At 45.5% G+C, this 144,179-nt stretch overlaps 2 protein-coding genes and 1 pseudogene across 2 annotated transcripts; 2 read left to right on the forward strand and 1 right to left on the reverse strand.

The window, feature by feature from the left end:
• Positions 1–407: 407 nt before the first annotated feature.
• Tmem41a (transmembrane protein 41A) lies at positions 408–12,456 on the forward strand. Its single transcript, XM_057763509.1, has 5 exons — positions 408–585; positions 1,809–1,962; positions 3,768–3,929; positions 4,918–5,056; positions 7,018–12,456. The coding sequence occupies exons 1-5, from the start codon at positions 467–469 to the stop codon at positions 7,236–7,238; spliced, it is 795 nt and encodes a 264-aa protein (XP_057619492.1). The 5' UTR covers positions 408–466; the 3' UTR covers positions 7,239–12,456.
• A 77-nt stretch (positions 12,457–12,533) lies between these two features.
• Map3k13 (mitogen-activated protein kinase kinase kinase 13) lies at positions 12,534–106,316 on the reverse strand. Its single transcript, XM_057763508.1, has 14 exons — positions 106,127–106,316; positions 48,462–49,015; positions 45,195–45,378; positions 42,019–42,210; positions 39,432–39,590; positions 38,745–38,903; positions 38,200–38,308; positions 30,649–30,758; positions 27,941–28,057; positions 27,061–27,198; positions 21,331–22,099; positions 16,663–16,730; positions 15,667–15,964; positions 12,534–14,478 (listed from the first exon to the last, which is right to left on the reverse strand). The coding sequence occupies exons 2-14, from the start codon at positions 48,928–48,930 to the stop codon at positions 14,377–14,379; spliced, it is 2,874 nt and encodes a 957-aa protein (XP_057619491.1). The 5' UTR covers positions 48,931–49,015; positions 106,127–106,316; the 3' UTR covers positions 12,534–14,376.
• LOC130870741 (heterogeneous nuclear ribonucleoprotein A3-like) lies at positions 17,510–18,954 on the forward strand (annotated as a pseudogene).
• Positions 106,317–144,179: the final 37,863 nt, after the last annotated feature.

A 144,179-nucleotide genomic window follows, 5' to 3' on the forward strand; every position in this document is an offset into this window, starting at 1 on the left:
AGATTTTTTTCATCCATTAAGACACATACTGAAATGTGTTTATGAGGAGTGGGGATAGAGAACACCCATTAGGCACCGAACAGAAGGCAAGTCTGTTTATTTCTGTGGTGGTCACCATCAGCGCCAGTTCCACATTTGTTGGCTACATTTACTTTGTTTGACAGACTATGGACCAGACTGTTTGACCACCATGCTGCAAGCTGACTGTGGCAGGCCCACTACTCACCCCTAAAACTCTCAGCTCTGACACAGGGGCAGCGTAGTAGGAGCTCAGAGAAGGCAGGGAGAGCACAGACCAGCACACTTTCGGAGGGGGCGGAGCCTGTAGCGGGCCGGGGCGGGGTTTCAAACAAGACCACGCCCCGTCCGTCGTCGAACGCCGAACGCGCTCCGCCCGCCCAGTCGGCTCTAGGGAAAGGGATCGGCGCTACCACGCGGGGAGCGCGCTCTCCGGCCCGGCCGCGGCATGCGCTCGCTGCTGGGCCTGCTCCTGGTATTCGGCTGCTGCACTTTCGCGCTGTACCTGCTGTCCACGCAGCTGCCCGTGGGGCCGAGGCTGGCGTCGGCCGAGGAGCCCCAAGGCCGGTGAGTGCGAGGGCGCGGGCCGGTGAGTGGGGCAGAGTTCGGAGGGTTGCCAGTGGTGCGCGGGGCGACCTTGGCGCTTCTCTGCAGGTAAGGTCGCCTCCCAGCCCAGCCACCTCGGACACCGACACCGTAGCTCATCTTCCTCAACCCAATTTACCACACCAGCCAATCTTGAGAGGCGCAGCCCGGTTAGGCTGTGATCCGGTCTGGCCTCTTCCTGCCTGACTGCTCCCCATGTCAGCCGAGCGAGTCAGGAGGCGTCAGGAGGCGGCAGCAGACTCAAGGGGCGGGTTGCCCGATTGCTGCATACTACTTACAAAGTGCATGAAATATGCCTGGCGCGTTGCCGCATTATCAAGAGGCTTAATTGGTATTTGAGTTGCAGGACAACTGTTTTCAGTAACCATTGTCTTTTACTGGAACTGAAAGAGCTTTTTTGTGAATGTCAGAGGTACTCGGGAGAACTAGGAAGGGTTGCTTACAGTTTATCTCTGCTGGAGTGTTGAGATGGCAGAGGCAGGGTAGTCTTTGTACTGTGACCCTTGGACCGGATTCACAATGCTCCAGGCCTAGAGCGGAATGAAAAGAGGTTCGTGGGAAGGATTGGCTGCAAGCCTGCTGTATTATCAAGAATGCTGTATTTATGATGTGAGATAGATAAAATTGATACTTGTTTTTGCCTAGTACATCTGGGGCAACACGGTGTCTAAATATTTCTGGGCTTGCTGGGGAGGGGTCTCCTTGAAAGGCAGGCAAGTTAGGATGCCCCCACTTGCCTGGAAATGTATATACCTGCCTCTTTGGACTAGATCAAAGAAACTAGAACCCAGAGCAGTAATGAGGCCATGCTCAGGGTGGGGGAGGCTGTGGGATTCCATCTTACACCCCCTGAGTAAGTAAAGAGGTAATTCAGCGGTTATCCAGCACCAGACTCTTTTTAGGCGAGGAAAATGAGACTCATGGACACTACAAGGTCACACAACTGGAACACAGCAGAATGGGGATGCCCGTTCGGGTCTCTTGCTCCCATGCCAGGGCTCTCCTATCGGCCTGTGTTGTGTTATACTGGGTCACCTGTCATCTCGAATTCTTCTTTGTATGTATTCCCAGATGGCCAGATTACATGTTTATAACTTACTCTAGAAAGAATACACGTCGAGTAACTTTCTTAGGCACGAGGCTTCTCTGGAACCCATGTTTCCATCTGATTTTCCAATCCCTAGGTCACTCTGGTTCCCCTCAGATCTAGCGGAGCTGCGGGAGCTCTCCGAGGTCCTTAGAGAGTACCGGAAGGAGCACCAGGCCTATGTGTTCCTGCTCTTCTGCAGTGCCTACCTCTACAAACAGGGCTTTGCCATCCCTGGCTCCAGTTTCCTGGTCAGTGTCTTGCCTTCTTTCCAACCTGCTTCCTCTTCTGTAAAATGTAGCCGCTCCCCCAGGCCCCCTTTGGTTGTGAGGCAGGACGAAATGAAACATGAGCTCGGGGAGGCTGGCACAAGTGGGCACTCAGCACTGAGTGATGCTCCAAGCTTCCCATTGTCTTTCTCCCCTCTCCTCCCAGCACCTTTTTCTACTCCTGATCCAGCTTAGATCTACCCAAGCAGATAGGGGGTTGGAAACCGGAAGAAAAGCAAACATGTCTGAGAGAGGGAGCTGGACAGTGGAGGTCAGGGCCGACCTGGAACTGACTTCCCCCTTGAGCTAATCCTGCTTCAGGACAAAGAAAGAGCTAGCTGCTATTGGGTGCTATAGAGCCTAGACTAGTAAGGACTGTGTACCTGGAATTGGGGTGGATTTTAATACTGCCTAGTGTGATCTTGGTTGTACGGCTATCTCTCCCTGTAGGATGGGGGTAGCACAAGACAGAGGTCTTTTGAGGACTACTTAGAACATATGTATGCATATGTACGTACGCCAAGTATGTATTGCAGCCACAGCTTCACCGCTGAGGTCCCCTCTTGCCTGTTTGCTTTCCCTAGCTCACTCGCCTATTTACTCACTCGTTTACGCTTTTTATGTGTACGTGTGTGTCTGTGTATATATGTATAGGTGCCCGTGGTGGTCAGAAGAGAGCACCAGATCTCCTGGAGCTGGTGTTACAGGCGGTTGCTGGCCACCCAGCATGGGTGCTGGGACCTGAACACTGGTCCCCCACATTAGCAGGCAGCACTGTCAGCCGCTGAGCCACCTGTCCAGCTCATGCTTTGAGACAAGGTCTCACTCTGTAGCGCAGACTGTCTGGAACCCATATGCTAGCCCAGGCTGGCCTTGAAATCGAAACAGTCCTCCTGCTTCAGCCTTCCAAGTGCTGAGGTCACAGGCATGTGCCGGCACACTTGGCTTTCCCCATGTGCTTTCTCCCAGACCCCATGCTATGAGGCAGGGTGATATTCACTAACCAAACTGCACTTAGAAGTATTGATTAACGTTTCCATATTTGTGAAGCTAAGGCTTTACAGGTCAGTTAGGACTGTGGCCAACAAAGAAGTGCAGCGTGAGCTTACTAATCAGGTGAAAAGCCAAGAAGGCGTCTACTCAGATTGCTGCAGGTCTGTCCGCAGTCTGCACGATAGTAAGAATAGCCTGTGAGCTTCATTTCCCTTTTTTGGTGCCCCAGTGACTGTGGGTTAACTGTACCCCTTGCCAGCCAGGTAATGTCTGCACCTAGTCTCCTTTTCAACTTGCCAGTGCCCACTGAGGTCTCGGCCTTGTCCTTGTACAGGTGAGGAGCCTAAGGCGAGTCTTATATTCTATGTTTCCATTTGCTAAAATGGGCCTTGGGTTTTGGCTATGAAAATCTGAAAGTGAGGGAGCCAATGCACAGGCCACTGACTCCAGGATAGTCCACTGGCTCCAGGATAAGCCAAAGGCTCCAGGACAGGCCACAGGCTCCAGGACAGGCCACAGGCTCCAGGACAGGCCACTGGCTCCAGGATAGGACAGGTCACTGACTTTAGGACAGGCCACTGGCTCCGGGACAGGCCACTGGCTCTGGGACAGAATAGGCCACTGGCTCTGGGACAGGCCACTGGCTCCGGGACAGGCCACTGGCTCCAGGAAGGGCCACAGGCTCCATTATAGGACAGGCCACTGACTCCAGGACAGGCCAGGCCACTGGCTCCAGGCCAGGCCACTGACAGTGGCTGGATGTTCTCATGGCCGAGGTCTTGCTTTCTTTGCAGAATGTTTTGGCTGGTGCCTTGTTTGGGCCATGGCTGGGACTTTTGCTGTGCTGTGTGCTGACGTCGGTGGGTGCCACATGCTGCTACCTGCTTTCCAGCATTTTTGGCAAACAGCTGGTCATCTCCTATTTTCCCGATAAAGTGGCCCTGTTGCAGAGGAAGGTAAGATGGGGGCACACCTCAATGCTAGTCCCTGAGCATCAGCTCATGGTCTGAGAGGAGCAAGAAGCAGGGGTTTCCCGCAGTGCTCCTTCACCCCACCTGGGAGCTGGGAAGGGTTCATTTGATGTCTTTCAGAAGCAGAGACCTGTGATCAAATCCCAGTTCCATTCTTGTCCTTACTTGCTTCCTAGCTTTGAGTTGAGTGTCTGACCCCTCTGATTCTCAGCTACTTAGTTAACTTCGTGCTTGTATGTGTGTTGGTGTGTGTGCGTGTGCGTGTGCTTGTGTATGTGTGAGTGCATGTGACATGTGACAGTCTTTCACTGAGCCCGGAGCTCACTGATTTGACGAGACTGGTTGGGTAGCAAACCTCGTGGATCCTCCTGTCTCTGCTTCGAGCACTGCCATCCCAGGCTTGTGCCACAGCCCCAGGCTTATTTTTATTTGACATGGATACTGGTGATCAAATGTGGATCCTTATGCTGACGGGGCACACAGTTTACTGTCTGCGCTATCTCCCCAGCCCAGTTTTTGTTTTTGTTCTTTTTTTTTTTTTTAATTTTAAAAAATACTTTAAGTTTTTAAAAATTTATTTATTTTTTAATGTACATTGGGGTTTTGTCTGCGTGTATGTCTGTGTGCTGATGCCAGAACTGGAGTTACAAACAATTGTGAGCTGCCATGTGGGTGCTGGGAATTGAACCCTGGTCTTTTGTAAGAACAGGCAGTGCTCTTAACCACTAAGGCCATCTCTCTAGCCCCCCAGTTTTTGTTTTTATTGCTACAAGGTCTCATGCGTAACTCAGGCTAGCTTCAACCTTGTGGGAGTCCTCCTGTTTCAGCCTCCCGAGTTCCTGAGTGCTGGGATTTCCTGTTCAGCTGGTAGCTGTGTTTTCAGAATGGGGATGTGGGAGGAGCTGGGAAGGAGCCATTCAGCTTCAGAGTTAGCTGGAGAGCCTTCTGCTCCTGACTGTGGCTCTCTCTGCAGGTGGAGGAGAACAGAAACAGCCTGTTCTTTTTCCTGCTGTTCCTCAGACTCTTTCCCATGACACCAAACTGGTTCTTGAACCTGTCAGCCCCGATCCTGAACATCCCCGTCGTGCAGTTTTTCTTCTCCGTGCTCATCGGTAAGATGGGGGAGGGGTGCTGGTGGAGGTCCTGCCCTCCGTCACTTGCCACCTGCCCATTTGCTTGCCCACCAGCAGCATCTCCAAGTCTGCCCCTGACACAGCCTTCTCTGATTTCAAACCTCCTCTGGCTTGAACATGAAATCTATACAATGCTTTTGGAACAATTAAGGGTTGTTTATTCTGTGGCCAAATTCAGTGCTTCTTACAGGACCGTCTCTGTAAACTACATGACTTGGCTCTGAGAAGTGCTAGCAGGCTGAAGGGCTGGTGCAGAGCAAGGGATTTCCTTTCTGACACCGGACTCTGACTAAGGGGTCTTAGGGAGGGCTGGCATCAGAGAAGCTTCTATCTGTCTTCTGAGAACAGTATGACTGTACTTCCACTCAGGAAATCACTTAGCTGGCTCAGAGCTGGGTTAGGAGCAGTGTTTCTTGAAGTGTGGGCTTCAGGTCACCTTTGCTGCTAAGTTAAAGTGACCACTCCCCACCCATCTGTGAGCATTACCTTCTCAAGGCGGTAAGCCACCACCCTCCTTAAGCCAGGGGCAGAGATGCTCAGACCTTTCTTAGAGTGTAGGGAATGACATTCAGGGGTTTGTGTCCAAGTTAACAAATGTGCAGCTGCTATTAATAGGACTGTCTGAGAGAGACAGAAGGAGGCGACCGCAGCCAGCTCTTGTAGCATCTCGCCGAGCACCCCAGTGTCTCAGCTAATAGGGGCTAAAAGCTTGCCATCACCGAAGTGACACCAGCTTGGAAAGACTCTGGAGACAGAGTTCCTTCTTGAGGGCCAGGCTGTGTGACCTTGAATGGTCTGATCATTATCTCCCATATACTTCTTCCCTGAAGTAGAGGAATGGGTTATTAGGGTCCCAGCCAATCAGAAACTCAAGAGTGGGGGCGGGAAAGAGGCTTCTAAAATGTGGGCTTCTGGATTTTACTGCAGAGCAAGAACTAGCATCTCTGAGGTAGAACCCAAGGATGCATTTTGTCTTATTATTTGTTTGTGATGTGGCTGTGTTATGTAGCCAAGGCAGGTCTCAAAACTCTCCTTGTTTGTGTGCCTGAGTCTTTCAAGCGCTGGGACTGCAGCATCCACTACACTTGGCTTAACATTTCCTTTTGAGACAGGGTCTCGCTATGGAGCTCTGGCTGGCTCCCAACTTGCTCTGTAGTCCAGGAAGTCTTAGAACACACAAAGATCCCTCCGCCTCCCTCCTGAGTGTTGGCGCCGAAGGTGTGCTCCCTTATGCCTGATCTAGCATTTTCCTTTTTTTCCTTACACATCACAGGGTTCTTGGTGGTTGGTTTTGGTTTTGAGACAAAGTCTCAGCACGTAGTCCAGGCTGGCCTTGAATTTGCTGCTATTCTCCTGCCTCCGCCTCTTAATTCCTGCAATTATGTGCCACCGTGCCTGATTCTAAGGAATTTTTATGCTACCTGCTGCCCGGCTGCCAGGCAGACTATGGAGTCCAGAAGCCAGCTGAATTCTTAGAGTGCAGAACAAAGTTGTACTTTGAAGAAAGTTGTTTTGTTTGTTGGGTTTTGAAAGTCTTTAATGCACACTGGAAATTTCATGTTGCTGGTTTCTTTCTCTGGTTCGGCTTTTGGGTCCCACCTTCAGCAGGGGCACAGACTCCAGCATCTCTCAGCTCATTCCCTGACTTATTATTTTTTTATGTATGGGTAATAAATTTTCCTTATGGAAATGTGTATGTACATACATATATATATGTGTGTATATACACACATACATACACACACATATATTTGTGTGCCCCATTTTAAGGCCTTTTGTTGGCCATGTGTATAGGGCATGGGGAGAAAAGGAAGGAGGTAGAACATTAGGGGGTTGAGAGTCGGAGACTGAATTGCTGTTCTGAATCCCTGGCCGGCATCTAGTGCCGTTCCCACCATCTTGCCCCATTAGTGGACCATCTCCACTTTGCTTTTTTCCAGGTTTGATTCCATACAATTTCATCTGTGTGCAGACAGGCTCCATTCTATCCACCCTCACTTCTCTGGATGCTCTTTTCTCCTGGGAAACTGTCCTGAAGCTGCTGGCCATTGCCCTGGTTGCTTTGGTTCCTGGAACCCTCATCAAGAAATTCAGCCGAAAGCACCTGGCCCTGAGTGACCCGAGGAGCACTCGTCACCTCGGTGGCAGGAAGGACGCGTGACACAGGTGCCATGTTTACCACAGCCCTGGACTCTGCTGCTGGTCTGTGTGATGGGCAACGGTCCTTTATTGTCCTCAGTGTGTTTTAATCACCCTCAGGAAGGTGATCTGAACCGCGTTCTAGTGTGTGCAGAGGCCTATCAGAAGGGCGCTCTCCTTGAGGGTCCACTCCCATTTAGCAGGGTTCTGTGAAATGAACTGCTTTCTAGAAAATCTTGTTTTGGTTCTGTCCAATAATAGGGACTCAGTCTGTTGGGCTTGCCTCTTGCCAGTCCCTGAGATGTCTTGGGAGAAGATGCTGGTGGCCTTTTGGACAGGCTGTATAACAGGTACTCCTGTTAAGTCCCTGTGGATATTAGTATCAGACAGAACTCTAGCCCGTTAGTCTCCTGAAGAGTGTCTTCTCTACCTTTTTGCTGATGATCTACCTCTCCATAAGCCAAGGGACCCACGGCGAACTGCCTAAGACTTACACACAGCTCGAGTGCAATGATTCCTGTAATATCGCCGTTCACACACTGATATTTCTATGTCTGAGCTTCTTGTGGTTGTATGTCTTCAGAGTTAAGCTGATTCAAACATGATTAAATATGAATGGAGCCAGCTTTGCATGTTCTGAATGTGTTCTGAGGAAATGATCCCTCATCCCAAGGCCCTGCCATGCTTCGTCTGAATCAAATGGCTGGTTGTGTATTTTCTGCCTGGGAATCCCTTCTACCGCCTCCTGCTGGGAGAGTGGCGTCAGTGCAGGAGACTGTCAGCCAGTAAACACACTGTGATTTGTTTTGTTTTGCCTTTGCAGGAACAGCTGAGGAATTTGTACTTTTTAATACAAACAGGGAAGCGCGGTGTGAGTGCTTGCCTGTCTGGTCGTCACTCACAGCTGTCACTGTGTCTTCCAACTGTGGCCCTGGGCTGATAGCTCTGTGGGCTTGGACCTCATGGGGACAACTCACGACAAGGACTTGCTAGCACTGCTGCTCTCGGGCATCACAGGCTGGGCTGGTGTGTTTGTCTCAGGTCTGGGCTCAGCTAGGAGTCTTGCCAAGACTTCAGTCGAGGCCTGATGTGCGTACTCGCGCTCCACAGTGAGAGTGGATTTCCGTGTCATGGTGTTTTTAAGGCTTTCATTAAAAAAAGAAATGTGTAAAAGAAGCCTTTCTGATGAGAGGATGACAGGAAAGAGACTACACTTGAAGCCGGTGGTTCCAGAGCATTTTGGAGTAGAGAGGGAGAGAAGATGGGGTTTTTTCCCCCTTTGCATGTGTGTCGCCAGCGGGGTTCCACACAAGTGTGCCTTATCAGGATTGAGCTCACAGGAGAAGGGATTTCCCTAATCCATGGACATAAACATTCTGCAGTGAAGACAGAACTTAAGAGCTTGTCTCTGCATGTTGCTGACTCAAAACTGCCTTTACGAAAGGGACCAGAATTGACTAAAAAATATGATTCAAAAGACTGGTTTAGCTCCCTGTTCCCAGCAGGCCTCTGACCAAATTATGCCAGCTTCCCATTTGCCTCTCTTGGCTTAAGAGTGATGTCATTGGTAACAGGACAGCTGCAGGAAAGGCAGCAGATGGCTCAGGAAGAACCAGAGTGCCTGCCTACGCCTTTATGGGAAATCTCAGACAAAATGGAAACCGCAACTTTAGTGCTTGTCCCTGAAATGTAAGAGTCCTGGCTTCAGAACCCAGCTTGCCTTTTCCCTGAAAACCTTGCAGGGCAGCTTATAGGACGCTAACAGCACCTTTAGGAAAAGACAGGACCAGAACACACCAGGTAGACTTTTCGTTTAATTTCATGCATTGGTTTGTTTTCATTCATTCTTGATCCCATTGCTGTTTGGTACAAAGCCAGAGCCCGTATCTGAAAATGACGTGGAGCCGGAGACCTGGGAGCTTCAAGAAGACAAGGGAATTCATTTTGAGACTTTAATACTTGAAAGAAATTCATTTGTCCTGAATCAACAGGAGCTCAAATTATTGTAATAAATAATCATAGAGAGAAAGAGAGGGTGGGGTGGGGACAGACATACATACATTAATAAAAAAGACTCAAAAGATTTCCTCATCCGCTGTGAAGTGGGGTTCTAAAGGTGAAGAGCCCCTGGTGATATGGTCAAGATGATACCTTTTCCTAATAGCTTGCACATGTGGCTGGGTCTCTAGATTGTAACCATGGGAGGACTGTGGTCACTGACTGGATACTAGTGACCTCCAGTGCTGTGCAGGAGCCCCGGGGAGCAGGGCTGTGATTGTGCTAGAAGTTTCCTGACAGTGGCTTTGCCATCTGCTGAGGATGTGGCACCTGAAATCCTGCTGGCATGCCTTTGCCATGCATGTGGCATTTACCAAAGCCTCACTCAGCTCTTTCTCTGTTTCTGAGAGCTGTCCTCTTCAACTACCTGTCCCTGAGAAATATTCTGGGTTCCACTGGGTCCTCCACTCAGCAGCCTCGTTCAGTCCATTCTTGTTTGAAGGGGCATCTGCAGTGCCATGCAGAGAAGCAAACAAACACACCCAGTGGGACAGTCTGGAGGGAGGTAAGCGCATTGGGACGTTTGTTCTATGGCACCAGCAAAGAAAAACCTTGCTGCCTGGGAAGGCTGGACCACACTGACAGTTGAAGAGAAGTCTTGACAGTGTTTCACAGCATTTTGGGAGGAAGCAGGTAACAGACTGCACACTTCAGTTCTCAGACAGGGAAGGGTGTGCTCATCTGGTACAGCTAAGTGTGGGTAGAGATGCGATTGGTGCAGTTCAAAGGGGAAGAATGAAGGCAGGTGGCCCTTTGTCATGACATGCCCCCGTCAGCCTAGGGAACCCATAAGGAGACTACTGGCGTGGTCCTAGACTTGTCCAGCAGGAACTGAGGGTCTAGAATCGTCTTTAGGGAACGGTTGTGAGCTCAGAGCTGGGAGCTGGGTTAATAAACACTTTGCACATAAATTCCAACAAGTACTGACGGATGCTCCAGATGCTACTGTGAGTGGCTCTGAGGCTGTAGCAAGGCTCAGCAGGGAGCAGTACAGTGCTCAGTAAAAGATGCTGCCATGGGGCTTAGTGTGGAGGTGGTCCATGGTGGCATAGGGCGGTGCAGGGCAGTTTGTGTGTGTGTGTGTTTTGAGACAGAGTCTCATCAAGTCACTCTGACTAGCTTGAATGTAGATCAGGCTGGCCTTGAAATCATAAAACTCTACCTGTCTCTGCCTCTCCCAGAGCTAGGATTAAAGGTATATGCCAGCAGACCCAGCAAGAATTTTCTTCTTTTATGAGAACTTGAGTGGGCGGGCGATCTCCAGGCCCCGCCCTATTGAGGAGCTCCTGGGGGAAGGAGGATCATCCTTTTTCCACGGAAGTGGTTCTCTTAGCTTCCCATGCCCTACAGTGGGTGTCCCCATATACATGCACTCATGGACGGCACTACTAGACTTGGAGAGTTACCAAAACAACAACATAACCCCCACCCCCAAACAAAACCATCAAGTTGGGAGTGGGCTACGGAGGGGGAACGGGGTGAATGTGATCATATTTCATTGTATACATCTATCACATTCTCAAGGAATAAAAAAAAAAAAGGAACATTTGAGATATAAGGGCATGAGAAAAAACAGTAAACCACCGAATCAATAGGAACACGTTCCCACCGAGAAGACGTCAGTGCCACCTTGTGGGGACACTGACAACCCTGAGTTAGTGACATGAACTCCAAAGTCACTGCCCCCATCGCCTAGAGTAGGTTGGGGACAGCAGAGCACAGTGGGGCCCCAAGTAAGTACCACACAGCACCTACTCAAAATGACCTTAATTCCAGGATGAATTTGGTGGATCTAACGGCTTAAAATACTCAGTCTTCAATCAGGCTACTAAAGACACCTTACAACACCACTTCATCGCCCTGCGCAGGCTCTCCCAGAGTCCTGCAGCTAGCTCTCAGGTGAGGTATGTTTCAAAGGGGACACAGGCGTCTCCGTTCCTGTGCTAAGCAATTTTAAGAGGGATTTTTATTCAGGGACATGATCTAGAAGAAGAGAGGAAATCCAGTGCTTGACTGCAATGCAAAATGAAACTCCCCTTGGTAGTCAGTCCAACCAAACCAGATGGCCAAAGAATGAAGGTGTTCATCCTGCACCCAGTGACGAAGCTTGAGATGGGCCTGGCAAGGCTTCTCAAAGCACCAACACGTGGCGGCAGCTAAGGGCACTGAAGAGCTGGCTCTTACGTTCTCTGAGCTCTCCACTCAGAGTTCTGCTGACTACAGTGTTCTCAAGGAAACACACTCCAGTTTCCTGATCCAAGGTAGGCTCTGGGGGTAAGGTGGGGGAAGTCTATTTTCCCTTTTAACCTTGCTTGGAATAGTAATTTTATTCAAAAGGACGGGTTTTACTCCTACCTTGAGGGCACAGCGAATGACTGGAGTCCACACACACCCCTAGCAAGCCTATGACAGTTAAGCCAGATAAAAGTGGCCTTAGCGTGATGGACAGGGAGGAGAGGACGGGAATTCAGAATGAAGACTGATGTAGCAGGTGCGTTTCCTGGGAGGACCAACACTGAAAGTTGCCCGACAGAAGTTGGCCTTTGTGTAAACAGCTGGTTCTGCTTTGTGTTGGACATAAAGAGTCTCTGTTCCAAGGAATAAGGGACCTGAGGCTGGAGGATGAGGGAATAGTGCCTCTGATGTCATTCCTCAGCCCTGTGACCCCCAAATGCCTCCACCTCCTAGAACTCTTGTCTATTCCAGAAGCAGATCGTGACTGGCATTACGTACTTTCCTTTGTTCTAGACTTTCTGCTCTTCCCAATTTGTGGGGCACAGTGGGAAGGCGATGACTCGCTTTGCTGTACACTCTTGAAACTGCCTCATGAGCCTCCGCAGAAATGCTTTGTCTTGCTGTAAGAGCATTAAATCTCTTTTTGCCTCTACTTCAGTGCCATGATTTTATTTCTAAGACATTGGAGGAGAAAGTTTATAACTTTTGGGACTTTTGAACGATTTGTTCATCAACTTGGTCATCTGCCCATTCAGGAGATTTTACAATCAGTTAAAAACAAAATCATCACAGTGTACCCAATGTTTGTCAGGGCAGAACACACCCCCTCAAAGTAGCTGCTACATCCAGGAAGCCAGGGAAACCACCAGGGAGTACACTGAGGAATGCCAGGCATCCCACAGACAGCTCCATCCCCAGACCCTCACTAGGCCCACAGAAGCCCATAATAATCCATGGTTAGCAAGAAACAGTCATTGTGCTACACAATAAGCCACACCTTCTGGTCAACAGAAAATTATGACAACATAAAGTAAAACAACAAGGATAAGAATGTCATAACTTAAGCTCTCCTGTGTAGTCCTGCTACAGTTCATACAAAATGGAATAATTTAACAAAACAATACTGCTTTCCAAGTTAAACATTTTCCTTCATCCTTCCTATGAGCTAAAAATTATAGACACTAAAATTTAAAATCAGTGTCTCAACATAAAGTGTAAACAAAGGAGAGTTCAAACAGAAACCGGCTCTAAGTCCCCTCCTGCTTTTCAGTTTTGGCTGATGCAGTCAGCGACCCCCGGCCAGGGGCACCGTTTCCATTGGGGTTGGAATGTCTTAAAACCTAACATCCTTATAGGATGAAATGTCAGAATCTAGCAAGTTCAGATTTGGCATAAGCCTGATTTGGAGACAGGAATCGGGCCAATGCATATGTATACGAATTCTAGATAAGACATCTTTAAGCCAGGCATGGTGGGGCCCACCTGTAATCCAGCCCTCAGCAGGCTGCGAGACCTTTCCTGCTGCAAGCCAAGACTCCACAAATTACCTGGAGTACTTTTCATAGCCCAGGCAGGACTCTGGTCACAGGAAGAATCACATGCTTTTGAGATACTAAAGTAATCCTAATTCCTGCTTAGCATCAGCTGCTCCTTCTACAAGTTTCCTAACCTACCTAAACAAAACTGCAGTGGTTCAGAATGAAAACAGACTGCATTTTACAAGAAGCATTGAACAAAATGTGGTGAGACAGGCCACCTTCCTGCAAGCTGCTTAGTTTGCCTTGTATGCTACAATGACAGACAGCCACCAAAGCTTCCAAGCTAGAGTAAAATCGAGAACAAAAATAAAGGTGGTTTGGGACTGGACACTGGACACACACATCTTAGCTGCCGTCTGTGTGAATCAATATGATTCCAGGAGATAGACAACCTGGGTCCCGAGAAAGGTTGCGCCTCTTGCTTGTATCACCGAACACGGCCATCCTGAAGAAGAATGGTATGTCTTACAGGTATGTTTTCCTAATGCCACTCAGTGTCCTCCTGTCCCACTCAAGACCCTTTTCCCCTTCCTGAAAGAAGTGCCAACAGGTGGAAGGAAAGCAAGAAGAAATGGCACCCGAGTCTGAAAGACCACGCTGGTGGAGGTCGTGACGGTGGCAGCATTTAAAGGCAAGCTGTTGCTAAGGGCAAGACTTGATGATACTGTAACCTTTACTGCCAGATTTTGCTTAGTGTTTAAGAAGTGAAGTCATTTCCACATGTGCGGTTCCAGTTCTGTTTGCTTTTCCCTCTCAGAGGAAGCGCATGTGCTCCGAGGCTTTGGGGCTATCGGATCCCTCAACTTCTAGGTCATTTCCATCCCTTGTACGGACAAGCCGTTGAACTTAACATGGCTGCATTTCTTTTGGCTTGTATTGTAAATGTTCAGTATGTCTCATCTTCAAGTATGGACAAAAGACCTGGCCCCGTCTTCAAGCGACAGTGACACCTCCCAGCCCCACAAACTCCAAATTTGCTCCTAAAGACCCTCTTTCCTTTCCTTTTTTTTTGTAAAGAAATTATTGTATCTGTTATCATATATAGTTCACTCTTTACAATACAAAGTGTTAAAATGTCCAACAAAAATAAATATCAATGTTACAGTAGCTGGAGTACTCAGTACAATAGATCCCTGCCATTCTTGATTGAAATGCTCAGTGAGATGGAATTTCATTTGGGTATTTTCCCAGAGATTTGACAAATCTCATGTTCCTGTCAGTGTGGCTTGTTTCTGGGACGGGGCCACTCCTCCTGGATGAATGCAGATGGGAGGAGTCTAGGGCTGGAGAGGATTCGAGATGCCAGCATCTTCTGACGGAGAGCCCTTGTCACCAAGTGGCAGAACTGTAGTTCTTGCTGGTCCTAACAGTGGCATCCGAACACTCCCCCTCTGAAGAGTCACAGTCCGAGTCTCCAAACTGTACAGGGTTCTGCAGAGTTTAGACAAGAGATCTTAATGCTCTCTTACCACCCTCAGTGAGGGCATGCTGCGCGCTTTCCCCTGGCAGCTCTTACCTCCCTCTGCCACCCTCACTGAAGGTGAGCCGAACACTTCCTGTGTTATAGGAGCTGACAAAGACAGATGACTGGGGAGCTGGTGGAGAAAAGAGCTATGTAAAGTTGGTGATGCTGACTCACATCCCGTTTCCATAGCATTCCAGGGCCTCGGGTACCACTTACTCTAGGTCCTTTACATCTGCTAGTCCAGTCTACTCACAACCATCTACTCACCTACGGAAACCGGCCATTTCTCATAGATTTGATAGATATCACACACACTTTTTAGCTAAGGACACTTACCTTCATTGAGGCTAAGCAACTTGCCCAAGGTTACATGGTAGGTAGAATGGCTGGGCTTTGCATCTGTCTAGGGAGTCTGAGTCCAGGGTTTACGCCTATAAACACCACACTCCCCTGGCTCTCCAGAGGAGAGTGAGGGCACGGAGGGAGGGACACCCAGTCCCCTAACAGAATTGGGAGATGGGGTGAGAAATGGGTGGGGGTTTTCGAACATTTCAGGTCTCTGGCTCACTTGTGAGACACTGTCCTTATTCAGAGAGCCCCAGCTACACGCCTGTGTCTACATCATGGAGGCGGTGCATATTTTATCTACTGATTGGAAATTATAAAGACCCCGAGGCTTGAACCTACTTAGTTGTTCTATCAACTTGACACAAGCGGGGATCATCTGAGGAGAGGAAACCTCACTTGAGAAAATGCTTTCATCTGACTGGCCTGTAGGCAAGTCTGGGTATCGCTTTCTTGATTAACAATTGATGTGGGAGGACCCAGCCTCCCAGTGGTACCACTCCCTGGGCAGGTGGGCTTGGGTTGTACCAAGCTGAGGCAGCCATGGGAACAAGTCAGCAGCAGCAGCAGCTGTCTTCTACAGTGGCTGCGTCAGCTCCTGCCTCCAGGCCCCTGCTCAACTTTGGTGCCTCCTCTTCGGTTTCTCTCAGTGATGGACTGTGAACTCTAATCTGAAATCAACCCTTTCTTCCCCAGGTTCTTTTTGGCCATAGTCCCTATCAGCAACAGAAAGCAAATTAGGATGCTACTCTAAATCCCAGAGAACCAGGAACCGCGCAGTGGCATGAGGAGGAGGGAGAGGTGCCCACCTCGTAGCCACGTTCCTCGGCGCACAGCTTGCCCAGGGACATCTGTGTCTTCACGCGCCGGACCGCACACTCCTTGTCAGACAGGCCATCTGAGTGGGAGGAGATCTCAATGGGCGCCTCGGGCGTCTGGGACAGCAGGTCGTCTAGTTTCTCAGCCAGGCGGTCCTCCCGTCTGTCAGCGGACTCATCGGGGCTGTTTGAGTGGTCGCTGGTGTTCCCTTCCTCGCCGTCGGACACAGAGAAGTTCTCGGAGCTAAAGGTTGAGTATGACTGGCAGCTGCGAATACAGCGGTGGGGCCTGGAGGCGGGGAAAACGGGCAGACTTAACCAGAGGAGGGGTGGGGCCCGGAGGCGGGGAAAACACGCAAACTTAACCAGAGGAGGGGTAGCTAGCTGTCTCGCCGCCGCCGTGACGGGAACCGTTATCTCCCGCCCCAGAGGAAGACTAAAAGACAATGTTTACAGAAGTAGAGAGGAGCCATGAGCTGAACTGCGCCCCCACCACATTCTCTAATTTATCCATCTCTCACAAGTGAGGAACCTGAAGAAGGTGGCTGTCTGCAAGCTAGGAAGAAAGCCGTGACTAGGAATGGAATCACTGTCACCGCCATCTTGGACTGCCCAGCTTCCACAACTGGGAGAAATACATGTTGTTCCATAAACTCCCTAGTCTGTGATATTTGGCTACAGCAGCGTCAAGAGACTAGCAAAGGAGGTCCACTAGGAACCACCAGTCACCACAAACACGTGCCACCCCTCCTCTCTCCCAAACCGGACACTGTGCTCATGCTCCTCACTGTGAAGTTCTCTGGAAGTGAATCCGATGACCTGTGACCTGCTGTGCAGGGCAACTGTCAGACATGCTGGGAAGAAGTCAGTGTTTACTTCAAACTCCCCGTAAAGTGGCTGCAGATGGGCCTCTGGCTGAGCCTGTATGGTACACTCGGGAGCTTCCCCACCACACTGAACATGGTCACAGGCTCGTGGGGGCTTTACCTCTGTCTTCGAGGAAACTCCACTTCACTGTCCACCTCCCCTTCTTCTTCCGAGGAGTCATCTCCACTCTGAGGAGGACAAGGGGGAAAGACCTTTATTGACTGTGGAATCTCCCTTCTCCCCATCTCTCATTACCTCAAACAGATTTAGTTTCATTCTAAAGGGTTTAGTGACCGCCTGCTGATGGCCTCTTCAAATATATCTGTCCTCATCCTCGTAGGGGAGCACACTCCGGAGGCCAAGGCAGGTGGACTGAGGGCAGCCCAGGCACAGAGTGAGTTCTGGGTCATCCTGGGCTATTTAGTCAAATGCTATCTCAAAAACATACAAACAAACCCCCAAACAAAACAAACAACTCCCTAATACAAAGCAAAGCAGCCCAAACCACCACATCCATATGAACCCTCCATTCAGCAGCAATGTACCCCGTTTCCATGGCAACAGGCCTTTTACCAGGTGCTGGAAGACACATAAGTTTCCCTTTGCCTTCAGGGGGTGAAGGCCCCGTGCAGGTGTCCAGAGAGGGGTGATTGAGAGGAAGCTGACAAGGTCTTGGATTTCGGATACTGTCCTGTAACATGAGTAGTTCTGGGGCCTTTCATAGGAACTCGACCTGGAAGGGGCTTTCCAGTTCTGCAAGCCCAGCAAGTTCTTTCCTCTTTCATTTTCCACTAATACTATAGCCATGTGAAGACGCACGGTGTTTGAATGTCAGTGTTAAATGTCATCCAGTGTTAAATGTAAAAATAACCTGTTTGGACTCAAGCACTCCATTGAAGGTGCAATGCCATAAGAACACTGGTCATGATATTGAACTCGAGTTGGAAGAGGCGAGTCCGGTCTCAAAATGGAGGTAAAACCGCCGCCCGGTCGCCCCCAGCCTGACTCCGGCCGTCGCCGCCGCCGCGGGGGGGGGGGGGGGGGAGAAGGGCCATGATCCAAAGGAACCAGAACAGTTGAGGAAACTGTTTATTGGTGGTCTGAGCTTTGAAACCACAGATGATAGCTTAAGAGAACATTTTGAGAAATGGGGCACACTTACAGATTGTGTGGTAATGAGAGATCCCCAAACAAAACGTTCCAGGGGCTTTGGTTTTGTGACCTACTCTTGTGTTGAAGAGGTGGATGCTGCAATGTGTGCTCGGCCACACAAAGTTGATGGGCGTGTGGTGGAACCAAAGAGAGCCGTTTCTAGAGAGGATTCTGTAAAGCCTGGTGCACATTTAACAGTGAAGAAAATCTTTGTTTGTGGTATTAAAGAGGATACAGAAGAGTACAACCTGAGAGACTACTTTGAAAAGTATGGCAAGATTGAAACCATAGAAGTTATGGAAGACAGGCAGAGTGGGAAAAAGAGAGGATTTGCTTTTGTGACTTTTGATGACCATGACACAGTTGATAAAATTGTTGTTCAGAAATACCACACTATTAATGGGCATAATTGTGAAGTGAAAAAGGCCCTTTCTAAACAAGAGATGCAGTCTGCTGGATCACAGAGAGGCCGTGGAGGTGGATCTGGCAATTTTATGGGTCGTGGAGGGAACTTTGGAGGTGGTGGAGGTAATTTTGGTCGCGGTGGAAACTTTGGTGGAAGAGGAGGCTATGGTGGTGGAGGTGGTGGCAGCAGAGGTAGTTATGGAGGTGGTGATGGTGGATATAATGAATTTGGAGGTGATGGTGGCAACTATGGTGGTGGTCCTGGTTACAGCAGTAGAGGAGGCTATGGTGGTGGTGGACCAGGCTATGGAAACCAAGGTGGTGGATATGGTGGTGGTGGAGGAGGAGGATATGACAGTTACAATGAAGGAGGAAATTTTGGTGGAGGTAACTATGGTGGTGGGAACTATAATGACTTTGGAAATTATAGTGGACAACAGCAATCAAATTATGGACCCATGAAAGGGGGCAGTTTTGGTGGAAGAAGCTCAGGCAGTCCCTATGGTGGTGGCTATGGATCAGGTGGTGGAAGTGGTGGATATGGTAGCAGAAGGTTTTAAAAAAAAAAACAGCAGAAAAGGGCTACAGTTCTTAGCAGGAGAGAGAGCGAGGAGTTGTCAGGAAAGCTGCAGGTTACTTTGAGACAGTCATCCTAAATGCATTAGAGGAACTGTAAAAATCTGCCACAGAAGGAGCGATGATCCATAGTCAGAAAAGTTACCGCAGCTTAAACAGGAGGCCCTTCTTGTTCAGGACTGTCAGAGCCACAGTTTGCAAAAAGTGCAGCTATTGATTAATGCAATGTAGTGTCAATTAGATGTACGTTCCTGAGGTCTTTTATCTGTTGTAGCTTTGTCTTTCTCTTTCTTTTCATTACATCAGGTATACTGCCCTGTAGATTGTGGTAGTGGTACCAGGAATAAAAATTAAGGAATTTTTAACTTTTCAATATTTGTGTAGTTCAGTTTTTCTACATTTTAGTACAGAAACTTTAACAAAAATAACGCAGTTTTGAAGGTGTTTCCTTGTGAGTTAACAAGTAAAGAAGATCATTGTTAATTACTATTTTGTATGAATTTTGCTAAAGTTAACTGTAAAGAAACACCTACTGACTTGCAACTTAAGGGGAATCTATTCTCCCCATTTCCAAAACCATGATAAATGGGCGCTGACATGTGGAGAGAATAGATATTTGTATGTTTGCAATGTGTGTTTTAGATAATTAGGATTGGGTAATAAAAAAATAGCATATTTGTGAATTTAATAGCATTAAGATTACTTTCAAATGAAAAAGATCTCAAAAGTTAAAAAAAAAAAAAAAGAACACTGGTCATTACGTTTCAATTTTTAAAAAGGCTCTTCATGCATTTTCACTGAGTCTACGTGTTAGCAGGGACCGCTGAGATGGTTGCTGGGGTCTGTGGATGATGTGAAAGGCTGCACAAATGAACGGGGGGCAGCTAATCTTCCCCAGAGGGCATGTCATCGGCACTAAGTGCAGAAAATCGGCCCCGGGTAAGATCAGCTATGTACCCACAGTCCCTGGATCACAGTCTCCTGAGAGCTTAGACGGCCCACCACTAATGGGGCTGGAGTTAGCAATCCTGATTGCCAAGACGAGCAGTTACATCAGGAACCCCCGTGGAAATGCATCTGGGGAAAGGGAAGCTGAGCTGCTACGGGGTGTGCGGTTCTAATGAGGCTGATGGTGCTGCACGCTCTGGGGTCTGCAGAGCTAGAGATGGCACCGAAAGACAGCAGGGCGGTTCAAAGGTGTGACATGGAGGGGGTCAGAAAAGGTGTGAGTTTCTTTGGGGGTTGATGAAAATGCTTTAAAATTGGTCACTGAGATGACTACAGAACCGTGGGCTGTAGTCATCAACTACAGGCAGGCTGGTGAGATGGCTGGGGGCAAAGGCATCTGCCACCAAACAAACCAAGCTGGCTACGGTAGTGCATGTCTATAAACCTAGCACGTAAGGGGCTGAGACAGGAGAATTCTGAGTTTGAGACCAGCTTGAGCTACACAGCAAGACTCTGTGCCACATACCAACCAAACCAAACCAAACCAACCAACTAGCCAACCAGCCATCCTGTCCATTTAGATGGATGGACTCCACGTTACTGGCTATGGCGGACTCTATGTTACTGGCTACAGGGGACTGGGGAGGGTGCAGAATGGATTAGCTCACATCCAGGTTGCCACGTGAAAGCACACGTGGACCTCTGCTCAGCCAGCAGTGGCACACCTGGAGGAAGGAACACAGTTCTGAGACAGCAAATAGTGCCCAGCGTTAGCTCCTTTCCCAAGAAATGTCCAGTTGAGCAAACTCCTCTCACACTCCCTCCTCCCCTCAACAGTTATGATGAGCAGGAGTAACATCTAGGATTAAACGTTTACCATGCTCACAATAACCCGGTAGAGTCCTTAGCGAAGAAAGCTAACATTTAAAGCAGGCTTCATTCCAGGCACCATTCGAGATGCTTCCTTCTTACTAATTCAAGTAATCTTCAAGTCGGCCAGCCTGGGAGAGTCCACTGTTGGGCCCTCTGCACAGACAGTGGCAGATTCACAGAGGTGCTAAGGGGACAGCCCTGGCTTTGAACTGGTGACTCCCAAGCATAGATCTCCAACATCATGGAGGACTGCTAGGCAGCCAGTGGAGGAGACAAACAGGTTTCGGGATTCAGAGCTAGCTGAGTCAAGATGGCTGTTGATGTTACATTGTAAAGAGCATTGGTGCCGAGGGGATTAAGAAGCACCAGTTTTAAAAGGCTGTGTAAGAAACCCTGTCTCGAAAAACCAAAAAAAAAAAAAAAAGGCTGTGTAGCCAACCAGATGCAGGAATGCTGGGAAACAGTCCCGATGTGCCTTCTCCAAGACCATGTTTGTCATCATGCACCAGGAATCTCCACTCCTAAACTTCCTTGGGACATCCCTCAAGACTGGAGTTCTAGGACAATAGCTTGCAAACATGTGACTACACATCTTTAGTATATGGTTATTCCAGTCTCCCCATTCAGTAATCCCCCAAATCCACTCCCTGGCCTGCCACTGGAGCACTGTGGAGGGAGGAGCCTTTGAAGTAAAAGAAACACCACTTTTGGTGTCTCACCCTTTCCCAATGGAAAACCCCCATCCGGGCCTTTTAATGCCCAGCTTTATAACGTGTACCACATGGGTGATGACATTTGATGGCAGGGACACAGTCTACTCTTGTCATCCCTTACCTTCTGAAGGGGCCGTGTCTTTTGAGGTAGTATTGGGGGTGTGAACTGATGAGAAATACCAGATTGACAGCCATTGAATCCATTGGCCTCCATTCTCTCGGAGTCTTGGGCGTTTCCCGAAAGAGGATTGTGTGCTGGTGAACTGGAACAGTCTGGACCGCTTCCCACTGGCTCAGTAGTGGAACCATCTAAAGACCCAGCATACTCTGGTCTGCACTGGAGACAGGGATCATAGGCTTCGGTCTGACAGCAGCCCCAGGGCCCAGCCTGCTCAAGTTCAGGACCCCTCCAGCAGTCTGCCGCCATGGCTGTGGAGATGAGGTCCGGGCTGGAGCCCGGCATCTGTCTTTGAGCATGGTTGCTGAGAGGACTCCGCAGGGCTGCTGCTGGGCCGAAATACCTCAGGTTATTGGCACAGGTTGCAATGTCCTGCCCATGCATATTGAGTCTGGGATGGTGGCTCTGAGGCAGGTTAGAAGGGGGTTGCTGGTATTGCTGCTGGAGGGGGCTATGCTGATGGAGAGGAGGGCACGGAGCCTGAGTGTGATGTAGGTAGGTGGGGTGGGAGGCATTTTCCTGGGTCGGCTGGCTTTTCAAGATTGCCGCAAAGTCACTATGGCTGCCTCTACTATTCCCTCGGCGGTGACGTGGTTTGCTCCGGTATCGGCTCTTGCTGCTTGACGAGGACATTTTGGGACTTCCAGACAGAGGGGACGCAGTGGGAAGTACTTCTGCACTGGGGATACCTTCAGAGCGTAACAGGTCTGGCCTAAGAAGAAGAACAGATTTGTGTCAAACACATTGAAACATGTTTGGAGTAAAATGCGCCAAACTTTAAAATACACTCTTGGATTATAAATTTGTAACTTTGTGGGTCAACTCTGGTGTCTTGTGTCTGTTAGGCAAGCACCCTCCTGCTCAGCCACATCCATAGCCCTACACACTTTTGTTACTGCGTGTCTGTTTGTTCGAGATTGGGTCTACTCTGTAGCCAAGGCTAGGCTCATCCTCACGGCAATCCTCCCGCTTCAGCCTCCTGAGTCCTGGAACTACTAGTGTGAGTCACCCACCCGGCTTCACACGCCCTCCAGTCAGCATTTGCAGACACGGGGATGTTTCCCAATGCATACAGGGAGCTGCTTAATGTTATAATAGTACAGCGAGTGCTGTTTAAAATAGCAAATCTGGGAAACAACCTAAATGTCTACTTACAGTGATTTTTTTTAAAAAAAAAAATTAATTATTATTGTGGGAGGTATATATGGTGTGTGTGTGTGTGTGTGTGTGTGTGTGCATATGCGTATGTATATGTGTGTTCCACATTGCATGTATGGAGGCCAGAGCATAACTGTGAGGAGCTGCTTCTCTCCTTCTACCGTGGGATCTGAGGATTGAACTCTGGTCATCAGGTTTACGTACTGTTATCAGCTGAGCTGTCTTACTGGTGGCTTTTATTCCTCTGGATTCTGGGTCGGTCACTGGCTTTGTTCTATGAGATCCTTAATGTCTTCCTTGGGATCTTGGCTGTCAGCCTGGTACCCTCACAGGTATGGGCAGCAAGGAATGGGCATGGGGGTTTGCTCATATCAGACATCTGTCCAATGATCCGTCACAGAGGAGAGAGGTATAGTACCACTGGACAAACCCCAGGCTCATTGGCAAGATCTAAACAGTTCAAGGAGTTTGGTCTAGACAGGGTCTAGTGGAAAATCCGTCCTTGTATACAGCAGGTACTCAATAAATCCTAAAGGCAGACAGGAAGGAGGGGTCTGGGAGGGAGAAGGGCCAGGGGGTTAGGCAAAGGCAGCAAGAAAGGGTTAGTGAGGCCGGGCAGTGGTGGCGCACGCCTTTAATCCCAGCACTTGGGAGGCAGAGGCAGGCGGATCTCTGTGAGTTCGAGACCAGCCTGGTCTACAAGAGCTAGTTCCAGGACAGGCTCCAAAACCACGGAGAAACCAAGGGTTAGTGAGAAGTCACGGTGGATTTCTACTTTTTACTCCCTCTATGAGACAGGCTCCCTAGCCCAAGCTGGCCTTGAACTTTGTTAAGGATCACCTTGAGCTCCTACTTCTCCTCAATGATGCAATTGAAGGCACACATCACTGTGCCTGTTCATACCACACTGGGAATGGACTCCAGGGCTTTGTGCCTGTTATAAGAGCACTCTACCAACTGGGTGCCCCCCAACCTAACATTCTACTTCCATCCTAACGGGAGGAGGCCTCCTTGTTCCTGTGCCTCCGGGACCAGTTGTGAAGGTTACACGCAGTAGGAAACCTCAGCCTACATGTAAACAGGTGGTTTCTGAGTTGATGGATGGACTTGGGACCTCTCCCTTCTCACCAGACAGCAGCACTCCGTCTTTAGGACCAGATAGGGCACAAACCAGTAGGAGGTTTTAGAGCTGGGAGGTCCACACATTCCTTTCTGAAACAGCAGAAGCATTCTCTCAGCCTGTTATGAAGCACTCAGACGTGGTGGCTTGGAAGAGGGCAGGCAGCAGCCCCCTCTGCACACTGCCCTAGCCCCTCCCAACTGAGTCGCAACATCTGAGACACCACTATGCAAGTCCCAGAGCACTGCAGCAGACACTCCTGCTGGCCAGCCTGAGCTGTGGGGAGGACCTGCATGGAAGGGGTCCAGGGCTTCTACTGGGACAGGGGGTCCTGCAGAGCTGGTAACAAGCTGTGGTGGCATCCAAAGGAGTTGAGGAGAAGTGTCCCCAGAGTGACCTTCTCTACCACGTCAGTCACAATATGTAATGTGCTCTCACTGTGACCAGCCGCTTCATAGCTGTGTTCGTCACCACAAAGAGGAACTGATTCTTTGACCTCAATAGCTTTTACTCCAGGGCACAGCTCTTTCCCACCTCGGGCTTCTCTTTTAGATGGATTTCTATGTCCTTCCTGAAGCCTATGGAAAACAGGCCGGGAGGACCTACCAAAAAGTGTGATGGCAGATTGTGGTTGTCAGTTTGACACATCGTCCCAAGAGGGACCCTTAATTGAAGAATTACCTCCATCAGAGTTGCCACATAAGCTCGAGGAAATGAACTTGATCCCCAGAACCCATGTTTAAAAAGAAGCCAGGTGTAGTGGCATGGTCTTGTAATCCCAGCTTGGGGATGGGGCTGAGTCGGGGGAGGGGGAGGCAGCAATAGGTAGATTCCTGGGATCCACTGATTGGAGAGCCTAGCCTCCTTAGTGAATGCTGGGCCGTGTGAGACCCTTTCTCAAAAGAACAATGTGAATGTCATCTGGGGAACAACAGTCAAGAATGATCTCTTTCCATATGTACATACATACATACATACATATGCACCTGTTCACATGTGCTCACCTATGCGCATGCACACACACACACACACACTGAAAAAAACAGTGGCTCACTCCCTTAACCACCAAGGAAATGCAAACTAAAACTACTCTGAAATTCCTTCTCTCCTCAGTTAGTGACTGTCACCAAGAAAACAAATGACAACAAATGCTGGCACGGATATGGAGGAAGGAACACAGGCACACTAGGGGGAGGCATGCACTTTTATCCATACTGGTGTCACCACTATGGAGATCAAGAGGCTCCTCCAAAAGCTAGAACTAGAATCACCATCTGACCTAGTTTTACCCCTCCTGTGAATGCACCAGAAAGACTGCGTGCCCTGCTCCAGAGAGACGTGCACACGCGTTTATTGTGGCTCGACTCACAACAGACAGGAAATAAAAGCAAACTACATATACGTCAGTGGAAGAGAGGATGGCAGAAATGAGGTCCATATGCACAATGGAATTTTATTCAGCTGCAAAGATAAATGAAATTATGAAAAATCCAGGGAAATGGATGGATCTGAAAAATGTAATATTAAATGAGGTAACCTGGGCTCAGAAAGACAAACTCCCCATGTTGTCTGTCATATGTGGATCCCAGCTCCAAATGTAGATTCGTGTGTTTATGTGAGTGAGCCTGTGTGGAGGTCAGGAGACTAGAAAGGGGCAGCGGGAGGGCTACAGAATCCATCTCATCTGGGGTGGAGGGAGAATACTGGGGGAGAACGGCTCAAGCAGGGACGGGCAGCGTGGAGATGGGAGGTAGGGAAGAGGAGAGAGAAGACACAGAGGGTCAGCCAAAGCTAAGTGTGTATGAAGACGCCATAAAAACCTGCTACTTCTAAGTTAATAAAAATTTAAAAGGTAAAAGACATTCTTGGCCTGTGTTTCTCCTTCCTATTTTCTTACGGTATTTGGCTTGAATCTTACAAGCCCAGGACATTCTCTCCTTTATAGTAGCCTGACCGGGAGGGAGCCAGTTCTCTGGCAAGTGAGAATGATAAGGTTCCACAGCATTTGGTGATTCCAGAAAGGAGTGAAGAAGAATCCTAAGGTGTTTGGAAGGTGCTAGGCATTGAATTTGGGGCCCCCTACAGCTAAACACACACTCTACACAGAGATGTAGCTCCACTTTCTAATACTGAGATTAAATCAACATAAAGCAAGTGCTATGAAAAGGGAAAGAAACTGGGCATGGTGGCGCACACCTTTAATCCCAGCACTCAGAAGGCAGAGGCAGGTGAATCTCTGAGTACGAGGCCAGCCTGGTCTACAGAGTGAGTTCTAGGACAGCCGGGGCTACATAGAGAAAAGAGTTTCTTGAAAAATCAAAACATAAAAATAAATGGGAAAGAATGATGTCTTAAAAATTAAACCATGCTTTCGGGCACCAATGCCTGATAGGTGATTTCACACCGATCAACCTTCGCAGTGGGGTGTGAGGGCACATTCTTGTTTCCCTGGCTACTTAAGAGATTGAGGCAGGAGGACACTGAGTTTGAGGCCAGTCTGAGCACTGCCCAGCAAACAAACCAACAAAACCAAATAAAACAAAAGTCATAAAAATTCCGTCTAAAGGTAGAGTACAGGGGACCTCTTGGCTCGGGATGCATAATATCAATGCCCTGTTTTATTATTGGTGGTGAGTTATATATTATTAAGAACTAAGTAAATATATTGACCACTGTGTCAAAAATCAAGAATTACAATGAACTCAGTTCTGTTTCTAAGGGTTATAAGAATAAAAAGAAATCCCAAGCCAGGCAGTGGTGCCTCACACCTTTAATCCCAGCATTCAGGAGGCAGAGGCAGGTGAATCTCTGTGAGTTTGAGGCCAGCCTGGTTTACAGAGCGAGTTCCAGGACAGGCTCTAAAGCTACACAGAGAAACCCTGTCTCAAAAAAAAACTACAAAAACCAAACAACAACAAAAAAGAAAGAAAGAAAGAAAGACAGGAAGGAAGGAAGGAAGGAAGGAAGGAAGGAAGGAAGGAAGGAAGAAAGAAAGAAAGAAAGAAAGAAAGAAAGAAAGAAAGAGAACTAGAAAGAAATCCCATATGCCATAACGATACCATTTACCCATGAGGATACTAGAGTTGAAAGAAGCCAAGTGACATGGCTCAAGTCACACACCTATAAATCAGGGCTGCACTTTCAACCAGATCTGACTGCTCCTGTTGTACACGTCCTTGTCCTGTATTTGGTACTAAGACAGAGGGCCTCAGGTGGTAAAAGTGAGACTTCTGGGGTCTGTGCCATGCTCTCTCATCTTCCTACTTGGCTTTACCTGCAGCCATGAGCTGCTAGAAAGCCCCAGAAAGACCACATCCGGACATCTGAGACTGCCCTTTTCCAGCCCCCCCCCCCAGTTTAGATAAACATCAGATGCACAGATACAGTTGTCTCACCGCTTAGTCTGCACTCCAGCCTTGTGCGGCACCCCCTTCCTTTTCATGAGCTTCTCCATGGCATTTGGGTGGATTATTGGACGGACAGGGTGCCGCTTGTAGGTCCCAGGATACTTCTTTTCCACTGCCTGCTCTCGCCTGTGGGATGAAGGACAAAGCCACTCTTGAGTTTTGGTAGGCAGAAAGTCAGGACAGAGATGATCTAAGGTGGTGACCATGGAACCAGAAGACACCCTCCTAATTCCCTACCTACAGAAAAGGAACCATGAGGCAGTGACACACACAGGCTGAACCGGGCGGCAGGGAGACACACACATGCTGAACCATGCGGCAGAGAGACACACGCATGCTGAACCGTGCAGCAGAGAGCCACGCATGCTGAACCGTGCAGCAGAGAGACACACGCATGCTAAATCATGCAGCAGAGAGACACATGCATGCTGAACCATGCGGCAGAGAGACACACGCATGCTGAACCGTGCGGCAGAGTGACGCACACATGCTGAATCGTGCAGCAGAGAGACACACGCATGCTGAACCATGCGGCAGAGAGACACACGCATGCTAAATCATGCAGCAGAGAGACACACGCATGCTGAACCATGCGGCAGAGAGACACACGCATGCTGAACCATGCGGCAGAGAGACACACGCATGCTGAACCGTGCGGCAGAGTGACGCACACATGCTGAACACCCTGGTAGGGACTGAGGACAGAAAGTCCCTAAGGAATGCTGATGGAGTAACTAAAATATCCACATGTGCTGCAGAGCAGAAGGTCTTACGGAGGGACTCAGAGCCGCTAGGGCTGGGACTGGCTGGGATGGGCTGGGACTGGCTGGAACTGGCTGGGACTGGCTGGGACCGGTGGGATACGTACTTCAGGAGCTCCTTCTCCCGCATCTCCAGCTGCAGCATGATGGCGCTCAGCTCCATGTACAGATTGTTGGCCCGCTCGAGCTTTCGCTCATAGTGCTCTCGAATATCCAGTGCATGTCTGTCAGTGAAAACACAGGATGAGCAAGGCTGAGGAGAACGGAAGTCAGCTCTAATGGAGCATGCATGGTGGCTTACTTCAAAGCACCAGCCCCAGGGGTTTCTAAACACAAGGATTCAGACAAGGAGTGGGGTTAGGAAATCTGGGCTGCGTGTTTGATCCTAAGGGCCCCTCCAGCCACACAGGCCACAGACAAAGTAAGCATACAGTCTGTGCGCTCTTTATTATCTTCATTTGTGCACACGGCACAGTCTTAGCACAATACAGTGAGTCACATATTAGTGGGCATAACTTAAAAGTTAATTAGTCAATGATTTTAATTCAAACTCAGGTCCTCATACTCCATGATCACGTGCCTATCCATGGCACAGGTCTTATCTGGGCTGGTGTGGTTGCAGTGTTTCCCCCAGATTCAAATGTAAACCTTCACCCATAAGGTGATGGTTCTGGAGGTAGTGGCAGGGGGTAGCAGAGGAAGCCTTTTGTTTCTCCACCATGTAAGGACACACGCGGGTGCCATGATATGATTGATGGGTCTTCACCAGCTACTGAATTCCCTGATGCTCCGCCCCCAGAACCATGGGCAGCGCATTTCTTCTGTTCATAAACTGCTAAGTCTAAGGCATTTTGTTCCAGAGGCCTAACTGCCGAATACTGTGCTTATTATATTGAGGCCAGAACTGGAGCCTGTAAATTCCTGGCTCCAATGGCACCGAGAACTGTGGAAGTGCTCTAAGGGTCCGTGCTCAGAGGATCATAAAGGAGGAAACAGGTGAGAGGAGCAGGTAAAAAATAGTGAAGAAGTGTGTGCATGGGTATACACATGTTGAAAGGCTGTGTGCATGGGTGTGCACATGTTGAAGGTGGCTGTGTGCGTGGGTCTGCACATGTTGAAGGTATCTGTATGCGGGGGTGTACACATGTTGAAGGTGGCTGTGTGCACATGGGTGTGCACATGCTGAAGGTGGCTGTGTGCACATGGGTGTGCACATGCTGAAGGTGGCTGTGTGCACACGGGTGTGCGCATGCTGAAGGTGGCTGTGTGCACATGGGTGTGCACATGCTGAAGGTGGCTGTGTGCACATGGGTGTGCGCATGCTGAAGGTGGCTGTGTGCACATGGGTGTGCACATGTTGAAGGTGGCTGTGTGTGGGTGTGCACATGTTGAAGGTGGCTGTGTGCACATGGGTGTGCACATGCTGAAGGTGGCTGTGTGCACATGGGTGTGCACATGTTGAAGGTGGCTGTGTGCACATGGGTGTGCACATGTTGAAGGTATCTGTGTGCGTGGGTGTGCACATGTTGAAGGTGGCTGTGTGCACATGGGTGTGCACATGCTGAAGGTGGCTGTGTGCACATGGGTGTGCACATGTTGAAGGTGGCTGTGTGCACATGGGTGTGCACATGCTGAAGGTATCTGTGTGCATGGGTGTGCACATGCTGAAGGTGGCTGTGTGCACATGGGTGTGCACATGTTGAAGGTGGCTGTGTGCGTGGGTGTGCACATGTTGAAGGTAGCTGTATGTATATGGGTGTGCACATTGCCATGGTGTGCGTGTGGAGGTCCAAGATCACCCGTCAGTGTTGTCCCTCAGGTAACTGTGCTGGAGGCCGCTGTTGACCTCTGCACCGTACAGTGTAGGCTGGCTGTCCCACAGCTCCTGGGGAGCATCCTGGCATTGCCTCCCATCCTGCCCCAGGAGCTCCTGGATCATAGCTGCCATACCCCGACTTCTGTGGCTCTAGGAATTCAAACTCAGGTCCTCAAACTCCTGTGGCAAGATCCTTACTCGCTGAACTGTCTCTCACAGGGTAACTTTTTATTGTTCACATGTTAATTCTTTTTAGCTGATAGAAAAGTTGTACGTATTTATGCAGTACCCAGTGACATTTTGATACATATATTTGTCATATAGTGTTCAAAGCAGGATAACCAGGGCAGGAGAGATGGTTCAGCAGTTAAGTGTATGCACAGCTCTTCCGGAGGACCCGAGTTCAATTCCCAGCATCCATATCAGGTGGCTCACAACCACCTGCAACTCCAGCTCATCTCAGCCCCTGGCTTCTGTGGCATCTGCACTCATGTGTTCACACAGACACAGACATAGAATTTAATAAGGAATTAATGAAAAAATCATGGGAATTATGATACTCTCCCCCAACAATGACCATTTCTTTATGTTGGAAACATTTCAAACCCTTTCTTCTAGCTTCTTTAATTAAAAATACTGAAGTTAGGGTGGTAGTGTAGGCCTACAATCCCCGTACCCAGGAGGCCGAGAAAGGCAGGTCTCCGTGATTTCTAGACCAGCTTGATCTACAATCCAGCAAGGACCACAGAGTGAAACCTTGACTCAAGCAAGCAGGTGAGCGAGGTTGTCACCTCCCGCCACCCCAGTACACACAGAATTGGAGAACTTCTTTCTGTCTATTTATAACAGCATCCATTAGCCAGCGCCCCACGCCCACCCTCCACACACTCGCACAACCTTAGGAAGCACCATGTGCTCCTGCTGCTTTGAGGGCAGTCTTTTCAGGTTCCCCAAGGACAGGGAGACTGAAGTGGGACTCTGGTGAGAAGGGGGGCTGACCTGAGCTCTTCCCTGCGCCGGCGGATCAGCTCTTCATCTAACCGGTGGATACAGGCCCCTTCACTTTTGATTTTCTCAAAGTGCTTCTTCACTTCTTCTCTCCATTCAGCCTGCGGGAGGAAAGTTGAACTCTGTGAACACTGTAGTCTCCATCCCCGATGCGCCCATGACACCACGTCACAGACATTTCCTCCTGTGCCTCTCCACGTTTCCCCAAACTTTCTACCGGAGATTGTTCGGGGTAAATGTTCAAGATGCGCTAGCTCATCAAGGACGAAACAGCCTCCACTCTATAAGTGCAAGCCCCACTCTGTCCTGAACACAGCGCTGTCTCTTTTGCAGTTTCCCTACAGCAGAAACAGCACAGGGCACAGCGGCCAATCACTTCTGGGAGGTAGCGTATGCAGTAGGGAGGCAGAAAGAAAGCCCTGAAGACTGTGAGCCATGAGGCTCTTCACAGCTGCTACCACCTCGGCTTTGCTGAAGAAAGAGGGACGGATGGAGCAGAATAGCCCAGAGAAAGTGCTCTGGAGAGCAGTACACTGCACAGGAATACAGGCTGAAGGGGAGGAGGAGGGAAAGGGGGATGGAGAAGAGGGGCAAACAATGGAGGAGTCCGAGAAGATCACCGAGGCAAGGGGCGAGGGTCTAACACATGATTCAGGGTGCCCAAGATTGCTTTCACTTCACAAACACTCAGGGATCTCCCAACATCCACTTGGCTTTTAATGAGATGAGGTGTTTCTTTGTTTTGTTTTTTCTTCAAATCACTTAAAAAATCAAAGAAGGGCTGAATTTCACATTCGGGTCAGTAACAGGAAAACCCCACAACGGCAGAAATTGAGGATAAAGAATCTGAGGGAAGGAGATCCGGAGTGGTCATGAAGCTGCACTCTGCTGTAAGTAGAACTGGGTGTTTCTAACACTGCACATTCTCCTGGGACGGCTCCTTCGCCCTGACACATGTACTAATAGACAGAACTCTGGATCGTGAGCCACGTGCAGTTCAGCTTTTCATTCCGGAGGAGGCACACGCTGCCTTTTGCAGTGCTTACCCCTTGCCCTCCCACCGACAGTCCGACAGGCTCCAATCTCCACACATCAGCACTGACGCGCGTTTCTAATGGCCCTGGTGACGGCAATCCCATTTCTCAGCATCCATCCAGAAGAACCAGATCAAGATCTTGGAAAGAGATTAGTATCCCAGCTCGCCACGCTCTCCGCATCCACACTCTTGACAGTTGCGACTAGAAGCCAACAATGTTGGACAGTGGATGCTGAGGGCAGCGTGTCAGCAGGTGAGAGGAAGCAAGGTCACAGACTGTGACAGTAAGAGCAAAACCACGTGTGTGTGAAACACCCAGGTATTCCCCCGTGGAGCAGAACAGTGACAAAATACAACAGCCTCCATCTTATTAATCTTGAGAGCTTATCAGAGGAAGCATGGAGAAGCTACAATCAGGCTGAGAGTTTTTAGCTTCCTGGCAAGCAAACAATAGCAGGTAGCAAGCAAACAGTGCACAGGGCACCCGTGTTCCTATTCCTCTCTAGACCTTCACGGGGACGCCTTGAGTAGGGGTCAGGGCAGGGCTTAGAGTCAAGGCCCACAGGCTTCCTAGCGCTTCTCTAGCCAGCTCATCAATACTCCATCATCATTAGCCAGAGATGGTCTTAATTTCAGACCTGGAAACATCAATTTATAAACAGTTGAAATTTTTTTGCAACTAGCAAAAATTACTGCAACAAGCAGACTAGGAGTTATTGAGGGAGAAATGACATTGTATGTTGGGAGGAGACTGTGGAGGAATTAACAAACAGCAAGACACTGCTGTACTCTGGACTCTGTTCTCACACCCCGTGAGTCCCAAGGCAAAGGGAGGAGGTGGAGCTTTGGGGAGGCAGTAGGTCAGGGGGGTATCTGTTTTGGTATGAGGAAGTATCCTTGGGAGGCAGGCTGGGAACACAGAGAGTGTCACCCATGAAGCAGGACTCATGTTCTTCCCATGTCCTGGATCTGCTGGCCTTGGACTTGTCATGGACTTCCTGGCCTCAGACCTGGGGAATAACCTGTTCTGCTCACCAAGCTCCCGTGGATAGTAATTTACCCTGGCAGTGCACGTTAAAGCAGATGCCCGACATACTCTTCTCCTCCCTGACCTATTCTCTCCTCTCCTAGCCCCAGAAGAACCTTTGGTGAGACCAGCACTTTGTTTTGACTCTTGACCCGGCAATGGAAGTGAGCTGGCCCACTGGGGCAGTGACCGCAGGACCTTAGCTGCTTTGTGCAGGGCTTTGCACATGGGAGCTTTTCAGAAAACTTAACACTGGTGTGAGAGCACTGAAGTAAAATCATTTTAAAAAATTAGTTTTATTTTATGTGTACTGATGTTTTGTCTACATGTATGTCTGTATGAGGGTGCCTGTAGATGCTGGAAACTAAACTCAGATCCTCTGGAGGAGCAGCCAGTGCTCTTTTAACTGCTGAGCCATTTGTCTAGGCTCTTGAAGTAAAATCTCAGATTATGACATTTTCCATATATATATATATATATATATATATATATATATATATATATAGTTAAATTGACTGTTTCAATAGCTTTTGACTTAGTGCTTCCACTATAATTTGATTTTCAAAGTTGTGATACTATATAGGTTGCCAGTAAGGGGGGCAAAGCTATTTGCAACCATAGACTACAGTTGGAAGATTTCCTCGGAGCATTTGATGCTACTCTCGTTTCACTAAAAAAGAAAAAGAAATAACACAACAAACAAAAATCCACAAACAAACAAACCAAAGAACAAAAGACACACCACATCTTTTCCGACACCAGTTACATGTACTAAACAGTTTCTGACAGTGTCCCATGTCTGTGGTTGAAGATTTCATGCGTCTATGGAGTCCATCGGACTGCACAGCAAGAAACACACAGGAGTACCATGAATATGCCTCCCTTGTTTTCAAGGTTTACTTTAAATGTGTGTGTGTGTGTGTGTGAATATGTGCACAGGTGGCAGAGGCCCATGATAGCAGCCAGAAGAGGACACTAGAATCCCTGGAGCTGGCGTTACAGGCGGCTGTGCTATGAGCCACTTGATACAGATGCAGGGATGTGAACTCAGGTCCTCTTGAAGAGCAGCAAGCACTCTTAGCTGCTGAGCCCTCTCTCCAGTCTCAACACTTCAGCTTTTAAATTAAGGTCTTTAATGCATTTTGAGTTGATTTTTGTGCAGGATTAGAGACGTGGATCTGACTCCATTCTTCGGCTTTGCCAGCACCGTCTGTTGACTAGATTTTCCCTAACTCCAGTGTGTGTATGAATTTGTCAAAGATGAAGCTGTGGTTTATTTCTGACCCTAATCCACTGGTCTACATGTCTGCATCTGTGCCAGTGCCAGCAGGCACTCATCACTATGGTCTGTGGTGTGATCTGAGATCACTGTGCTCTGTGGTGTGATCTGAGGTCAGGTACCGCAGTGCCCCCAGCAGCATTCTTTCTGCTTAGGACTGCTTTGCTACGCATGTTCCTTTATAATTCATATGAATTTTAGCATGTTTCCCCTAGACCTGAGAAAATGTCACTAGAATTTTGCTGGTAATTACAATGAACCTGTAGATGACTTATGTTTTTCTCTAGGTTTCTAAAGGTTTAGGTTTAACATTAGGCTTTTGATCCTTTTCTGTGCAGGGTGTGTGTAAGAGAAAGAGATGCGGTTTTATTGTTTCCCATGTGGTCACCTAGCTCCCCAGCACAGTTTCTTTTTGATTGATTTTTATTGAGCTCTACGTTTTTCTTTGCTCCCCTCCCTGCTTCTCCCCCCCCCCAACCCTCTCCCAAGGTCCCCACGCTCCCAATTTACTCAGGAGATCTTGTGTTTTTCTACTTTCTATTCTACTTCCCATGTAGATTAGATCTATGTAAGTGTTTCTTAGTGACCTCATTGCTGTCTAAGTTCTCTGGGATTGTCATTTGTGGGCTGGCTTTCTTTGCTTTATGTTTAAAAACCACTTATGAGTGAGTACATGTGATAATTGTCTTTCTGTGTCTGGGTTACCTCACTAGCTCCATCCATTTGCCTGCAAAATTCAAGATGTCATTGTTTTTTCTGCTGTGTAGTACTCCATTGTGTAAATGTACCACATTTTCCTTATCCATTCTTCGGTCGAGGGGCATCTAGGTTGTCTCCAGGTTCTGGCTATGACAAACAAAGCTCCCAGCACGGTCTCTTGAAGAGGTCATCTTGTTGAGTGGATGTTCCTGGCCTTTGCTGAGAACGGGTGGCTGTGCTGTCTGTTCTCTTCGTGGTTCCCTTGGCTGCTGTGATGCAGACCACGCTGGTTTTGTTCGGGGGCTCTGCGGAGTCCAGATCAGGAAGTGGGAACTCCAGGCTCAGGATCACTTCGGACTTTCCGGTTTCTGTGCTTCCTTATGATTTTTAGGATTGTTTTTTCTAGTTTTGTAGACAATGCAATTGGCATTTTGATGGGGAATGGCTTGAATTTGTGGATCACTTTCAGGAATCTAGCTGCCTTAGATTCTGCTAGATTGCTGCAATAAAATACCATGGCCAAAAGCAATTGGGGAGGAAAGGGTTTATTTGGTTTACACTTCTACACTGTAGTCCATCGCTGAAGGAAGTCAAGACAGGAACTCAAGCAGGGCAGGAACCTGGATACAGAAACTGATGCAGAGGCCATGGAGGGGAGCTGCTTACAGGCTTGATCCCTATGGCTTACTCAGTCTTTGTTTTTGTTTTTTTTTTTTTGGATTTTTCGAGACAGGGTTTCTTCATAGCTTTTTTGGAGCCTGTCCTGGAACTAGCTCTTGTAGACCAGGCTGGCCTCGAACTCACAGAGATCCGCCTGCCTCTGCCTCCCGAGTGCTGGGATTAAAGGCGTGCACCACCACTGCCCGGCTCAGCCTGTTTTCTTATAGAACCCAGGACCACAGACAATGGGCTGGTCCCTCCCCCATCACTCATTAATTAAGAAAATGCCCTATAGCTGGATCATGGAGACATCTTAACTGATGTTCTCTTATTTCATATCAAGCTGACACACACTAGCTAGCACACTTTCACATTATTGGTTTTGCCAATCCTTGAGCGCAGAAGATCTTTCCACCGTCTGTAGTCTTCAGCTCCTTCCTTCTGCGCCTCCACTGCACGTCCTTCAGCCTTCTGTTCGGGCTTTCTTCATTGTCAAGGAGATCTTTTTCTCTGGTTTCTTCTCAGCAGTTGATCTCTGATGACTGGAAAGGCGGCTGACTTCTGTCTGTGGATTTCCTATCCTTGGGATTGGCTGAGAATGTGTGTTAGTCTGAGAGATTTTTAGTGGAGTCCTTTCAGGATAGGATCCTGCTGTCTTCAAGGCAATACTCTGGTTTCTTCTTTTCCTACTTGTACCCTCTCTGCTTCTTCCTCGTGACCAGTTCTCTTTTCATCAGAAGTTTTCCTGTAAGATCTGTGCCCACTGGGGACAGGGTCTTCCACATTTTTATGTGTAAGAACCTCATTATTGTCTTCTAAATTATTGAAGATTCCACATGACATTTGTTTATGTGGGCAATACCTGCTGATATTAGGCTAGACATAAAAACTGTGAGTTATACACATGAGGATATTAGAAAACATTCTGTTTGCCATCAGAGTTACATCTCACATTATATAGTTTCTAGAACAGTCTGCATATAGTCCTGAGAGAACAAGATTGAAAACAGTAACAACTTAATGTTATCATGAAAAAAGTTTCCTTCTTGTGATCGCCTTGAAGACATCTCAGGCTTCCCTAGAAGTATCTAGACTGCAATCTGAGGGCTGAGGAAGCTTCTCCAAGTCTCACTTGGAGAAGAAAATTACATTTTCCCTGATTTTTATATGTAAAATTTTTATTGTGTAGACATCAATTTTCCCTGTAGGTTAGAATAAATTTTATGCATTTAATTTAGTCTATTTTTAGGTAATAAATGTGTGTAATAAAATGTCTCTCCTAAGAATAAATCTTTGAAATGATATTGGAAGTCACTGCAGAGATGAAGTTCACTTCATAAATGTCATTTTAGAAACTTAATAACAATAATAAAAATGAGAAAAGCCATATGTCTAATGTGAAGTTTCACATATGCTAATATGGTATTAACGGTTCGATTCTAAGCTGGGCATGTGGTGCAGGCCTGCAATTCCGCCTACTCAGGATGCTAAGACGGGAGGAATCCCACATTCACAGTCTCTCTGTGCTATGGAATGAGTTCAAGGCCCGCCTGAGCAACTTAGCAAGACTTGTATATATAAAAATCAAAACACAATCAACAAAAGTCTGAGGCGGAGCTCAGTGGTAGAGTGATTGCCTAGCATTTAAGAAAACCCAGGTTCAATCCCGAGTATTGCCAAAATCATGATGAAAATAATTTTGTACACACAAAGGTCTAATTTAGAACAATCACTTTTTTGTTTGTTTGTTTGTTTTTTTGAGACAGGGTTTCTCTGAAGCTTTGGAGCCTGTCCTGGAACTTACTCTGTACAGCAGGCTGGGCTCGAACTCACAGAGATTCGCCTGCCTCTGTCTCCCGAGTGTTGGGATTAAAGGCATGCATCACCACTGCCTGGCTACAATCACATTTCTTTAGAAATCTGGGTTACTATTTTGTGATCTCGCCTGGGTCTCCAGTCACTCCCCATCCACAGTAACAGCGGTCGGAGCCGCATCCTGCTGACACCGACAGCATTTCCACCCAAGAGCCACAGCCTTCCCCTCTCTGGCTCCATGCCTTACAACCCGCTCTGGCAGATGCTCTGGTTAGGAGGAGTGGTGGCCTAGTCTGATGGCCTGTGACTTGCTGCAGCCAGTGCAGCACTATGACAGGCGTTATGCAAAGCAGCATGACAATCACCTGTACGGGACCATGCTCTTTTGATCCACTTGTCACCATGGAAATAAACGGAATGAGAGGAAGCCCAAATGAGCTTGTGAAAGAATTAGCAGCCACATGAAGGACAGAGGAACTCTAGCCCCTAGCCAGATGCTCAGCACACTGTTAAGGAGGCCACATGGAATTACCTTCCTGCTAACCTGGGATTTGCTTCCAGGCCTCTCGGTGAACTCAAAGCCTTGAAAGAATTGCCTAGTTCAAACTGTCTATGGAATGGTAAGCTAAATAAATGCTTACTTTGTTTCTTAGTGTAAGCTGTGGAAAATTTTAGTACAATGAAGGTTAACAGATATGTTAAACTACTTTTTTTTTTTAAATCGGGGACCACTAAGGCCTAATTCTGCTGTCTGGTCCTTAAGTTCCTTCTTCTTGTCTTCAGCTCTTGTGCTTCAAAGTGAGCTGTCCCTCAGGAGGAACAGCAGAGGTGCTGATTCGAATGCAGGGGCGAGGCAGCTTTCATGTCCTCTTTCTCCTCCTTAAACAGCGTCACCAGAGTTCACAGTCACGTTCACCAACCATCACAATTACTGTCTCACCACAAATAGGGTCATTTAATGGCTGCACGGCTAGCAGCTCTCCTTGGCTGACTGCCCAGTCATGAGGCAGGAGAGCGCTGGCTTACCTGAGACTTGAAGTAAGTCTCCTGCGGGGTGGCGAGCACATCTGCCGATGCAATGTCCAGATGCATGAGCGTCTGCCGAAAGGACGGCCGGTTGCGAGGCTTACTCTGCCTAAGAGAAAGAGAGCGTGTGCATCTCAGAGGGTGTGTCTGGGGGCGCAGAGGCTGCACTCTGCTTTAGAAAACACATGTTTTATCCCAAGAACTGCTACGCCTCAGACAGTTTAGATGTACCGACGTGCAAAGGAAAACTGTGGCCAGGACAAGTATCTACTGAAGATGTGGGAAGTTAGGTCTGCAATCCGCCAGGAACAGTGAAGTAATCCGAGCTCTCCGCTGTTAGGTTTCGACAGTCACACACAACTCCATGAGTACAGGCTGGCTCTACTTTACAGGGACACACGGCCCTGATTTCATGGGTAAATCCAGCCCTAAAATTCCACAGCTCCTGTTGCTCCACCAAGATGTGGTTCCTTCTACCCTGCAGAGATGTCTCTGCTAGAGGGGAGTTTTAACAGAGAGGATAACAGAAGAAACCCACTTCTTACCATGTCTGTTTCATAAGGATTTTGAATCCATCTGGGCAAGTGGAGGGAACAGGGAGGTGCAGGCTGTTGCTCCCAACACCCCAAATGATGGCTGATGAGTCGACATCCTTGTAGGGGATTTCCCCTGTCAGCAGCTCCCAGAGAACCACTCCAAAGGACCTGCAGCGGGCCGGACACAGAGGCAGCTCAGAGGGACGGGCTCAGACCTTAGCTCTTACGTAACTAAAGACCGGTAGATGGTGTGTGCTCATAATCTCCGCACTCAGAGACTGAGCTGGAGGATCATGAGTTCAAAGACAGTCTGGGTACACAGCAGGTTTCAGGCCATCATGGCTGTAGGCTGGGACCTATATCATCAAGAACAAGTAAATTTTAATATATTTTACTAAAAAAAAGTGAGGCTTATGTAATGTATTTCATAAAGTCTCCTACACCACACTCTTATTCAAAATAAACTTCCAGTTTCCAGAGAGTTTAGCATAATCAGTGGAGATGCCTCAGAACTGATTGCTTACTGGACCTTCACTCGAATTCCTCTCCTAATACTTCCTGACATATATCACACTGGGGCACAGCTTAGAGAATCTGAAACCAGAATCAACCAGAAGGGAAGGGCAGGGAAGACAATGGAGGGCAGAAGCCAGGCAAGAGTGGGCAGGGCCCTTGAGATGGCTGGGCACCACTCACCATATGTCAACCTTCTCAGAGACGGGCTCATTCCGGATCACCTCAGGCGCCATCCACGCGACTGTCCCCGCGAAGGACATCTTGGTGCTTTTGTCACTGAGCTCCTTGGATGTACCAAAATCTGAAATTTTGACTGCATCTGTGTGAGTCACTAAAACACTTTGAAAAGAAATAAAGACAAGAACCCGGTCATTAGTGCTGAGTTAAGAGTTCTCTGAGTAGGAGACCTGAGTCAGACAGTGACTGATGCTTCATCTTCTACACTGCAGAGTTCGGCTGACAACCCCCACTGCTCTCGGCCCTCACCCTAGAGACAGCATCATCTGCACCTGCCAGGCAGCTCAGCTCCCACTACTTGCTAACCGTGACTTCTGCCAGTCGCCCTCTCTTCCAGGCCCATTGTCTCTCTATAAATAGCAGGTGCGGGGCCGTGACATCAGGTAGGCATCACATTCCCGGGCCCAGAGGAAAGTCGAGTCCTCTCCACACCAAGAATGAGCTCTGATCAGCAAAGTTCAAGTTTCTTTCTTTCTTTCTTTCTTTCTTTCTTTCTTTCTTTCTTTCTTTCTTTCTTTCTTTCTTTCTTTCCTCCCTCCCTCCCTCCCTCCCTCCCTCCCTCCCTCCCTCCCTCCCTCCCTCCCTCTCTCTTTCCTTCCTTCCTCCCTCTTTCTTTCTTTCTTTCTTTCTTTCTTTCTTTCTTTCTTTCTTTCTTTCTTTCTTCTTTGATTTGCACAAGAACCACTCACAACGTACCCTGGAACAAACTGTTTGACTAGTCCTAGTGGTGTGTAAAATCAGAATATTATATTCCCCCACTATACTGGCTCCACTTGAAGAAACTCATTCAATGTCTTAGAGTTAATGAGTTAGGGTGCTGGGCCCTAAACAATTTAGAGAACTATTTCAGCAACACAAGCCACTTGTGATCACACACGCTCCAGTACTCCAAAACCAGAGGAAGGCAGTTCTCTGAGTTTGAGGCCAGCCTGGTCTACAAGTGAGTTTCAGGCTATCCAGGGCTACACTGTGAGACACTGACAAAAAACAAACAAATCCACCCATCACCCCCTCCAAAAATACCCCAACCACTAAGAATCATAACACTCAAAAAGTATCTGACTTAGGGAGGAAGAAGATGGGGAATTTTGATCTCAATCCCCTCCGTTCTGTTACCTTACCCACACCCCAGCTATCAAATGGCTCTCTGTGTACTGAGCAACTTGGTGCTCGGATTACTTTAGGATACCTTCATCACATCCACCTGGATATAACACTAACATCATTTAGGACTTCTTGATGTTAGTCTTGGTGAAAATGTATGATGATTAGAATATTACGGGATAGCTGAGGCAGCTAAACTGATGGTGTCAGATACCATGGTTAGAACACATGGTAGTCACTAGACAGAGATGCTGGAGGAGCCTCTTCTCAGCGGCTGACCTGACATGAGGGAGTGGACACAGGTAGAGACGAAAGATAACAGAATACTGTAACTGGGGCCGGGGCAATGCTCTGCATAAGTGCATTATGCGCAAGCGCAGATCCAGCATCCACACAAAAGCCAGGCTCAGTGACACGCAGGGGTGGGGGCAGGCACATCCTGGGGGCTTGCTGGTCAGCTAGTCTAGATGAATATAAGGTGAAAAGCAATAGAAAAAGACACCCAGTGCCAACCTCTGGCCTCCACACAAACACACACACGTGTACACACAGAATCAACACACATACACAATGGAACTTTTCTGGGACGAAGGTGGGGTCATACTGACTATAGAGTTAAGTATGTAGAGAAATCTCCTGACACAGCCAGCCAGATTTATTACTATCTTCTTAAAGTTTGCCTAAAACCCACCAAGTCTGAGTCTAAGACCCAGGAGTCTGGGTTGAGTACCAGTTTCCCGTATGTACAATAAGAAAACCGATACTACTACATCTAGCTCACAGCGTTTGCCGGGATCCAAGAAGACGTGATGAAGGGCAGAGCTGTTGCAAACCGTGAACGCGGGATGGGACTGCCCAGCTCTGGAGAGGAGACTGGCTTTAGCCTCCTGACTCTCTGGCCTCTGCCTCAGAGAGCTGGGCTGCAGATGTGCCCCACATCTCAGGTAACTGTAGAGAACCTGCCGTACGCATCTGTGAACATGCCTCGCCCCCTCCCGTCCCGCCCTGGGGCCCTGGAACAAGCACTCCACTGCTGAGCTGTATTTCTAACTTGCCTCCGTGTCTCATTCGGCCATTTTCATTCTGTTGCGTTTTAAACACTTCTGAAAGGCACTTAATCTTGTTTTAAACCTAGGAAAACAACAAACCAAGCTTTCACGTGGGGGGAGCCTGGCATTAATTTTTTGAGGTGATGAAAGTTGGCTGCTTCAGATAGTAATGAAGTTTGCTGCACAGTCGCACAATCCAAAAGCCACACAAGGGAGGCTTGAGTTATGTGCCTGGCCGTGTCCCCCATGTAGATAGGTGACGAGAAGCTACCCACTGTGTGACTAAAATCAAGTTACAAGTCCGAGAGCCTCGGCCTTGTTTGATAACAACTCATTTCCAAGTAACAAAAGAGCGAACAATGGGCTCTAGAACTCACTTTGGTGACTTGAGGTCACGGTGTATGATTTTATGGAGATGGAGATAATTCATCCCACTAGCAATTCCCGTGGACCAATCCACGAGCAGCCGAGGTGTGATCTTCCTGCCAGCTCGCAAGACCTCGTAAAGCTGTCCGTGGGCACAGTACTCCATGATGATGCAGTAGCACGGGGCCTGGGTGCAAACTCCCCTTTGAAGAAAAGATAGTAAGGACATGAAAACAGGCCAATGGACACATATACACATCTGTCTCTCAACATGAAAACAGGCTAATAGATACTACACACATCTGTATCTCAACATGAAAACAGGCTAATAGATACTACACACATCTGTATCTCAACATGAAAACAGGCTAATAGATATATACACACATTTGTATCTCAACATGAAAACAGGCTAATAGATATTACACACATCTGTATCTCAACATGAAAACAGGCTAATAGATACTACACACATCTGTATCTCAACATGAAAACCGGCTAATAGATACTACACACATCTGTATCTCAACATGAAAACAGAGCTGTCCTATGGTCTAACAGAGATCTTGTGAACTGTTCTTCTCACTGTGACAAACTAGAAGCCCTTTGCTGTGACCAGGCTCCTGGCAGCCAGAAATAACCGCTTTAGCACCACTTCTAATAGCTACCTTCTCTTTGCCTGAGATTGAATTTTATTAGAAACAGTCAGGTTGGGTTTTTTTTTTTTTTTTTTTTTTTTTTTTTAAGATAAGAAGGAAAAATGACCATTGTATTCCTACACCTTCCTTTTGTGTGTGGCTCTTACTAATTTCAAAGGAATCCATAAACACGAAAAATGTACTAAAATCCAACCATGCCTTCCGGATACTCTTGAATGTGATTCATTGATCAAAGTAACAAATAGCAAAACAGCTATAGAGTGACACTGTACAATGTCCCTAGAGTGTCACGGCTCACTACTGTTAGCTATGCAGAGGGAGAGATTATTCCAGTGTGCTCAGTTTAGGGAGCTGGGCCCCAGAACAGCTTCTCAAACCCAATAATGCCGGAAGATGTGGTGTAAGTATGGGTTGGAGGGGCAAGGCAGGGAAAACGGCAGGAGAAAAAAGACAGCAACTCACTGTCTCTTCTCAGGATAGCTTCTACTTCCTGCTATCCAGGCATGCTCCTGGGGAGCTCCCTGAGCAGTGACGCATGGCCCACTGCATTCCAGAAAGCCTAAAGGCACGCCACAGTCAATCTCAGGGATCCGAGTTTCAAAGCTCTTGGCACAGTCTTCCATGAAGGAAAGCCCAGCATGCGGAAGGCACAAGCGTTTCAGTGAAGGAAATGGAAGAGACAAGGTGGTCTCCATTTGTCTGTCTGCCAGAAACTATACTCCCGTTGACTTGAAACCTATTGGCTCTGGAAAAATTATAGTCAGCCACGGTGGTCATTTTCGTCAGGGCAGTCGATGACAGAATTATGACAGCGGCTGTCCTCTGCACCCCAGCTGGCGCCCCCTCTTCCCACCTTTCCCTGCCGTAAGTGTTCTCATGAAGGAACCAAAACCACATCTCACAAAACTACCTAAGAATTAACTGCTGCTTTCTTTGGGGATATGAGTCCAATTAAGACTGATCGGTCACATGGCATCTTTCCTCATGATAGTAGTGTCTCAGAGGAAGAGCCCTCGGGGCACCTTTGGAAGTTGCTCCTAGGTTGAGGAAGAAGTTCTAAGTCCTCCACGTTTACTGAAGCCTCCTTAGTTATACCAAACTATCTCCCAGGAATCTAAAATACAGTCAAGCAGGCCAAAAGTCACTTCCCATCTTTTGTCCCACATGGGCCACAATTCCTGTTCTTCATCCTTCCCTTTTAAAAGTCAGGTCCTTTCACTTGTCCAGGCTGAATGGATGGATGGCAAAAAGACAGCTAAGGGAGTGGCTTAGGCAGCAGTGACCACAGCTGAGCTCGGCACTTTGGTGGTACAGTGGTGAGCACAGTAGCCTTCCAGCTCCAGTGATTCCCACAAGTTTACCTTTGACTGGCTCTTCAATTAGGACCCTTCTTAAACTGTGGACTGTAACCCCATGTGGGGATACACACCTAAATGTAGGGGTCAGAAGACATCTGGCAATAGTAACAGGTTTCTGAATGTCCGATGAGTAAAAATAATCCAAAATCAAATGTACAGTGGATTAAATTAGCTTTATCTTGGGATTATGGAAAGATCTCCAGTGATTTTGGGGACAGCCCTGAACACACCTCTGTCATTTTGTAGTATGGATTGTGTCAGTGGTGTTCTAGCACGGACAGCTAGGAAAGTATCAGATAACTCTGAAAACACTGGAGATACACTATAGCACTATCCAGCCACTCTGTAACTCTTTACGTAGAACAGAGCAGCACATCTGTCTGACTAGTACGGGAGGTTCCTTAGAGTTTAATAAATGGTAAAACCATATGTACACTGGAGAGCTGTTATAAATGAATTTTTCTATGATTCGATATTAGTAAATGCTTGGCTTATCAGGACAAAAAAGCGCTGTGAACAGAGGAGTTTAAGAAACCCTGGTTTCACACACATACTTAACACAACTGCTCTGTGAAATGAGTGTACTCTATGATTGGATTTAGAAAGTCATGTTTGCACAGGAAAGGGATGAAGCAAAGCCCGAGGCTACAGTATAGAGGTGTACGTCTTCATACGTTACTATTTAAGAAGGAACTCATAAATATATATCAGACAGGGACCGGCTATATCACTTCTGATGCCAGAATTGCCTTAACTGAGTTTCAGGATGTTGTTTTGTATTACCGTGAGTGTCACGGCTCACTACTGTTAGCTGTGCAGAAGGGGAGATTATTCCAGTGTGCCATTCTATCTATGAGGCTGATCTAGAGTGTGTGACAGGACTTCCCTTAATCCCTCTCTGGCCCCTGTGCATACTGTATACACAGTCCATTCCCCTGCAAGGTGAGCTCCTGGAGGGCACGACTTGGGTTTGATGGAACTTTAGCACCCTACCAAAGTCCCTAGCACTGCGCTAAGCCCATCAAGGGCTTTTGAAATATCTTCCTAAGCAGGAACTTACGTGTACACAATGAAGAAAATGGCTCTATTTCTCTAAAAATTAAAACAAAAGCACTCTAAAGCCAGTCCCCCGACAACGCCAGCGGCCTAACAAAGCGGCTGTTGACCTACTTGAAGGCGATGATGTTGGGGTGCTTCAGCTTCCTCAGGTGCTTGATGTCTGTCTCATTTTGTTCTCTTACTTTCTTGATGGCCACCTCCTCTGCCCGGAATTTTCCAAGGAAGACAGCTCCCTGGGCTCCGCTACCCAGCCACTGCAGCTCCGAGATCTCCTCAAACGGCACTTCCCAAGTATCTAGGCGTGTGGGCAAGAAGCGAGCTCAGAACTTGCTGAGGCCATTTGATGGGCCACTCTGAAAGTTCCAACTTTACCCTGTCTGGAGTGACCCTCTCCTCTAATTCCCACCCAAAGATGTGACATTCCTTTGAGTTTTGGTACTTCTATGTTGATAAATACGCATTTTTAACTGCTTCAATTCAACTAGGTCTGAGTTCTCAGAGACTCTTCTAGAAACCCGGACTCTCCCGCACTCTCTTCTGCCCAGGTTAAGCCTCCTATCCGGTCATCTTCTACTGTCTGCACACTCCGACCTTCCCCACTGCAGGTGCCTTTTCGTTCCTCTGAACGTCTTGTGTGGACAGATGCTCAATGAATCCTCTCCGAATAGATTGTCCCAACAAGCTGTCTGTGCAAACACTTCTCAGTGTTTACTCTTTACTAAGCACGAGCCCTCAGCAGGATAAACTATAACCCTGAGAGACTGCACCTAGGTCTTAATTACTTCCAAAGTGAGCCTTTCTGAAAGTCACATGATCAACTGGAAGATAAGTTAAATGCAAACTTGTAGAACAATAAAAGTGAAGCAATTAAAGGGCTTTTTCAGGCAGGCATGGGTAAGAATTTGTCTAGGAGTCTGAAGTTCAGTGATGCACTTTTATACACATCTCCAAGTTAGGAGACAACTTAGTCTGAGCCTGGATAAGCAGAGGCTCCAAGAACCAAATGTGTCTTATTATGGAATTGGATTTTAGTTGGTTCTCTGAGAGGCAGAGAAAAAAGTGCTTCTAAAACAAATTAAGGCTAGGCATAGAGATATGTATCCATTAATCCAGCACTCTGGCGGCTGAGGCAGAAGGGCTGCTCAGAGTTAGAGACCAGCCTGGGTTACATAGTGAGTCCAAGGACAGCCAGGGCTGCAAAGCTAGACCTTGTCCCAAAAAACAAAACAAAAAGTTACAAATGAATAAATAAAGTGCTGGTGTGTAGCTCAGGTAGAGCACGGTCTGTTGTATGTGGAGCTTTCGATTTGAACCTTAGCAGGACACGCACACACCCCTCCCCGATAACATGGCTTCCACATGTTCTATCCCCTAGGGACATACACAATACACTTACACAAAACAAATAAAAATGTAATAAAGTAAAAAATAAGGTAACAGACCACATTCACTGTAATAGAGTTTATAATCACTAAAAGTACAACGAAGTTTCAAGCCAAAGGGATTGCTTAAAAAAATCAGCACATTTAACAATTACATATTATACAGCCATTAAAAATTGTACTTGCTGAAGGGGTCTGGGGTATATCTCAGTGCACATGCAGGGCACTGGGTTCAGTTCCCACTGCTGTCTCAAATCAGAAAACAAATAAAAGATGCTGAAGAGTTACATTTCAGAAACGGAAAAGCCGTCACAATATGAAGTAAGCATATGCCCTTCTTTTAAGGGCTGGAGGTCTCCACGGCCTTCGAGTGTGCCAGGGGAGGGCTTGAGCACTAAGCTGCATTCCCAGGCCCTTGTGTTTACCCAGATAGGCTCTTAGCAAGTTGCTTATGCTAACCTTGAAATCACTATCAAAGGCCAGAAAGACTGAATTGAGATCTTCCTGCCTCAGGTGCCCAAGAAGCCGGAATTATTGGCATGAGCCACCAACTGCTATCACACAGACACACAGACACACACACACACACACACACACACACACAGAGAGACACAGACACACACACACCCTTAGAAGCGGGTACAGTGGAACAGTGGAGGGAGGAGTGGGTACCAGCTGCCCAGGACCTGGTCCCACAGGGTGGATTCTGCACCCGCTGTGGACCTCAAGCTGTGAGGCAGAGACATTTATTTCTATTGTTTTTGAGACAGTGTCTCATTACGTAGTCAAGCTGATCTAGAACTCACTATGTAGACCAGGTTAGTCTTGAACTTATGATTCTCCTTCATTGGTCTTGTAAATACAAGGATTAAACATGCATCACCATGTCCAGCCTGAAACAGTCTTAAAATATTAATGATTATTATTCCTAAGATAAGGATGATACACTATTTTAAATTTTGGTGGTGTGTGAGTCATTCTCTTTGAGACAGTAAACTATTCACAACATCAGAGCATATATATTTCTTCACCTCAGCTCGAGAGTAGGAACATATGTTGCACAATGATGAGAATTTAAGACCCAGTATTTTAAAATGAGAGATCATAAGCTTCTCAGACTTGGTTAGTCTCTGTTCTCAAAGTGTGAGGCTGTTGTGCCCTTACTCCAAGACAAGAATCCCTTTTTATTACAATCTAGGGCAGTCCTGCAGTCTCAAGGGATAGCGTGGTGCCGGTGTGAATTAGTCTAGTGGCCATCAGACTTGTTTAGATTTGGATTTTTGTTGTTGTTGTTGTTGTTTTATAGGTGGCAGTCTCATTATGCTGCTTAGAATTGGTCTAACTAAGTTCAAGTAATCCTCCTGCCTCAGCCTCTGAATAGTTGGACTATAAGTACATGCTACTGCACCTGACTTGGGCCATCAGACTTTTTGATTCTATAAATTATCAGTAAAAAACCTTAGCCAGGCGGTGGTGGCGCGCGCGTTTAATCCCAGCACTCGGGAGGCAGAGGCAGGCGGATCTCTGGGAGTTCGAGGCCAGCCTGGTCTAGAAGAGCTAGTTCCAGGACGGGAACCAAAAAGCTACGGAGAAACCCTGTCTTGAAAAATCAAAACAAACAAACAAAACAAATAAAAAAAAAAACCTTAACACCTCACGGCATCAGTTATTCATGCTATGTATCTATACAGCTTTATTAAAATACTAGATATCTTCAAAGACTGTGAAAATAGAAACCTTAAATGAGATAAATTAAACGGGAGCTCTAACGCTTCTTTCTATGACCTCATGTGTGTACTCTATATACCATTAGGCTGGTTGACAACAAAGTCTATTTGGCTTCAGGTAAGAGGTATGTATGACTTGATTCTATTTGGAAAGCCTGTAGGACACATAAATGGGGTGGTCACCTGACTTCACTGTTGGTGCACTCCTTAAGGATTACCCAGTTACTGGGAGCGATGGAGGAAGTGTGCTCCAAGAAGCTCTAGCTCACCTTGCTGTTGCAGTTTGTAGTCGGTGGAATACGCCTTCCCGATGATGTTCCACACGGGCCTGAGGCATCCAAACAGTCCTTCGAGAAACCCACCACCTCCACTGCCTGACCGGCTGAACTGAATCTTGATGTCTTCGGTCCCGTTCGTGCTCTCTCCATCCACCGTGCTGCTGTTCCCTGGGGACACTGTCATCTCCGATTCATCCTGCTCCCTTAGCTGAAGAACGCTGTTCTCAAACTGGCCCCTGGAATCCTCACTTACACTGGTCAGCACTGTTGTAGAGACGGGGCTGCCCGTGATCTCCAGCAGCTCAGGCTGCATAGCCTTCTCCTGGGGGTCCTCGGGGAGCTTGGGTGAAGGGTGGTTTCCCATAGCTGCAAGTTCATTGTGCTCACTAGAGATTTTGTTCTCGGTCAAGGGTAAATGTGATGAGTAGGAGCAACTCAGGTGCTCCTGAGGGCTGGCCATTGTGCCATGAGGGTAGCCCAGGTCCTGAGACGACACTCAGAGGATTATGGCGAGAGAGGTCTGACGCGAGAGGGGAGTCCAAACCCTGGAGGAAGAAAGAGAATGTGAGGTCACTCTTCCCTTAGTACTCGGACTGCACCACTTCTGTTTGCTTACAACCAAAACACTGATACGGGGCTGGAGAGATGCTCAGATGTGCTCTGCTCTTTCAGAGGACCTGGGTTTGGTTCCCAGCATCCACAGGACAGCAAACACACACATACATACACTCGGGCAAACACACATATACATACACTCGGGCAAACACACATATACATAAAAATAAATATATACTGTTTAAGAAACCACAGAAACAATGAGGATGTTGGGCAGGTTTATTACACATAATGGAATGCAGTGCAGCGGGGGAAAATAATGCATTCACTACCGTGAGAAACTGTTCACAACATATTAATATAAAGAACAGTCAGGACAAGTATTTGACACAGGACTGACAGAGCATTTAAAGGACGCTGACCACATAGTCAAGAAAAGAGACTGGAAGGGCCCACACAAAAACGAACAGTAGTTCCTAGCAGGCGGTTAGACTGAGAAGAGCCACCACGCAGTTGTGACTTCACGGTATCCCAGCATGCTCTACCCCCACTACCTTTTCTGTGGAGCCAGGTTATCATGTGACCCTCCTGCTTCCATCTCCCTCTATTACCATTTTAATCAGAAAAAAAAAAAAACATTTTCCTTATCACCAGGGAAAACAGCTTGTTCTTATATATACATACACATGACATATAGGCTATTGTATGTGACAATCTATCTTTTCTCTTTGTTTTGGTGTCTGACATTGGCATAGGTTCTCCCTGGCAGCACTCAGTTCATAAACGTTGTAGGTGCATGGCAAAGCAATTCCTGAACAATAACTGTTCTTGCCATATTACACTCAGTCTCGGGAAATACAAGGAAGCCCCAGCCTTTGAACTACTCTTTGCTCTGATCTATCGACTAGAAACACTGGGGGAGGACAGAACCTCTGCAAAGACTTGTCCTAGATTAGTCAGAGTGACAAAACTCAATGTCAGGCTTGTGGAAAGTAGGATAAGACCCTTCAAGGAGGAAACAAAGGAGAGACGGGAAAGTGAGAGCCTGTGAAACTGAAAGACTTTCGCCCAGCAGAAGAAACAACCTAACACTGTGCAAAGACAAAGCCTCAGAATGGGAGAAGGTATTTGTGAGCTGTACATCGGGTAAGGGTTCATAGCTAGAATAGCTAAAGAACTCAATTCAATAGCATTGAAATTTTTTTTTTTCTTCGAGACAGGGTTTCTCTGTGGTTTTGGAGCCTGTCCTGGAACTAACTCTTGTAGACCAGGCTGGTCTCGAACTCACAGAGATCCGCCTGCCTCTGCCTCCCGAGTGCTGGGATTAAAGGCGTGCGCCACCACCGCCCGGCAATTGCATTGAAATTAATCTGACAAAATGGGCAGTAAGCTTAAGCAGATAGAGTTAGGACAGTCAAGACCTCCATGAGAAAATGCGTAACGTCACATTATCAGGTTTGTGTAAGCCAGAACCACAAGGGGACAGCAAGTCTGGGCAAGGGCTGACTGCCGTCAGTGGACTGTGAATTAGCATCGTGATTGTGGGAAACGGTGTGGTGGCTCTGCCGGAACTACCATGTGGCCCAGCAATCTGCTACTGCACAGAGCAGGAAATCAGTCTGTCGAGGAGACCGCTGCGTCCTCACGTGACAGGAAATCAGTCTGTCGAGGAGACCTCTGCATCCTCATGTGACAGGAAATCAGTCTGTCGAGGAGACTGCTGCGTCCTGACGTGACAGGAAATCAGTCTGTCAAGGAGACAGCTGCGTCCTGACGTGACAGGAAATCAGTCTGTCGAGGAGACCGCTGCGTCCTCACGTGTTGTAGCATTAGTCACAAGACACAGAGACCTTGGTCTCTATCGGTGGAGGAGTGGATAGAGAAGTGTGATATATACACAAATATTGCATATGATGTACATTAAGCAGCCATAAAAGGATGATATACTATCATTTGCGACAACATGGATGGAACCAGAAGCCACAGTGTGAGAAAAATAAACCAGTCTTATTGTAGTAAGTCAGGCCTGAGATCCCCATAGGAAGTGAGGACGAGGGCTCACGGTGAATCGTGAGCTAGTCCATTAAGGTAGCCCATGAACAAGATAGAGATGTGATTCAACCAGTAGCCTATAAAATGAGTCAAATGGGGGGGGGGGTGAGAGAAGAGAGAGAGACACAAAGGTGACCTTGATCGGATGAGCAGTATGTGATTGCCTCTCCTATTAGACGGTTTACCAGTTTTGTCTATGGTGTCTTCAAAGAATCACCAGTCTTGGGCAGCTGAGATGCCTTAGCAAGCAAAGGCTCCTGCCACCAAGCCTGACAGATGACCTGACTCTATCTCAGAAGCTGCATGATGAATGGAGGAAGCTAACTTCCCCAAGGTTTCCGCTGACCTCACACATCTACCCATGTGAACACTCACAAACACACACACACACATGCGTGCGCACACACACACACACCAACACAATAAAAAAGGATGACTAATCCAATAAAGATGACCTCAGTCTCTATGCAGTCACTGACATAAATCCGATAAAATGCCACTAACCTAGGTGGAAGTGTGTTTGTGCCTCCCTTGGGAAGGCCACTTGGGAGTCATTCTCACTTTTTCCCCTTTCATTGAAATATTTTTTTCACTCAATATATTCTGATTACTGTTTCCTCTCTGTCCATTCCTCCCAGTTCCTCCCCACCTCCCCTCCCATCCAGATCCATGCCCTTTCTGTGTCTAGTTAGAAAACAAACAGGCACCTAAGGAATAATAAGAAAATACAATACAATAAGGTATACCAAAAACAAATTGGAAGATGATGAAAACAAATAATAATCTCACTTTCTTTGGTTATTTACTTTTATTTCCTTCACTCCTTTCCCCCAAGTCTTTATTCCTCATCATGTTAACACAAGATGACGTGAACTTGAAAGCCATTGGGTGAGGGGACTCTGGCTGAAGCAGGATGGAAAGCAGGAGAAAATATGGGAACCCAAGAAGGAAAAGGAGCTCCCTCACCCTGGGATCCTGCTGGGGCCTCTTCCAGCAAACTGAAGCAAGAGTTTCAGAGTGATTAACCAACTGTGCAAAACCCTGCTTCCTTCTCAGTCACTAGCCTGAAACTTTCTAGGAAGCTCCCTAGGAAGCTACCGGCAGAGTAAGGGCACCACTAAGCCTGTGCCAACCTACCCCTCCTGGTTTCACCTTTATGTGCCACTCAAGGGATTCTGGAGCTGCTTCAGTTATCCCTCTTAACAAAAGAGAGAAGAGAAAGGTCTCTTAGCAACCCTGTGAGATGTAACTTGAGATTCCCTGAAATGTTATATATGGGTAATATCAAAACAATTAATTACTTTCCCCTACTCTCCCTCGGGAAGTTACATACCCGCATTTGGATGCATCTTTTTTCCGAGTGCCTCTTTCACCAACTCTTGTACAAAAACAGCTTCACCAAAGTCTCCAGCCATGCCTCACTTCCCTGGCTAGTCTGTCTTCATTGCTAAAATGACCAACCCGGGTTAGGCCTGACTTAAGGTCTCTAAAAGTCTAAGAGAATTCGCTTGACTGCTGTGGGTCCCTTCAGTGCTGACATGGTGACAGCTCACCACCCTGCAACTCTCACTAAAGCTCACTGGAGCCAAGAAAGACCCTATTGCCCTTAAAGATGCTGCAGCAACTGGTACCAGATGGTCTCAGGCACATGCAGAACCCAAAGTGGAAACGGTTATAACAGAGGCAGGTGAATCTCTGTGAGTTCGAGACCAGCCTGGTCTACAAGAGCTAGTTCCAGAACAGGCTCCAAAGCCACAGAGAAACCCTGTCTCGAAAAACCAAAAAAAAAAAAAAAAAAAAAAAAAAAAAAAAAAAAAAAAAGAATCAGGAGGAGAGCACTAGTAACCAGACTGACAGAATCAAGGATATTCTAAAGAACAGTGCCCCTCACTTTGGCTGTCAGACTCCTGAAACAACAGCCCCAAGAAATGGAATTCTTATGCTAGGAAGAGAAACGGCTAAAGCCCAGGGTCAGGCAGAGGGGAAATTTGTCTCCCAGAGGGAGACTTGCAACCTGTTGGAGGATCTTGCAGGAGAAACTGGAGCTAAGACAATGATGGGTTAGTGACAGTGGGTCAGTGGACAGGACCACACCCTGACCAGAATTGCTTAGTTGTGTGTAACTCTGGCCCTTTACTTAAACCTATGCAGCATGCTAGGACCTTGAAGGTGGATTTAGAGCATGAGTGAGAGTCACTGGATCTCGTTTTCCCTCTTCTTGAGGTGGCCACTCTGACTGGGTTTGCACTGCCCCCCTCTCTCTCTCTGCTTCTGCCTCTGCCCCTCTGTCTCACTCACGCTTGCTTTTCTAATTTATCTCTGTAATTGGCTTTCTGAGGCCAGCTGAGCCTGTCTGGTTAGGGATGCCAGACCTTAATAACTCTGCTACTACACTGGAGAGTATGGGAGAAGGAGAGATGGAGACAGGTCAGGGTGGCGCACACCTGCAGGTGGAAGCAGGAGGATCGGGAGTTCAAGACCAGCCTGGACTACATGAGGCCCTGTCTCAAAAAGAAAACAAAACAGAACAGAACTAAAAGTATTCTGGGCCAGGGAGGCGCAGCAGGGAAGAGCTTGCCTAGAAGCTTGATGCTGAGACCCGGCTGCGCTCTGCTCTAAGTTATTCTACATTGTGGACACGGTAGGGTAATTCTCCAGGCCGAGTCGCGCCCTCTGACACTGACTCCATTTTAAGAGGATGATTGCACAGCCAGGTAGGTAGACATGCAAACCACACCATGTGGCCGGTGGCACCCATGAAGCACAGACTGAAAAGCGACTTCTCCCTGGGAGTAGAAAGGGTGCTGTCTTCTACGCTAATAGGGATGAATGAACGGAGACTGTTAATGGCATAGAAAAACTATCGGGGAATCAGGACCAAGGACTTACTGAACACACTAGACCAAGGAAAGGGTGCAACTCCCTCCCTGGGCTGCATGAAGTGGTGGGTAACTAACACTGCTGTGGTAACAGCCTCGCTGACCTGCCATCAGACACCTGTGATACCTGAGAGACCGCCCAGCTGCCCTGGGACTTCAGCTCGGCATGGTCTACTGTCGCAGTCTGTACAACCGCTGTCTGCCTGTCACATCCGCCCAGCGTAACCTGCCACCTATCCACCCACCTGCTCCCTTTTCTGCATTTCTTTTGCCTCTGCAGCTGGACTCCACTCTCCAGCTTCACTAGCAAATCTGTGACCCAAAGTGGCCTGACTCTTCTCTGTGAGCATCTAGAATGTGCTAGAAGCCAACATGCAAAGATGACCCTACTTCCCAGAAGTAAAAAACTGAGTCGGGCAGTGGTGGCACAAGCCTTTAATCCCAGCACTCGGGAGGCAGAGGCAGGTGGATCTCTGTGAGTTCGAGGCCAGCCTGGTCTACAAGAGCTAGTTCCAGGACAGGCTCCAAAGAGAAACTCTGTATTGAAAAACCAAAAACAAAACAAAAGTGAAAAACCAGAACCCAGAGGTCAATGAGATGGTGCTTATCTTGAATCAAGTAAGTGCTCTCCCAGAAGAAAGAGGCCATTTGGGGACAGAGGCCCGAAGGTGCTAAACTCTGGTCCCCGTGAAGGAAGTGCAGGAATTCAAAGCTGGGAAAGCGAGGAGAGGGAGGGGGACCGGCCTGTGGGTGAGAACAGAAGATCCTGGAGAGCAGCTGTGACCACAGAGGCTGACTGACAGGCCAGACTTCAGTGACCAGAAAGGCTGCAAGGCGGTGGGTGACGGGCACTGCACAGTCTACGCCGTGAGACTCACTCGCACTTCACTCTGCAGGAAGGAATCCACACACACTGCTAGTGGTTGGCTCACTCTGCACTAACCTTCATTCTAGCTGGCTCCTAGAGTGTCTGTTCAGAACAAGTTTGGCTCTGAGGCCTAGGTGTTTCTGCTGCTCCAGAGACTAAGGAGAAAGGCATCCACATGGTAAGCCAGAGACAAGACTGACCCCTGCCTGACTGAACTGGAAGGCCACCGACTGCCTTTGTCTTTCCTAGCTATCTAATCTGCTGGCTGAGGAAGGCATGAAGACAGATCTTCAGGATGCTGATGCAGTCTTCTCTGCTAACTGTTGGGTCTTGAAATAAAATGCAGCCTAAAGAGTCAACCCCTGCGTGATGGGCAACAGGGCTCCTTCCTTACACAGCCAAATTATCTTGGGTCATCTTCGGCCCCCATAATAGCCACTTATTGCCCATCTCTGTGTGTGATCTAACATTTTTGTGACTGACAGGTAAATCCTTTGGAAAGTGTGAACAGACCTCAAAGCTTAGAATGCTGTCGGGTAATATCCAAGACCTACAGCAGAGATTTCCTGATAGTTTTCATATGCCATTAACGGTCTCCGTTCCTTCATCCCGATTACTGTAGAGGACAGAACCCTTTCTACTTCCAGGGAGAAGTCGCTTTTCAGTCTGTGCTATAACCAACCTAGTTGATGTTTCCACTGATGTACTTGAGAAGGGTACGTATGGCTTTCCTTGTCATGTTACTAATTACTACACTTGAAAAGGGAGTTTAGGGTGATATAAGTCTGTCCCTAGACCATGGTCACTCATATTTGCCTCCAAAACAAACTATCTCTTATCCCCTTTGAGGAGAGAGCTATTTCTTGCATCTACAGAGGAAAGCATGAATCAAGACATGTATGAAAGACTATGGGGTAGTGAGAAACTGTAAGTGGCTGGAATGGAGTTACATTATGTGCACAGAGATGGATGCAGGAGGCTGGGATGTAGGTTACATTATGTGCACAGAGATGGATGCAGGAGGCTGGGATGTAGGCTACATTATGTGCACAGAGATGGATGCAGGAGGCTGGGATGTAGGCTACATTATGTGCACAGAGATGGATGCAGGAGGCTGGGATGTAGGCTACATTATGTACACAGAGATGGATGCAGGAGGCTAGGATGTAGGTGACATTCTGTGCACAGAGATGGATGCAGGAGGCTGGGATGTAGGTTACATTCTGTGCACAGAGATGGATGCAGGAGGCTGGGATGTAGGTGACATTCTGTGCACAGAGATGGATGCAGGAGGCTGGGATGTAGGTTACATTATGTACACAGAGAGAGATGCAAATGGACAGACAGAGATTAGAATGTAGGGAGCTCTGGATTTTAACATGGAGGTGATGAGTGTCTCTGCATTACCCTCTGTTAGAGAACTGTGGATATAAAAATTGGCTTTTTAATTATTTTCTCAGTCTTCTACTGAGGCCCAGATTTTAATCCCCTTTGAACTTTCCATCACCTTATATCTGTGAATGAGTGAAAATATCCTATCCTCTGAACTGTCATCCATCCATCCATCCATCCATCCATCCATCCATCCATCCATCCACCCATCCATCCATCCATGCATCCATATAGTTATTGAGCTATCACATGCTATGTTGCATATTAGGCATTAATGAATGCTATATGGGTTCCTACCCTTATCTTATAACTTAGAGAGCAAGATAAATAAATAATAACAACATGGTGGGATACTCTACACAGATACACACATCGTGCTGTGGGAGCACAGAGAAAGGACAACATCAGATGTATCCAGAGATGCCATGGAAACAGTTGCTTATCAGGAAAAAAAGCTCAGTTTTCTAGGGGGGTAAGGAGAACATAAGGGACAACTCTTAGAAAAAGAAGGTCAAGGTCAGACTATGGTGGACCTATGTGACAAGCTAAACCTTTGGGATGCTACCCATAAGACAAGAGAGGGACACTGAGGAATTTAAGCATAGGTGTGAAACGGTCAAACTTGTAAATTAAAATCACATTAAGGGAAGTAAAAGGTGAGTTGGAAGAGAAAGACTGAAGGTCTGGTTAGGAGGCAGAGTTCAAAAAGAGAATGGGAGCCTGAACCAAGCAGTAGAATAGCAATGGAGAGAAGGCCACCATGGTTCACTTAAACAAACGAAAAACTACTGTCTGTATGTGGACTTGTGTTTCTATGTGGGCAGGTAATCATTTGTGCATGTACACATGTATGAAAGTCAGAGAACAATTTTGGGAGTTTTCCCTCAGGCACTATCTTCCTTGCTTTTTGAGACAGGGTCTCTTGCTGGGAACCCAGTCTGGGAATTAGACTAAATGCCTGACCAGCAAGCTCCAGGGATCTGTGTGTCTCTGCCTTCCCAGGACTGGGATTACAAGCATGTGCCACCAGCCCTGGCTTTTTACAGGGATTCTAGGATCGAACCCCAGTCTTAAAGTTAGTGTGGCAAGCACTTTACTGAGTGTGCTGCCCCGTCAGCCCCCAGTGGCTAATTCTGATTGTCCCTTGATTGCGTTGCTGACACTTAGTACATTAGTGATACACATTTGGGGGTTTATTGGTCTGGGTATCTCTAGAGAAGTCTGACTAAGAAGAAAGACCATTCCTGAGTGTAAGTATTACCATCCCATGGGCTGACGTAAGCAGGTGAGCACCAGCACTCCCCTTCCTCTGCTTCCTGATATGCCCACATGTGAACCAGGAGCCGTTCATCACACAGGCACAAGCTGGTCCTGCCATCAGAGCTTCCCAGCCACGACAGAGTATTAATCCTCCATCATGAACCCAAATAAACCTTTCTTCCCTTTAATTACCTCTCATCAGGTTTTTTGATACAGCAGTGGGAAAAGCTACTAATGGAGACAGGGTAGAGGGAAAGAGGCAGAACTGGAATTAGACCTTACATGCAAAGAATGTGTGTGAGGGATGAAAACACATAAAAGAACCATGTAGAAAACTGTGAGATACCATGAAAAGACCAAGTCTTTGAATTATAGGCATAGATGAATGAGAAGAATCCCAAGACAATGGCATGGACCAGATATTCAAAAGACCATAGAAGAGAATTTCCCCAAATTAAGAAAAGATATAGGACTGGAGAGAGGGCTCAGCTGTTAAGAGATCTTGCTCTTGTAGAGGACCTGGGTCCAACCACAAGGCAGTTCATGTCCATCTGTAACTCACATATATAAATCTTTAGAAAATTAAGTAAAAAATAAAACACATGTACTTTTAATCAGGATATGCCATATGAGAAAAGAAATCATTTCTAATAAAAGTGGGGAAAAAGAAAAGATATAATCATAAAGATACAAGAAGCACACAGAACACCAAATACATAGGATCAGGAAAAAAAATCTCCCTTCCTTCCTGCTCCTGGAGGTTGCTCAGGACATGTGGTCAACTATGTTCATAGCAGAATTATTTGTCATAGCCAGACCCTGGAAACAACCTAGATGCCCCTCAACCGAAGAATGGATGAAGAACATGTGGCACATTCACACAATGGAGCACTACTCGGCGGTTATACACAACGACATCTTGAAATTTGCAGGCAAATGGATGGATCTAGAAAAACATTAAGTGAGGCAACCCAGACCCAGAAAGACAAGTATCATATATATTAAATAAGTGGCTTTTAGATATAAAGAAAAATTTGCTTTTTTCTTTGCTTTATGTCTACAATCTACAACCCCAGAGAGCAATCCCAGCCTACAATCCACAATCCCAGAGAACCTAGAAAACAAAGAAGACCCTAAGAAAGACATACATGGATCTAAATAGGAAGGAGAAAAAGACAATATCTCCTGAGTAAATTAGGAGCATGGGGTTATGGGAAATGGTAGAAGGGGAGAGAGGAGGAAGGAAGGGGAGCAGAGAAAAGTACATAGCACAAAAAAAAAAAACAATTAAAAAAAAAACCCATTCATGAGATGGATCTGACTTAAAAAGAAAAAAAAGACTTGTCCCCAATGATCCATCTCTGCCAGCCAGCCCCATGTCACAAAGTTCTGCAGCCTTTCCCAAACAAGATCCAATGTTTAAGCAATGATTCTGTAATGGGACATCTTATAGTCAAATAATAAAAAAACTCCATTGCATATCATAGTCAAAACACCCAAAATTCAATTCAGAACAAAACATGGTGCTGAAAGTTGTAAGAGAAAAACTACAAGTCACATATAAAGGGAAATCCATCATAATCACAGGTGCTTTATTGATGGAGTTTTAAAAGTCAGACATGCCTCGAGTGACATACTCCAAGTTCTAGAAGACCATGGATGCTAACCCGGACTACTGCTATACCTACCAAAACTCTCTGCTACAGCTGAAGGAGAAAGAAAAGCATTCCATGAGAGAAACAGCCTCAAAAAATTCGCATGTACCCGCCAGTCCTATAGAGAATACTAAAAGCAACACCAGACTGAAGGGAGGAATAAGCCTAGCCAAGAGGCTACAGAAAGAAAATAAATGAAGCTGAAACACAAAATAAGCCAAGAACACAAAAGACAACAATCAACATGCATCTTCCAAGAATAAATTAAAAAATAAATTATTATTTTTTTTAAAAAAATTGCCTGCAACTCAATCAAAAGGCATCAGAATTAAATGAGATAATACATCAAATGAACCTAACAGCTGCAGAATATTACCCAAACATGAAAAAGTATAAATCCTACCCAACAGCTCATAGAAGATTCTTTAAAACAGACCACATCTTAAGGCAGAAAACAAAATTTTAAAAATTTAGTAAAAGAGAAACAACACCATGTTTCTTTCTGACAGTGGTGTTACAGAGCTTGAGACCAACGGCATACAGATCTCTGGTGGACACACAAACCCACAGAGACTGAACAACTCGTCACTGAGTGATGAATGGGTCAGAGGTCTAGAAAGAAGATGGAAAATTCCTGGAATCAGATGAAAATGAAAACAACACAGCAGAACTCGGGGTCACACTGAAAGCAGCCCTGGGAGGGAAACCTACATAGCTCTGGAGTCTCCAGTAACAATCAGGAAGGGCACAAATAAGTGACGTCATGAGAAACAAGAATGAACTGGAATTCAGTGTTTGGGAAGATGCTAGAAGACCCAAGCCTGAGACTGTGTAGCCACAGCCATGGCACATCTGCAAAGGTGCCGAAAACACACCTGAGATAAAACAGCATTTTCAACAAACGGTACAGGGAAAACTCGTTATCTACACATAGTAGGATGAAGTCACACCGTATGTGGCACCTGTTACAAAAATCAGCTGCAGATGGAGCAGAGACTCAATGTGAGCGGCCAGAGGATGCAGGTGTAGAGAAGGACTTTCTCAAGAGGACTCCACTCTCGCAACAGTCAAATCCAGCAACTGAATACGGAACCTCATAAAACTAAAACATCCCGTACAACAAGAAACAAAGCAATCTAATGAAGAGGAAACCCCCAGGGAGGGAGAGAATCTTTGCCATCTCTGCCCTGGCAGTGGGACCAGGATCCCTCCCTAGTGCGTGAGCTGGCTTTTTGGACCCCATTCCCTATGGTGGAATGAATGCCTTGCTCAGCCTTGATGCAGGAGAGGAGGAGCTTAGTCCTGCCTCAACTTAATGTGTCAGGCTTTGTTGACTCCCATCGGAGGCTTTACCCTTCTGGAGAAGTGGATGGAGCGTGGGTTGGGGGGGTGTAGGGAAGGGCAGTAGGAGAGATAGGAGGGGAAACTGTGGTTGGTGTGTAAAATGAATAAAAAATTAAAACAAAACAAAACCAACCAACAAACAAAAAATGTTATATAAGTGTATGTGTATACATATATAAATAATTGAAATGAAGTTATGCCACTGGGATGCTAATGAGCCCCTAAGAGCCGTAGACTCATAAAACCCCCAGTGTCAGCCATGAAAGTCCTCCCTTTGGTCATTGGTCAGAGGAGTCCAAGAGACTCCCAGACTCCGTAGGCTTTTGCCACTGCCCTTGAGGGCCTGAACATGAATGTTAGACTCCACTCCTGAATACTCCATACTCTCTGGACACAGGACATTCAGGGATTGAAGTTCACCCCAACTGCCCTTGATGCAAATCAAGTCTCGCCTGCTCGCCAGAGGCAAGGCTGGGATGAGCCTTCCCTTTTCCTCCTGGTTCCTTCGATTATCCTGGCTGGTTGTTAGAGAAACGAACAGCCACGATACCACCAGAACAGATGCCAAAGGAAACAGTAGCTCAGATCTGCTCCAGCTGGACCGAAGGTGTGCTGAGGAGACACAGGACCAGCATAGGGATGAGCTTGCAGCTCTCCACAGCAGCGCAGGCCACTTCGCAGGGTTCAGCGCTCTCTGGCGGACCGCAGATCCGAAGCCAGCCTCCCTGTGTGCACCCGCCTAACAGGAGTCCCTTGTGCTCCTAGAGAATGCCAGCGCCAAAACGAAGTCACAAAGGCAGGGAAATTGACAGGCGCAAACAAAAGGGAGGAAAAACCATCACCATGACTATATTCAAATGCGATCAGAGCTTTATTTCAGAAGAGTGTAGGAAGATAAAAATATCTAAATTCTACCTGTTTGCGTGTCCGCCCACCCACTGCTGCTGCTGCACAGGGAAAAGCTGGCAAGCAGAAGCCAATGGGAAGCCTCAGCCCTCTCTCCCTCTCGCTGTCCTGTCATTTGCTCTTTTAGTGGGGACTCAGTGTCCCTCTCCCTGTCCAAGTTTTTTTCAGGCACTTTCTTGGGAACCGACTGCTTTGTTGTTGTGGGTTTTTTTGTTTGTTTGTTTTGCTTTTTGTTTTTGGTTGTTCCAGACAGGGTTTCTCTGTAGCTTTGGAGCCTGTCCTGGAACTAGCTCTTGTAGACCAGGCTGACCTTGAACTCACAGATATCCACCTGCCTCTGCCTTCCAAGTGCTGGGATTAAAGGCGTGCGTCACCACTATCCAGCTCCTTTTTTGTTTTTATTCATGAAAAATCAACATTATCATTTGTTAAAAAGGAAGGGGATAAAGCAGATTTTTTTAAACACATTGACAGGCAAATGGAAAAGATGCGGCGGAAAGCCAGAGAGGCAGAGGGCTTTCCAGCTGGACACTGCGCGGAGAGGCTGTGAGCTGTCACCACCTTCAGGCTCTGTCTGCAGGAGCACACGTGGTACCATTCCCTGCCTTGGGACACACTTCTGCCCTGTGAAATTTTTGGCCTCAAAAGGAAGCAGCGGTTTGTACACAACATGAGTAGGCCAGGGTTAGACAGCACAGCTGCACACTTGGCAGGCAGCTGCCAATTTCTGGAAATTACCCTGGCTTTGTCCCAACATCCCAGGATGTAAGGGTAGAGAGACAGAAGAAAGAGGCAAAGTGGTCAAATGGACCTAGGTCACACATTTCCCCCATGTTGCTGACAGAGGATAATGCTGTTAATTAAGCTCAGAATTTCACTTTTATTTAGTGAGTAGGAATAAATCAAAGTTTTAGAAAATTTAGCCCCACAAATAAAGTCTTCAAAACTGAACATAATAAATATAAACAAGTATGATCAAAATTGAACAGAAAATTAAACTAAACATTATTTTGAGAGCTATTGATGAGTGATGAGCTCTTTCCAACCAATCTCCTGGCATTATCTTATTTATTTCTTTACTTATTTATTTATCCCCCCTCCTTTTCTTCTTTAGACAGGGTCTCACTATGTAGCTCTGGCTGTCCTAGAACTCACCATACAGATCAGGCTAGCCTCTAACACACAGAAAGCCCCCTGCGTTGGCCTCCCCAGTGTGGGATTAAAAGCATAAACCACCATACCCAGCTCCATGCATTTCATACTGATATCAAAATCATAACAGTGTAAGACAGAGGCCGGGAGGAAGAGAGACCTGGATTCATATTTATTCACCATCATTCTCTTTTTTTGTTTTTGTTGTCTGATGAGCTGGTTGGAATGTTTGTATTTGTTTAGGCAGCTCAGGCTGGCCTAGAATTCACAGTCCTCTGGTCTCAGTCTCTGGGATGCTGGGCTTCTAGAAACATACCACTATGCCTGGCTAACCAAATCTAAAATAAAAAGATACATACTCAACAGACAAATAAAATCAAGGGGAATAAAGGAAGAACCAGGAAACACCAGTAAGATTTTTTTTAAAAATGAAAAAAACTATGACAAAGAAAAGCCAAGCTCAATCCATTGCCGGAGAGGAGTAGCGAGGCGGGCTTATGAAACATATCTGAACTGACAAGGGAGACAGAGAGCCACCAGCTCAGAGGCCAGAGGAGAGACACAGGGAAGAGGAAACCCAGACACTCTTAACTCTCTCCATATTTAATTTCCTTTGTCTTTAACTACGGCAGCTGTTTTTATACTCTAGGTTTTAATAAATCACAAAATGGAAGCAAGTTTAAAGCAGCTATGCTATTTGAGAGAATATTAACATCCAGTCATTCTAATATTTGAGAGGAGAAAAAATAATTCCCATAGTTTTATATTTGATATGTTTTAAATTAGATTATTTTATTAATTTAAGAAAATATCTCTAGGAAAACACTGCTCATGGGAAAAGACAATTAGATATATTTAGCATCGTTATGGAACACGTGAGCTCTGGGCTCGAGCTTTCTGGGCCGCTCACTCGTCTTGGTTCCTGTGCTTCTGTGTAAGGCTCTAATGGGGGATAAAGACGGCAACACAGCATGCCTGGCTTGCACTTGGTGCCGAATCAATAAATTGTTATTTATACTTTAATTCATAAGTGCTGAATTCTAAAATAAGGAAGCGTGCATATGTGTGTGTGCCTGTGTTTATGTGAGTGTGTGTGTGCACGCATAAGAATGGCCTCAAATTTAGAATGCTCTGTCTCTGCCTACTGCATACTGGGATTGCAGCCACCATGCCCAGTGAGAATTGCTTATCTATCTATATAAATAAGAATGAGCTCAGATGAGACCATGGGTTTCCTAAAACCACATTTCACTCCTTGTGTGTGCCCACGCTCACACCTACAGGCCCCAGGGACTGTGTGGAAGGCAGAGGACAGCTTGCTGGAGCTCTGTCTTTTCTCCTGTTATGTGAGTCCTGGGCATTGCATTCAGCTTGTAGGCTTGGCAGCAGGAGCCTTTGTCTGCTGAACCATCTTGCCAGTTCAAGAATATGAATTTGAAAACAAAATTGTCTTTAAGTCACTGGAGAAAAGAACCTTGAGGCAGCCACAGAGAATGATGTTTGCATTTTAAAATGAAAAGACCATTTGTTCCCAATCAGTTCCGCAAATCAGACTCCCAGAAACAAGCGCTGAGCTACTGCAGGGGTCATGGACCCTGGACCTGGGACCACACTGACCATTCCTGGAGTCTCTATGCCTTATTTAGTTTGAAAAAGGAGATAATTTGAAGAATTATAAATGCTGAAAGATTAATAACTCCCTTAGTGGGGTTAGCATAGATATGTAATCTGATGATAAGAATAAAAACACTTAACAGTTTCTAATAAATGTCATGTCAATATGTCACACATTTCTCTGCAGACTAAAGATATTTCTCAGGAAGGAACTGCAGTCTAGTTAGACTGATCTAGTGAAGGTAGCTTTGGGGGCTCTACATAATCACTTTTCTGAATTCAAATTACCACTGTCTATAAGATAAATGAGTAGCCATAGCAGGCACTGTCATTTACATTTCTGGAGGGCCCTACAGCAGTCCACTGCCAAAGACGCACTGGCCAAAGCTGGAAATGCAAGCTGCAGAGCCGAGTCCACGCTGCCAAGGCATCTCCGGACCTTTTGGTTTGCAGAGAAAACTGAAACTGGTGTCAGTCACTGACTCTATAGATGTGGGTCTCCATTAGGAAATGTCCTCTTTTGCCTTAGCGGGTGTATGCGGAAAATACCATTTACCCTGATGCTGGTCATGGCTATGAAGTCAGGTGCTGGCTCTAGGGAGGTGGTGAATAACGTGCTGCTTAGCAACAACTGTCTGGGCATCCTTTCCCAGGGTCTAACTGGATACGTGCAATCATCATCTCCCATCAAGGTCTCTTTGCAACAGATGGAGACCATTTCAAAAAGACCCACAACCAATCAAAATGTAGAATTGTAGAGGCCTGCTCCAACTGACACCCCTACACTGCAACTACTGCTGTAAGGCTCAGGGGTCAACAAGGATTTTGCTGTGAGATTGTGTCTCCTAGAGAAGTCAGAAGCTACACCCACACAATTTCAACATTACCGCCTGTGGTAGTTTGAATGTCATTGGTCCCCCAAAACTCATAGGGAGTGACACTACTAACAGGTGTGGCCGTGTTGGAGGAAGTGTGTCACTGTGGGGGTGGGCTTTGAGGTCTCCTTTGCTCAAGCTTCACTCAGTGTGATAGTCAGATCACTTCCTGTTGCCTGTGGGATCAAGATGAAGCTCCTTCTCCACTCTCAGCTCCCTCTCCAGCACCACGTCTGCCTGCATGCCATTGTGTCCTGACATGATGATAATGGACTAATCTCTGAACTGTAAGCCACCCAGTTAAATGTCTTCCTTTACAAGGGTTGCCGTGGTCATGGCATCTCTTCAAAGCAACGGAAACCCTAAGACACTGCCTAAACATGGCCTGAACAAGGACGACACCACTAGACAAGCCAACATGGAAGGGCGAAAGCCCAAGAGGCTAAACCCTCGAAAAAGAGCTCCATGCAACTAAGTGGTTCTGAGATGGGGAGAAACAGTCTTCCTCGGGAAAGAGCACACCAACTGGTTATCCAATGCCAAATGCTCAGCTCTGAAAACACTCACACAAGCATCATTATACAGACTGAGCAGGCTGTGTTTATGCATTTAGGAGTGTGTGTATACGTGTGTGAGTGTGTGTGTATATGTGTGTGAGTGTATACGTTCGTGTGTGACAGCAAGGAAGGAAAAGGAGGTCATAAATTTGAAAGAGAGCAAGGGGCAGGATGCATGGGAGAATCTGAAAGGAGGAAATGGTATAATTCTATTATAATCTCAAAAATATTTTATAAAGCACTGTCTGGCACTACTATTGAGAGCAGCGCGACTCCGAGCAGGCGATAAAGGAGGGAAATTGCACTAGCACACTTCTCTCACCAAGCCACTGCCAGGCATTCTGCCTGCTCAGTGGGACAGCGCGGCCTGAGGCAGGCAGGAAGGTGAATGCAGGCCACCGTGCTCTTGCATTGTGCCGGGCTGCACTAATGTCAGAGTGCACACTAACGTAACAGGGCCCCATGGGAACACACGGTATCGGAGCCAGTGGAACCAGTGATGGGTCTGCACTGCTACTGGGCAGTCCACCCCACACTCCGCCCGCAGGATGCTGTCAAAGGGCCTTCCACCACCTTTGCTAGCTCACTGGCTTCTGTCAACTGGAAATGCTGAAATTATAGACTGCTGACAGACTTGCCATGACTTTTGTTTTTTCAAGAGAAACCATTATCTCTAATAAATGTGCAAATTCACAAAGTGTAGATTCAAGTCTTATTCTCCTGGCCCTCCCGGCTATTTAGCTCAGCAGCAAATACAGGCCCAGATATAATGGGATGTTTCACTTGAAGGAGAGAAACACATATGAATATAAGAAACTTATTATCTGTGTATTGCATGTTAATAATATATTAATAGCAATTGGTTCGGGGATGTAGCTCAGTGATACAGTGCTTGCCCAGCATGGCCAGGCTCTGGGTTCAGACTCCAGCACCACAGATAAAGAAAAAGAAACAATATTAACAGAAGCTAACAGTAACTGAGGTCCAGGCCTCTGACGGCTTTACACATTTTCCCTGGTTACTCCAGTCCTCAGAAGACCCTTTGGGCCAAGTACTTGATGAGAAAATTGGAGTGTACACTATTTCAATGACCCTCTTTGGGCTAGCTGCTAAACACAGGAGCTGAGCACAGGCTACCCCAATTCTGCAGCCAGAAACCAAGAGCACACCTTTATCCACACCCATGCTGTCATCTTGCTATGTAGCCCAGGCTGGTTCAAACATGCAATCCTCCTGCCTCAGCTTTCCAAGTACTAAAATTGCATCTGCGCCACCACACCCCACTCTATTTGAGGAGAATTCTAGAAGTAGAACTGGATTCCTGCCACCACCATTCCTTGAAGCTCCTTATCACAGGACCTGTGTGGCTAACAGGTACAACGCTGGCGTTGGGATGATGAGGGAAGTGATCTCTAGATTAACAATCACTTCTCAGAGGAAGCCTCACTGTAGAGGATAGATCTGGGCAAAGACTCCGGCAGTGGCAAGTCTGGGTGCCAATTCACCGTCGATGGTTAACAGTGTTAGTAAGGCCAACTCAGTGCGTGAGACTGTCACGTTTAGACTTAGCGGTCTCCTTCCCAAAACCCTTTTATCACAAAGGCAGTCCCGTGTTTTAGTCTCTTAAGCACCAATTCCATACAGACGACGCTTTGGAAAACACACCAGAACATCTTGAGCTTTACCAAGAAGAGAAATTTGAAACTGCCAATGATCAATATATTTTGTTGTTGTTTTAGAATTTGAATTAGACTTGGTGCCAGGGAGTCATCCGTATCTATTACTTAATTATTCAACACACTCTATGCTTTATTCATTGGGGAGCTTCCATTTCTATTCCCAACATAGCTGAGGCTGTACATTATTAAAGAGTCCTTGGTCATCTCCAGCCACCCAAATAATGACAACAAGGAAGGGCATCAAGGAATAGAACTTGCTCTTAGGTACAGAAAATAAGTATGCATGGTAGCTGATGGGAAGAACCCTGTAGAACAAGAGACTATCTGTGATGAAAAGATGATGCAGCCTTTCAACACAAAGTCCAGTTTTACAGAGGGCAGCGTTTAGAGGCACAGTCAGCAACTTCCTCTGGAATTATAACTTGAACTCACGGCAAGAGCGTGTTTAATAAATGTGTGCCTACAAAATTTTTGCGTATGCATTCCTGTGCATACACATTTGTGCACATATGTTTACATGCAAGGGGAGGCTGGAAGTCAATGTCTGGTGTAATTCTCAGCCGCCCCCCCCTTGTCACTGGGAATACAGGTGTGTGCTGTCAAGCTCCGTATTTTATGTGGATGTGGGGATCCAAACTCAGGTGCACACGCTTGTGAGGCAAGCACTTTAGTGCCTGAGCCATCTCTGTAGCACTCATATGAATATTGACAAAGATTTATTTTTGTTTCTGTGTATGTATGTGTAGGCATAGCCATGCATGCCCGGTGCCCTTACATGCCACCTGGAGTTATAGCTGGTTGTGAGCTGCCTGGGATGGGTGCTGGAAACTGAACTGGGGTTCTCTGGAAGACCAGCAACCACTCCTAAGCACTGTGCCACCTCTACAGTTCCCAGAGGCTAATTTTCAAAAGACATAATTCAACAATCCTATTACCCACAGCAACTATATAAAGTACCATTTCTAAATCTCTTTGCAAAGTAGACAATATTAACAAAGTAGAGGATATTAGCAACTGCTTTATTGCTGTATGTGTTTGGTCAACTTGGTTTTCTTCTTTCTCGGTGTCTGGTCTTGGTTGGTGAGTAGCCATAAAATCTCTTAGTGCTTAGAAAAGTTGCTTGGGCAGTCAGTATGTCCACCAAATTTGCCTGGGTACTGTGTATGTATGTGTGTTTGTGTGTGTGTGCGCGCACGCGTGCGTGAGCACATGTGCCATGAACGTAGAAATCAGACAACGAGCCTGTCAGAACTGTGTATAAAATAAGAGTAGTTAGGTATGTACAAAGGAACAATGAGTTTTCTTAAGAGTTAATGATGCTATGGAGGTAAACAACTGTTTCTGGAGTAAACCCTGAGCCTCGTGTGTGTGATGGGGGTCCCATGAGGGTGCTGGGAATCGCTGCTTTTGTGTGTGTGTTGGGGGGGCATGAGGGTGCTGGGAACCGCTTCTTTTGTGTGTGTGTTGGGGGGGCATGAGTGTGCTGGGAACCGCTTCTTTTGTGTGTGTGTTGGGGGGGGTGTCCCATGAGGGTGCTGGGAACCGCTGCTTTTGTGTGTGTGTTGGGGGGGTCCCATGAGGGTGCTGGGAACCGCTTCTTTTGTGTGTGTGTTGGGGGGGGTCCCATGAGGGTGCTGGGAACCGCTTCTCGTGTGTGTGTGGGGGGGGGCACGTGGTACAGGAACCGCTTCTCGTGTGTGTGTGTGTGTTGGGGGGGCATGAGTGTGCTGGGAACCGCTTCTCGTGTGTGTGTGTGTGTGTGTGTGTGTGTGTGTGGAGGGGCACGTGGTGCAGGAACCACTGCCGGAGCAGCTAGTGCTCTTTATTGCTGAATATTTCCCCAGCTCTTTTGCAGGTTTCTAAAAAGGAAAAAAAAAGAGGTCAAGAAGCTGGGGAATAAAGAGGTGGGGGTGGGTCTGGGAGGAAGTTAAGAGACGAGTGGGGGTGAATATGATCAAAATACATTGCATGAAATTCTCAAGGAATTAATAAAAAAGTCACATAAAAATTAAAGCAGTAAATCATGGGTTTTGTGTTTTGAGATAATTTTTTCACTGTGTTGCTTAGGCTGGCCTTGAACTCCTGGTCTCCAGGAATCCTTCTGACTTAACCCCTCTGAGCAGCTGGAATTATAGGAGCATGTCATTGTGGCCAGGTAAACAAATGCAGAGGTTGATTTTTTGTTTTGTTTTTTTGTACATAAACATTGTGATATTTTTCTGGTTTTAATATTTTTTCTCTTCATTTTAAAAGTTGCATTCTAGATAACAGATTGCAAGTCCATGTATATGGGGCTAAGCACTATTATTATTGTGTGTGTGTAGAGATCGGAGGACAACTGGGTGAGAGGTGGGGATCCAGGGATTGAACTCAGGTCTTCAGTTTTGTACAGCAAGTGCTTTATCTACACTTTTCTGGCCTGTGTCTAGTCATTCTTAAATAAAAGGAAAGAACATGATCACAATATATGGCATGAAATAAATTACATATATATATATATATACACACACACACACACATATACATACATACATACATATACAACATGATCTTCAAGTGGAATGTATTTTTCTTTTATTTCCAAGACAGGGTTTTTCTGTGTAGTCCTGGCTGTCCTAGAACTCACTCTGTAGACCAGGCTGGCCTTGAACTCACAGAGATCCACCTGCCTCTGCCTTCTGAGCGCTGGAATTAAAGGCGTGCATCACTACTCCCAGTCAAGTAGAATATCATGTAAAAGACAAGAAATGACAATTCTACTCCACAAAGTTAGGAAATAGTTGCAATCTTTCTGGCCTAATAACTTCTCTGACAAGTTTTGAGGGAATATAACTATTTGGGAGACCTTCTACTGCCAAAGGAGTGGATGTAGCATAAATATCTCTTGCTTCCTTTAGCATCCCACTGAGGAATTTTGGTCACCTAGGGAACTTAGTTCTAGCTGATGCCTTATGCTTTCATCTTATTACCAGCTCTTAAAATGACAACTAATCTCTTCAACCTAAAGATTTCTCTTATCAGCAGAGGATGCTGAAAGTAGAGATGATGTTTATCATTGTTTCTCCACAATTTTTCATGGAATAAGACACTAACGAGATCTATGAAAGAGAGAGGGAGAGAGAGAAAGGGGGGGGGGGGGCGAACGCTCGGAAGTCCAAGCACAGCTGTGTGAGCATGAAGGGCCAAGTTCAAAACGGGAACCCAGGTATGGTGGTGCACAGCCAGCCTGGCCGGTGAGATACCTTGTCTCAAAAAATGCTGAGAGGGGGATAAGTAGTCCTAGGGAAGAACTCCCCCAATGATTATCCAATACCAAGTGGTCAATCCTGTAACCATATACATACTGCATACAGGATCCTATGGACTAAGCAGGTTGCATCTATGTATTTGGGAAATATATATGCATATATCATATATATGCATGTTAGTTTCTGCCACGGCAGCAGCCTGCTCTGCTGTCAAAGCAGTTAAGTTACGCCATGACCCATGGCCAGGTGTCTTTCCACCATCAGCTATGAGACACGTGTACCCCTTAAAAGTGCCCGCCAGGCACAGCTCGCTCTCTTGTCTCTTCTCTCATTTTTCTTGCCTCTCGCTCTTCCCTTGTCTCTCTTCTTCCTCTGGTTTCTCCCCTGTCTGTCTGTTGCCTGCCTGCCTGCCTCTCTCATGCCCCACTCCAACACGCCTTTTACTCTTTCACCCTCCCCTCCCCCAACAACCCTCTTGCACTAATTCTGTTGCACGTGGTGTGTTTGCTTAGTGGCATACCTTGGCAGTGCCCGCCAAAAGGTACCCACTTCACCTTTCTTTTTTTATCCTTTCAATGTATATCTATACCTATGCAAAAAAAAAAAAGTGGACATGAATTTGAGAGAGAGGTTTGGGGTGGGACATGAGAGGCTTAAAGAGAGAAAAGGGAAAGGGGAAAATGACATAACTATAATTTAATTTAAAAAAATGGTAGACAGTGCCTTAGGAATGAGACTGAATTCTGGCCTACATGTATGTACACAACACATGTATACCTACATGAACACACACATACACATACACACACTCACATACAAGCACACATTTTGAACACACATACATGCTCCCATAAATTAATAAATCCATCTTTAAAATTTAAAAGAAATACTTATAAACTGCCCCTATTTCATATTTCAGTAGATGGTTTTGAAATCTAGAATTCAGTAATTTGCAGTCAAGGTTTTATGAGTGGCAACAATGACAGGTCTTAAACATCCCAGGCTATACCCAAAGGAGGGGCATAGAGCTATGTGTCATGCGACACTGCTCACTAGCTGCGACTGACGAGAGAATACTGCTTTCCTGTGTGCTCTGACTATGTTTTATTACCATTAGTTACTAAAGAAGCTGTTTTGACCAGTGGCTTAGTAAAGCCTGGTGGGAAATCTGAACAGAGATATAGAGAGAGTAGGCAGAGTCAAAGAGACTCCATGTAGCTGCTGAAGGAGAAGGAAACACTGAAACCTTAGGAACCTTACCAGTGGGCCACAACCTTGTGGTGATACACAGATTGATAGGAATGGGTTATTTAATATGTAAGAGCTAGCTAGGAATGTGCTACAGTCATTGGCCAAACAGTGTTGCAGTTAATACAGTTTCTGTGTGATTATTCGGGTCTGGGCAGCTGGGAAATGAATGAACCATCTCCTACTACATTGTCCACGTTATTGCTAGAGTCCTGGCGATTGCCAACATGTCAGTAAACTGTGCCAGAAGAACCCTGAGTGACTTCCTTCCTCAGAAGTTAGTTCTCACCTTCCTCTGTGTGTGTCCCATGGACGGAATTCAGGCCATAGGCTGCATCATCTTGGTGGCGCATGAGTGACTTTCATAAGTAAGCAATCTATCATTACCAGCAGATTTCTCCCAGGTCCATCACTAATCAGACTACACTTGTTATGTGAATTCTCCATGTTTCTTATACTGTGATTGGAAAGCAGGCTAAGTTTTACATCAGAAAGGTCATGTCTAATGCCTTGCCCTGCCACTCACCAGCTACAGAAGTATCATGTGTCTAGTGACCTTACTGTGAGCTGGACACAGAAAACCCTGGGTGGGTGTAGACACCAGCCAAACTGACATTTTACAGAATACATTCTATTAAGAAAATGCTGAGCTGGGTGGTGGTGGTGCACGCCTATAATCCCAGCACTGAGGAGGCAGAGACAGGCGGATCTCACTGAGTTCAAGGTCAGTCTGGTCTACAGAGCAAGTTCTAGAACAGCCAGAGCTACACAGAGAAACCCTATCTCAAAAAAAAAAAAAAAAAAAAAAAAAAAAAAGGAAGAGAGAGACAGAGGGAGAGAGACAGAAAGAGAGAAAGAAATAAAACTGAAACTGAAATCCTTAGATGGGTTCTCTGTTGTTACACCTGAAGCATGAAATCCTTAGATGGGTTCTCTGTTGTTACACCTGAAGCATGAAATCCTTAGATGGGTTCTCTGTTGTTACACCTGAAACATGAACTTAAAAAGATATAAAATAACCCGGGGGAATCCCAAATGATTTTAAGAGAAAACAGAGAAACATTCGAAACCATGCAATACTACATGATTCCACTAACACGAACTCTTCAAAAAGATAAAATGCAAACAAAGGTCTGCAGACTGCAGTGCAAGGGCCACACTCGCCCCTGGCCCATCTGGCCTGAGACTGTGGGGTGCAGCAGCAGCCTTGGCTCACAGGGACAGGATGTTCTTCATAAACTTTCCCAAGATGCCCTTCATAAGTCCAAGTCCATTTCAGTGGACCTGGCAGGCATTGTTAAAATGCAATCATGTTTTACACTTATAACTTGCTTACTTATGAATACATTATCATTAATTTTGTATGTGGGATCATTTAATACCCTTTGAGACAGAAGTGCCTCTGGCTATTTCTAAATGAAAATTAGTAATCATACATTTAGAGGATAAAATTGCTGAGAGTTTAGCACAGTCAAGGCTATATACCTTAAGAATTTCAAAGTCAGCTAGGCCTATAATCCCAACATTCCAGAAGCTAGGGCAGGAGGATTGCCACAAGTTCCAGGCCAGCCTGGACTACAAAGTCAGTTCTAGGCCACTGTGAGACAGACCCTGCCACAAACAAACAAAACGCTATGACCAACAAAAATAACAAGAAAACATGAAAGACATCTTCAGAGATTCCTAGAATGAAGGAAGGCTAAGGACTGAGGTCTGGTGGTAGCCAAATGGCTCAGTAAGAATCGCTGATTCCCACATGTTCTCCTACACATCACCAGCACAGGAAGCCTTTTACTTCCAAAACAGAGAAGAGAGTCTCTATAACCACGAGGATTTCTAATAGTCTTTCATAGTTTTCTTTCCTCTCAGGCATTATTAATATGAATCTTTTAACTTTATCTTACTGTCTTCTGGGATGACCTCACCACATCCCAGATTCCTAACTTCCTCCTTTTTCCCCATATAACAGAATAAACGGGTTTATTAACGAGAATCGGTATTATAGAAGGGAATCCATCCAACCCCACTGGATTAAAAAGAATTGAGAGTCAAAGTTTAAAATAGGAAACAGGAAGTGAGTTTGGTGATGTGCACCTTTGATCTCAGCACTTGAAAAGCCGAGATGAGCAGGTCTCTGTGAGTTTGAGGCCAGCTTGGTCTACAGTGTGAGTTCCAGGACAGCCAGGGCTACACAGAAACCCTGTCTGGATAAAACAAAACCAAACAAATAAACAAAACAAAAACAAGAACCCAAAACAAAATTTAAAAAGGGGAAACAATCCAGGCATGGTAGTGCCTGCCTACTGTTTCCAGCTCTGTTCAGGAAGATCAGGCAGACATTGGGTTAAACCCAGGAGTTTGATACCAGTCTGGGCAAATAGTAGAACCTGTGTTAGACAGAAAAGGAGAGAGGGGAGGGAGGTCTCAGTGCCTCTGCTTTGGGGTCCTGTTAAGAAAGCCTTTTCTTGTGCCAATTCCCTGACAGGCTCAGGGTATCAGGTCTTATGTCGCGAGGTCCATCATTCTCTAAGAATGCCAATGTTTGAAGATGGTGACTGTAAGAAGCATGAAAAGCAGTAACTACAGGGTGGCACAACAGTGTGGAAGGTTTTCAATACTGGGTCTCCGTGTTCCTTTTCCCCCATCAGAAGGATTCGGCCTCAGATTACTTATTATATATGTAATGGTCAGAAAGCTTTCATTCAAAACCACAGTAACTGGAATGACCAAAATATGAAGTTTCTAAGTTCCTGTCATTACAGTAAGTAATGCAAATAGAATATGTATCTTATCAGCAAGGCAGTACTGGAGGGCTTGTGTCATTCATTGGCAATGACACATTCTGCAAACCCACTTTTCAGGACGTAACAGCAGCATTACCTTTGGGCAGAGGAGGCACAAGAAGATGCACTGTGGGTGAGGACACCACTGAAGAGCTGGGACAATTTTATAAGCTGCCAATGGAACAGCTAAAATTTGTTGATCTAAGTACAATATGAAAATGAAGATTCCCTACCTCTCCAACAAGCCAGATCATGCACATTCTCCTCCCGACCTACCTAGGTAAGCCCACCTGATCCTCCTCTCCAAGTACCTCCATAACCACCAGATCTACCCACGACTCCAGGCTTGGACCAGTACACACATCCTGCATATCAGTTCAGTCCCCTGTATCCACCCGACCTCATTCCACAGAAGCCATAGCCAACCTCAAGGCTCAAACTCACCTGTAAATCCTCTCTTCTGCTCCAACCTGCATTGACAGGTCCTTGGTCTAACTAACCAAAAGAAAAGAGAGTATCCCAATGAACAGAATCAGAAATTACAACAGACACCAAAGAAAACTGGAATGTTGTAAGGGAATATGTTCAAAACCTATACTCCATTAAGTGGGGAAACCTAAAACAAATGGATGAATTTCTAGATTCAGTCAAATCACCAAAACTAAACCAAGAAGAAGCCGAAATCTAACACAGACATGTAACAAATGAGTAAATTTAAATAGCAATAAAAAGCCTTCCATCCAGCTAGTGATGGTGGAGCACTCAGGGGAGGCAGAGGCAGGAGCTTCTGAATTAGCTGGAGGTCAACCTAGTCTACAGAGCTAATTCCTGGACAGTCAAGGCTACACAAAGAAGCTCTGTCTCAAAAAACCAAAAAGCCTTCCATCTAAAACACAAACAAACGAAAAAAAACCCTCTAGGGCAGATGGATTCACAGCAGAATTCCACCAGGCTTTCAAAGAAGATCAACAGTCAATCCTTCTTAAAATATTCAAAAACAAAACAAAACAACCCCCCCCAAAAAACACCTGAGGGAACACTCTCAAACTCCTTCTAGGAAGCCAGTATCACTCAAATATGAAAACCAGGTAAAGATGTGACAGAAATGAAAAGTACAGGCGAATATCCCTGATGAACACAGACTCAGTAAAATACCTGCGATCAGAATACAGACATACATCAAAGAGAATATCCACCATGACAAAACTGGCTTCTCTGAGATACAGGGATGATTCAAAAAACTCGAGTCAATAAATGTAATATACCCTATATCATATAAATCGACTTAAAGGTTAAAAAAATCATATTATCATCTTAATAGATGCAGAAAAATCCTTTGACAAAATCCAACATGCCTTCATGATAAAAGTCCTAGAGACAGTAGGACTAGTGGGAATATATCTCAACATAATAAGAGATATAGATGAAAAACCCACAGCCAACTTCAGCCTATAAGGATCAAAGCTTGAGTAATTCCACTGAAGTAAGGAACAAGGCAGGGATGTTCACGATCCCCACTCCTTCATCACTCCCTCCCTTCTTTTTTTTTTTTTTCTGTTGTTGTTGGTTGTTGTTACAGGGTTTCTCTGTAGCTTTGGAGCCTGTCCTGGAACTTGCTTTGTAGACCAGGCTGGCCTCAAACTCACAGAGATCCGCCTGCCTTTGCCTCCCGAGTGCTGGGATTAAAGGCATGCGCCAACAATGCCAGCCCTCACTCCTGTTCAATGCTGTACTCAAAGTACCAGCTGGAGCAATAAGACAAGAGAATGAAATTCAAAAGAAGATGTCTTGATACTATATATGAGAGCTCTCAAGCGTTCTACCAGACAACTTCCAGAAATGATAATCAAATGAAGCAACGTGGCAGAATCACTTTGCCCAAATCAATAGCTTCTCTATGCACCACCAACAAAAACAGAGTCTCATTCATAATAGCCTCAAACAAAATACAATGTCCAGGAATAGACCTAACCAAGGAAGCGATGATCTCTACAAGAAAACTTTAGTCCTCTGAAGAAAGAGATAAGGAAGGCATCAGAAAATGGAAAGATGTCTTCGGTGATGTTTTTTGGCAACTTCAGGAATAAATGGCAATTTTCATTTTTTAAAAAAGAGGGAGGAACGGGAAGGAAGGATGATGTCATTATATTATAATCTCAGTTTTTGTGAGACAGGTTTTCTCCGTGTACCCCTGGCTGTCTCGGAACTTGTCCTGTAGTCCAGGCTATCCTCAAACTCAGCTATCTCCCTGCTTCTGCCTCTTAAGCGCTGGTATTTAAAGGCATGTGTCACCAAGCCCAGCTTAATTTCTTTTTTTAATTATCTGAAAGACAAAAAAGAATTTCCTGCCTAAGAACTTCTCAGGGACTTCAAGAAGCGGACAGTAGGACATTGAACAAAGAAACACGGGGCCCGGCTCTCCTGGGCGGTTTATACCGCAGTCAAGCTGACCTGACTGCCGGCCCTAACCTTTCACGGTAATTCATTCCATTTCCACAGCCCGACAGTGTAAAGGAACTCAGGTTCAAGTATGAGCCTTGAATGCTTGTCCACTCTGTTTCGTCCTCTTGCCTTGTAGAGAACTTACTTCCGGTCTTATGGGAGAGAGACTTAGTGTCCTCCTGTTCCTGCCATGTCAGTCTTATTGGAAGAGAGACTCTGTGTCTCCCTGTTCCTGCTGTCAGTCTTAGCAGCAGAGAGACTCAGTGTCTTCCTCATAGTTTGTGTCTCATATTTATCCTCTGCATACAAAGGCTTTCACTAATATGGTCAATGTTAAGTTCTCAACTTGTCTAGTTATTCAGTCTTAAATGGATGCATCCATTTAGGCTACTATTTAGCTAGAGCGAGTGTGGCAGTGGTTGCTGCTGATGGTGGTGCAGGGTAGTGGGAGCATGTGGGCATTGTCCTGAGAAATGAGCAGATGAGCCTGCAGGTAGTGGTTTCCTTCGTCTTCCCGCTGTGCTCCTCCTTGTCAGGACTTGGGAAGGAGAACACGACATTGAGATACGACGACTTCGGCGCCTGTTAACAGTTTGTTACTTTGGAAAGATTTAAACTCATCCTTTAGTTACAGGGTCTGTGTTATCTGTGCACTGCATGTGTCCTCCTGACTGTCTGTCGATAATCTCATACGCTGGTCTTTTCAGGTAAGCCACAGGGGAAGACACTATGCTCCCTTTTGCTTTCCCACTTCATCAGTTTACAGCAGATGTCGTACTCTGATAAAATAAACCGGCAAGCAAACAGTGTACAATGAGGTGTTCTGTCATTGATGTACACTGAAAATGACTACATTGAATAAATCCATCACTCCACCATGCCTTTTAAGATTACAGTAGCATAATACATGTGGCCTCAATTACCAATGAGAATACTAAAACAGATCATTTATTGTAGCTATAATTTCTGTTCAACCAATTAATGGGTAAGACTACAGTCCTGTTATGATATAACATGCTATCCTAAAAGGGTTCATGGTTTCATAATTCTCAATGTACCATCACTGCCAAAGAACCTCATCAAGAAGAAGGACACAGTACTAGATTCAGAGTCGGGTTCATTCATTAATCTTTAGAATTTCAGGCAGCAGCAGGTCAGGGTATCTCCACTGATTTGACCCCAACTCCTTTGATTAATTCCTATTTGTTTTAGCGAGACAGGAATCATTTCATTGTACTCACCACTCCCCAAACCCCATGGATGTAAAGTTAGCACTCGGCTTTTTCTTTATTTCCACTTGGCCACCAAGTTTTTGTAGGGTTTGGGAAGACCCTGTACCATAGGTTCTGCACCCTTTTTGCATGCATAAGATACATCTGGGACCTTAGGACCCTCTGCCTCTCGGGGCACAGCTTAACGGCATAGTAAATGCACTTCAGCCGGAGGGGAACTGAGCCGCAGCTGAGACAGTCTAATAATTCACACTGGGGAAAGCCCTTGGAATTCAGAGGCACACTGCCCAGCTGGAGAGGCGAGTCTAATCTCTGCTAATGATCTCTCTCCCTCTCCTTCCTGTCGGGGCCATGCTTTTTACACATGTGCACTTAATTACATATGCACACTCGGAGGCTGGTGAAGCCAAAAACACAGCACAGGATTAAATTACACAGTAAGACTTCCAGACATCATCTGGCCCTACATCCTGTCCAATAAATACAGCCTGTATTTCACAATATGCGGCTTTATGATCTTCAGAGTTCAAAAGCATCTACAACTAAATACTAATATTTAAATGTTGTAATATCGGGATTTTATTGTAAGGCTGAATAAAATAAGCTTGGCTTTTGAAAGAGATTTGAATTAAAAATAAACATTAGGGGAAGACACACAGACTTAACCTTGAATAGAATTTGAAACTGCTAACAAAAACATGAATGGTGTAATAAAGAAGGTAAGAAAAATATAAACAAAACATTTAAAGAGTGAAGTAAAAATAAGGAGGCAAACCATAAATAAATAAAACAAACCAGTGTGCTAGCAACATGAAAAAAGGACTCACTGATTTGGACCGGGGCTTTCTATCGATCAGAGTAAAGACACAATTGTTCAAGTAAGACGAAAATATCCAAATCATCCAAGAACAATTTCTGCTGCTTCTGAGAGATCCCCCTTTCACAGACGTACCCCAAATGAGAAAGATGGCAGAGTCACAACAACACCCTCCAACACAGTGCACGTTTCCCAGTTACCTCCCCTGACCACAGTGCCCCAAAGCAGCTCACAGTAAGAGATCTGGAGTCAGCAGCTCTTTGAAGGCCTGAGGTCATCCATTAGGACGAGCCATGGCCCGTTAGAAAGTCTCCTCTGACTGTGATTTTTCATATGTGAGTTCTCAACAATACCGAGCAGCTAAAAATAATAGGTTATGTTCTCTGGCAAGAACCTCAGTTCTTATGTAGAAGATAGGCCCGTAAGCTTTACCGATTAGCCCAAAGGCAGGGCCTGTAGCTCAGCAGCGGTAGAGTATGCCCCAGGCCCTCAGCATTGAAAGCACCCATCCAAGAAGAGCTGACACCCCTGATGAAAATTCAGGAATCTGACCAGAATTTGTGCCTTAATATTTGATTTCCACACTTAAAATCCCCCAAAGAGCCTATTTATTTCTATACTGCATAATGTTCTTCACATTCTGATGAAACTTCATTTAAAACAATATTTTGATAAATGGGAACGTTTGGAGAATGTTGTTTGCAAACAGTACAGATTATTGTTAAGACAGAGGCAATTTAATAGCTAACATCCTTGCTGAAGTAAGTCGGGAGTGATGAGGTGGGAAGTCACCATCTGGAGCTATAAATTACAACCTTGCTACATGGTAATGGACAGAGGGCTGATCCATAAGGCCCCCCTAAGAGAGTTCATCTATCAGGGCAGCCATCCGGAGAAGGCGAGGAGGCAAGGGCAGCTCTGAGTCCAGAAAGGGCCTCTACTACAGCCGCAAGATACAGCTCTGTCTGGCTTTCCAAAGTGACACCAGGACACACACCCCTCCTATGCAAAGTCCTAGACTTATTAAATTATAAAGAGAAGTCTTGTGTACACCTCGAGTGGGGTCAGGATTCAGAGAGCACTAAGTAAATAAACCCAAGAGAAGAAATGGCAGCTTTCGGGATATTTTGCCGATTTCTGGTCACTTTGCAAGTATTTCTTGACAAAAAGATGGCGACATTATTTACAGTAATGAGAAGCAGCAAGTGTTAGCATTTTGCGTGAGGACACTTATGTAACCACGCACACACCCGCACGCACACACCCGCACGCACACACCCGCACGCACTGCCGAAGTGGTTGATTATGCTCTTCTGTCTCTCGCTGCAAGCTAAGAGCTAAGCTGCCTCAGATAATTTCTCAAAATATGATACTTTTCAAGATGGCTGGGGAAGGAAAAAGACGAAAGAAAACAAGGAGAAAATAAAGAGAACTTCTGAGAATTAAATTTTTCAAGATAACCAGAAAATTATAGGTTGCAAGAAAAACAGCCTAAATGAGACTTGAGTTCACTCTTGGAAGAAAGAGAATACAATCAAGAGTGCTTAGACAACCATTTCTTGCTTGCTTTGGTCATCTTGGCATGCTGTTTGAATACTTACAACTTAGACCTGCCTTCTCTCCACCTTAGTTCTCACTGGTGCCCCTGAGAAAGACACCCCTCAGCTTGCCACCCAAGTCACAAGACTAGAGCAAAACCGCCCCTTTTCGATGAGGAAAGAGGTCACTCACAACATATTTCTACTTACTCATTTACCAACTTAACAAATACTTTGTTAATCATCGATGATGTTGGCTTGCTATGAAAAAAGCAGGGTATCCCTGCCCTGGCGACTAGAGAAGATCACACAGATAAGTAATGACTAGGTGCTGTGGGACCCTCTCTGCAGGACAGGTGCATGTTTTTGAAGTACAAAGGGAAGATTACTGTTCCACATGAACAGAGAGGAAGAGAGAGCACCACTCGGGAGAGGCACGTATGGACGCACAGACACACAACATGCACACACAGACACATAAAGAATCACAAGGCTATGTGGCGAAAGGGAGAAACAGCAGGGTGGGGGAGGTGGCCGACAGGATATCTGCCCTTCTGACAGAGGCGAGAAGGTTAGATCTGAAAGATGGTTCTGTTTAAGAGCAGTAGAGATGAGGGAGGTAGAGCATGGGAACCAAGCTACCCAGAGAGACGGCAAAGCTCATCTGAGATGTCTACGGTCCGGAACTGACAGTGCCCTGGCTGGAGTCTGGGTAGAGGACCGTTGTATGTCAGTGCAGAGGGGCCATGGCAGGTACCCGTCCCTAGGGGGTCAGAAAGCAGGGAACACTCAACCAGGAAGGCCCCTGAAACAGAACAAGGAGGTGGCTAAACTGAAACGGCACGAGGACGTCGGGAAGGCAGAACGGCAATGAAGTCAGCAGAGTCACACATGGCCACGCTTTTCTTTAATTTGGTGATCAGCATTATTCCTCTCTCGAGTAAGTTTTATCATCGCCAGTGTCTTTTCTTACACCGGCACACATATAGACCATCTTCTCGTCCCTCCCTCAATCTACCAGCACCTTTATTCAAGGCCCCACCCTCTATAAGCAACTCTTTGAACTCAACAGACGACAGCTAAAGGGTGCAGGAGGAAGCAGGGATGGCTAGCTTCCCTGACTGGGAGAGACAAGATCTGTATTCTCGTTAGCACATGGTTGTCCGTCGGTATCTGTAGGGATTGGCCTGAGGACTCCCTAGAAAGCTCCTAACACAAAGTGAAGACATATTGACCTAGAAGGTATGCAATCCTCTGTATTTTAAACACTCTCTGGACTGCTTATAGTGCCTAATATAACGTGAGTGCCGTGTAAACCATTGTCATGGGTCATTGTGTGGAGATCAACGATAGAAGTCTGGGCATGCTCAGTCCAGATACAGTCATCACATTTTCACGAATGGGGAAACTCACGTGGAAGGCTGACTGCATGCATTTATTGTTTCAGGGGATGTGGGGCCTGCTATGTTGCCTAGGCTATCCTTAAACTATTAAGCTCATGTTTAGCATCTTGAGTGCTGGGTGCACAGGGGCACGTGGCCACATCTGTCTCCCATTGCTTTATTTAAATGTTTAGTGTTCTAAAGAGAAAGACGACCTGACCGCCTGAGTCCAAATGACTACCAACAAGTACTGTCTACCGAGAGTGCCGCTGTTCAGCCGTAAGTTTCATAAATATCAGTCTGTTTGCACTGACCCTGAGACAAGAGGCCCAGGAAAAAAATGACTGTGATGCCTACAGTCTGCAAAGGGTGGAAAGGATGACAAGAAAATGTCAGACTCCAACGAGCCTTTCCTGAGTGTTTGCTACACGTGGCCACATGCACGTGGAAAGCTGACCGCTTGTTGATTTGTATATTCCTGACATGTCACCAATTTAAAAAGCACCAAACGAGAAACAGGATCTGTTCTTCAGAACTCAAGCCGAGCCAGGACATAAGGCAAACCCGGCATACACATTAGTCTGGAATGAAGGCAGATTAAGCGCAGCCATGATAGATTTGCAGAGAACAGCGAGGTGTAACACGGGCAGGGAGCTTAATCTTCCTGCCTCCAGGGAATAACGGGCTGACCATCTGTCTTTGGAGGGAAGTGCTGTCTGGTCTGGAGCTTAGGTGGGAGGGTGCCTTTCTTGCTGATGGTTTGAGAAACTTTAAATGGCTAAGGCATAGGTTTGCTCATTTGAAGATGCTGCTCCTCTGTTAGGCGTTTCGGTAATTCCTAGAAACAACACTGCTGGCCAGTTCTCGGTATCACGCTGTGTCTTGTACTTCTTTGTCTAACAACCAAACCAGGATGAATGCCTCAAAGCCCTACGACAGTTTGGTCTATCAGCATCTCTTATCACAGTCAATTAGTGCTCTGCCCTCTCCATTAACCTCTGCCCCACCCTTACAGAGCAGAGGGTGGCCCTGAGGTTTCCAGTGATTAATTTCACAAGACAAAGGATTGCAAATTCCCTTCAGGTACAAAGTCCTTCCAGGAGGCTCGGAGGCCAGGCAACCTTTCCAAGTCTCTCTGGCATATGGTAAAGCTCTACTCCAGCCTCTGCCACATTGCTGGTCACAGGCCAGGGCCCAGTGCCATGCCACACAGCCCTCAGGGCAGGCCGAGAACTGGGCTCCCCACCCCCAGTCACATGATTCCTTAGATATTTATACAGATCAGGCCAGTTTGATGCCTTTCCCTCCCCCAAGGCAGGGTTTCTCTGTGTAACAGTCCTGCCTGTCCTGGAACTAGCTCTAGAGAGCAGGCTGGCCTCAAACTCACAGAGATCCACCTGCTCTGCCTCCTGAGTGCAGGGATTAAAGAAGTTCACCACTATGCCTGGCTTGATGACTTCTTTCTCCCTCATCTTTCTACCCAGGAAAGGAAAAAGAGGACAAGAGAGAGCACACGCTGTCGGAAGAAGTTTCCTAGGAAACTCTTAAGTGCTTTGAACATAATTAAGGTTTACATTTTTCTCTGTCAAAATCAAGATGAATTCATCTACAGTTAGCTTGCTATGCTACGGCTTTTAAAGGCTGTGTGATATCGTTTAATACCCCTTGATGTTTATGACCTCAGCCACTGCGGTTTAATGACTGGAAAGCAGGGCCAACAGCAGGCAGCCAGCTGGGGCACAAGTGATTTGGCCCTGCGCAATTTAGAACCATTCTCTGCCTCAGTTTCCTCATCTGCAAACCAAAGGAAGCGACCTATAATGATCTCTAAGGTCTTTTTCGTCGGAAAACATGTCATGCGACTGAATGCCTCACTGGAGGCCACATCTATCAGAGAAAGCGTACAAAAGATTCTTAACGTGGTGAACAGAACTGAATCAAACTGTCCCTACTAGATCTTCAAGCGTTAAGATGCTCAAAACAGACTGGGCAGCTCTAGAGAACATGAAACAAAACACTAATGAAAACAATTTAACAGTGAGGCCGGGAGGGTTCACCTCTACCTACTGCCACAGCAAGCATTCCACATCATGCTGGCAGAACTCTGCCATAAGACTGTGATCCAATGGGGCCGCTTGTCTCAAGGCTCAGTGATCCAATGGGGCTGCTTGTCTCAAGGCTCAGTGATCCAATGGGGTTGCTTGTCTCAAGGTGCAGTGATCCAATGGGGCTGTTTGTCTCAAGGTGCAATGATCCAATGGGGCTGCTTATCTCAAGGCTCAGTGATCCAATGGGGCTGCCCATCTCAGGCCAGCTACCAGGAGTGTACATAACTTTGCAAACCTGTCACCTAGCAGTGAAAAGGCCCCCACACCTTCCTTTCTCAGTCACTCTAAATTGGACACACGGGGCTTCACTACATAACCTTCTGACCACCAGTTGGCACATTCAAGAAAAAAAAAAGGGGTGACAGCCAACTCTTACCTATCTGGGGCAACTGATGTTCCCTACATGGGTATGCCTTTAGAGATATTTCTCAAAAGAGCTACAAATAAAAATGACTTTATCTTACATTTGTATACTATTGCATTTCCAAAGTCATTCATATATTTTAATTCCACTTGAATAACACAGAATAACTGTGTGAGGTAGGCAGAGCTGGTATCGAGGCTTCTTTGAAGGAAATGGAGATTGAGTGAGGTTTGGTAACACACTCTTTCCTTAAATCCTATGTCACCACTTACTGTTGCAATTGCGTGTATTTATTCATTTAGCATGTATGGGCTAGGCATGTCATGTTTAGTGGTAGAAGGACAACCTGAAGGAGTCAATTATCTCCTTCCATTAAGTCTCAGGTTCTGATCTCGGGTTGTCTGCCTTGGTAGCAAGCACCTTCACCCCCTGAGCCATCTAGCTGACCCTATGATCTTATCCTACAAGTCTGGAAGACTGAATTTGTTTATAATTTCAATGCATTTGTTATGTCTTTTATAAATGGAGGAAGACTAAATTGCTGATATGGAATTTTAGAAAATATATTTTGAAAAAGAAACCAACAGCATATTGTATTACAATATTTCAAAAGCCGAATTAGAAATAGGGAAAGACTAGACTACCAGAAAGAGAAAAGTCAAATACTATAAAGAATTTAAAATAGCCTAAATATATCAAGGAACAAAAAGCTGGGACTCCACTTATGTGGCTATGGGAAATCACTGTCCATGCTGGAGAAGATGTTTTAGTACCACTGTTTTGGAGTCACACTGCTATGAATAAAGCCTTGCCCATGCCCCCAAACTCCTTGGTTCCCTGGGATGGACTGTGGCAAAATGACCTCTGGTTTGTCTTTGGAACCTTATGAGGATGGGCAAACATGCTTATCTCCCATGGACAAAATTCTCACAGCAGATGGCAAATTTATTCGTTAAAGTTATAATGACTCATATTATTAAAAAATGTACATAAAAGAATATGTTAAAAGGATGAAAATCAAAAGTATTTTTAATAAATAAGGATTTGTTACATATGAGGGTTAAGATGATTGAATGCTTCCAGAATGACAAAGAAAGCAAGGAAGGCTGTACAAGTTATAAAAGTCTAAGTTCTTAAAACTTCTAAGGTCAAAGTTCAATCAAACGTCTACTTAAATCACTGGAGTTATTGATCTGTTATTGGTAACAGTTACATGTACTGGCTTAAGAAAAAAATGTACATCAAATATTATTTAAAAGTATTTGGATTTGCCAAGCTTTGTCTAAGTATTACACGGTAGCTAAAAGAAATAGGCTGGTGAAACTGATCCTTTAAGTGTCTTGGAACCACATCTGGAGGTCTGTACTAATGGAACCAAGAGGGATCAAATAGACAATCTTTTGCCCTTTGTCCTCTGTGGTGGTTTAAATGACAATGGCCACCACAGGCTCATCTATTTGAATGCTTAGTCATCAGAGAGTGACACTACTTGAGAAGGAGCTACTTGCTGGAAGTGTGTCACTAAAGGTGGGCTTTGAGGTTTTAAGGACCCAAGCCAGGCCCAGTGTCCCTCTCTCTGCCTGCTACCTTGAGATTCGGATGTAGAATTCTCAGCTCCTTCTCCAGTACCATGTCTGCTTGTGAACCACCATGTTCCCCATCATGAGGACAATGGACTAACTCTCTGAACCTATAAACAAGTCCCAAACAAATGTTTTCTTTTATAAGCATTGCCATGGTCATGGTGCCTCTTCACAGCAACAGAACTTTGACTGAGACACCCTCTAAAATCAAGAAGGCCCCAGGAACTGTGGGACATCTCTTGAAATGTCCAGTGGAATGCATCTGTTCTCTTGTTCAGCGAGGCCACGGAGACACCCCCAGTGGCCTCTAACCAGTGTCTAGTCTACACAAACTTCTTCAATGCTTCCAAGCAAAACCATAGTCAAGCAAGGCCTCTGACTTATCTTTACACAGAGGGAATAACCGGCAAGAGGAAGACCAGAGGAGCCAGAGGTGAACCCCCAGCCTAAGGGATTTCTGAGAAACAAACCCTCAACTGGCTTTGCCAATAAAACAGGGAAACTATTAATTTTGGCCAAATGCATGATCTTAAATACCTAACAAGAAAATATAGGCAAAGATTACTGCTATGTTTCTTTAACAGTTTAGGGATCACATTCCCCAGACAACAAACTGAAGGCCAACCTCTGTAATGATTTTCTTCTTAACAAAGATAATGTGTAGATACAAGACTTCAGACCATGGCTCAACCCAACACTCCAAGGTCTTCCCATGGACAAAAGGGACAGACTATTGTTTTAACCAAAAAATCAAATGATGGCTAAATTTCTTTTCTGTCCCTCTCTAGAAGCCATCTGTGTGACCTCACATTGTTATTCTAGACACTCCAACAGCTATCAAAGTACCCACAAGAAATTCTTGGGTTTACCACTCTCAAGTCAAGTTTTTGAGGCTAAGAGAAAAACAAGGAGGACCAATAGATGAATGCTCTTGAAAAATTATCAGGAAATACTAGTGGACTTTGATATGGACGCCACCTCTTTCTGGCTTCTCCCTGCCCCCAGTTCTAACTCTTGCCTTCACCTCCCCCTCAGCTTTTTCTCTCAGCACCAGTCAGGGATTTCCTTTTTCCCCATACTCAAAGGTTATATAAATAAAACCACCGATGGACTTTGGTACCCCTTGGGAGGGGTACCACGACTAATACACCTGACACCCCATTCGTTTGGCAGAAGCCAAATCAGTCATTATCCCAGTTCCAGAAAAGCAGTCAGAGATAAGGCTTCAGAAGAGTGACTGATGGGAACAGGAAGCAAAACTGGCTAGGAGGTTGAAAGTGAAAAGATCCTGAAGGAAAGGAACCAGTTTCCTTCTTGGCTGAAAGTCAGAAATGTTCTCAGGCCGCTTGGCAGCCTCGTCTTTGCCAGAGGCCAGATATACCAAAACTGTTCTGGGGCTCTGATCCTGAACCTGGATCCTAAATATTTTTATAGTTACCTCTGCAGAGGGGAAATGGCAGAATAGAAAACACTGATTGTGGTCAAGAGCCTAGAATTTCTGGGCTGGGTGGAGAACCAACATTCTAGTTGGGCGGCATCAATCCTGCGGCCCAGGGACTACCCCTAGAGAGCCTGTGCACCCTTTGCCATAAAGAAACAGTGGAACAATTAGCTCCTTACTGAGATACTGTTCCCAGAATCCTGGCCCTTAGTGCAGAACCTCACCTGGCCATGGCCATACAACTTCACTGTCCAAAACTGCCCCACTGTGGCCTCTTCTTCTACCTTCTACCAAGTGACCCTCAAACTCCTTGAATAGTCTCATTCGCCTTTTTCTTCCTGTGTCAACATCACCACAATAAATCTACTGCAAAATATGCTCTAGGCAAGAAAAAGTTGTGAGGAACTTTGAAATGGTCAAAAAGATTACTGGGCAATTTGCCTAGGAAACCATTCTTATTCTTATTTTGTGTGAGCCTTTCCGTGTCTCTAAGACATTCATAACTTTGTAAATTGTGACAAAGAGATAGTGATATAACTGGTTGTGTTTTAAAAGCAGAGGGTCTTGCACCTTGGGTAGTAACAGAGAATGGGTTGCAATGCAGGGTTTAAGCCAACATTCTTCAGAGCTTATACACGTGTTTGAATTTTTCTCATAACATCTTATAATTTTCAGGCTGGGGCATGGCTCAGTAAGTGAAGGGCTTGCTTTGAAAACATGAGGATAAGAGTTCAATCCCAGAATCTATGCAAAAAAATGACCAGGCATACTGCACATGCTTACAATCTCAGCACTGGGAAGGAAGGAAGGAAGGAAGGAAGGAAGGAAGGAAGGAAGGAAGGAAGGAAGGAAGGAAGGAAGGAAGGAAGGAAGGATATATCCTGTCTTGTGTGTTACATATCCTGTCTTGGGTGTTACATATTCTGTCTTGGGTGTTACACACCGTGGCAGTCCCCATGTGCTCGGCGCTCCCCGAGGTCTTGTGTGTTACATACCCTGGCCCTCTTTGTTCCCCAAGGTCTTCTGTGTTACATACCTGGTCCGCTTTGCCCTCTTGGGATTGTTTCTGCCTCCATTCCCATTTCAATGTAATGCAATAACATACAACCCTCTTTCATCTCTTCCAGGAATGACCACTTCTATGCAACTATTCACAGTCAAAAGGCCAATAGATGTCATAATTTACTCTCATTTTAGAAAAGAAATCCCAAATAAACTGAAGTGTACCCTTTTTGAGTATATAATCCATACTCTTTGGGGAAAGGGTTGGGACTGCATCCTATGTGCCTTTTCTGTTGTCGTCCTAGCGCCTTATACGGACCTTGGAATGCACAATGTGCCCTAAATGACTAGCAACATGCCTGGCTGTGTACTGGGGACACACTGGTGATTAATGGCAAGTTCAAATGTACTAGACATGAAGCACAATATACTAAACTCGCTACGAGTGGAGTATGGCTTAAGAAGTTCAGGGACTCCGCCAGACCACACAGCTGTTGAAGCATAGAGCCTGGGACTCGTGTCTGGCCATTGGCACCTGCCCTCACAGAGCTTAGACAGCAGGGTGGTGTCCAGGGGCCTTGTGCTGAAGCCTGAGATCCGGGCAGGCTTCCTGAAAGGACTGGTAGCAGGTGAGCCTCAAGAACAAGCCAGAGCTGAAGGAAGAGATGTAGGAAGTGTGTTGGCTGCAAAGAGAAACACAGTTCAGAGAAAGACACAAAAGGAAAGGGCAGGGAATACAGAGATCTGAAACGAGTCCTGATGTTGAGTTATGAAAAAATAGAAACATTATGCATGAGAAGCAAAGTGTTATTGCAAGATGGCTGCCTTGATTCTAGAAGATTCTACGAAGTTGAGTGGGATTCTCAGACCCACACAGTGGAAAAAGGCATTCTGGGTATAGGAAGCATAGAACAGGACGGGGAGACTAGAGACAAAGGTGCCTTTGAAATAATGAAAAGATGGAAATGCCCTGCTTAAAGAGCTCCTGAAGCTGGCAAATGCACAGACTCAAAATGTGGAAGGATAGGGGGCTGGAGAGGTGGCTCAGTGGTTAAGAGCATTGCCTGCTCTTCAGGTCCTGAGTTCAATTCCCGGCAACCACATGGTGGCTCACAACCATCTGTAATGAGGTCTGGTGCCCTCTTCTGGCCTGCAGACACACAGACAGAATATTGTATACATAATAAATATTTTTAAAAAATGTGGAAGGATAGTCTTCAAAAGGGTAAAATGCCCCACACTCACAGAAAGTTGGTTTCTACCCGGGCGGTGGTGGCGCACGCCTTTAATCCCAGCACTTGGGAGGCAGAGGCAGGTGGATCTCTGTGAGTTCGAGGCCAGCCTGACCTACAAGAGCTAGTTCCAGGACAGGCTCCAAAGCTACAGAGGAATTCTGTCTCGAAAAAAAAAATTGGTATCTGTATGAGTCTATCTTATTTTACTGTGGTAAAATACCTGCGTCTAGAAGCCATACAATGAAGAGATTTAGCTAGCTCATGATTCTGGAGACTCTGTAAAGCTCATGTTAGATCGTGTTATGGTGATGAAGTGTAATAAAAATTGGATCCCAGGTTACTGGGTTCCTCCACTCCCAATGCAATAAGCCAAACCAAACTGACTTAATAAAATGAATCCAGATTTAATAAACAGGGCAACGCATAGCAGAGCCCTCCCGGGTGGCTCTCAGAAAGGCCAGAGACAGAACGCAAGAGCACCGCTGGCAGATTTATGGCCCAGTCTTTTGTGTTTGTTTGTTTTTTTGTTTTTGTTTTGTTTTTCGAGACAGCAATCCTAGCTGTCCTGGAACTAGCTCTTGTAGACCAAGCTAGCCTTGAACTCACAGAGATCCTCCTATTGTGGGCCAGTCTTAAATAACCAGTATAACCAGTAGGTGTGGTCTCGGGCATCTCTGGGCAAAGAGCAGCTAATGGTGGGCTTTCTCAGGGACAGTCTGGAGTGAGGAGTGAGGCCGCTCCTGGGAGCTGCTGTGTGGTCTAGAATGCCCCCCCCCCAAGATATTCCAAACAAAGTGTACAGTGCAAGAAACCACATGGCCAGGAAGGGAGCAAGGAACTGAGCCTGGCTAGGTTCACTGTTTTTATAACAACCAATTTTCAAGAGAGATAAGCCAATCCTACAGCTCCTTCTGAGGAGAAACCCGTGACCTTATTACCTTATATCTACCAGACTCCAGCTTTCAAAGGTTCTACGACCTGAACACCACCATATTGGATACCAAGCATCCAGCACATGAACCTTTAAATGGCATGCTCAAAACACAGCAGTATCAAAGATTTTATTTAGCATAGCCATCAATGGAGAAAACAGTAGGTTTTTTTAAATACCCATGTGTATGTATATGATGTGTGTGTGTGTGTGTGTGTGTGTGTGTGCTCAGAGGACAAACTCTGGGAGTCTGTTCTTGCCCTCCACCATGTGAGTCCTGGGAATTGAACTTGGGACATGCCCTTATCTTACTCACCTCCCCAGCCCAATAATGTGAGTTTTAGAAAAATCCTTGAAAACAGAAACTCGGTAGTAAGGCATAAAAGCAGAACATTATAGTTAATGCTCTTTTCTTTAAACTATTCATTTTATATTCATTTTTAGATAAGTGCTATTTCTTTGGGTGCAGTGTTTATAAATCCTATTTATTTATTTTGGACGGAGTCTTTCTGTACCTCAAGTTGGTTTGGGACTCACTATGTAGCGCAGGCTGGTCCCAAACTCTTGGCAGCCTCTTATCTCGGTCTCCTAAGTGCTGGAATTACAGGTATGATGCACTATGCCGGATAAACTTCATCCTTAAAAAACAAAACCCCATCTTTATTATCTGGCTCAAAAAGAGGAAATTCAGGAACACGCTACAGTATGGATGAGCTTGGAACATGTTATGTTGAATGAGGGGCGCCAGGCACAAATGGATAAATCGTGTGTTTCCTCTTCTACAAGGTGCTTTAGGGGAAGGATTGTCCTTTGCCATCAACCTCTGGTACCCGGTCTCCACGTACAAGATCTCTGGACAGATTAGGGTGTGTGGAATAGAGCTGAGGACCTGAGGTTGGAGTTTGGTTTCCAAGGCCCACAGCTGCTTGCAGTTTCAACTCCAGAGGATCTGACATCTTCCACTGGCCTCTGGGCACACCTGAACTCTTGGGCACATAATTGGACATATACACATCTACAAGTAATTAAAAACAAGGCAAGATCTGTTGTGGAAGATCACACTAACCAGACCAACACCTGTTCTGTGCTCAGCAACGATGCAGTCTTCAGAGTGCCTCTAAGAACCCAGAATCTGGCAGAATCTTCAAGAAAACTGCTGTTTTATAAGATTTCACTTCCTTCCCAAGGAAGGAAGCACACAAAAGTGTAACGCTGGAGCCAGACTGTTTGAACTTGAATGGCACCCCCATCACCCCATGGACTGGAGCCAGACTGTTTGAACTTGAATGGCACCCCCATCACCCCATGGACTGGAGCCAGACTGTTTGAACTTGAATGGCACCCCCATCACCCCATGGATTCACCTCCTTTCAGCATTGGTTTCATATGGAGACTAGGAGCAATCAGAACAGCGCCCACCTCCCCGATCTTTAAACTGCTGTGAAGCACACCACAGACACGGCGCCATCTGGTTCTCACACGCGTGTGCTGTCAGTGGGGCTCACGGCAGGCTCTGGGGACCTGGGAGGATCCCAGATCTGTCAGGGGTCTGTGAGGTAAGGATATTTTCATAATGCAAGACGTTCTTTCCCCCTTTTATTCCTATTCCCCTCAAGTTGTGGAGTGTCCCCGCAGCCGCTGTATCCAGCGTATATTACAGCAGATGAGACTCGTGCCAGTGGGTCCCCGTCAGGGAGCACCTACTCGCAATGCTAACTGCCTTGAAAAAAAACCTGAAAGTTTGGGAAGCAGTTATTTTTCGTTAAAGAGAATAATCTTTATGCTAGTAAAAAGTTTATTATTTGTTTTTAACTAATTAACATTTTAGAACTTTCTCAGTTTTAAATCCTAATCTACTAAATACAGAATATACAACTCAGAAAAAGAAATTCTTTTGGGGTCTTCTAAAGACCAAAAGGCCGGAGGGTCATTATTCCATTCTACTATAGTGTATGTGCCAATCTCTCTAGCACAAGCTGGGAATTCTTGGGACAAAATTCTTTTTCCCCTTTCTCTCCTTTCTCCTTCTACCCTCCTTTTTCTTCTATTCCCTTTTTTTAAAATTCCTCCATATACCAACCTGCAGTAGCCAACCTATCATGACACAGGAGACAAAGGAGAAGGAGCCCACTTGTATTGGCGGCTGCTGCTCACTTGGGACTCTGTGCACTGGGCCCCATGCTCAGTTTCTCTACCTGACCTCACCCTCACCTGGCTCCATGGTCGTGTCGATTACATGCACAGGAGAAACTCAGGTTTGCTTAACAGTTTACACAAGACATACAGCTACTAACAGAAGCACTGGGTTCCCCCCTCTCAACTGAAGGACTCCAGGAACCAAACTGTCACCCATGTTCTTAAGTGTGAGGCTTAGATGAAGGCCATTAGGCAAAACCAGTTCCTTACAAAGCCTAGCCCAGGATAGCTATTAATTGCACACTCCGACACTGCCTGAAGTCTGCAATTCTGGGTGACTCCGGGGTAGTCACATCGTCACTTAGAGCATTGTTTCCATGGTTGAATAAGAGAACATCATCTTATATTAATGTGTATAAAGTCCTTATCAAGAACGTACTGCTCCTGGTACTCAAGAGGCGAAAAGGGGCCACCTCACAGCACCTCTGAGAGTAGGGAGCACACAAATTTTAAAATAACTATATTATAAAATTTGGAGAAATAAGAGAAAAACAAATAACCACTCCAAATTTTGATGTACTTCTTCCAATTTTTCCTACTTGAAAAATTAAATGTAAAAACCATGCTCTACTTGAAGATTTGTCCTGTTTCTCTTGACTGCCACACCATACACGTTTTCATACAGCTGCATGCACGCCGCTGTCATTTCTCACGCAGCACATCCCACAGCTGGCAGGCCATTCTTGTCATTTGCGCTGACTGCATTATATGAAAGACTGGATTAGTGAACTGCGAACTGCTCCCTGGGAGACACAGGTAAGGTTTCCACAAGCCTCTGGTCACATGTTCAGGGTTCTTATTCATGACGCCCAAAACCCTGTTTTACTTACGTTTCTACTTAAACACCACAAAGTTAAATGTGCATATTTATATTAATAATTAACGTTAGACTCATGGTTCAATGACTTATGCCTAAACGAAGCTAATTTAACACATATTTTTCTGGAAACACCTATGTTATGAAGCATTATAGTTTCAGTCTGGGATGCTACCTTAAAGCCCCAGTGTTAAGATGTTGGGCTAAATGAGACGTTTAGGTTAGTGGTTTTCAACCTGTGGGTCACAATTCCTTTGGGGCCTGAATGGCCTTTCACAGGGGTCCATATCAGATATCCTGCATATCCGATAACTACATTACAATGCATAACAGTAACGCATTACAGTTATTAAGTAGCAATGAAATAATTTCATAGTTAGGGGTGACCAAAACGTGAGGCACTAACTGTATTAAAGGGTCACGGCATTAGGAAGGTTGAGAACCCCTGGTTTAGGACATTAGTAACATATACTCAGAGGAGGTCGTGGGAGGCCACTGTGTCCCTTCTCATGATGTGAGCAGCTCCACCACACAGTCTAGCCTTGATGTTCTATCATAACATGGGCCGGAGAGCTGACAGACTTTGATGGAACCTACTTAACTGTGCTATTCTTGTAGCATCCCATAATAGTCCTTACGATCCATATGTGTTAGTCAGCTTTCTGTTCCTGGAACACATATTTGAGATAATGAACTTATAAAGAGAAAAGGTTTGTTTTGGCTCACAGTTTTGGAAGGCCCAGTCCATGAGCTGTTGCTTTGGGGCCTGTGGTGAGGTGGACCATCACAGCTGGAGTGCGTAGTAGAGCAAGCAGCTCAGTTCACCTCCTGAGAAAGGACCAGAGTAGCTTATCGTCCCTCAAGGGTAGCTGTCAATGACTAGACCTGTCACTTAGTCCCACATCTTACAACATCATCTCCTAATAGCACCGAGCTGAGTGAGAAGCAAGCCCTTTAACACAGGAGCCTTTGGTGTCACCCACGATCCAGACTTTAGTGCTCTGTTCCTCAAGAATGTGCGTGGTCTTAGAACTGGCAGCATCAGCATCGCTTGGGGGATACTTAGAGGAGCTGAGAAGATCCTGCCAATCCAAGTGTCCAGAACCTGGCTTTAAGCAAAATCAATTTCCATGCACATTAAAATTTGAGCTTTGCTATAAACCAAGAATTCTCAAACTTTAGCATGCACCAGCCTCCACTAGTCAGCTTGTTAAACACAGATGCCAGAGCCTGTTGCCAGCATTTCTGACTGAAGCATGGAGTAGGCCCAGAATTCCTAACGAGTTCCTCACGATGCTGACAGTATTGGATGTAGGTGACACCTCTTGAAGCACCACTTTGGCCGGTTCATGGTGAGACTCTGCAGAATCAATGATGTAAAGGTGCTAAAGTGTCCTTTTTAGAGAAAGAGAAGGGGATGAGTGGTTTATAACTTATCAAAAGAAATTTTCACCGTGGAGCTGAGTCAAGCTAACTAGATTGGCTAGATCAACTGAGAAACAGAAGTGGAAAAAATGTGTTTGTTTCCTCTTATTTAGGCATACTCCATAAAAGAATCTACCACTAAGGACTGAAAAACTTTTTATTGATTATTTGTTTCATCAATTATATTCATAATTATATACAGAAAGATAACCTGAGGGACTTTCTAGGGAAAGTATTTCATTTCCTTTAACTTCTCCAGTGTCTTCCTGGTCTCTAACGAATCCCTGGTTGCTACCTACCACCCAGACAAAGGCCAGGGACTTCTTAGAAGCTCACACAGAAATGTCAAACACAGAACACTGTTACGCAAATGCAAGACTCCTCGGCATAGCACAGTTTCTGGGTATGAGCTATTTTAGGTATGTCACCATTGTAAGTTCATATTGCTCATGAGCCTGGCAAGACTTTGATGCAGAAGACTCTCCTGTATGGGTACTTCCTTGGAGTGTCTTCCATTTTTCCTAGGGTGCCCTTGGCTTTTCAATGATAATGAGATTCTTCTTCCTTTACCTCCTTTCATTTTGTATAGATGGTGTGCACGTGTGTATGTATGTTGGCATGCATATGGACATACGTGTATGAGCAAGTGGAAGTCAGAAGATGATGCTGGATATCTTTCTCAATCATCACTCCCTACCTTATATTAAATTCTTCTGCTGATGAGTCTTTTAAAATTATTTTTAAAAAATTCAGACAAGGTCTCTCTGTGTAGCCTTGGCTAGCCTGGAACTCACTCTGTAGACCAAGCTGGTCTCAAACTCAGACAGGTCTGCCTGCCTCTGCCTCCCGAGTGCTGAGATTAAAGATGCGTGCCACCACACCTGGCTAAGGCAGGATTTTAGTATTCAATCCAGAGCTCATGGCTTCCGGTAGTCTAGCTAGTCAGCTTGCTGAGGATCCCCTGCCTCCACTTTCCAAACACTGGGATTGCAAGGCATTATGTGGGTGCCGAGGATCAGAACTTTGGCTCTTGTATCTGTGTGGCACTGAACCATATCACCAGCCTCTCCGTCCTTACTTCCTAGAACCAGACCACACCTTACCTCCTCCACCTAGCACCTCATCTGAGTATGGCTGCATCTCCAGGGAAAGAACCCCTGGGCTTTCTCTGTTTTCATCCTGCATAGTTGTGATATGGGCTATCATGCCAGCTGAGGTTGTCAATATGGTGGCCCAAACTTCCCAGAAAGGAGCAGAGCATTGTGCCATTGTTTAGGTCTCTGACTAACACACCGATTCTGGGCTGACCGCTCCATTCTTGCTTAACTTGCCTGTAAAGTTCGCACTACTCCCGGCTTCTTGATCATCCACTGTTCCAAATGTACCAACAGAGCGAGTAAGAACCAGACGGTGACTCCAGGAGAGGCCCAGCAAGCACCTGGCATTTGCCTCCTCCCAGCACTGTAGATAGTCTTGATAGCATCAGCCAGGACACTCATTTGCAGCACTGTGGCATCAGAGGAAGAGAGGGAGGTGAGGGCTGGCCCCAGGCTTTTAGAACCTCACTGGTTACTACAACTTAAATAAAGTGAGGTCCACGGCAAGCAGGACTGGTGAGTGTGAGGGAGGGCAGAGTCAGTACGCCAGGCAGACGTCCTGATGGAAAGAAATCAGGAAGGAAACAAAAAGGCCATGCCACTGTACTCTGGTCTTGAGGTCTCTGAGAATATTTAAAGTCATGACTTCGAACATTTGCACAAGCAATAGAAAGCAAATGTTCAATTATTTTTTCCATAGACGAACAGATGGAAGAGATTCTACTCAAAATGGCAAGAGAAAGAAGATGGGGGTAGGGAGAATGTATCAAGACAGGAAAATCTGTCTTCGTTTTGGCTCTGGAGCCCGACCAGCTGCACGGTCAGGTGGGCATTTCCCCAGAAGTTGCTCTGCCTGACACAGGGAAGGGAGACTCACTGAGGGCTGGAGGTCACGATGGGAACAGCCATTGGTACGCTGCAGATGTCCCTTTGTGGCATGCATACGTACGTAGAGAGTTGGGATATGGGATATCATAGAACTGCTATGTGATTGGTAAAAATGCTTCTGCTTACTTCAGTCAGGGATTATTTTCTCTGGAAGACGCAGTCCTGACTCGTGTTTTGCCGGGCTTTATCTCACTAGACTCAATTACCCGCGGTTATCCATGCCTGTAGATAGTCTAATGGATCCCATTAATGGCAGGCCTGCCGGCAGCTAACAATGCAGGCACCATGCCTGGGGGTAATAAGAAGCCTCAGTGGACTTATTTTGCAAATTGATCCCTCTTTAGTAATAGCAACTGTGACAGTCCCCTTTAGGACTCTAAAATAGACTCTTTCTCAGTCTGGATCCCACAGTGACTTCCCCCGGTTCTAGGTGGAGCTGCTTTCCTGGCTTCCAGCAGCCATCTCTATTCAGCCCCAGTCTCCTGGGGCTCTGGCCTCTGTCTTTCTTATCATCTTTCTCCTGCCCCTCGTTGTCAGCCATTTCTTCAGCCCTTTGGCCCAATCAACTCAATCTTCCCTTCTCGGACCTCTCACCACACGTCTGCTCAGGACTGTCCTCTCCACCACTGCCCCAGGCCAGGGAATGGCTGGAGACAGTCAGTGTCTGTCTGCTAAGGCCCACATTGTTTTCTCTTTCGTATTTTTAAACAATTAAAGCTGCAGTGACTGGGCATTCTCTCGGGGGTGCCCCGCAACACACAATTGGTTTTTGCAAGAAGACAGCTTTTTATCACACTGTCACACGGAGAAATCTCGGTACTAAAGGAGTCGACACACAAAACCCTAACAGCTGCTAAGGCGAGATACCACAGCCTGGCGTGGAGCCGCACACTCACAATCCCACGCTTGAGAGGTGGAGGGAGGGGCAGGATTCAGGGTCACCACAGAGGCACAGTGATTTTGAAACCAATTTTCACTACATGAGATTTTTGTCTTAAAGAAACAAAAACAAAAGAAAAAAAAGAGGTACAAGCCTTCTCTGCTTGGCAATTGCACATATGAAAAAGAATGTAAGAAAATTGTAGCCTGGTAAAACAAATCTACAAATAGAAAGAGAGCTTTGGGTAAGTTTTCATATTATAATGTATGCATGCGTGTGTGCATACGTGTGTGTAGGTGTGCTTGCCTGTGCAAGTATGTGTGGAGGTCAAAGGCTGACATGGGGATGTCCTGAGAGAAGATCTCTCATTGAGCCTGGAGACTGCCACCTCAGGTAGACTGACCAGCCAGCAAGCTCAGGGATCCAGCTGTCACTGCGCTAGGGTTACAGATAAATTCTGCATGCCCAGCGGTTTTTTGTTTTGTTTTGTTTTTGTTTTTGTGGGTGTTGAGGATCTGAACTCAGGTCCTACTCAATAAAGTGTCTACCCAAACATGCTTACTTTAAAAAATACAACTGAATATCTTTCTTTAACAAAATCTACAAGTTCAAGACACTAATCCTTCAACCAACTTATTATTTGGGGAAATACAAAAAAATAATTTTCAAAACCAGCAGCCATTATGCAAAATAATAGTGTTTTACAAAGTCTTGCCACACTCTGCGTGGATTTAATGGGTCTTCAGTTCTTCATTTTCTTGTTTCTAGTGTTTACTTTTTCAGTCAGTTAAGGCTGGCTTAAAGTCAGCGGTTTCTTTATGGCATTTTCATCCTCACGTGCCATTTACTTGGTTCTCCTTGACTCCTGTCCCCCTCTGCCCTTCTCCACCCCCCTTTTGCCCCTCCTCCAAATAGCCCACACTTTCTCACTCATCCCAGGACTCACGTCTGACTCAGTTGTACCGTGAGCGAAAGGACAGTAGAAGGCAGTGAGATACGGCTGGAAAGAGCCACCCACCATAGTAAAATGCTTGAGTTCGCTTTAATCACAATGAAAATCATAAATGAATGGATTCATTCATATGAATTGATGAATTTCACATGAGAACACGAGACAAACCAAAGAAAAACTGCAGTTCACACCACACGGAGGGGATGGAGGGGACTGACCTGCAGCCACATCCCTCAGCCGGGACCTGGCCCGTCAGTGGAAAGAAGCATCCTTTCCAGTACAACGAGCAGCTGAAGCAAAGCCATTTACAGTGGGCATGCCCAAAGACAGCAAGATCATATCAGGTCTGGATGCGGTTTAGGTCAGGGCAGTTCATGACCTGTGGGTCACGACCCCTTCTCACAGGGGTCGCATATCTGGTGTCAGACATTTGCGTTTCGATCCTGACAGTTATGCAGTAGCGCCGAAATCATTTCATGGTTGGGGGTCACCACAGCATGAGGAACTGTACTGAAGAAGGCTGAGAGGCACTGATTTAGGAGGAAGTCCTGGGACAAGCCTGAGATCAATTTACTTTTTTATTTCCCTGTTTTGCTCGGGCACCGCCACCTGAAACACTGAACAGCACTACCTCCTCCTCAGCGGCAGCAGCTTCCGTGGAGGTACTAGGACAGCAGTGAGAAGGACTAGCGTCGGCCTGGATTTTAACCAGACTGCCCTAGAAATGGCCATTTGCCTGTTTGATGTTGGCCGTTCACAGTCAGGTTCCTATGCTGTCGTAATTATGGTCATCTGAACACAAAGTCTTCGTCTCCCATCTTAAAAGGGACACACAGTAAAAGTACAGCCATCAGGAAGTCGACGGCTTTGCTGAGAATGGTCAAACCCCATGCAGGCCTTTTGCACTCTGCAGCTCCATCCTTCCCACACCGTGTCAGCGTGCCTTACCGCAAAGAAACAAAACGACGGGCTTAGTTTCAGAAGTCCGTCTTATAAAGGACACGCGAATCACGGGCGAGGATCTAAGGCAATGGTTTCTCTAGTTCTAACTCTGTCATGGGTTTTTCATCTTTTTGTGGTAGATAAGAACATAAAAATGTAATTGGTACTGAAAACGCAACATCCTAAGCAAAGGTCTACGGCTGCGGGATGACTCCTCTGACTGCACAGAAGTCCACCGGAGGATTCGGACTCTCCGTCTGGGCCAGCACTTGCTTGAGTAGTTAACTCAGCTGCATGCTGTTTTTAGATGTAAGTTCTTTACAATAAAGTAATTTTTTTATTTTGTAAAAGTACCTTAATATAAGTAAGTATTGAGATAAATGAAGAAGGCAGGTGAATCGTTCAAGGTAGCGCCCGCGCGCGCGTGTGTGTGTGTGTGTGTGTGTGAATCTCATACTAAAGTATAAAAACCAATAGAAGCAGAAGTGTCTATCCTACCGCATACACTGCGGTTCTCTGCCTGATTCTAACCACGGCCTGCGCACTGTTCTGCCGTGGTGATGCTATGAAGACACACACACATGTACGCACATACACGCACACGCACGCACGTGCACACACACACACACACACATACACGAAGATGATTCCCAACAGGGTAGCAAGTATGATCTAAAAGGCTTCCTTAAGAACTCTCCCTGCCGGGCCCTCCATCTGTTGAAGAACCACCAGTACCACACCTCACCAAAAGCACACTTGCCAACAGTGTCCATGGAACGCCAGGCACCAGGTACAAATGATCAACCAAAGGGTTCCGGCTCAGAGCATCCAACCGTCCCTCTCCCTCCACCACCCCTTCTCTCCTCGCCTGACTTAGCCTCTGCTTAATGGCTCATTAATCTCTTTGAGTAGCCAATATCTGGAAGGAAAAAAAAAAACAACAAACCAAGCCGGGCGGTGGTGGCGCACGCCTTTAATCCCAGCACTTGGGAGGCAGAGGCAGGTGAATCTCTGTGAGTTCAAGACCAGCCTGGTCTACAAGAGCTAGTTCCAGGACAGGCTCCAAAGCCACAGAGAAACCCTGTCTCGAAAAACCAAAAAAAAAAAAAAAACAAAAAAAAAACAAAAAAAACCACCAAACCAATTCAACTAGAAAAGACACTTCTTTTACTTTGCCTCCCCCAGTTCTCTGGAATCCCTTCCATGTTTAGTTTTCTCCTGAAAACGTTACCATTAAATAGGTTATTTCTTTACTCCTTATCTCCTTCCATTGGAATCAAATAAGCAAGAGGCAAGTCTTTTGTCTCCTTTGTTCTCTGCCACATATTAGTACCTAAAATAAATATTAGCTACTCAGTAAATACTTGTTGAATAAATAAATAAAACTAAACGACAACGCCTCTCTGCTTGCCAGTGCTATCTTGGCCCATTCTCCTTTCCATCATGATTTCTCTCCCCCATCCCTTCAATCACCTCTCGAGTACAGCACATTAGCCCTTGATCTTCTTAGAGTTCTTCTTGCTAGCTGCATCTCGGCAAAGTACCAGCATCTGGGCTCCATGATTATCTATGCCATGAAAATCCTCTTTAACCCCACCCTCTTATCTTCCACTGCACCTGCTGTGCCAACCCCCAACCCTTTATTTCTACAATTAAACTTATTTTGCTCTAATCCGGCCCAGAGTAAAATAAGATTTGTAACTCATGCTAGATTTAGATCAATAAAAATTTGTGGTACCACCCAACGCTCAAAATCCACTATATACAAAAGAAAGATTAAGAATCAGAATCGGGGGCTGGAGAGGTGGCTCAGTGGTTAAGAGCATTGTCTGCTCTTCCAAAAGTCATGAGTTCAATTCCCGGCAACCACATGGTGGCACACAACCATCTGTAATGAGGTCGCTGTCCTCTTCTGGTCTGCAGACACACACACACACAGACAGAATATTGTATACACAATAAATAAATATTTTAAAAAAATAATAATCAAAATCGGATTCGAAAATTGAGCACTACATATATTCTTTGGTATCTCTGGTTGAGTCAGCAGTCTCAGCTACAAAACAAGAATAGTATTTAGTTTGTATTCTGAGGGTTATGTTCAAATGAAATCGTATACGTAAGAACTTTGGAGAGGTTTATAAGCGTGTCCTAAGTGTTAACCAAATGCTAACACTACACTGTGACAATGCCGCCGCTCTGGGGACAGTGAGAAAGCCCACACTTTCTAGTATGAATAGACTTCATCACTTTCTTCCTTCCTTTCCATGTCAGAATTCTGTTTATGCTCATTCCGGGTCCTTATTTAGGAATAGTGCCTCTCTTCTTTCCTAAAACTAACCCTAAAATTACTCACACTAATAATTTCCAACCCTGTCCACATATTACGCTTTCAAAAGTACAGATGAGTAAACCGATTACCTATTTCTAGGCCAACTAAATAAGAATCTCCAGGAATGGAAGTATTATGTCAAGATTCTATGTTGTTGTTTTATGAGACAGGGTCTCAGGCAGCCAAGGCTGACCTCGAACTCACTGTGGTTAAGTATGGCCTTGAACACCTAATCTACTGCCTCCACCTCCCAATAGGATTACAGTATAGGCCATCACATGTGGCAGCATTTTGTTTTGAAAGTTCTCTGATAGAATGCCAGGACAGTTATCGGGGTAAAGAGGATCCTTTTAAACAGAGTGCTGGAACAACTGGATACTCAAAAGTGACGCTGAATCCCTTTCTTATATCATATTGAGAAATTAATCTTTGAGGTAAAACTATAAAATGTCCAAATGGAAACATAGGGATGGACCTTATTTGTTAGAGAACACAGCCTTTATAACATCAAAGCACACAAAAAAAGAAAGAAACTGAACTTCATAAAGACTTTGGTACTCAACACGAAGAAAAAGGCAGCCCACAGCCTATGAGAAAATATTTGCCATTCACTTAGCACAGCGCAGCTTGTGTCCAAAGTATAGAAAGGGCTTTCATAAATCAATAATAAAAACACAAATGACTAATTTTTAATATATGCAAAGAGTCTGAACAGACATTTCTCTAGAGAAGATACACGCATGGCCAGAACTCATCAAAAGATGCTCAGCATCACCAGCCAACGGGGGAAGGGGGGCATCAACAAAGGCACGATGAGATGCCGCTTCACACCCACTAAGGTGATGCTCGCGACGTGACGGGTAACAGTTGCCGCTTCCCCGGATGTGGAGAGATCTGAACTATGCGTTGCTGATGGGAATATGCAGTGGGGCAGCCAACATAGAAAGCAGCTCAGTGCGTCCTCAGTTATCATATGACCCACCATTTCTAGCCCAAGGAAAATGAAAGGATAGGCAAAAACTTGTACATGAATATAAAAAGCAGTAGAATTCCTAGTAGGTAAAAGTAGAAATAGCCCCTGTCCATAAACAGATGAATGGAAAAAAGAGATTTAACTATGTAAACTTAAATGTTATTTGGCAATATAAAGAGATGAAGTACTGATACATGTAGTGGATGAACTTTGAAAAAAGTGAGAAAAGCTCATTAGGAATGATCATACACTATATGATTTATCTATAAGAAATGTCCAGGAAAAAAGACTATTCTATTGGACTTCCATATACCAAGTCCAATAAATTTTTTACACAGTTAAAAAAGAAATATCCAGAATAAGCAAATAAATATGAAACGGGAGATTGATGGTGATTGCCTAGCGCTGAGGGGTGAAGAGGAATGACTGCTAGTGAGCGTGTAGGTTCTTCCTTCCTTTTCTTCTTCTTCTTCTTTTTTGATAATGAAAATATTCTAAAATTGACTGTGGTCATGGTGAATATACTAAGACCACCCAATAGTGAAAAAAAGAGGGAGGATGGAAAAGAAAAGGGAAGGAGGAAAATTGTGTTGTAAATTCTAACATTAAAGTTGATGTATACTAATTTTCCTTCTAGATTTCTTGGGAATAAAAATCGCATCTTCTAAAACTTTGACTCCTCCATTTCTTTTTCTGGAATCATAACTGACATAGCAGGTGCGTGATATCCTTGGAATGACTTCTTTTTTCTTCAACCAGCAGAGTGTTCCTAGGTAATGTTCTTTAATTTTAACAAAAACTCCAAGTATCAGGCTACAGCACCTGGCCGGTCCATTCACCTTGCCTATCTTGGCTCACGTGAGCTCCACGTGTGATCAGTCAGCAGCGCACAAAGAGGAAGGGAAGGAGACAGTGCAAAACAGGCTCCCGGGTTCTGCATCCAAGTACAGCCGCGGTGTGTATGCCCGCCCTTGGATGTGGCCTCTCGCCCTTAGGAGCCACGCTGATGCCAGTTCCCCAGGACCCAGCTCTGCTCTGACTGACTTTGTTTATTAAATAAATTCATCCCTACTCCTGGAGTAGTTTCAACTTTTAGACAGAAAGACATCTATTGATGATCACTGATACACAGTATTTTATTGTTTGATATTAAACAATTAAGAGTTATTGTTTTATCCCACAAGTACATTATACATGAAAATAAACATAATCTAGAATGCAGCCACCAGGAGTGGGACGGTGGGGGTTCTCTATCCACCCTGGGCCTTAGAGGAACAATGTTACTTCAATAAATCCATGTGCAAGCTAAATTTCTTTCATGGAAATAAAGCTCTGGCTTGATGAAGTGAGCATAAAGACAGAATCTAATGAACATTTCTCAAAATGACTTTGAATACATAAACATAACTTTTTAGAGGTTAATGATTTGTCTTCTAGTAGACTTCAACACTAATAGATCTTTGGAAATGCTCTCAACAAAGTCTTGAGAGGATAGAAAAAAGAAAAATGTTGTAATATATTGAGATATTTTAAAATATTGGGAATCTTATCTAAAATAGTATTAAATGGTTTAACTCAGGAAATAAAAACAGCAAAACACAAAACTACAATTGTCTGGGCAATAGGTGGAGGGCTCCCTCCTGCAACTCTAAAACATTAAAACACACAGAGAAAACCAAACGAGGATATTCAATATTAATTTGAGAAAGAAAATTAAGTATTTCAGTTTTGGGTATGATAATTTTAAACTGAAAGTATGTTCACTTAGAGGATTAAGAATAAAACTCCCCCTCAAAGAATCCAGGGAAGAATGGCCTGAAAGCTGTCATGAGCGCCACAGTTTAGAACTGTGCTCTAGAACTCAAAACCAGGCACTGACTACGAAAAGTAAGACGTGGTTGAGTGACAAGAAATAATGGGTCTCTCTCTCTCTCTCTCTCTCTCTCTCTCTCTCTCTCTCTCTCTCTCTCTCTCTCTCTCTGTCTCTCTCTCCACAAAGAAACACCAAAGGCATGTTTCAGAGTAGTTGACCAGTTGTTCAAAGCTGGGAAATACAGCTAGATCATAGGTGCTCAGGGACCAGCCTGGGCAGAACAGGACAGTGCCGCAGCTTTCCTCAGAACAAACCCAAGCACTGGAAAACAACCACGGACACTTCTTGTTAAAACTATAAACAAATTCTCAAACCAACTCCACACACGGAGGACACCAGAACTTTCCCCAATTTCCAACACATAGCAGAGCAAACTTTCCAATTGGAAGTTCATCCTAGAAAAATATTCAGGAGTATTTCTACACAACACAATTTCTGAACACAGGAAGAAATAATTTCATTAGAAATCTTAAAAAAAAATAATTATCCTTACAATTTAAGGATAATGCTGGTTCGGCTTTCGGTGCAGATGTTTAGATATTAAAATGCTATTTTTAAAAGAGCCACAAATATGTATGAATATACCCCAACCACTCTCATCATAAAGACTTTTGAAAATGGTTGAAGAGGCATTTATCTTCCCATATTGCAAACACAAAATATTGACTGTTACACAATTATGAGACAAAGGCAAGGTTGAAGGGTTAGACATGGTAGGGGGACAGCACAGGAGACAAGTGCAGGGCAAGCAAGAGCCTGCTGCGTCTTGCTGGCCCCGCTTTCTGCAGCTCCTTCCTGGTCCTCCCCGAGGCTCCCCCAACACATCCACATCCTCTCGAAGGAACTGACTCTCCCTTTAAGACGAACCAAGCAAGCATCCAAAGGCAACGTGCAGAACCGTAATCAAAAAATGTCCACGTCTAGCCGGCAGAAAAGCAAGCAAAGAAAACCCAGCTGTCAGTCCCTGAGCCGCGCCGGGATTGGGGGGTTTCGGGTTTCCTTCGGCCTTTTCCTGTCTCTCCCACCTTGTGTCTCCGTCAGTAATAACAGTTTTCTAATAAGCGTAAAGCACAGATAAATTCTCCATCTGTCCTTGTGCAATACACGCTGATGAAACAGGGAAAGAGTGCAATACTCACAACAATGAAGAATTCCTACACATGCCGTTCCATTTTCTTGCTCTAAAAAGATGGAAGGTTAATCTACAGAGCCTTGTAGAATTAGAAAAACAAGGGGGAGGGAGATCGACCCACACAATCCTCCAGCCCACCGCAGAGGAGCTCAAGCTTGCTGACGTCACACATTCATGAATGGATGTAAATTGGGCTGGTTTAGGATCCCCGCACAGACTTAGTGGTGGCGTGTGCTGTGAAGGAAAAGGTAGGGGGGGAGGGAGGGGGAGGGCCCAGAGCACACACAGCCAATAGGCTTCGGGCAGGTATGGCCAGCCCTCTTTCAGAAAGAATCTGGTCACAGAATAAACAGAGCCCGCCAATCAGACATCTGCCACAGCCTTAAACCAAACCAGCAGAGCTGCAGCAGCGACAGGAGCAGTGTGGGGGTGGGGGGAACAGAAGAGGAGGAGAGAAGAGAAGAGGAGAGGAGGGAGAGAGGATGGGGGGAAGAGAGGGAGGGGAGAGATTGTGATTACCATAAAAGCATTGGTCTTGCTATTGAATAAAGGAGTCAAAAGGGAATTCTGGAAGGCTCAATGCCCCAAAGTTAAATCACTAGAGCTTTCTACTCACTGGGGATATTAGAGCTATTTCCTTTAACCCTTTTCTTGATGCTTAATAACATGCTTAATGTGAGAAAAATAAATCAAAATCAGAGAATTAGTTCCTAAGATTAGAGACAGGTCACCATGTATACAACCCATAACACAGTTTGGTACACTAAAATAACAGGGCAAGGGAACATGCAATTATCTAAGAAGGCATTACATAAAACTGAATTGCTTTTTATAACAATGTGTTCCTGACCTTTGTGGTGTATCAAAAGTGGGAGGAGAAGGGTGACTTACAGTTAGATTTAAATAAAGTACATTATTCCCTCATTAATTTTATTCAACATCTGACACTCAATTAAGACAAGGCTCTAGCTGGGCGGTGGTGGCGCACGCCTTTAATCCCAGTACTTGGGAGGCAGAGGCGGGTGGATATCTGTGAGTTCGAAGCCAGCTTGGTCTGCTCGGTCTACAAGAGCTAGTTCCAGGACAGGCTCCAAAGCTACAGAGAAACCCTGTCTCGAACCCCCCTCCCCAAACAAAACAAAACAAATAAGACAAACAAAAGACAATGTTCTCAATGAATCTTGGAGCAAAATTTGACTTCAGTGTGGAATCTTAGCAGCAAAGACATCTTGTTCACTCACCAAATGGGCTCATGACATTTATTTACTCTGAATTTTTTAACATTATACCAAAGTGGAGACTAACGTAACAGACTATCCCTTCTCCCTAACACTTTACTTTACAATTATCAATACTTTCCAAATACTGACCATCACTTTTTGTATTTGGGAAATGGTCCCAAATCCTTGAACCCACACGGTCTAAGTTGTGAGAAGTCTAGTGGCTGGGAGCCTTCACACAGATTCATTCTAGTGCTCAACAAGATGCGTGTAGAACAAAGAGAAGGGACTTGCTTGTCACAAGACTTTTCCACTGTTGCTTTATACAAGGACTAGAATATCAGCGGCAAAGAGGGTCACCCGAGCTCTAGAAAAAAGTCTGTAGAATATCACTGTGGAAATTTTGAACCAAAGAAGCTTATCTGTCTATGTAGGGTAGGAGTGCTCACGGCTAGTATAGTACAGAAATGTTGCTAGCAGACCCTGAGGGTACCACAAAGACTATGCCAAATATCCATATGTCAACCTTACTTGAGAATGATTAAATGAGAATAAGATGAAAAATATGCATACTTATTTCTTTTAATAGTAGTCAAGACCAACAAGAATACAATCGAACTCCCAGACTTATAAAAACAAACAAACCATTTTCCTCTTAAAATCATACAGGCTAACTAACAGAGGGAATCAACAGTCCACATGGGTTTACTATGGATGGTGCCAATAAGATCTGCAACTAGTATATCAAACTATATGTTAAAAGTTTTCAGGGGTTTGCATGTAAATCATATCTACACAAAGAAAGTTCTTTTAAAAGCCAGTTGGCTTTGCTCTAGAAGTTGCCACAATTATAGCAAGGGTCAATTAGTAGCAGCACATCGAACAAGTCCTCCAGTGGTAGCGAGAGTCTCTGCAGCAGTTCAACAGTACAGAGCCTATACATGCCCCTAAGAACAGCCCACCCAAGACTGCTGGCTTAATATGTCACCCTCTGAAGTAAAACTGATGGCTGTATGGCCTTGTCACTTCAGCCTGGTGGATTCTCTCTGGGTTAGCATGCTTCCCGTTACCACCGAACCATCAACTGAACCAACAGGGTCCTCTAGGTCAAGTCTCATGGGAGGCCATCGGGAAGGTGCCTATCCAAACTGTAGAAGATGTAGATATCATTCTCAGAAGAGATCATTGCATATGGGGAAAGAAGAAGGGAAGACAAACATATAAAGGTGTGCACCCTAAGGGGGCGCCACCCAAGAGAACCCTGCTGTGGTGACATGAACGCATAGATGGGCCTGGTGTGCTTGAGGAGCCAAACTCTTTTTTTTTTTTTTTTTTTTGAGACAGAATTTCTCTCTGTAGCTTTGGAGCCTGTGTTGGAACTCACTCTGTTCTGCTGTCCTCGAACTCACAGAGGCAGATCCGCCTGCCTCTGCCTCCTGAATGCTGCGATTAAAGGCATGTACCACCACTGCCCAGCTTGAGGAACCAAATTCAAATTCTTAAATTTTAGTTAAGTTTTAAAAATAATCACATGTGGCTAATGGCTAACATCCAGTATAGTCACCTCAACAAACCCTGAGTTGAATTCTATCATCTTGAATAGTTTTTAATGTTAGCAACATGGACAAGTGTGGGGAGCTATACAGCCATTAAATTAACCCCTTCAGGTTTCAGTACTGACTAGGAGATGATTCTGCTCTTCTTACTTAAGAACGTTTTCAAAATTCATTAGCAGATAAAAGTCCGCCAGGCAGTGGAGGCAGAGGCAGGCGGAGCTCTGTGACTTTGAGGCCAGCCTGGTCTACAGAGTGAGTTCTAGGACAGGCTCCAAAGTTACACAGGAAACACTGTCTTGAAAAACCAAAAAAAAAAAAAAAAAAAGAAAGAAAGAAAGAAAAGAAAAAGAAAAAACAAACAAACAAACAAAAAGCAAACCTAAATATAGGAGTCATGGTACATATTTTTTCTTGCTATAGAAATATGAGCTGTTTTAGTTTTTGTTCTTTGTGAAAAATGTGTATTTTAAAAAAGGAAAATGGCTTGTTATAAAACCATAAAATAAGGCAGATCTTAAGTACCAAGACTCAGCAGTTACTTTTGATCAAACATAGTAGAAAAAAAAAGAATATAGTTAGCACAAGTATTGATGCATGCAGACTTGGATTTCTGCCCCAGGTACCAGTGTGCAGGGGTCAAAACTGGCAAAGCTCTGTGCTGCCTGTCAATCATGGGAGCCTAAACTGCCTGAGCTTCAGTTTTCTCCTTCGTAAACAGGCCTATAGAGGCTACACTATGCATTGTGTGGATGTTAGATAAAGTAATGCACACAGGAGTTAGCACCGTCATCAGATTACGGAAAGTAGCACGCTGTATCTGTAGTTGCTGTGTTATTAGTCAAACACTGGACTCCCTCACCCCTTTACAACAGAAATTTCAACAGCTACTCAGGTACAAGAGTCAAAATTATGGAAATAATACACTACCACTATTTTTATTATAATAAAACTCTAACAGATACATTCAGGAAATTATATTATTAATCAGTAACATTTTTTTCCCCAAAGGAAAGGTCAACCAAGTAGCCTTTCTTTAGGAGACTGGCAGAATCATCTGAGGTTCTGAACCAGGGCAGATGGTGCTTCAGGTAGGCAGGCTGGCTAATAAAGAACTCTTAGAAAGCAGCTAAAATTTCCACATTAGGATGCAGCTTGTACAAAACGGTACTATCTAGTATGGAAAACACTCTCCTAGTTGAGAACACAGGTCTGAACTCTACTCTCATGTCTGTGTGTTAACCCTAAGCTATCTGTATCCTTCCCATAGCGAATGCACCATTAATCAACACAGGAATTCAGTGTTCAAAGACCTTGGCAGGCTATTCAATTATGTTTGCTTACTTCCCATTAAACGGAGAAAGTGATTTTAAAAAATAAGGAAAATACTCTTCTACAAATCACTAAGCTATACTTGTGTTAAGGGAGAGTCTCAAAGCTACACAGGCTCCAGGGGTCACCAGCCTGGATCAGCTTGGCAAGATCACGGCCACTCAGTCCTGTGGTCTCATTTGTATTTAAAAGATTATTATAAGGAATACCAAGTGCTTCTGCGTTGTCCAGCATCGTGCATGGTGTCTCCCAGAAAAAGAGCTCAGGCAGGGGGGTTGCACTAGAGCTTCATACCAGGGAGAGGTTTTCTATTCTTAGAAAGTTAGACACCCACATTATAGGTAACTGCACTATAATCCAGTGAATTGCCACCTTTGTCCCTGTTGCTGTGGTCACAGTCTGTTTATGTCTAATATACATGCTTTTATAATTAATGCTTTGCTTGTTCGTCCTTGTTTTGATTTGACTTCCCTCCTAACCTCAATGTGTGTGTGTGTGTGTTGATGATGATGATGACGATAAGCACTTAAAATCACTATGAATAAAATTTTAGAATTAAACACATATGTATGAACATAAAAAAGATAAAAATCTCATGTAGGTAAATTCTATTATCATCGTTATGATAAAAAGGAACCCCTTAAATGCATGCATAGTTTGGCAAACTTAAAAGAGTACCATTAGTTAACTGAATCTGAGCTCTGAAATATTTTTTTCAAAGGATAATAAAACATCAAATCAACCTTGGAGGAGCAATTTTTGTAATGCTATAGCTATCTAGACAAACTGTAACAACATGATGAAGTTTTAATGTATCCTCTCTGCCAAAGGGGTGCTTATTAGTGAAAGATGTAAGAATTCTCCTGACTGATACTGCAAACACACTGGAGTAAATTGTTTCTCAACTGATCAAATATTTAGCAACCTCAAAATACATCATCCATAATGATGATGATCCATTGTGGTGAGGTGCCATAACCAAGCTTTCAGGGGTCTAAAAATACTGTCTGGAATGGCGGAAACATTTTACATACTAGAAGAACAAAATGAGACTTACTCTGTGCCTTGCGTCATCCAGATCAGGCCATTGTCGAGGGTGGTGGCACGGCGTGAAGACGGGGTTAGTGACAGAGAAAGCTAGAAGATACTTCCTGAAGAGTGGTGCAAAGCCCAGAACTGGGAGGGTTGGCGCACACTCAGCCTTTGGGAAGCGGAAGCGGGAAGTCATAAGATCAAGACAGGGAAACCTAGGAACAAGGAGGCATTTTCATTCTGCCTTCAAAGTAGAGATAAGACAGAAGGCAGAGACAGGAGGGAGCGGGCATCTGCCTTTTCCTTTAGGTAGGCCCCTTACACCCCCACTTTGAGGGAACTGTCTCTCCGGCCACTTTCAAGCCCTCTCTAAGGGTTTGAAGAGTGAGCAGTGGCACAAGTCTGGCCACCTCGTGCCCAGGGTCATGTTTAGTGAAAAAGGACAGACGCATGGCAGAGTCAGCCAATGAAAACGATCAGACTCAGTCCCAGGATGTTCGCTGAAACTATTGAGAAGTAAACCAACTTTTTTTTTAAATTAGGATACTAATTATAAGGAAAGTGTGAGCAGAGAGCTGTGTGCATCCCTTTAATGGACAAGACCACAGTACAGCGCTCTGCTTTCCTTATAACTAGTATCCTAACATACACGTCTGAAGCTGTACCCACTCACCCCACAAGCCAATCAGTCTCTCCCTCCCGCTTCATTTTCTTTTTAAAGCTTAAACCAATTTGATACGGGTTTCCATCGGCTGCAGCCAAGGGAGACCTCGGCGTGAAGTTACTGACATCGTAAGCATCCCCCCACACTCCACAAGGCCAATCACAATCCGACCCCTGTGCCAGTCTCTTTAACACTAGTAACCTCTATACTTGTATCGATTAACCTTCAACACCTGTCTTCTAACTTCGACATTTTTCAGTTTTTACATTTCATTTTTGTCTTTAACATCTTCAATGCTCCGTATTCTCCACTCAAGAGAGAGATCTATCATTGCTGAATTTCCTTTTCCTTTCATTCTCTCTTTCTCTTTCTTTCAAACACAGTCTTCTATGCTGCCAAGATGACCTCAAACTCTGAGCCAGGTGCCTCAGTCTCCCACTACCAACGGCTGCAAATGCCACCGAGTGTTGCCTTGATGTTGTGGCGTTAGCTGTACCACACATGGACACACGTTGCGAAAATTCGCCTCTATAACTCCACACTGCATACATTTCTCATTCTTGGCTCTTCTTGTGAGACCAACAGATTATACCTGTGATTCTCTGTCTATTCAAACAGATTGTAAAATCCTGTTTTTCCTATGATCCCTTTCCTGACATTGATTTTAAAGCTGGTTTTCAATGCTTTGTCTGAATGTCCATTTTAATCGATTCTTTCTTCTATGACTAGTCTAAATATACAGGAAGAAAAATATTAAAATAGCTCAAGAAATGATTCGAGAGTAGAGATTCTCCCCAAAGAAGTTTGTGTTGTGAGCAAAAGATGTTTTTCTCACTTACCAGTGTATTATCTGTGTCCCTAGCTCTTCCTCTGGTACAAGGATTATCACGGAGCGCAATGATAACAAATGACGGAGCTTCACCAAGATTTCAAGCATTGTGCTAAACTGCTCCTAGCGAGCGTCAGCTGTCAGCTTGTCACAGCCTTGTCAACTCTGGGGATCTCAACTGAGGGATCCTCCAGATGACAGATGATTGACGTGGCAGGCCACAGTCCACTATGGGCGGTACCATCCCTAAGCAGGTGGGCCTGGGCTGTATAGGAAAGTTAGCTCAGCATGGGGCTGAGAGCAAGCCACAGAATGAGCCAGTAAACACCATTCCTCTATGGACCTTGCCCATAGTTCCTGTCCTCATGAGTTCCTGCCCTCAATTCCCTCAATGACGGATTGTGGTTTAAAATATTGGCTGAAATAAACCCTTTCCTCCCCAGGTTGTTTTTGGTAAGAAAGCATTATCTAAGCAACAGAAAGGAAACCAGAAAAGCCCCAGTAAATATTCCATTCGGTTCCTACGATGATTTAAGTTAAGAATTTGAATCTTGTTTTAAGATGAGGGAAGTGAAGTATATAAAGCAGATGGAAGACTTAATGTGCTAGAATGTATCTCATGAGGCAGTCCACCCAGGATTACTCGGTCAGACCACACGCTCTAGCCCGCTTCACGCAAAGGAAATGAGGCACCCAAAACGCTAGCTTTAAAAGAATCACACACTACGTATATTTGTTTTGAAGAAACAAAGTTTGTTATTATATGGGAAAATGATAATCTCTCTCTCTTTTTTCTTGGTTTTTCAAGACAGGGTTTCTCTATGTAATAGCCATGGCTATCCTGGAATTTGCTTTATAGCTCAGGCTGGCCTCAAACCCACATAGATCTGCCTGCCTCTGTCTCCCTAGTGCTGGGATTAAAGGCATGTGCCAACACAACCCTGCTAAGGGAAATAATAATCTTTTTGAATTCTTTCATTCTCTCTCAGATATATATATATATATATATATATGAGAATATATATATGAAAGAATATATGAGAGAGAGAGAGAGAGAGAGAGAGAGAGAGAGAGAGAGAGAGAGAGAGAGAATATTACAGTTAGCTTTATTTAAAGGTGTTTTCAGTGCTTGGTACTACAAAGGTCTTAGTCCACACTGATCTCACAGATGTAAGGAGAAGGGGCTTCATACACGGTGTGGATGAACAAGCAGAAGACAGATGTACAGCACTGCAAGGCGACAGTCCGGTGTGTACTTTCGAGAGACCATCTTTCCTATATCCGCAGTCACAGCTATGAAAGCAGCCAGCACTTCCGTATGTGTGTTTGTGTACATGTGAGCATGTGCTTGCAGAAGCCGTCAGTTGTCTTTCTCAGTTACTCGTCACCCTATTACTTGAGACAAGGTCTCACACTGAGCCTAGAGCTTAGATTCTACTAAACTGATGCCAGAAAGCCCTTGGGAGCTGCTTCTCTCTGCTGCCCACCTACTCCTTTCTCCACTGATTCTATAGTGCTGGAGTATAGAGACATGCCGCCATGCCTGGAGATACACACGCAGATGCAGACTCACAGACACAGACATACATATACAATGCTAGGGTATAGAGACATGTTGCCATGCCTGGAGATACACACACACACAGCTAGGGTTACAGAGACATGTCAGCATGCCTGGAGACATACACACACACACACACACACACACACACACTGCTAGGGTTATGCCACCATGCTTGGAGACACACACAGACACAGACACAGACACCTGGCTACTGAGGCTCCAAACTGAACATCTCCATGCCTGAACGGCAAGTACTTGAGTGGTTCAGCCATCTCCCCGGCCCTCATGATTGAATGGCAGGCCCTTCACTGACTCAGTCATCTCCCTGCTCTCATGACTGAATGGCAGGCCCTTCACTGACTCAGCCGTCTCCCCAGCCCCTAGAATGTCTTAAAGTGTTAAAGTCTTAAAGAGGTGTGGCGGGACCATTCTCCTCCTAGTTATTTACATGCATAAATACCTGAATATCATTCGTAAATTTGATTTACTCTTGGAGTATACTCTTCGCGTGCACTGGGGAGTTCTTTTAAATCATTGCTATTAAGCCGGCCACCTTGTCTATTAAATTAAGCACATTATAGATTCAGGTCAAGCGTCTACTTGGGCTGGAGTTTTCAGAGTCAGTTGATTGAGCTCCAGGCTTTCCAGTGTTATCCCTAGAGACTACCTTTATAGTCTTCAGAAAAAAGTCAATGTGACATGCTTTGCTTTCAATATTGTATGAATACAGGAAAAAATAAAACAAAGATTTAGAAAACATACACATAAGACTTTAACACAAATGGAATGCCCAGTAACAGAACCAATAGCATCAGTGCGTTCAGCAATCATGAGGACTGTTCTGTTCACATATGCTGCGGTTTAGACACGTCCACAATGTGCCTAGGAGGAGTACAAGAAGCTGTACAGACAGTGTGCTCTTTATGATTGCTCCATTTCAAGACAGGGTCTCACACAGCCCAAGCTGTCCTCAATGTTACCATGCAGTGATTGATATGATATGATGGGTTAAGGGTAGGCAGAGGCTGATTTGCCCTACCTGCCTCTATTCCCAAGAGAAGGGATTACGGCATCGCTGACATGCCTGACTTCCTTTATGACTCCTTTGTATAAACTTCTAGGGAGAGAGGACCAATGCGATGAAGTGACTTTAGGCTAAGTAGAGCATGGCAGAAAGGGACTAGAGAGCTGGGGGGGGGGGGAGGACACGACTCCCGGGGTAAGGCTTAGCTCACCACCTGATTGTGTGATGATTTCCCAGGTTGCAGGTGAATGTTTAAAACTCTCTAATTGTACACTTTAAAGATGTGCAATTTCTTGTATGCCAAGTTTACCTTAATAAGGCCAGTAAGCAAATGGCTTAAAATTTACATATATAGCCAACAAAGATTTCAAAATTACTGCATAATACTTCTAAATACTTTAATTTCTATTTTATTTTTAATTCTATGCATGTGTCTGTGTGTTGATATGAACAGGTGAGTGCAAGTGCCTGAGAAGGCCAGAGACATCAGATCCCCTGGACTAGAATTTATATGAAGCTGGTTGTCACCTCTTGATGTCGATGCCAGGAACTGGACTCAGGTCCTTTACATGGGAGACTCTCAACCTCTGAGACATTGCTCCAGTTGCCACCTTTAAACATTTTAAAAGTAAACACTAAAAACAACAATGCTCGATGTGAAAACAGATAGCAAAACAAATGTGTGATAGTCACACCTCAAATGTTTGAATTTGAGTATAATACGTTTTTTTTCCTCTTTAAGGAAAAGAAATATTTGATAGGTTAAAAACAACGACAGAAAATACATATTGACTTGTGTGATACGCAGCGGGAGTTTTGAAACTTTTCAGGCTGAGGCTACAGTTCAGTTAGCAAGTGCAAGTCCTGGGTTCGAGCCCCAGCATGGTGTAGACTCTAGCCTGCTGGGAGGGGGAAGCAGGAGGATGAGAAGTTCACGGTCACCTCTGGCTAGAGTTGAACAACCGAGGCTATGTGAGGCTGTTTCCAAAAAACTGTTTTCAAAAACTGCAATTACAATCCAGTACAGGCTATGTATACAGTTACCTTAGTGGCTAAAGGCTCACCTTTAAAATGAGATGAGCTGTGACGACATGGAAAGCAGCACATCTCATCGGATACGCTGGGTGTGCTATCCAAAGAGACTTGTTTGTCCTGTGTGTGTGCACTAGGGTGCCACAGAAGTCATATTCCTTACTCTGAGTCATGGTATAAAAAGCTTTACAAATCACTATTCAATAATATATACAGTTAACACATGTCTATTTCATTCATTCATTTATTGACTCACTCACTCATTCATTCATTCACTTTGCAGGGCTGGGGATGGAACATTCTAGTCAAGCACTCTGCCACTGAACCACATCCCCAAGCTTCTTGTTATTCTTTGTGTTCATTTTACATGCCATGCCTTTTCATTACACTGTGATCTTTTAGGGTTTTAGGCTTCTAAATTCTAGAAAAAAAATAATTGAGAAGGAATATGGTCCTAGACATTCTTTGTAAATAATGTACTTTACAGCTCACAAGGTACATAGCAGATGGGTTGATGCTAGCTTCATTGTATCCGTAAGCAAAGGCCATGAGGAGATGGGTTCATCACTCTAGCTGTGTCTGAATCCTGTAGTACAGTGAAAACTAGACATTTAAAATCCTACTCATTGTCCTTTCCCCCTCCCCATCTGTATCCCATCATCTGCAGAGTAACAATTAATGATGAACTTCTTTATTCTGTGATGCTGGGATCCAAGCCCTACCCTGCGCCTTGTGCATGCTAGGCATCCCTGTACCACTGGGCAAGCTACACGCCAGTCCTTAAAGGTGTTTTACAAAGTGGAACACCAACAATGAAAAGACCAGTTTCTAGCATCAAAAATATTCAATAACCAAATCCAAGAACACATAAAAAAAATCATTTACTATGATCAAGTTGGCTTCATCCCAGAGATGCAGGAATGGCTCAACATATGAAAATCTATCAATGTAATCCACCATATAAATAAACTGAAAGAAAAAAACATATACTTATCTCATTAGATGCTAAAAAAGCGATTGACAAAATCCAACATTCCTTTATGATTAAGGTCATGGAGAGATCAGGGATTCAATGAATGTATCTAAACATAATAAAAGCAATATACAGCAGCCTGACAATCAACATCAAATTAAATGGGGAAAAACTCAAAGTGATTCCACTAAAATCAGGAACAAGACAAAGCTGTCTACTCTCTCCATACCTTTTCAACATAGTAATTGAAGTTCTAGCTAGAGCAATAAGACAACAAAAAGAGATCAAAGGGGTACAAATTGGAAAGGAAGAAATCAAACTTTTGCTTTTTGTAGATGATATGATTGTTTACATAAGCAACCCCAAAAATTCTACAAGGGAACCCTTACAGCTGATAAATAGTTTCAGTAATATGGCTGGATACAAGAAAAAATCAGTAGCCCTCCTATATACAAATAAAGGGGCCGAGAAAGAAATCAGAGAAACATCACTATTTACAACAGTCACAAACAACATAAAATATCTTGGGGGTAACACTAACCAAAGAAGTGAAGGACCTGTATGACAAGAACTTTGAGGAAAGAAACTGCAGAAGCTCCGAGAAGGGAAGAGACTGGAGGAAGGCTGAAATCTGCTCCTCCCGGCCAAGACGACAGTCTGTGCTTGTGATTTGCTTGTCTTTGGCATGTGCGTGTTTGTAAAGGGAATAAAGGCTTGTCCTTACACAAACACACCCTATCCTTGTGATGCAGTTTGCTCTACCACTCCCAGTTTGCACCGCCATCCTCTTAGCAAGAGCCTGGATTAAGTCTTTTTCTTTCTAAGAGAATGATCACTCTAAGCAGGGTAGTTCTAGCCAGTTCAATAAGAGGGTAGAGAGGAAGGAGGTGAAGAAAACAGACAAGAAAGAGCGGAGACAATTCTGCCAGCGTAGCCCATGACAGGTGTAACATTGCTAAGGTACAGGTTAGTACTTCCCATTTTGATGTAAGGTCACCTGCATGAGGCATGGCGCTGTACTCCTGGATTCTCAGTAGTTGGGAGACAGAGGCAGGACACTCAGAAGTCCAGTGGAATCCTTGGCTACATAGTGAGTCTGAGGCTAGCTCAGGCTCCATGAGACTCTGGCTCAAAAAAAAAAAAAATCCTTCAGGTGAGATCACAGTATACAAATACTCCAAAAAAGGAATTAGAAGTCTTAAATATTATAAGATAACAAATGTTGAATCAGGAAGCATGGACTATTTTAAAATGAGCTTTATACAACTCTCCACAAATAGACGGTAACTGCATAGAGTCACAGTCAGTGCCATTGTCCACTCCTTACTGTTGACAAGAGACCAAAGAAGACAGCATGCAAAAAGTTTCAAAATTAATTTTAATATTTACACCTTAATATAATTGCATACTATGTTCAGACAATACACTTACAACCAAGTAACACGGTCAATGGGAAAGCTCTTGGTTTTCTATTGCATACCATCTCCCTGACAAAATAGGGTAGTCCTGTCTTTACTAGTAACGGACAGGAACTGCTGCTGCTGGTTAAAAACTACTTCTGCCCAAACGACCTCATAGGTTCCAGTCTAATCGCAAAAGGCTGCAGGCTAAAGCATTGCAGGTAATACAAGTGAGAGATGGAGAGAGCAGGTGCTCGGCAAGGGGACTTGGCACAGTGTACAGATGCCCTGAAAACCATACAAGCAGGTTTCTACGGCAACATCCATGTCCAAGATCTCTTAACATGTGTTGGTAGCGTTCTGTAGGGACGAGTTCTAGCTCCTGGTTCAGGCTATGTTACTGGAATAGGAACATTGTAAACGGAAAGAAAAGCTGCTAATCTAGCTGGCAATCAATGGAAACACAGTCCCCCAGTGTCTGCTCTTCCTTCCATTAGAGACACTTTGGTGCCCCACCACATCTGAAACTTTATGTTGTACCTGGATACTGTTCTAAAATCTTCTTTACACACTGCAGGTGACCACATGAGTAAGATCTACCAGTGAGAAGTGGGGAAGAGTGACGCCCAACATGGCTCCTTGAGCCTCCCCAACCTCCACACTGACCCAGCTTCTGCCATGTAGATGCTCATAATATCCTAGACAACAGAGAGCAACGCAACAGCGCAACCCTGGGCTGGGAAACACCCTAGGCAAGCAAGCAGAGCCTCTGCCCAGAACACCTACCTAAGAGTCACATGACACCCAAGAGTCACATGACAGTCTTTCTTGTTCGAGACTCTGTTACCGTAACTAACTTGTGTCCAAACTGTATCTATTGCTATGAAATCTTGAGTGATTGTTTCCTGGATTATGTAATTAAGCACTGGTTATCTGGTTATTCTAGACACTTTCAGAATAAATGTCTCAGGGAATCTAAGATCTGGAAGGAACCCTTAAATTGAGTCTTGAGAAAATTCTCAATGATATTTTGTCTTAAAAATCTACAGACTCACAAAATTATTAAAATATTAGCATAGTGTTACGATGCTGCCGAAACAAAGGTGTGCAAACAACAGTAAAACAAAGGCTCACCCCACGCACTGGCCCGCAGAGGTCCAGCAGGCCAGCGGTAATGGAAGCGGTCAGCAGCTCGTCTCCTGAGAGCCCGGGTGCTTTGGAGATACAGACCCTGGGGAGGCACACCAGACCCGGGGGCTTCATTTTTCATTTTCGAAGAATGTATTTATTTTCCTGGATCTGAAAGTTCTTCGTGCTTTGCTCTTTTAAAATTTCCCCCAAAGCCTCCATCCCAGCTCTCCTGTGCTGGCGAGCCACCCCTCACCATCACTGACTCAGTCTGCCGTGCCCTTGCCGGAGAGAAAGTGTCAACCTGTGCTTCACTGCCCGGTACAGGCCGCCACAGAGCATATGATGAAAGAAGCCATTTAGGGAAACATGAGGAAGAGAATGAGGATGGGGTACCAGCAGGCTCTCTTAATGTCTTTACAAAAGGAATTTGGGGGAGGATAGAATGTAAAGGTGAAAGAACACCCTCAAACACGGAACTGAGGAGTAGGAGCAGCCACCGCAGGCGGCCTCTGCTTTTGTTGGCTGTCAGTGTGCTCATTTTTCTCATTCTGAGACCGTCCTAAAAGGTAGAAGTGGAAACCATTGCTTGTACATTTTTGTCATGGTCCCTGTGTGTTCCTGGTCTCTATGACAGCAAAATGAACACTAGCCTTGAACTGGACTCCCCGCCATCCAGACCCATTTCACAGCCCCTCCTCTGACAATGCAAGTGTGTCCCAGGTCCACTGTGGTGGTGACTTGGCTTGCTTCTGTCCTGAATGGACTTCAGCCAAAGCCTACTTAACTTCCTGGGGAAGACTGCAATCCAGAAACAAGTATGCTAAGAACTGTGAGATAGTATCAGAACTGAAATGAAAATCAGCAGAGCACGGCCCCACTGGAAACCACTCAGGACGGAAACACTGGCCTGAAAAAGACTCCACCCCGTTAGCATATTTCCAGCCTATTAAATTACTCGGGGCTTTGTACTAAGTGTGTATCTTTGACATGTGTATTCTCTTCTGCTCAGAGATCGACTTCAGACTCCAGGAGGAACATAACAGAGCCGGGTGTGGGTGTGTGGACGCTTTAACCTTAGTACCGCAGCGGTGGAAACACGAGGTGGCGGAAGGACTTGCCGGTCACTAGCTTAGTTCAGCCTCAGCGAGAGGCCCTGTCTCAAAGGAGTAACGATGCCACCCAAAGCCACCCTCCGCCTCCATGTGCACGCACTAGCATGTGTGCATCCCACCCCCACACATGCACACACGCACACAAGCACAGTCCCGCATCACAAGAAAAGCTGTGACTCCTGATTTTCCCCAGGGGCATCTGTTGGGGTTTACTGCTTAGCTGGGCCACAAAACAGTCACAGATCATGCCAAGTTTGCCTTTCTGGGACCGCTCCGCTACAGGCTTCTACATGTAAGGCAAGCACCTTTATATATGCCTTACACATGCCTCATTGCATTCTAAACCCAGGGAGAGTCTCCATTGCTGCTACCAACTACAAACCTGATAAATATTTTTGAAATTTTTCAAATTTAAAAGGGAATGTGCAATGTGTTAATATTATCTAAGAATCACTGTCAGAGAAGCAATGATTATTATTATTAGCAAAGCTAAATTATCCTAGAATTCTGAGAGATGGTTGATAAGACAATCTGCAAACACTAGAGTAAGCTACCCAGAACAGGCTGAAATGGCTTGGCTAGGAGATACCTGTACAATCTCTGGTCTACGATCCACGCAGAAACACGACTCTGCTCTCTTGCACTGAGGAAAACTCAATTCAAAGCTATCAGGAAAATGAGGTCAAAAACACACTTCAGCGCATGCACGCGTTGCTCTCTGGCTCCTGTCCAGTCTGTAGCTCTGCCCTCAAGCGCCTGCGGCTGTGGCTTTCCCACCACGATGGCTGTCCCTTGACCTGGACTGTATGTCTGATGGCCTGAGACTGAAGAGAAGGAGGAGGAAGGAGGCACTTGCTTTCTCTGCCTGCCAGGACTGCCTCTCAGGATCAGCACCAGGTCTGAAGGGACTGACAACCACACACTGAGCCCAGGAATCGTTTGCATGAAACCACATGGGAATCTTTTAGAGAAGCCAAGGAAATTAAACTCCTGCAGGGTTGAAAAGAGTGTGGGTTAGTATGTTACAAGGGGTGGTGGTAACTATACACGAAGGAGAAAGCTTATTTGGAAGAATTTACAAAATTGACAAAATGTAAAAAAAAATTATACAATTGTGAGTTCAAGAATCATTAAGATAAGAGATAAATTTGAGAGGGTAGGGTGGTGGGAAGGATCTGGGAAGAGTTGGGGGACAGGAAAACATGATTAAAATATATTATATGAAGAAACTGTTAATTAAAAAATAAAAATAATCAATATAGTAAGTGAATGTAGGAATGAGATGGAAGAGGAGAAGACTCGCCTAGCAGTTAGGTTAGGAATGAAAAGACACAAGGCTCATAAGAAAAACGTTCAATTTGAGCAGTAATTAAAGAAATGGAAAGAAAGCGAGACACCTCTTTCTGCTTGCAAAGTGGCTGAGTTCATGCTGTTTTATTGCGCTCACATGGCGCTACCCTACCTTTGGAAGCCTAAGTAAACAGGCGTTCACAGGGCCCCAAGAGCAGTAGGCCAAAGTGAAAATACCTTTTAAGGAACTTAAAGGAATACTGCTATTGTTCTGAGATTGCATCTCATGTTTCCCAGTCTGGCCTCAAATAGCCGCCCGGCCTGGGATGACCCTGGATCCCTGAAAGAAGAAACTGGAGGGAGTGATTACTGAACGGCTGACCACATTCCCAGCTGGCGCGACACAAAGGCCTCTCCGATGGTACCTGCTGCCATGCGTGACACAGAGCGTCTCTGCCTCTCCACACTCTCTAGCAGATACGAAGCATAGCATCTGCCTGTCAACACCTGCAGCAGGGACAGAAGAAATGGTGGCACTCTTGAACATGCCATGCACTATATTAAGCAGAATCTGGTGACAGAAAGCACCTGGGAAGTACCTCATAGTGATTTACTAAGTAAGTGAGTAAATGCCCACTGGGGCGAATTGGGGTCTAGTGCATCTAATAAGAAAGAACAGAGCTTCCCTCCTTGTACCTCTGACCTTGGAGAAATGCACGGTTTAGACTGTTAGCAACAGAGTCTGGGGCTCCTCATACACAGGAAGCTTGTGCAGAGGTCAGCCAAGCTGCGTGCACACCTGGCCGTTTCTAGTCACAGCACATCCCGGTACTGACAGGGAACAGCGACTTCTGCCCTTCTAGTTTAATTAGCCCATTTCTTGTTATTAAAAAGCACGCTACTGGCCACCATTCACTGACAGCAGCACCGTGGAGAACATAATGGGCGCTGCAATAGTGTTTTGGGTAAGGAAGCCACGAAGGATAAGGCACCAATGTCAGCCCATGGTAGATTTCCATGACCTCTAGGTCTCTGTGGCACACATACTCCTAAGACCATCCTGGTCCACACCTCCAGTTGTGGTCCTCCGTCCTTCAGTATAAGCAGGACTTGCTCCTCTCAACAGGGCTAGTAGAGGCGCTGGGTGAAGGCAACTATGTGCACATAATTATGTGGCTGTCATAAAACCACGGCACCTGTCTCTTATGGTAGCCATGAGGAAGCATGTGACCATGTTGGGGAATTCCACATGTCAGGGAAGTGTGGGTGGCCTCTATGCACTCAGGGTAGACTTCCTCACCTGGCAGGGGAGAAGGAGGTGGGGGTAGACACTCTCAGTCTGATAACCATGACCCATAGTCACAGGAATGGAATGTGTTACCTACCACAAGTCCCCTAGTTAGACCCTGGCAACCGTCTTCACTGAGGCTAAAGGAACACCAAAGGAGAGGACAAAGCTAGGTCATGCCCCATACGTGAGGGAATAAATGAATATTTTTCAAGTCAGTAATTTTGTGATGATGCCATTATGCAGGAAGAGACAACTGGTGCTTACACAGAATTTCACGGCATCCCAGCTACACACAACCTGGTTCACACCTGTAGAAAGCATCTAAATCTCTTCAGGTATACTTAATAAAGATTTAACAGCATAGTGCCTTGCTCCTTTTAATACAAATTACAGAAAGACATAACAAACATCCTGCCTGGTGGCGCAGGTCTACCTGGGCTAGAACCTGAAATCAGTTGTAATGGTCGCTCCCAGCACTGCCGACAAGGAAGAATGATGGAGAAAATGTCCGAGACACAGCCTCTGGCTCAATCTACCCTGCCCTGTCTGCTGTTACTTTGAGGCTTCTAGCTCAGGTGGACCTGAGTCATCAGGCAGGATGTTTGTTACGAGTTTCTATCATTCCTATAAAAGGAGTGCTGTACCAGCCATTTACAACTGAGATGCCATCAATGGCAATGCTGAAAGTCCACGGCCATCCTCTCCTGCTCGCTTCAGCTGCCCGAGGCTGAGACGAGCAGGCTCCTCGGCTACAGGCTTTTGCTGGGCCACTGCAGTAAGCCTGGGCCACCGCCTCTGAAACCAGGAGCCACAGCAGACCTGACCCTGTTAAGCTATTCTTTAGGGTCCTCGGCTGCAGTGGAAGGGAGTTCCCTAACAGAGCAACCTTATTTGAAGACAACATTAGTTCAGCAAACAGAACATTCGTACAGGATAAGCTGGCTCCTAAACCCAGTGCTTCGTGTTCTCATGAGGAAGAACACACACCTCAGCCCTGACGTTCCTCACAGTGCTCAGGGCATACATGTCAAGCTGGTCCTCATTCATCCTGCCTGGGTCCTGAGCCTCCTTCCTGCAAACCACCCTACGTGACCTGCTGTTGCTTCTCCCTAGGGCCCTTCACCCTCTTCCTGAATTTGGAGAGTTATCCAATAATCTATTACATATAATAAGCTACTGATGAATGTAAACTGTAGACTTTATTCCAGACTTTATTTTGTACTTGGAAAGTCTTCAATAAACATGTAATTTACATACTAAAAGACCTGCTCTCACACACTGAGTTAAGTAAGTGTTGACCCTGTAACTATCACCAAAAGCCATTTCTTTGACTTTTCTTTCATCTCTAGAATTCCCTAGTGCAGTTTCTAATACAATGTGTTTTTTCCCAGCCCTCAACAAGATGCTTGGATTTTTTTAAATTAAGGGTCACAACACAATCATAACCTTCACCAAATTGCTGTTTCTTTTGAGACAGGGACTCACAATGTAGCCCAGGTTAGCCTTGGACCAAGCTTATGATTGCCCTGCCTCCATCTCCTGAGCGGTGGGATTCCATGCCCTTCCCCATCACACCCGCAGCACCACTGATTTTAACAGTGCTCACTGGCACAGGTCCAGGCCGCCCGATCATTTTTCCAGCTCTATAGTACTCTGCAGGGCAAGGACAACCTGCATTCTTGCTTTCTAGTAGAATATATTAATTAATATGTAAAATAATGGGCTTACTTATGGTATTTTTATATGTGTATATAATATATATTTATCATTTTACAATATTTTATTTTAAAGTTTTATGTGTGTGCATGTATGTCTGCACACTACCTATGTGCAGGGCCAAAGGAGACCAGGGGAGGGCACCAGAACCCTTGAAACTAGAGTTATAGACAGTTGTGAACTACCATATGGATGCTGGGAACCAAATCTGGGTCCTCTCCAAAAGCATCTGGTGCTCTTAACCACTGAGCATCTCTCCAACTCCAATGCATATTTTTTAATATTTCATTTTTACATCAGGGTCACTGTTCTCCCTCCCACTTCCTGCACAGTCACGTGTGTTCCGTCACTGCTCTTGCTCTATACAGGCAGCGGAGCAGCTGCTGCAGAGACCACATGTGCCACAGAGCCTGCAGTATTGTTTATCCGGTCCTCTACTGAGCAAGCTGCCAAGTCTCTGCTGTAAGGTTGCAGTAGCATTAGCATGGATCAAACTACAAGATCACTGTGCCCTATCTCCACATATTCTAATTCAGTTAGGTCTTATGTGGAAGCACCTGGGGACTTCATCTGGAATAAGATCTCAGCTAATGCCACTGCTTGTACCAACAGAGCACATTTTGAGAATCAGTGTTTAATTTAGTACCATCATTTCACCTCTGCACTCTTTGTGTTCTTGATACATATATTTTATTTTCAACATGCCATGTTAAGGGCTGGAGAGATGGCTCAGTGGTTAAGAACATTGCTTGCACTTCAAAAGGTCCTGAGTTCAATTCCCAGCAACCACATGGTGGCTCACAACCATCTGTAATGAGGCCTGGTGCCCTCTTCTGGCCTGCAGATGTACACACAACATGCCATGTTAAAAGTTATTCTAAAGGCAGATGGATCTCTCTTTCTGGTGAACAGTTATACATGTGTGGGTGTATGTTTCCATGGGTGCACATGTGTATGCCGGTGAACATGCACCTGTAAGGACAACGTAGGTGTCATCTACCTCCTTTATGATAAGGTCTCTCATTGGCCCACAGCTCACCAATTAGGCTATGATGGCCAATGAGCCTCAGGGATCCTCCTGTCTCTATGGCCTCTCTCTAATCCTGTGATTGCAACTGTGTGACACCATACACCCAACACTTTTATATGAGTTCTAGGACTCGAACCCAGGTCCTCGCATTTGGAAGGCAAGCACTCTGGTAACTGAGCTACCAAGACCCCTATCCCAGTGTTAAGACTTTTAACTTATATCCCACTTTGTAACTGCCACCTAATAATGCCCTCTGTGAAAGACAAGCAGAAAAAAAAAAGAGTGGACAAATGGGGAAACTGACAACAGACAGCAAAGTATAAGGAAAACTAAGAAGAAATGCAAGAAATTAAAGATGAATTATCAAGCTGAACAATTTATACTACAGAACAAAGGTAACTTCTGCACTGTGTTGGAAGACGTTCATAACGTCTGATCAATTGCTTTCTTTACTCAGAAAACCAGCCCTATTAACAGTCACCTATATGCTGACAATTCCCCAGCTGCTACTAACTGTCTAATGCGTCTGTCATTTCTCTTTTCGAAGGTTTATGTTTATTTGTGTAAGACTGTGTGTCTATGTGAACACACGCCATCTGTGTGCATGCTCCGGGATCACCAGGCCCTCTGGAGCTGGCATTAGAGGAGGTGTGAGCTGGAAACCGAATAGGGGTCCTCTAGAAGAGCTGTGACCACTCTTATCTGCTGAGCTGTCTCCCCGGAGGCCACATCCCTTTCCCTATGTTCCTTAAGTCGTTGTTTGGTATCTTGGTTCTTGAGTCTTTTCCAGAAGAAAATGTTCTGGCAAATTCTCCCTGCAGTTTCTTGAAGCAGCCATGTAAGCCTCTTGTTTTCCATGACTATAGATTTTGTTAGCTAATTATTTTCTAGAGAACAGATTGTGTGGGTAGCCTTTCTCTGTGTGGGTGCGCGCGCGCTCGCGCGCGCGCACACACACACACACACGCCTTGAAGCCAGACAACAGTATAGGCTGTCCTCTTCTACCACCTATTCCTTTGAGGAAGGATCTCATCCAAATCAGGAGCTCACCCTGGGTGAGGCTAGAAACCAAGCAAGCCCCAGTGATTCCACCTCTGTCCTAGGTGCAGAGAAGCTGACTAGGTACAAGGGGTGCTTGGGTCTCAATACCTGGTCCAGGCCCTGAGCTCTCTCTAAGCCTCAGACAGCACTTTCTTTGTTTGGATGGGTTTGGTCTTGGCCCCTGGGGACTGTGCCTAGGGACCTTGCCCGTGCTAAGCAGCTGTGTCTCCATTGAGTCACATGCCCTCAGGTCCTGGGGACTATGCCTAGGGACCTTGCACACACTAAGCAGACACTTCACCATTGAGTCACACACCCTCTGGTCAAGTGGCTGTTGCACTCTTCCCTTGGTGAGTTTGTTATCTAGTCTATGATTCCCTTGTTTTATGGAGCCCGGGAGAGGAAAACTTCCTGGATATTTGACAGTCACTGGGCTTCCACTTCCCCCACCATGTACTCAATTCCAAAAGCTGGAAGGACAAGGAATGACAGCCAGGAGTGGGATTCAATTGTGCCTACCCTCCCTAGTGAGAAAGGCTAGGAGCTGGGTGTGGTGGCACACGCCTTTAATCCCAGCACTTGGGAAGCATAGGCAGGGAAATCTCTGAGCTCAAGGCTAGCCTGGTCTACAACTGAGTTCCAATACAGCCAGGGCTGTGTAGAGAGACCCTGTCTTAACTACCCCACCCCCAAAACAAAACAGCTAGGGCGGCTTGGGAGAGGAGCTTTACTAAGGGCTGTGCTGGGAGAAACCCTCTGTGAAGCATCCGGCAGCCCCTACCTCCCGTGCTGTGTGCCCTTCTACCTCACATCTGCCCTTAATGCCAGCCCCAAATTGGTTTTCAAGTTCCAAAGTGTCCTCTGTGTGGCCACTGGGCCTCTGCCTGTTTGTCCAAGTGTTTTTTCTGACCCGCTGCAAAAGGTGTGTTTACTCTGTATTGTATGCATTGGAAGGGGTTGGCCTGTGCTTCCCAGGTGTCCCATAATTGTCTTTGATGTCCGTAGAATATCTTGTGTAAACTGCTTCGGCTAAGTCTGTGTTGCCAGTGTTTTGAAATTAATTTCACAAGACTGGTCACACCACTTTGCTATGGAAACCACTCTCAAAACACAGCACTCAAGATGTACTCTTTAAACATATGGCTGAAGTAGTGATTACCTGGTTCCAGTCACACTGACTGCTTCATGAGGAAGGCAGATGAGGCATTATTATCCCATTTCAGAGGCTGCACACGAGGAAGTGCCTTGCATGGAGTCTGATGTGTGAGTGTTTACATGCACACACACACAAGCAATTCAAGCACATGCATAAGTATGCATATATACATACGGGTTTTGTAGCAGGGGAGGCTTGTATACTCCCGGGAAACATTTCCATATCTGCTGTCAGTTTTCCATATTCAGGAACAGCAGTTCTCTATTATAGTGGTCCAATTTTGTTTTGTGAAACAGGGTCTTGTTTTATAGCCCAGGCTAGCCACCTACGACCAAGGCTAGGATTACAAACATGTGTTGCGATTCTAGCTTGGACATTTCAAGTTATTTGAAAGTACAAAACTTTCAAAATACAATTTTAAAAATACAAGCCAGAGAGCTGGGCACGGTGGCTCCTGACTGTAAGCCCAGCACTGGGGAAGACAAGGCACACAGAGTGTGGCAAGGTGAGCCTGAGCCACACAGGGAGTTCCAGGCTGGCCTGGGAACATCACAGGAGGTGGGAGGAGAGGGAAGAATGTGACAGGGGACGGAAGGAAGGAGGGCTGTGACGTGCTGCCTTCTGGCCAGGGTATGGCCAGCGCAACCGTGACCTCGTGGCAGCTGTGGTGCCTGCGCGGAGGAGAGACAAGGGTCTCTCAGTAGTAGGTGATAGGTTAGGGAGGGGCTCACACGTCCCTCCTCCTGGGAAACTACTGACAAGTGATGGATACTAGGGGAAGGGGAGTTATTGTCTCTCGTGGTAGCCACACGTGACCCTAGTAGGCGTCAGTGGATAGTTCCACACTGCACATGCTCGGCGACAATCCTGGTTAAACTCAATGGGTCACAAAAGAAAAGACATGAAGAGGAGAAAGTAGATGGGGCAGGAATGAGAGAGGATCAGAGTAATCAGACCGCAATATATGCATGTATAAAAATGCCAAACTATGACAAATCTGCCTGGAGCTATTAAAACTAATGCCATGCCCTTAAACCTTATTCCCTTCTGCTGTCCTGATTTACAAACTGCTTTAATTTCTAAGATCTCATTCCCTGAAGAAGAGGAGCTATGGATGAAGGGAGGTTAAGGTAGTTTGTCTTTGGTTTTTCTCTCTTTTCGACTACTCTACCTTCTTCTTTTATAGAAAGAAGACAAATGAGCCGAGTGGTGGTGGCACATGCCTTTAATCCCAGCACTCGGGAGGCAGAGACAGGTGGATCTCTGTGAGTTCGAGGTCGAGGCCAGCCTAGTCTACAAGAGCTAGTTCCAGGGCATGCACCAAAGTTATACTGAGAAACCCTGTCTCGAAAACCCAAAATTAATTATTTAATTAAAAAATAAAAATGTTATTAAGTTGGTAAATTTCATGATCTGTTTATTAGCAACTAAATTTTTTTAAACTTCACAAAAATTCTCTTATAAACTCTAAAGATAACAAAAATTATTCTGAAGCTATTTTAAAAAAAAAAAATCTAGGAGATTGGCCAAACTCCAAAAGTCTGATAATACACTGGGCAAGGATACTGGAACCAATGTCTTATACATTGCTAGGGGACTGCAAATGGGTGTTGTTTTCCTGGAGGACAATCAGCCATCTACAGCATCTCTTATCAACGCACAGAAACAAGAACTTCATCGCTGTTTGTAAAAGGAAGGTACTAGAAACAACCAATGCCCATGTCCATGAGACTGCTTGTGTTTAGTTCAAACATACAATGTGACAATCACAACTGTTTAAAAATGAAGGTGTTCTTCAAGTGTTGTTAGCAAGACATATTCAACATATATTAAAAATTCAGACTAGAATACAAGTATTGTGTGGAAAAGATCAAGCAAATTAGAGTCTATTCTTTTATGCGTGTCCATTAAGAAATCATAGAAAAGCTGGGCAGTGGTGGCACACACCTTTAATCCCAGCTCTCCGGAGGCAGAGGCTGGTGGATCTCTGTGAGTTTGAGGCCAACATGGTCTACAGAGCTATTTCCAGGACAGGCTCCAAAGCTACAGAAACCCTGTCTCGAAAAAAACAGAGAGAGAGACAGAGACAGAGAGAGAACCAAAACATGGAGAAGGACACATGGGGAAACAAGAGCAGCGGTTCAGGGGCTCTAACGAGAACCAAAGTGCCCTGGATAGGGCTGGCTGCGTGAGACTTTTCAGCATGGAGCGTTTTATGCTCTGGTCTTAGAATCATGTGACTCCATCAGATTTTTAAAAAAAGAATCCCTATCTTTAGAATAAATTTTGACGACACCCTGTGACATTAATCTGCTCATACAACTATTTCCCAGGCATCTGTTATCTGACAAGCGGGCACTACTCTAGCCTGGTGATACAGCACTGAGGAAGATAAAGTTCTTGCCTCTTAACACCTACAGCCTATGGAGAAAGACCAAATATATACATATGTAGACATACACACCTCTATGTACACTTTCATATTTATAAAATAATATCCCGCTGAACGTTAAAAGCAAACAAACAGCAAACCAAGGCAAAGGGAAAAGGGGAGGTGTGGGGCATGGAAGTGGGGGCAGTACCTGCGGTCTAGAAGGCCTGGTAGGAGGAAGTGTTGATGGCAGAGGAAGAGACAGCCTGGGAAAAGAGCTCCCCAGGCAGCGAAGGCCCTAAAGCAGGAAGAGGCTTGAAGCTTCCAAGAATCAGCAAACACCTGTATGTAGCTGGAGGTAACTGAAGACAAGGGGTGAGGTACAAACATGCTCTGGAGTCAGACCGAGTCACCTTGTAGTGTGCAGCAAGGGTGTGGATGCTAGGTGACTTGTAGAAATGGATAGGTGGCTTGCAGAGGTGCCTGAAAATTTTCAAAGGACCTTGGCTTTTAAAAATTACCAAAGAATTTTGGTTAAGATTCAGAAGTCAACACCTGTTTGGCCTTCCAGGTGACTAAAAGTCTGAATATTTCAAATGCAGTCAGGAAACAGCTGCTTCCCCGGTGACTGAGTCACATATCCCTCTGGCTTCTTTCCAAAGACGTCCACTCCCTCCCTTGTCTTGCTTCATGAACCAACAACTGACCAAATAACTTCACCCAACACAGTTTCCTGCCTTAAGGAAGTTAACTGGTCAGACCCCTAGGATCACTGAGACCCAGCAGTCTAAAGAAAGGATGGACAGAGTCTTCACTTCACGGCAGCCCTGGAGCCTGCTGGGAACCATGTGTCCTGAGCTCTCGTCCCCCAGTATCACAGTCCGGGTCCCACTCAGCACACAGCAGTAAGAAGCGAGCTTGGAAATAAACTGTTCCTAAGGTCTGAAGACAGGAAACGCAGTGAACTTCTACATAAACACCCTCAGCACTCAGAGCTGGCAGCGTTACTGGCCAAGAGCTAGCCTTTAACTCACGCATTAACTATGTCAAAATATTCAAAATCATACAACTGTCATGCCTCAGTTTTATAAATCCACTGTATTAAAAGGAAAGCAGAAAATACCAACCCTTGCAACACCAAATACAGCCTTAACATCCTCGTAGCTACACGTGCGAAGCCAGCGTGTTTACGTAATGTGCAACTCTAGGAGTCCTAACCTCGCGACGAGGACAGGCGAGCACCACCAATCTCATGTACGGGGCTTATTTTATATACTCTGGGTCTGGGATTTCCACCTGACAAATCAGGACACATGTCACAATCTTAAAATATCTCTCTCAGTCACATTAAGTTTCTCGGGACACTGGCGCCCACTTCATTCTGCTGCTCCTAAGTCTAGAATCCCAACATTTTGTTCCATTTTAAGCACTACTTTCTCATTCATTTCTTTTCTTTGCTCGCCCTCAGTCACCCAGAGTGCTATCTGCTGCCACAGCCTTACGCAGCTGTAGGGAACACGGGGAGAAAGGAGCACAGATCTGGGACCACTCCACTGCCATCTGCTTCCCACTGCAGAGGCCTCCACTCAACACAAGACACAATCAGGAGCTATTGGAGTAGATTACTTGCTTGGGATTTTTATGGCTTCTCTTCATTTTAAAGAACAAAACTATTTGTGAACCGCTGAATCGTCCTAAGCCAGGCTAGTATAGAAGACACATGCAGGACTTGATTTAATCTTATGTAAATTATTCTTGCAAATCTTCGATGTTAAAATGCCATCAAAGTTAAAAAAACAAAACACTACTTACGGCACACTGCGGTCCGAACAGACAGCATGGAACTATTGGCGGTCAACTGCTCCCTCCGGTTAAACTTTGTCCCCTGCCTGACTGTTTCTGGATCGAGTTCACAGATACACGTTTGCAGCGGCCTTAGAAGCCTCCGCCTGACAAGCAGGTAGGAGGGTTTGTTCTTTAACTCCTGCCTGTCAGCAACATCCCAAAGGTCAAGTTCAATGTGTTTAAAGAGACAAATGTAATGAAGGCCCGGGGAAGCCTAAAAATGTGCTCATTTCTGGTGGCAGGGCTTGAGTCTCATGGGATTTCTTTTCCATGTGTTACAGGCTGAGAGGAGTCCAGTCCTCGGAGCTTCAGGTATCTTGATTCTTTTTTTTTTTTTTTTTACGAGACAGGGTTTCTCTGTGGTTTTGGAGCCTGTCCTGGAACTAGCTCTTGTAGACCAGGCTGGTCTCGAACTCACAGAGATCTGCCTGCCTCTGCCTCCCAAGTGCTGGGATTAAAGGCGTGGGATCTTGAGTCTTATTTAATGGAAGTTTTTCCTAGTTGGAATGGATACATTGTACAACCACAGCAGAGAGAGCTGAAGCTTGCTTTTCTGCTTGCACCCTGCCTCACTCTACCCACCTCTCTTCCTGGTGAAGTAATGCAGGAGTCCTTGTAAATTTAATAGGGCTTTTTTGACACTCAAACCATCTGTTTTCAGAATATGATGATGCTTCTCTGACTGGAGGCTCCCGCTCCTTTGCAGTTTGTGCCAGGAGCCTCCGCACTGGCAGCCATATACCGCGGGCTAAACGCACTAACGACTCCAGGAATGTTATGGTATTGTCTTCCAGGAAATACATTTTGGATCGTCTTCAGTTTTTCTGTCCGATTCTCTGTGTATAACTTGACTTCCCCACACCCTAGTGACTCTCTCCAATGAGCAGAATGATATGTCCCCATCATCAGAACCAGTGAAAGTTACTTTACACAAGGGACCTTGTACATGGGATTGAGTTGAAGGACGTTGAAATGAGGACATTATTCAGATAGGGCCATAAAACAAAATCCTTCTCCGCTGTGGTCAGAGAGTTACTATGAAGACCCCACTAGTTCCTGTTTGCTTAAAGGTGGAAAGAGGCACAAGCGGTGTGAGTGGACTTTGAAGCTAGAAGAAGCAAGTAAGCAAATACACAAAAACAAAACAAAAAACAGACTTTCCTCCAGAGCCCCCCAGGAAGGATCAAAGCCCCGAAAAGCCATGGGTTTGAGCCCAGTGAGACCCATGTTGAATCACAGTTTGTAGTCTTGATTTTTTTTTTTTTTTTTTTTTTGGTTTTTTGAGACAGGGTTTCTCTGTGGTTTTGGAGCCTGTCCTGGAACTAGCTCTTGTAGACCAGGCTGGTCTCGAACTCACAGAGATCCGCCTGCCTCTGCCTCCCAAGTGCTGGGATTAAAGGCGTGCGCCACCACCGCCCGGCTTGATTTATTTTTTTAAATTGTATGTATACACTTGTGTCTATGAGGGATATGTGCCTGTGAATGTAGGTTCCCTGGAAGGCAGATGCACCAGATGCCTTGGGACTGGACTAACTGGTGGTTGTGAGCCAGCTGACATGGGAGCTAGCAACCAGGTACCTCTGCAAGAGCAGTGAGTGTGCTTAGCCACTGAGCCAGCTCTCCAGCTCCCGAATGAGGAGTCACTTAAACCACAGTTTGTGATTTTTGTAGGGTGGCAAAATAACAAAGATACTTTAAGTTCAGCATGGTCCCTTTAAAGCATAATACTCAAGGCCGAATAAAATATTCTAAGAGGGCCGATAAAGAAAAAAAAAATCAAATCCCTTGATCTGGAGCTAAACACTTACTGTTTTGATTTTTTTTTTGTTTGTTTGTTTGTTTTGAGATAGAGTTTCCCTGTGTAACACTCCTAGCTGTCCTGGAACTAGCTCTTGTAGACCAGGCTGGCCTCGAACTCACAGGGATTCACCTGCCTCTGTTTCCCCGAGTGCTGGGATTAAAGGAGTGTGACCCCATCGCCCGGCCTGTTTTGATTCTCAACTTAGTAGAGGCCCATGCTCTGTCACATAAGCTGTATAGCATCAGGTACCCAACTTTACTTTCCTTTTCATTTTTTCCTTTCCTGTGCTGGTGTCAAACATACAAACTGTCTCTGTGTGAACACTGCTCTAGCTACAGTTGAGAGAAGAAAAGGGATTGTTTTCGAGTATCTGAAGACATTGTAGTGGTTTGAATGAGAATGGCCCCCACAGGCTCACAGTAAATGCTCGGTCACCAAAGAGTGGCACTACTGGAAAGGATTAGGAGGTGTGGCCTTGTTAGAGGAAGGGTGTCACTGGAGGTGGCTTTGAGGTCTGAAAGAGACTTAGCAAGGCCCAGCTGAGTCCCTCTCTCTTCCTGCTCCCTGCGAGCCTGGATGCAGAACTCTCCGCTAATTCTCCACCACTGTGTCTGCCTGCATGCTGCCTTGCTTCCCTCCATGATGATAATGGACTATACCTCTGAACTAAACGTAAGCCCTAATTGTACGCTTTCTTTTCTAAGAGTTGCCTGGGTCATGGTGCCTCTTCACAGCAATAGAACAATGACTAAGACAGACACTCAACTTCATTCAGCATAAGAGAAATGAAAGAAAGAGAACGACATCATCTTAATCTACATCTTAACTTTAATTTGGCAACATTCCAAATATTGTATAAGACATAACGCTGATGGATTTAAAGGGAAGCAATGGTAAACTCTGGAAAACAAGCGGACAAATGATGAACACTCAGAGAGGCTCTTTCATCAGGGTCTGTAATACAATACAACAGCTAAACCACATCTTCCCTGCGTGCACGGGCACCCGCTGCAGGGCTATGCAAAAGCAAAGGACACGGATCCCGAGGGACTGGTAAAAGCAGTTACTGTGCAGATATCTAACGGGATGGAGTGAAGGACACGAATCCCGAGGGACTGGTAAGCGCGGTTACTAGGCAGATATCTAATGGTATGGAGTGAAAAGCAAGGTGACGGGTTACACATGAAAAATAAGCAAGCTACACTGATTTCAAACACCTATGTAGAGAAATCTCTCTCAATGCAATTGTGTGTACACATGTGCATGCACAAGGGCACGGCCTAAGCAGGGTGTGCATGCCTGCATGCACCTCTCAGGAAGAACATTTATGGAAATAGACACAACAAGTGCACCCTAGGGGGGCTGCGGCCCAAGGTGGAAGACACACGCAATCCTCCTATGCTTTGGCATTTTTGACGAAAGCTGATATTACCAATGTGATGATGTGCTAAGTGCAGCATGGCAGCCAGAGTATATGCTGAAAGAGGAAAAGACAGTACTTGAAAAACTTTGTAAAAACCAAACGAAGTAGGGATTTCAGATAATAATCATATTAATTTCTTAATTTAGACAACTAAGTTATGACCACAAGAGACACTTACATGAGAAGCTGGGTGAAAGTTATGCTGGAGTTTTTTGTACTGTTTTGCGACTTTTCTATATGTCTAAAGAAAAAAATCAATCCAAAAATAAGCTTTATTCAAGTAATACAAAAGCTTCGCTTGGCGTAGTTTACTCTGCTTTGAGACAGAGTGACCACGTAGTTCAGGTTGGCCTTGAACTCGGGCAAGCTCCTGCCTCAGCATCCTGAGCGCTAGGATTACAAGCTTGAGCCATCTTTAAACAGACATTTTAAACATTACCAGGGCAGTTTGGGAGGGGGTGGTGCAGAGTGGCTTGGAGAAAGGAGAAAGCATCAAAGAGGCAAGATGAGAAGTTTGGGAGTGATCTGGCCATGAGGAGATGAAGGCTTATGTTAAGATAATGGTCACGAGAGTGTCTGCTTAGCACAAGACATTTTGAAAGAAAGCGATCAGGATGCTTGCAATAGCAGAGAAAACCCAAACATATTAGTGACAAGTGATGACAATCACAGGAGACAGGGCGAGATTAATTTCAGGCTGGTGAGATGGCTCAGCAAGTAAAGGTGCTTGCTGATAGCCTGGCACTCTCTTCCAATCCCTGTGGTAGAGGGAGAGGACCAACTCCCACTAGTGATCAGACAAACTCCATGCACACACTGTGGCATACGTGCAACCCCCCCAACACACAAATAACTGCATGTACAAAAATCACTAAACTCATGAATTCAACAACTCTTTGTTGGTACTCACTATACCAGGCACTGTGTATGGCACTAGGAACATGAGTTTGTAAACCCAGAGTGTACAGTAACCCCAAAATGTTCTGGGGAGAATAACCAAAAGGAATCTGGTGATTTGCTGTAAGATAAGGGTGCAGACAAGGAGAAAATAGAGGACAGAAAGTGGACACTGAGTCAGGGACAAGAGTGGCAGCAACGAAGGCAAGGAAGTGGGCAAAGGGCTTGGGAAAGCATCGCGATAGCACGAAAACATGAGACCAGGACCAGGGAGTTCACAGTCTGAGAACAAGACACCCAAGAGACCACCGGACCCTGGTGTAAAAGACAGGCGCACTGGGGCAAAGGACAACCAAAGACCTCCTCTATTTCCGGGAAAGCGGAGCTGCCAGCCGAGAGACACCCAGGCTCAAAGGCCTTTGGAAACGGACGGCATCCACGGTCCTGCCTATGACTCATGTGAGCTTGCTTCATGCTGTTCCCAGGAGAACACTCTCAGTTTCTACTTGGGGATACTTGGGCACAAACCTGAGACACATTCATCAGACAGAGCAGCCATGTTGGAATATGTTCCTGGTTTTAAAATGTGAGATTCCTGAGGCCAGCCTGGTCTACAGAGCTAATTCCAGGACAGGCTCCAAAACCACAGAGAAACCCTGTCTCGAAAAACCAATAAATAAATAAATAAAATAAAAAAATGTGCCGGGCGGTGGTGGCGCACGCCTTTAATCCCAGCACTTGGGAGGCAGAGGCAGGCGGATCTCTGTGAGTTCGAGACCAGCCTGGTCTACAAGAGCTAGTTCCAGGACAGGCTCCAAAACCACAGAGAAACCCTGTCTCGAAAAACCAAAAAAAAAAAAAAAAATGTGAGATTCCTAGAATTTTAAAGATAAATATGAATTGTGGCTTCACTTGACAAGTTACAAAATATATTTCACTTCCAAAGAAGAAAAATTAAAAATGAAGTCTTAACCTGATGCCATCCGCCACTACTTCTCTGCTTATCTGACCACTCACTGTCTGTCCTATGGGCTGTGGCCAAGGTTTACTCGCGTACTCACAGTGAAGCCATTGTTTAGTCGGTAGGATCTGACGACGGCAAATCTGTGTGTAAGACCATGTGACATGCACATACCTGTGCCTGACTGGATGCCAGTTGCACACTATGAATGTCTCTGTCACCAGAAGAGTTGGGGACTGTGCTTCAAATTCTAAATTATCTCAAATACAACTACAGCCATGTTTTTTGTATGATAAACAGGATACGAAGAAAATGGAAAAGCAGTTTTCATCCCTAATTTTCTACCAATTAAAATGAAATACTATTTCAGCATTAAATCCTCATACGTAAGGATAATTACCGGCTCCAATCATTGGAAACCTCCTCTGCTGGCTACAGGGTGGTATTCTCGCCTAGTAAAGACTCAGTTTAAACCTTCATGTGGGAAGTCAGGAGAGCAGTAAGCACACAAGCAGTGTACAAGAGGTCCTAGAAAATACCATCAAAAACTATGACAAGTAAGCCGGGCGATGGTGGCGCACGCCTTTAATCCCAGCACTCGGGAGGCAGAGGCAGGCGGATCTCTGTGAGTTCGAGACCAGCCTGGTCTACAGAGCTAGTTCCAGGACAGGCTCCAAAGCTACAGAGAAACCCTGTCTCGAAAAACCAAAAAAAAAAAAAAAAAAAAAAAAAAACCAAAAACTATGACAAGTAATAATTTCTCCAAAATATCATCTGGCTTAGTTATCAAGTGAAACAAGTCATATTAGCAATATTGTGTCGTAACCCTGATCAAACTCAGCCGCAGAGATGCACACACTCTTGCTGCAGTTACTCCAGAAATATAAGTATTTACTGCCTACTCGATATTTAACAAACACCTTTTCAAAGCTCTTTTCTGGCCCACGGTAGATAGCAGCAGCAGGAGTCTGAGAACGGGACAGAAAGCACCGAATCACTCAGAACTTTCCTAAGGCCTTGCAGACTCGCACAACTCTGAGGTCTGAAAGCTCCCCAACCTCTGAAAATTAAAGGTGAGCTCTCGATCCTACCATTGAATGAGGCACCACAGGTTTAAACCTTCACTACAGACTTAGAGAGTTAGGGTTGAAAACCCGCTAGAGGAAGCATGAACAGCTGCCGGGCTACTTCCTATATTTGTTTCTAGACGGTTACTGAGGAGAAAGATCTAAACCAGTGGTTCACAACCTTCCTAATACTGTGACCCTTTAATACCTGTTGTGGACTTAACACTCCATGTTGTGGTGACCCATCATAAAGTGATTTTGTTGCTGCTTCAGAACTGTAATTTGCTACTGCTACGAATCGTCAGGTAAGCTTCTGCAATGTGGAGTATCTGGTGAGACCCGTGGCCTTGCGACCCACAGGCTGAGAACATCTGCACTCACTATCTGTGCTCAGCAATGTGGGTTTGCTGATGTCGTCTACGGGCAGGTTCATAAAGCTTCAAGTGCAATGGGTTAGGCTTCAACTGGCAGAACTGCTGAGGGAAAACATACTGAAAATATTTTTAAGAAGAGAGGGTAAAGGGGCCCAAGCCTGCAGACTAAATTCCGGCTCCAGGGCCCATGGTGGGTGAGGATTAGCTGCAGCAAGCTGCCAGTCATCCTCCGATCACCACAAGCAAGCCAAGACAACACACACACATACACACACACACACACACACACACACACACACCCATCTCTCTTGTCCCCTGCAATTTAAGGCTGAAAGGGGGGGGACTTTTCTAAGCACTAAAAGAGATAATAAATCATGAATAAGTTTCCAAGTTTCTTAAACTTACTTTCAATCAAAGTGTAAAATAGAAATCAAGTTCCAGGTCTCCCTTTTATATTAAAACAAACAAGATAAAAGGAGCCACTTTGCCAGATGGGTTAATGTTTACACAGAGGTAACTTTTCCCAATTATTTCCCTTCCAAGTCTGACTGGTTGAGCGGCCTTGCTGGAATTCCCCCATCAGCTGGGAGTATCTACTGGACTTGTGGACAGAAACTGCTTCACATGACACATGAGAATGGCATGCCAAGTCTATCTGTCCCTGCACCTTGAGCCGGGCTGTTAAGACTATCGACAAGCTTTATACGAGGTGAAGTGCTTCTGTCCTTCAGGCCGCTGAAGGAAGTATCAGACTTCATTCTGTTTCACATTAGATACTTACAGGGCCAATAACTTCACACGCTATGGCTTCTACCGCTCTGACAGGCCTGTTTTCAAAACGGAATACACGATGCTGACGTGAGAATCCTGTCACTATCGTGTAACTACCTGAAAACCTAGATGATATGAAACCTCTAGTTTTATTTGAGAATTTCTAAAACATCTATCAATGTAGAAAAGGCCTTTAGGAACTGCTGTGAGGTGGTCATGGGACCTGTTCTTTGCTGTGGGGGCCAGTTCGAGCTGATCTCAACACCACTGCAAATCAACACAGAGAGCACGTCCCTCCCACCTGCTGCTTCCAGACAGTAAGCATCGCCCTGGAATTGTAGCCCAGAAATTCACTTTTCCTTCCAACACTGCTTTCAGGGTTAAGGGGAAAAAAGGTAACATCTCACAGTCTGGGTTTCTACAGAATTTATTGGTGTTTCTTAAGTTGAGACAAAAGCACACAGGAACTGGGAAATGCAGGAGAGGGGCCATATGCTTAGAGATAACTTGCACTAGAGAATCCCAGTATTACTCTACAACAGTGGCTGACATCTTCTACTACACAAGCCATAAGTTTTATAATTGTTTTTTAATTTTGTAAAATTTTTAATGAGGATGGAGAGATGGCTTAACAGTTAAGAATAATTATTTAATTTAAATATATTTATTTTAAAAATTATTTTTATGTGTATGAGTATTTTGCCTGTGTGTATTGTGGTGGTGGTGGTTTGGATAAAAAACAGCCTCCAGCCGGGCGATGGTGGCGCACGCCTTTAATCCCAGCACTCGGGAGGCAGAGGCAGGCGGATCTCTGTGAGTTCGAGACCAGCCTGGTCTACAAGAGCTAGTTCCAGGACAGGCTCCAAAACCACAGGGAAACCCTGTCTCGAAAAACCAAAAAAAAAAAAAAAAAAAAACAGCCTCCATAGACTCAGGTAGTGGCACTATCAGAAGTGGCCTTGTGGAGGAGGTGTGGCCTTGGGAAGGAGGTGTGGCCTTGTGGAGGAGGTGTGGCCTTGGGAAGGAGGTGTGGCCTTGTGGAGGAGGTGTGGCCTTGTTGGAGGAAGGGAGTCACTGAGGGTGGGCTTTGAGGTTTCTAATGCTCAAGCCAGGCCCAGTAGGTGTCTTTCTCTTCCTGTTGCCTACCAACCCATGTGTAGAACTCCCAGCTCCTTCTCCGGCACCATGTCTGCCCATATGCTGCCTTGCTTCCCACCATGATGACAATGGACTTAACCTCCAAACTGTAAGCGAGCTCCCCAGTTAAATGTTTTCCTTTATAAGAGCTGCCGTGGTCATGGTCTCCCTTCACAGCAATTGAAACCCTGAGACATGTGTGTATGTGTGCATGTTCACACCTAGTGTATGAGGAGACAAAACACAGCTATCAGATCCCTGGGAACTGGAGCTAAGAATGGTTATAAGTCCCATGTCATGGGTCCTGGAGACAAACCTAGGTGTCCACAAGAGCAGCCAGTGCTCTTAACCACTTAGCCGTCTCTCCAGCCCCTTGTAATGTTTTTGAGGCGGGGTCTCCCATAGTCTAGTCTGGCCTGAACTCCCTTTTGAGCTGGTAATGCCCTTCAACTACTGATTCTCTTGCCTCTGTCTCCTGAGAGCTGGGGTGACAGTGTACTCCACCACTCTGAATGTAGGCCAAGCCAGGGATGGGTTCCACGACCTCGTGCCTGCTCGGCAAATACTCTTATCAATTGAGCTACATCCCTAGTCCTACTATAGGTTCTTAGGGAAATTTCTAAAGCATTGGCATATTAAATAGAAACTTTTGAAGTCTAGTTTCAGGGTTAAGCTCCTATACTGGGACCCAAAACACAAGGCTAAAATCAAAATGGAGTCTCTCAAGCTGAAGCTCACCCAGTGAAGTTGAAACTGAGCCATTTCTCTGACCTTCTGAAGTATAAGGACTTCCCCAAGAGGTCAGTTACTATGGTGGGATTTAGTTTCCTCTGTACCCACCCTTCCACCTCCTGGAAAGAGCAGACCTGATACAATCAGTGATTTTTCTGCTCTCCTGTCTCCTGTCCCAGCTTTCAAGGACATGACCAATCTTGTCACGGCTTTCTTTTCTGTTGGTGGTGGTGGTTTTCCGAGACAGAGACTCTGTGTAGCCTTAGCTGTCCTGGAACTCTGTAGGCCAGGCTGTCCTCAAACTCACAGAGATTCTCCTGCCCCTGCTGGGATTAAAGGAGTGTGCGACCAGTGCCCACCCGACTACCTTGTTGCTACTTTCTTCAAGCCCTTGTCTGTCTCTAAAACTTATGCTCAGGTCCCCAGAACATGTGTTCTGTTTTATTGAATGAAATGTCAACTCTAGAAAAGAAAATAAATACCTCTAAATTGTTGTGACTGTATTTTGCCAAGCATGACGTCACACTAATTGCAGGGCTGACTTGAGAGCCAGCTGTCTGTCTTCTCCGGGTCCTAAGTGTCTCCTTCTAACACTGCCTGCAGTTTACTGAAGGACAATGGATGGGGTACTAACTTCACAAGCACATGCAACTCTGATCTTTCAAATAAAGAGAAGATAAAAAATTTAATAATTGTGACAGAGAGAAAAAAAACAGATAATCAAATCATCTAAGATTTCTCACCGCTATTTCTACTCCCTTAGTCTCAGCTACTTAGCAAAACAAACAAAAACCCTGATATATAAAATTTATAATTCTTTCCTAAAAATCCTTGAAATCTTCAAGTGATGAATGTAATTTGTATTGTAATATGCTGGCCACTGCACACCCATCACTACAAAGACTGCGAGACAAGATTAGACACAGGAGGGCATTGGGATTTACAGTTAAATAAACCAACAGGCAATTAATCATAGCTGGGTAATGGGGCTTTCGTAAAACTCCAAGGAATATTCGAACAGCCCGGTGGTGGAAGTTCTCACTGCCTGGCTCCTGTGTTTCCGTCCTTACCCACAAGCACTGTTTACAGTCACCCAGAGGTGTGTCCCTGCGTCTGTGGGGACTCTAGTAAACAAACTGAATCCGTGGAGGGGTTTGTGGCAGCTGCTCAGCTGAATGACTTGGAGCCTGTAGCTGCATCTGAAGTATATGAGGTTGCTCTCTGCAAGGTGAAACCTCAGCCATAGCCCAAAGCTAAACACAGTCACAGGTGGGGAAAGCAGTTTATTTCACCGGACAGATCCCCTCCCTCTGGGCCAGCCCAACTATGTCCAGTTGAGAGTCACACCCAACTCAGAGTGTAACACACATCTAACGGCTCGCCTGCTGGTGGGGCTGCCTATCTGAACCTCCACGGCCAGCCAGGCACCTGACTCGTACCTGACCGTGCAGACAGATGCCAAGGCAGCATGGCTGGAAGTGGGAACTACATAGCTTCTCCCTGTGAGGGGAAGGGAAAAGAGGAGCATATGTTTAACTTCACATCTTTTCGGGTGTCTTGAGTGACTGTTTTCTATCAAGCCTGACTGAAGTGCTGACAGAATTTAGAATTTTTGGACACCAGGGAAGTGCTGAGTACTAGAGCACCAGAGAGCTTGCAGTACCAAAGGCAGACACCAGAGGGAGCAAGAAACCCTTACAAGTTCCTGAAACAAAAACTCTCCACTTGGGAAATGACATATATGCAGACCAGAGAACACACACCATAAAAGATTTGAGAGGTCCCAGAACTATCTAGGCTGATGGGTGAAGGTCCTCTCTGTATGAAGCTGGGAAAGGAGGCTGTTACTCCGTTTTCTTGGCATGTCTATTTGGGAAACAAATACTGGGGGGAGAGGGGGTGTCATAGGAACCAAAGGAAGCAAACCTAGCCCTTCTGTACACTGGGCATGAGGGCAGGCTGAGGCGGAGGACTGCCACGAGCATGAACCAGCCTGGACTACAGAGTAAGAACGTGTGCAAAACAAAACTAACAATAAAACAAACAACCCAACAACATAAAAGTCGAAGAATTCAGAGAAAGAACGGAAAGAAACTGTATAAAAGCAAGTCGAGGCGCTAGCAGAAACCACACAAACAGCTGAAAGATATCAGAGAAATGATAAGAACACAACGAAAGCGACAAAAATTACCTAAGAAAACCAAACAGGAATTACAGAGCTGGAGAACACAGAAACTGGGCTTTCAACCTTAGATTTGATCAAATAACTCAGTAAACTTAAATGACCATT

Source organism: Chionomys nivalis, chromosome 3 (assembly GCF_950005125.1).
Source record: "Chionomys nivalis chromosome 3, mChiNiv1.1, whole genome shotgun sequence".
NCBI lineage: Eukaryota > Metazoa > Chordata > Mammalia > Rodentia > Cricetidae > Chionomys > Chionomys nivalis.

Bases quoted from the DNA above. Each gene is read 5' to 3' on its own strand.
- Tmem41a (XM_057763509.1), top strand. From the start codon at position 467: ATGCGCTCGCTGCTGGGCCTGCTCCTGGTATTCGGCTGCTGCACTTTC. The intron at 586-1,808 runs GTGAGTGCGAGG...TCCAATCCCTAG, and splicing joins GCCGAGGAGCCCCAAGGCCG to GTCACTCTGGTTCCCCTCAG. The intron at 5,057-7,017 runs GTAAGATGGGGG...GCTTTTTTCCAG, and splicing joins TTTCTTCTCCGTGCTCATCG to GTTTGATTCCATACAATTTC.
- Map3k13 (XM_057763508.1), bottom strand. From the start codon at position 48,930: ATGGCCAGCCCTCAGGAGCACCTGAGTTGCTCCTACTCATCACATTTA. The intron at 39,591-42,018 runs GTGAGTTCTAGA...TTCTTTTCAAAG, and splicing joins CGTGACCTCAAGTCACCAAA to TGTTTTAGTGACTCACACAG. The intron at 14,479-15,666 runs GTGGGCACCTCT...TAAACTCTGCAG, and splicing joins CCGAGGAACGTGGCTACGAG to AACCCTGTACAGTTTGGAGA.